The 127,879-nt window shown below is 49.7% G+C and overlaps 2 protein-coding genes across 4 annotated transcripts; both read left to right on the top strand.

Annotated features, from left to right (window-relative positions):
* The first annotated feature begins 15,472 nt into the window (after nucleotides 1-15,472).
* Nucleotides 15,473-87,489, top strand: TMEM62 (transmembrane protein 62). Of its 3 annotated transcripts, none has more exons than XM_061551219.1 (14): nucleotides 15,473-16,669; nucleotides 18,091-18,202; nucleotides 37,132-37,269; nucleotides 42,491-42,536; nucleotides 44,716-44,857; nucleotides 49,451-49,575; nucleotides 66,434-66,556; nucleotides 66,968-67,123; nucleotides 67,732-67,900; nucleotides 68,195-68,311; nucleotides 69,238-69,322; nucleotides 77,979-78,083; nucleotides 78,736-78,854; nucleotides 79,072-87,489. In XM_061551219.1, exons 1-14 carry the CDS (start codon nucleotides 16,520-16,522, stop codon nucleotides 79,384-79,386), a joined length of 1,902 nt encoding a protein of 633 aa, XP_061407203.1. In that variant the 5' UTR covers nucleotides 15,473-16,519; the 3' UTR covers nucleotides 79,387-87,489. The 3 variants fall into 3 exon arrangements, with proteins under 3 accessions (XP_061407203.1, XP_061407205.1, XP_061407204.1); XM_061551221.1 differs by having other exon boundaries at nucleotides 15,473-16,051; XM_061551220.1 differs by lacking the exon at nucleotides 77,979-78,083.
* Nucleotides 87,490-93,956: 6,467 nt separating this feature from the next.
* LOC133342219 (serine/threonine-protein phosphatase PP1-beta catalytic subunit-like) lies at nucleotides 93,957-121,543 on the top strand. Its single transcript, XM_061551223.1, has 8 exons — nucleotides 93,957-94,086; nucleotides 99,066-99,197; nucleotides 102,094-102,324; nucleotides 102,803-102,907; nucleotides 105,105-105,176; nucleotides 107,062-107,213; nucleotides 112,404-112,538; nucleotides 116,511-121,543. The coding sequence occupies exons 1-8, from the start codon at nucleotides 93,987-93,989 to the stop codon at nucleotides 116,616-116,618; spliced, it is 1,035 nt and encodes a 344-aa protein (XP_061407207.1). The 5' UTR covers nucleotides 93,957-93,986; the 3' UTR covers nucleotides 116,619-121,543.
* Nucleotides 121,544-127,879: the final 6,336 nt, after the last annotated feature.

A 127,879-nucleotide genomic window follows, 5' to 3' on the forward strand; every position in this document is an offset into this window, starting at 1 on the left:
CAGGCCAAGTGCACCTTGAGGCCACGTGAAGTGTCGAACGCCCGCCGGCAGGAGGTCACGGGGCAGACCCAGCAGGTGCCACGGGTCGACTGACCGAGATGACCGAGGTGACCGGCTGATGCACCACCTTTGCCCCCTACTGTGCCTACTTGCTGTGCTTTAGCTACACGGGCACTTCGCTCATTGTGAGCGTCGCACCTCCCCCCTCCGTTGTTTTTGGAGGGCGACTGCCTCCAAATGCCCAGTTGCGTCCTTCACGAACCTCCTCCACAGAGGCCGATCTTGACACCGCTGGTACCAGTCATCGGCAAGTCCACTCAGCTCCACATCCTCCTGTACCACATCACTCCATCTCTTCTCTCGCCCATGCCACACACGTTTAGCCCCCTCGATCCAGCCGAACAAAAGTTGTTTAGGCATGCGGTGGCTGGGCATGCGGGCTACATGACCCAGCCAACGCAGCCTTGCCTGCCGGAGAAGTTCACCTATGGGTATTTGTCCAGATCTTTCAAGGATATGTGAGCTCCTCACACAATCCAGCCTGGTTAAACCCAGGATGGATCGTAGGCAGGCCAGCCTAAATGTTTATAACCGGCGAAGGGGGGTCCACGTTTCGCAGAGAAGGGAGGGAATGACCGTGGCCAAGAAGATATGAAGCTTCGTGCGGAGCGACAGACCAGGTAGCTTCCACACAGCGTTATGCAACCGATGAAAAGATGCCACTCGACTGATTCGGAGTGAGACCTCTGCTGTCAAATCAGAGCTAGTCATGAGCACACTGCCCAGGTATGGGAAACTCTCCACTCTCTCCACAACTTCCCCACATGTACATATGTAGTGGGTTCTAACCAGGTGCACACCAAATCTTGGAGGCAACACGTTTATTTACTGACACAACTTGAACCACTAACACAACCAACAACTACTCAACGTTCCAAGGTTAACTATGTACATTCCGGGTAACTATGTTAATTTCGGGTTAACTACGTAAGGTGGTGGCCACCGTTCCTAACCACCAAACCACTTGAACGGAGTCACTAAATGGTTGAACCAGAACAGCCGACACGCCATCTGGTCGTCATGTTTGCGGAGACCGAAGAGCGAGGAGCGAGGATCGAAGAAGGCAGCTTCATTCCTGGGTTGAACAGCCCCGCTCCCTCTCAGGACTAGGCTTATATCTCCTGTGGCTTGACTGGGCTCCGCCATTGGTCACGCCCCCTTCTCGCTCATCCCCGTCTGGGGGTCCCCGTGCCCCCAGCCCCCTCGTCCGGTCACGTGCTCTCTCGAGATCACACAGGCTGTCATGTCCTGACCCGACCTCTGAGACATCCGGAACCTGCCCTTTTAGTGAGCCCCTAGGTGTACTACCCCCACTGGCGCCATAGAACAGCTCATCTATGTCGTTACACATACATACACAAATATAACGATCTCCCGTATAGCCTGGAATAGACTGTTGGGGCAAGTGCTGTTAGTGAGCACCTATGAAGGCCGGCTGAGTCGACTTAGGTGAGGCCCAGGACAGGTTCAGATATTCGTCATTGGTGTTGGCCGTGAGTGGGAATCTAACTCGGGTCGCCAGATTCAAAGCGCGGGGCACTAACCGCTACTCTACCGCTGCCCATCACATACACACACATTACGTTAGGAAGCAGTTGTTGAGGCTGCTGCCCTCCGATTCCTCTCTCCCCTTCCCTCCTCCTCTTCTCTCCCCACTGCTGCCGCGTCCTCTCTGTGAAACATCGCTCTTGGCTGGCTCTTGGCCACCTCGGGTCATTCACCCACACTCCTCGCGTGCATTCTCCCCCAAATGCTCGGATGAGACTCCTAGTTCACGCGGGCCCGTGCACGCCGCTGCCCACCCTCGGGTGCGTGCAGCCACCCGCGCCGATTGGTCCTCCACGTGCACGCGCTAAAAATAGCGGCGTTAGGGTGCGCGGCCGCGGCGCAGCACGAGCCCACTGGCCGTACAACCAATCACAATCACCACCCCCACCACCATAACTGCAACAATCGCGGTGTGAAGAGGCACGTAGGTGCCCGCGCACCTCGCGGCGCAGCTCTACACACGCGGCGATAACCGCCAGCAGCGCCACGTAATTGAATTTCGTAATATGGTTTTATTGGCCGTCGCAGCCGTTCGGGAGCGATTAATTCGCGCTTCTTGCTGGCAGGGCTTTAACACGTTGCATCAACACTGCGAGGCCACTGATTACCTCACCGCTCCGGCTCGGAACTCATTAATGAAGCTGCAGCCGCGGAATACACGCTCGTTGATGTGTCTCTGCGCGACACCCGCGCGGCGTGTGCTGTTAACGCTGCGCTGCCGCCCCCGCACATCCCCTGCAATAGCGACTCGGCGACCAGAGGGCCTGCTCGTTAATTCCCATGGCAACAGCACGCTACGGATGATAAGGCAATGCGTGTTAAGCCCCGAGTGACCACGCATGGGCGAGCGCAAACACGTGGTTAAAAACGCCCTCGCGCACAAACAACGGCCCCGACGCGTGGTTGTTTTATCACTGAATACGCACGCGCTCTTTACGTACGCCCGTACACACACCACGTTACCACTCTCTCCACCCTTCGCAGAAAACACACGAAACGGTTTATTGATTACTAATGGTTTTATTCCCCGTGTGACTGAGATTACCCTCTACGTGGCTCGGAGCTGAAATCGGCGAGGAAATCACTCTGTCTCTTGGCAATCTGAACCCAGTTTACCCAGTCTGTTTGGACTTACTCTCCCTCGACTGTTTGAACAAAATCCCAACTCCCTCTCTCTCACGTACTTACGGTTCCGGCTGCGTGGAGAGCCGGGGGGAAGGCAAGGATGCACGGGGCTCTCGCTGGGAGCGGGGCCTGGCTGCGATGATGATCGTCTCACGGACGGTCTAGTGGCCGGCAAGCTTCCTGTCCCGAGGCGGACTTGAGCGGAAAGAGACCTTCTTGCCTTTTCTACGGCCCTTTTATTGTTACCTACTTCAAAGATAACTCGGCGCTGACCTGCTGGCCAATCAGGTCGCTGGGATTCCCTGCCTCGGGCCGTTGCTTTGGCGCTATGCACGCGTCCTGGGTTGCTGCCGAGCGCCCGACCAATCAGAGGGACGTCCCCGCTTTCCCGCCGTTCGTGGCTCCGCCCCCTATCTGCCTGCCGACCCGTGTGTGTGGTGTGTGTCTTAACCGCGGTGGCTGGGCAGCCCCGCCGTGACCATGTAATTTCAACCCAAGTCACGGTGCCGCGTGTGCGAGTTAGCAAAGGAGGAGATCGCCCAATGCCCTGGCTGCAGGAAACCTTGAAGATTATCCCCATGAGAGGACTTCTGGGTGAAAACCTGTCGGCCAGGTGACCTCCCATCGGGGCTCTATGTGGGGGGGGGGGGGGGGGGGTGTATGAGTGTGTGTTTATGTGGGGGGTGGTGAGGGGGAAGCAGCGTCAGCCCCGTCGCTTGGTGGTGATGAGATTGTAGGTGGGGTGCCCACAGAGCAGCTTCACGGCTGCAGCATCACACAGTTCGTAATGAGCCGCCGAAACAGCTCCTGAGCCGCAAGGTTGCCGACACCCCTGTTCTAGGACAATGTTCCACGAGGTCGGGTCCTTGACTGAATCTCGTCAGCTCGTACCGCACCGCCGCACAGCATTCTCTCGATCCCGGAAGAGGGAGAACGACTTCTCGAGGAGCAACCTCGGACGAGTGTGTGGAGGACGGGTAAGGCAGCAGCCAGGCAGTGAGCCAGCTTTCAATCCCTCCCCAAGCTCTGTGGTCCTCTTGTAATGCGGGCGTAAACGACCTCCCGGAAGTGACGTCATGGGGGGAGGAGTTACGTCACGTGGGGGAGGGGGTTCAGGTCTATAGGGGGAGAAACCGGAAGAGGAGGGGGAGTGATCGGAGACTGGGAAAGAGTGAGGCCACGCAGGGCGGAGGGTGAGAGAGAGAGTGGCGAGATTGCCACATACACGGGCCCCGAGGTTCGGCTCCGTCGGCCAACGGTGACCGACCCCGGGGCAGCAGGAGCAGCGAGGAGGCTGCAGAGGGCAGCGGGTCTGCAATAGGGGAGTTGGGCAGCGGGGGTCTGCACGAGGAGTTCAGCAGCGGGGCTGCTAGGAGAAAAGGAGTTCAGCAGCGGGGCTGCTAGGAGAGAAAGTGGGCTACGTGAGCGACAGCAGCCTGGGGCTGCCGAACGAAGAGTATCTAAGGGAGTGCCGTGAGGGAAAAGCATAAGAACCCAAATAAAGGACACGGAGACAGAGAGAGCGTCCGAGTTCTTTATTACACTCTTATACAGCAAGTCCCCCGCTTCATGCGGAGGTTTGCGTTCCCCGAAAATTTCCGCGTTCAGCGGCTAAGTAATTTTCCTGTAAGGAATAAGCGGTAAAGGTGCGGGTGCCATTCCAACCCTTAATTTTAAGGTCGCTTTTTTTTTACGTCCACTGTTTTCCATGTTTCTTTTTAAATGTGTTGCGTTTTTTTGCATTTCTAGAAGTATGCTATGTTTTTTTAATATAAAGTATGTGTAAGAGAGAGATATGGCAAGTTAAACAAATAAGGGAGCGAGATGATGCTACGCACACAAAGATGCTGCCGGACCAAGGACAGAGGAAGAGATGCCGTATATCACAGTGCGCATCAGTGCCACAGTACTATGGTACTCAGCTCCCAGAAACCCCGAACATGTGGTAGACTCGCGTTATAGCGGGCATGGTGCGCATTAAGTGAAAAAGTTCCATAAAAAACCCGCATTGAACCGAAAATGCGTCGTGTGAGAGCGCGGTAAATGGGGATTTACTGAACTGGAATGATCATGCCCCTCCCACCTGGCCCTAATGGTACAATACACTCCTCGAACATGCGGGGACAGAAAAAGTATGCCACAAAGTGAAGAGACAGGAGAAGGAGTTTGCTACTAGGTGGTCCCCCTTCATTCAGTACCTGCAGTGAAATACCGTGGCGGGGGGTACCGAAAGGGGGGGAAGGAACCTCTCCAGGATGGATAGAGATGGAGCCCGGACGAGCGGAGGGAAGGGTATAAAATAAGCAAAAAGTAAAAACAAAGCCACATGTTTTTTATTTATTTTCAGGGTGGTTAGGCTACCCCCACCCACCCTCCACAGCCCCCCTTTCCCAGCCCCCCTCCCCATGTCAGAGGTACACCTCCTCCCCCCCTTATAACGCCCCATGGAAGACATCTGCAGATCTTGTTGGGGCCGCTGGCCCCCGCAGTCCCTCCTTGCTGCTCGCCGACGGCAGGGGTTCCGTCGTTTGCCGACCCCTCGCTGGTCTGCGACTAGCTGCTGCTGTCGCTGGGCTCATCGCCCGACGGCTCCCTTCCCTGGTCCGCCCCTCCGCGAGCTCGCGTGAGAGGCATAGCTCGTTGCCCGCTCCCGTTCACCTGTAAACGCTGCGTTGTCTCTCCGCCAAGCACATGCTCTGAACGGGGTCAGGGGTCGGAGGGCGAACGACGCTGTCCTCACACCGCGTGAGTCCCTGCGGCGATAGACGGAGCGGGAACCTGCGGACGCACCGACTCCCCCCCACGCTACGAGCGCACACACCTGCACACAGCACCACGCGCTTTCACTCACTCGTAAGACCACTCGAGGCTGCGCTGGGTTATTAATGGTTTATTCTCGGCGACTGCGCTTTACTGTTGGGTCAATATCGATCGGCGTGGCAGGCCTACGTTATCGTCCCTGGGTCTGTACCCGATCTATCGGATGGATATGTTCTAGGTGGCTCTGGACTCTCTAGTCTCTTTCCCAATACCCCCTTTCCACTTACTCACGATTAGGTGCCCACGGCGTTCCGCTGATCCCGTCCTCACTGCGTACCTCGATGCGTTTCATGGACGTCCGAGTCGCTGGGCTGGAGAGCGTCTCGTAGCCTGCCTCTGGAGCAAGAGAGCCTCCACCTCGCTACATCCGCTTTTTATCCTATCTCCCCGTCCCCAGGGCCTCGCCTCCCCAGCCCTCCTCACTCCCGCGGCCCTTACGCGCGGCGTGCATTCTAAATTAGTCCCATTCTCATGCTCCTCCATAACAATGCTTATGCGCGGCGCTTATTCTAATTATGCTCCTCCATAACAATGCTTATGCGCGGCGCATATTCAAATTAGTCCTATTCTTATGCCCCTCCATAATAATGGGTGGTCGGCCTGACCGTGCCGGTGCACGGCGCCTTTGTCAAGCCAATTAGCCGTCTCGCTCCTCCTCTGCCTGCCCCATCGATACGTGCGTGCATGGGGTGCGTTTCAACCGCGGTGGCCGAGTGGCCCCTCGCCGCGACCATGCAATCTTAATGCCGGTCACAGCGCCACGGTGCGAATCAGCATCGGGGGAGGTCGTCCAATTCCCTGGCCGCAGGAAACCGTGAAGATTATCCCGGTAAGGGCTTCTTGGGTGAAAACCCGTCAGCCAGGTGACCTCCCCTCGGAGCTCTATAGGGGGGGAAATGCGTGCGGGTGTGTTTATGTGAGGTGAGGTGAGGGGGAAGCGGGGTTGTCTCCGTCGCTTGGTGGTGGCGAGGTTGTAGATGGGGCGCCCGCTGAGCGGCTTCGTGGCGGCGGCATCACATAGCCCCCCGAGGTGCCGGTCCCCGTCTCGGGTTGACTGGAGCACCTTGCTTGGGCGGCGCCCACGAGGAAACACTGCGGGGTCCGGTGGATCCGTCCGGACCTCGTGGCTGGTCTCGGGGTGGGTGGCTCCGTCCTCTGTAGCTCTTGTGGCGGCCTCCTCCTCCACTCCAGCGGCTCTCCTCGTCCTTCGGCACCTGTGGGCTGGGGCACAAACTCAGCAGCAGAAGGGTTTAGGGGCCGTCGTCCGCGTCGTCTCCTGACTGGATTGGGGCGTCTCGGGGTCGGGGGCCCGGCGGGGCCCATGTAGTGTGCGAGGCCCCCAAACACGGGGGGTGCAGGTACCCCGGGATTTCGGGGCCTTCGGGGGACGGGGTTCTCTTTCGCCGGGGCCGCTTTCCATGGTTTTAAGCGGCGGACGTTGACCACCGTCTCTCGACCCCTCTCCCCGCCATAGATTAGTACCGTCCAGGGGTAGATCTGCCGCACCACGGTCCAGGGTCCTCGCCAGTAGGTCGTCAGTTTTCCCACCTGCCCGGCCCCGACGCGAGGAGTGTGTAGCCATACCTTAGCGCCGGTCAGGAATAAGGGGGGTTCCATGCGGGGTCGGGCGCCCTGTTCTTGCCGCCGATGCGCGGCTTCCCCTTGCGGGTATGCTCGGCCTCGGGCTTCTTGCAGGGTCTCTATCAGGTGTTCCACCGGGCGGCATCCCTCCTCCGGCTGAGGGGAAGGAACGCCGAACAGCAGGTCTGCGGGTAAACGAGACTCACGGCCGAACATCATTAAAAATGGGGTTTGTCCCGTCGACGTGTGTACGGTGGTGGCGTAGGCGAAAAGGGCGTAGGGGAGGTGTTCGTCCCAATCCCGATGATTTGTGGCCGCCATACGTTTGAGTTTCCCCGCTAAGGTCTGATTCATGCGCTCCACCATACCGTTCGCTTGGGGGTGGTACGCTGTGGTTCGGTCCTTCTGGATTCCGAACTCTCGGCACAGTGCCTTGAACAGCTCGGCCTCGAACTCGCTACCCTGGTCGGTGAGGACTCGTTCTGGGATCCCATGCTTAAGTACGTAATGCTCCACCAATGCTCGGGCCACCACCAGGGCCGTTTTATCAGGGATGGCCACTGCCACGGGGTAGCGGGTGAAATACTCTACTGCGACTAGGATATACCGGTTGCCTCGATGGGACAGCGGGAATGGCCCCTGTAGGTCGATCCCGACCAGCTGGTTCGTGCGGTTGACGCGGAACGGCCTTAGGGGTACCTGATAGCGGTTCGGTTTCGGCCCGCACTGTTGACAGGCGCGGCAACCCTGTACCCAGGCGGCTACGTCTTGCGTCAATTTGGGCCAGAGATACTGGCGACGTAGGGTCTCTCGTGTGCGCCGTTCCCCGTCATGGCCCCCGAGCGGGTGGTCATGCACCAGCCGTAGCAGCTGGGGTCGCACCTGGGCAGGAACACAGATGCACCCCGTCAGGCCGGCCTCGGTTAACTCCCGTACCACTCCGTTCTGCACACACAACCGGGCATACAAAACGCTCCAGAGTCCTAGTAGGGCGCTCTTTTATTCCCACAGTGCCGCCTCCACCGCCGCCAGATCCGGATCCCGCTGTTGTGTCTGTCTCAGCTGCTCGTCGTTCAGGCCCGGGAAGGCGCAGCCGATGTCCTCCTGGATCCGTCCGATCGGGGCGGGGTGGTCCGCCGGGCCCCGAGCCGTGGGTCCCGCGCTTGCCGGGCGGTCGACGGGATCCTCGGTGCCACCTGTGAGGGTCTCGGTGGCGCACACTGCACTCTCTCTCACTGTGGGGGGATCAGTGGCCGCGGCCTCTCGGGGGTCCGTTGCCTGCCGGCAGCGTCCCCCCGTGAAACACGGGCAGGCCTCCTCCGGACTTGTCTCGGCGTACACCGTGGGCCGCCTCAATAAGGCGTCCGCTTTAGCATGCGTCCGGCCAGCCCGATACTCGATTTGCAGGTTGTACTCCTGCAACTGCGCCAGCCACCGGGCCATCTGCCCCCGCGGCTCCTTGAATGTAAGAAGAAACTGCAGAGCATAATGGTCAGTGTGAACGCGACATCTCCTGCTGTATAAATACGGCCGGAACTGCTTACATGCGAAAATCACGGCGTACAACTCTTGGCGGGTCACGCAATAGTTCAGCTCGACCCCACTCAAGGTCCGGCTTGCGTACGCGATGACTCGTTCCGTCCCATCCTGCACCTGTGACAACACCGCGCCCAGCCCGCTGCTGCAGGCGTCGGTGTCCAAAATAAAATCGGTGGTAAAATCGGGGAAAGCGTGGGTGGGGGCGTGGGTGAGGTGGTTTTTGAGAGTGGTGAAGGCCGTCTGGCAGGCCCCCGTCCACTGATAGGGGTGCTTAGGGGAAGTGAGTTGGGTGAGGGGGCGTGCAACCTCGCTGAATCCCTTTACAAATCGACGATAATAGGTGGCGAGCCCCAAAAATTATCTGATCTCCGTCAGATTCCTTGGCCGTGGCCACTCCACTACGGCGCGTACCTTTTCCGGATCGGTGCGCACGCCTGCCTCGCTGACGCGATGTCCGAGGTACCCCACCTCGCGTTGTGCAATGTAACACTTACGTGGCTTGAGCTTGAGATGAGCCGCTCACAGTCGCTGGAACACCTCTCGTAACCTGGACAAATGCTCAGACAAAGATCTACTGAACACTATCACACCATCCAGGTAAATCAAGCACTGTTCCCATTGCAAGCCCCGCATCACCAACTCCATCAGCCGCTGGAACATCGCAGGTGCGTTGGTGAGTCCGATCGGGAGTACTCGAAACTCGAATAGTCCCATGGGGGTGGTGAAGGCGGTTTTCGGCCGATCCTCGGCCGCCATCTCCACCTGCCAGTACCCGGACACGAGATCGAGGGTGGAAAAATACCGCACTCCGGCGAAGCTGTCAAAGGTGTCGTCGATGCGGGGTATGGGGAAGGCGTCGCCGAGGGTGACCGTGTTCAGTTTGCGGTAATCGACGCAAAACCGGGTTGACCCATCCTTTTTCGTTACTAGTACCACCGGGGCTGACCAGTGGCTCGCCGAAGGCTGGATTATGTTATCACGGAGCATGTCCCTGACCGCCTTCTTGATCTGGGCCCGTTCGGGTGCGCCCACTCGGTACGCGGGGAGTTTGATGGGTCGGGCTGCGGCAGTGTCAATTTGGTGCTTAACAAGGTTTGTCCGACCCACGTCCGAGTCGTGCTCGCTGAACACGTCGGCATACTCCCGCAGTAACTCGCGCAGCTGATCGGCTTCCCCCTTAGGTAAATCTGCCCAAGGTACATGTAACGCGTCGGGCAGGGGAACGACCTCGGCTCGGGGAGTCGAGCCGACCCGCCAGGCCAGGTCCTGGTCGCCCTCGGAGCGATTGGGGTCGTCAGCCCAGAGTGCGAATACCGAGTCATCAGAATGGCGTGCGTGCAGGGGGTGTACGGTGGCTATCGGGGTGCGCCGTCGCAGCATCGCCGGGGTACTGTGAGGGTTAAACATCCGCATAAACAATCGACCCCCATCTGCGTTTACCAACGTGGCTGAACCCACCACCCCATACCGTTTCGCCAACTCCGAGTGGGGGGTTAGCATTACCTCACCCGATGGTCGGTGCGCGGGGTTGGTGGAGAGCGTTGTCACCGGTACCAGCATCTCGGCGAGCGGTCCGATGGTGACGGTCGTCACCAGGGTAGCGGCCACGGGTGCGAAGAGGGGTCGACTCAGCTCTCGTCCCAGGAAGGATATCCGCTCCCCGCTGCTCTCCATGGTGGTGCACCGCTGGCGGGGCTGCACGTTGAGCCCAAGCTTTTCTAGGAGGTCGGTATCTGCAATACACTCGTGGCACAGCACACTCGACACGTAGAACTCCTGGGTGCACACCTGGCTGCCTATGCGGACCTCTAGGGTGGCCCTCCCCAGTAGCCCCATCCCGGCTCCGCTCGCCGTGTACAGTGCGCGGTCCGGGGCCTGCAGTCGGCTCACATCGACCCCGATCATGCTGCAGTGCGCCGCACTCACGAGTGAGGCTACCGCCCCCGTGTCCAGTAGGATCTGGGTACGCCGTCCATTGACCTGCCCCTCCACCAGCGATGTAGCCCCCATAATTCCCGCCACCAGTTCCCGCAGCCAGTCGCCAGGAGTCGCAGCGCTCTTGGGTGTCGCCGCTGGAATCTGTGTGGAGATCACTCGCTCGCTATTATCATTACCACTTGTTTGGGTCGGGGCTACGTAGATTTCACTCCCCGGTGGTCCCCTCTCTAGGGAGGCCTTAGTGTTTGACCTTAGCTCTTGTCTAGCTCGGGCGATCTGAGGACAGTCCCTCATTCGGTGCCCTCGTTGGTCACATATATGGCATGCAGGGGGAAGGGTGGCGGCTCTGTAGTGGGCTCTCTCCCCACTCCCTCCTCCTCCAGTTCGCCGCTGCTCATACTCTGCTTCTAGCCGGGCTATCCTTCCAGTTAGCCCCCCCACCTCGGACTGGACGGTCTCAAAGGCGGACTGCAGCTTGGTCATACTTCGGCTCGTTTTGTCGTCTACTTGGGTTACCCTCTCACCTACTTGGGTTACCCTTTCACCTACTTGGGTTACCTTATTGTCCATTTGGTTTACCCGGCCGGCAATATCTCCCATGCCGGTCTGTAACCCGGCTACCCACCCTGGGGTTGTCTCGCGGGGTCTCTTGCCCGTCTCCTTATTGGGCTGGCGGGCTCCTCCTCGTCCTCCTCCTCCTCGTCTGGGATCAGGCTCGCCAAGGTGCACTCCTGTCCCGACCCCCGGAGCTGCGCGCCTTCGCTGGAGAGCTCCTCACACTCAAGTGCGCGCTCGACCAGGGTATCGAAGGGGAGGCCTGCACTACCCCTTTTGGGCTGCCACCACGCGGTGCGAGCTAGGTACCTGAGCAGCTTGTCTGCAGCTAGCGCGTCAATGACCTCCTTCGCGAACTCTGGACGGGCGATCCGGGTTAGTGATCGCACGTCCTCGGCGTAGTCTCGGAAGTCCTCGCCGGGTTGGCGTCGGCGCGCTTCTAAGGCCATCTTTGCCCGTATCGCGTTGCGCGTGCCGAAACGCAGGTCTAATCTACGCATTAATTCCTCTAGTTGGGTTTGCGCGCTTTCGGGTAGTGCCTCTACAAAGTCGGCTGCCCGCCCATCCAAGTTCAACGTAAGTTGTCGTAACGCCTGCGCGTCCGACCAGCCATTAAGCTCTTTAGCCCCAATGATATTGCGGGAAAACGCTTTCCATGTAGGGGTCCCTTGGCCGGTGAACACATGCCTTACCTTTGTGTGGAGTAGCGCGCCACCTTCCCGTGAAGATGTGAGGGTTCGTACGACTTCTGACACCATGTTGTTGGGGCAGCTGGCCCCCACGGTCCCTCCTTGCTGCTCGCCGACGGCAGGGGTTCCGTCGTTTGCCGACCCCTCGCTGGTCTGCGACCAGCTACTGCTGTCACTGGGCTCATCGCCCGACGGCTCCCTTCCCTGGTCCGCCCCTCCGCGAGCTCGCGTGAGAGGCATAGCTCGTCGCCCGCTCCCGTTCACCTGTAAACGCTGCATTGTCTCTCCGCCAAGCACATGCTCTGAACGGGGTCAGGGGTCGGAGGGCGAACGACGCTGTCCTCACACCGCGTGAGTCTCTGTGGCGATAGACGGAGTGGGTACCTGCGGACGCACCGACTCTCCCCCACGCTATGAGCGCACACACCTGCACACAGCACCACGCGCTTTCACTCACTCGTAAGACCACTCGAGGCTGCGCTGGGTTATTAATGGTTTATTCTCGGCGACTGCGCTTTACTGAGTCTGTACCCGATCTATCGGAGGGATATGTTCTAGGCGGCTCTGGACTCTCTAGTCTCTTTCCCAATACTCCCTTTCCACTTACTCATGATTAGGTGCCCACAGCGTTCCGCTGATCCCGTCCTCACTGCGTACCTCGATGCGTCTCACGGACATCCGAGTCGCTGGGCTGGAGAGCGTCTCGTGGCCTGCCTCTGGAGCAAGAGAGCCTCCACATCGCTACATCCGCTTTTTATCCTATCTCCCCGTCCCCAGGGCCCCGCCTCCCCAGCCCTCCTCGCTCCCGCGGCCCTTACGCGCGGCGCGCATTCTAAATTAGTCCCATTCTCATGCTCCTCCATACTAATGCTTATGCGCGGCGCGTATTCAAATTAGTCCTATTCTTATGCCCCTCCATAATAATGGGTGGTCTGCCTGACCGCGCCGGTGCACGGCGCCTTTGTCATGCCAATTAGCCGTCTCGCTCCTCCTTTGCCTGCCCCGTCGATACGTGCGTGCGTGGGGTGCGTTTCAACCGTGGTGGCCGAGTGGCCCCTTGCCGTGACCATGCAATCTTAATGCCGGTTACAGCGCCGCGGTGCGAATCAGCATCGGGGGAGGTCGTCCAATTCCCTGGCCGCAGGAAACCGTGAAGAATATCCCGGTAAGGGCTTCTCGGGTGAAAACCCGTTAGCCAGGTGACCTCCCCTCGGAGCTCTATAGGGGGGGGGAAATGCGTGCGGGTGTGTTTATGTGAGGTGAGGTGAGGGGGAAGCGGGGTTGGCTCCGTCACTTGGTGGTGGCGAGGTCGTAGATGGGGCGCCCGCCGAGCGGCTTCGTGGCGGCGGCATCACAATCTCGTAGAACTTACAGGCTAACCTGACCGCATGTGGGCGAAGATAGAAGCGTCGGTTGGACGCCGCACCAATGTGCGTGTTGAAAATATGAACCCCACAATGCATTGTAAGGGGCCTGCGAGTTGTTTGGTTGAAAAAACGGGGATTTTTTCTGTATATTCGTGTTTTCGGCTAACGAGTGAATGTTTGCACATGGGAGGAAATAGAGAAAACCCCTCTACTTGTGTGAGGGGATCCACACGTTACAATACAGAAGGAACCAATGATAGCATGAAAAAAATAAGAATAGGTATGTACCCTATCTGGCAATAAATCAAATAGAAACCTTTTGCAAGGAATCATGTCTGCATTAACCACACGTACTTGTGGTGACCATGCAAACATATTGTACATGCTGATAATGCATGCATTGACTTTGAAACTGATTGGTCTACACCAGAGACAGCCTTCTTTATAACCTCGTCTCACCAGTGTCACACCAGAGAACGCCAAAAGGCGAACAGTACAAAGACAATGCACTATGAGAGCATGTATAGCTTGGGGTGAGTAGATACAAAATGGGACCTTTATGCCAGGATCAGAGGATAGCACTTTGCTTATAGCGCTATCTCCTGGCTAGCCAGGGTATACACTCCTGCTGGACGCCCACGGGAAGGGAGTTTCACAACATATATAAGCCTCGTTACAAAGTGCTTGTCACAAATAAACCACAATACTGTATTCTTTGGGTCTTTCGGTCAAGCCACGTAGATAAAAAAAAATCAAAATAATAACAATATCACGACGTTTCGATCGCAACACAAGCAATCGTCTAGAACGATTGTGTTGCGAGAGATAACAGTAAGCACCTATAAAGGCCCTCCTGCGTGCCACGAGAAATCAGCGACATCGCCACTGCCAACCGGTATCTGAGGTTGATGAGCCTCTGGGCCCTCTGGTGTGTAGAATATTTATAACGAGTTCATAAAGGCTGTGTTCGCCTGGCAAAAGTTTTCAATAAATATAATGAACCTGATGACTTTTTTTGCAATTTGTATCTACGATCAAGATATTAACTAAAATGTGTATTTTCCCACAAAACAAAAATAGTTGACTTGATTCAACTTCTTATATTTAAAGACGTACCTATCGGAAAGAACAAAAATAATGAACTGAAGTCTCTGAGGGGAAGCTTTTGCTATCTTTGACCGCTTTCGAATTATTCTGATTTGATCATAAAAAAAAAATTCGTCCAAAACCCCTGGAGTCCCAAATATCTCAAAAACAATTAAAAGATAGAATGGTTTTCGCTTTCATTTTATTTGCCATCTAACACTATCAAACGGAAAAAAACCCGTAATCTTATATTTTTTACGGTTTCTAATGACACCATGCACATTACAGGGCACTTAAAATCGAGATTTGCGGACCTTAATAAAAAAAATCACCGATTCTCAGATGTATCCTGTTGTATGTGTCCTAAAAGCTGCCTGTGTACCAAATTACAGCTTTCTGCCTCGTTGGGAAGTACCCTAGAGGTTTTTTGAGACATACGGATTAAGGTATTTATTTATACAGAAGATAGCAAGCAGGTATTTAGTTTAACACGTAGGCTGTCGCGACCAACATCATCCATAATATAGGTTGGGGGGGGGGGTTAGATCGCGACACAGCCAACTAGTAAGGATTGTCACGTAAACAGAACGTGGCCAGAGAAGTACAGTAATTTACATCTCTATAGAGTTGCTGAGCACAGGCCCAAAACGCAAAAGCAAAGAGCGGGGCGCGGGGGACGGGGCGGGGCGCGGGGGACGGGGCGGGGCGCGGGGGACGGGGCGGGGCGCGGGGGACGGGGCGGGGCGCGGGGGACGGGGCGGGGCGCGGGGGACGGGGCGGGGCGCGGGGGACGGGGCGGGGCGCGGGGGACGGGGCGGGGCGCGGGGGACGGGGCGGGGCGCGGGGGACGGGGCGGGGCGCGGGGGACGGGGCGGGGCGCGGGGGACGGGGCGGGGCGCGGGGGACGGGGCGGGGCGCGGGGGACGGGGCGGGGCGCGGGGGACGGGGCGGGGCGCGGGGGACGGGGCGGGGCGCGGGGGACGGGGCGGGGCGCGGGGGACGGGGCGGGGCGCGGGGGACGGGGCGGGGCGGGCGGGGCGTGGGGGCGCGGGGGGTGCGGGGGGCGGGGGGCGGGGGGTGCGGGGGGCGGGGGCGGGGGGCGGGGGGTGCGGGGGGCGGGGGGCGGGGGGCACGCGCTGTCGCGTTGCTCGGCGTGCGATGACGGCAGCCAGAGTCGGGGCGGAAGTGAGCAGCCGACCACCACAATCACAACAACCACCACCACTAACTACTACTACAGCTAGAACAGCTACAGCCACAACAACCACCACTAACTACTTCTACAGCTAGACCAGCTACAGCAACCACCACTAACTAATACTACAGCTAGACCAGCTACAGCTACTACAACCACCACCACCACCACTCCAGCGAGACCGACGACAGCAGTCAACAGCAACGAGGAAGAGCCGGTGGCTGTGGCAAACGACGTCGTGGTGGTGGCAGAGATGGTGATGTGGTGAAGCCGGTGGTTGTAGAGGTGGTGGTTGTGGTGGTGGTGAGCGGTGGTGTCGTGGTTAGCGCTACGCTGCGCTACGAACCCTGCGATCCGAGTTCGATTCCCGCTCACGGCCAACACCGTTGACGATTGTCTGAACCGGTCCTGGGCCTCCTCCCCTGGGGTCGACTTGGCCTCAGATGAGTACCTGGTGCGGTGTGTAAACATCGCCGCTGGGGAGACAAAGGCAGCCGGGTGTGGTGCTGGCCACCCACCCCCATCGTGTGCCGTTCCGGCCTTCAGAGGTGCTCGCTCACAGCACTTGCCCCAACAGTCTGTTACAGGCTGTACGGGGGATCATTGGTGGTGGTGGTTGAGTTGGTGCTTGGTGGTTGTGGTTGAGGAGGTTGGTGGTGGTGGTGGTTGTGTTGGTGGTTGTGGTGGTTGTGTTGGTGGTTGTGGTGGTGGTTGAGGTTGGTGGTGGTGGTTGAGGAGGTTGGTGGTGGTTGAGGAGGTTGGTGGTGGTGGTTGAGGAGGTTGGTGGTGGTGGTTGAGGAGGTTGGTGGTGGTGGTTGAGGAGGTTGGTGGTGGTGGTTGAGGAGGTTGGTGGTGGTTGAGGAGGTTGGTGGTGGTGGTTGAGGAGGTTGGTGGTGGTGGTTGAGGAGGTTGGTGGTGGTGGTTGTGTTGGTGGTTGTGGTGGTGGTTGTGTTGGTGGTTGTGGTGGTGGTTGAGGAGGTTGGTGGTGGTGGTTGAGGAGGTTGGTGGTGGTGGTGATGTCCCGCGTGTGTCTCGCTGTGTGCGCCGCCGCCTTCTTGGCGCTCCTCGCGCTGATGGAGGCGCCGCGGGCCGCCGAGCCCGGGAGGCGCCGCGCGGAGCCTCCCTACCCCGGGGCACGAGCCCGCAACCTCGCGTGGGTCCTGCAGGTGCGGCCCGGCCTCGGCCCTCCTTGTCGGCCCCCCCTCGGCCCCACTCCCTCCCGGGCGCCCGCGGCAAGCGGTCGGCAGCGCGGCCCGGCTGGAGCGCATTCGTTGTTGAGATTCGCGGTTTTCAGATAAATACTGCGGTGTGTATTAATAATAAATTAATGCACACCGCAGTATTTATGATGATGATGATACGGAAACGTGCCACCTGCTTCGGAGTGGAGTTAAAGATCCCGTATAGGAATATGTCTGGTCCAACATTTCCCAAATTACAACAATTAAGAAGATTACGTGACGAAACCCATATAAATAAGAATATGCTTTACTCTTTCTGGCAGTAGAACAGGGGGTGTCAAGATGTTCAAACACAAAAATAGATACCTATTTAAAGGAATCAAGTCGGCAATAATCACACATGTGCTTGTGACAAAACATGCTCTGCTAACAATAATATACGGCCGTCTTTAAACAGATTGGCCTCCACCAGAGACGACAGTCTTCTTCATGGCCTCGTCTTCACCACCAGTGTCAGTAGACCAGAGAACAGCGCCAAAGGACGAACAGTCAACGACTCGATTGGGTTTATACAAAGTGTAACATCAACCCGCAGACTGACACCAATCGCGTGCCAGGTACTCTGCCACCTTGTGTTGGCACAGGGACAGCTGAGATGTGAATCCACACGGAGAGGCGCTGGATTGTTACCCGAGGTCGCTCTATCATCAACAACAACAACACACGCGCCCCATCACTCTCCCACTCTCCGTCGTGGTTGCCGCACGTTGTAGTGCAGTGTTCTTCACTCAGAGAGGCGGGGGTGCACTTTCGCCAATAAGACATCATCAGTGTGAGGCCCGGCCCACACCCACCGTCTTCAATGTGTGTGTTGAGCTTCTTTCGCACCATAGTAAGCCAACCGTGCTAATTGGAGATGCGGGGAAGAACAACAAACTAAACGCAAAAAGCAGTTGTAAAGAAATGTTTTTCAATCTGTTCTCAGGTTATGACTACAATTTTAAATCTTGAAGGATGAGTTTAAATGATCCAACAGCAAGAATTGATGGTTGTTATTATGTGAATATATCTGATGATGTGGATGCCTTCATCATTGCCATAATTTCCAGTCATCGACAATTCTACCGCAACCACAAAGTACATGTTAACTGGCCGTCACTGCACCGTACCTCTCATGCAGAGTTTACCACCGCATGCACCGTTATCCGTATTTATCTGCCCCTATAATGACTCGTGTCTTAGAGGTCAGGATCTGATGATTATCATCTGAATTGTATGGTCAGGGTGTTAGGGTCACAGGGTTTTATGATTAGTGTCGAGGCTACGGTCAGGGTTGTAGAGCTACGGTTAAGCCTCTAATAATGTGTGCCAATACATCTGCATCCTTTTCTCCCCTGGTTGCAAAGATCTCGGATATTCACATCAGCCGTTTCCAAGATCCCACACGTGCCTCTGATCTGGAGCGCTTTTGCACCGAAGACTTGGACATCCTGAAGCCAGCGCTGGTTATTGTTACCGGTGAGTGTGTATGGAGAGAGGTAGTGTAGTAGCGATTAGTCTGCTGCACTATGAACCCGTGACCCGAGTTCGATACCCGCTCAACATCAATGACGATTATCTACAGCGGTCCTGGGCCTCACCTAGGTCGACTCGCCAATGGGGAGACATGCGGCCCGGGCTTGGTGTTGACCACCCACCAACCTCGTGTGTTGTGCCGGCCTTCATAGGTGCTTTCTAACAGGACTTGCCCCAACAGTCTGTTCAGGCTATATGGGGGATCTTTGTCTTTATAGTGGAACTAGCTGTACTACCCGGCTTCGCCCGGGACTTGTATCTACCACGGCCGGCCGCCTTTGTCTCCCCAGTGGCGATGTTAATACGCTACAGCAGTTACTCGTTTGAGGCAGAGTCGACCTAGGGGAGGTTCAAATAATCGTCACCGGTGGTGGCCGTGAGCGGGAATCGAACTGGGTTCGCCGGGTTGGTAGCGCAGCGTAGCGTTAAGCACTACACCCACCGCTCCTCACACACCACACACGCACAGACACACACACAGACACACGCAGACACACACAGACAGAGACACACAGACACACAGACAGCACGCTAACCACTACACTACCGCTCCCCACACACCACACACGCACACACACAGACACACACACAGACACACACACAGACACACACACAGACACACACACACACACACAGACACACACACACAGACACAGGCAGCACGCTAAGCACTACACTACCGTTCCCCCTACACAACACACGCGCGCGCGTCCATAGGTACACATACACGCGCTTGCTGCAGACACACACGACTTTCAGGGTGCGTACGGCAGTAAACGACTGAAATAATAAAGCGGGAATGCTGTGTAAGGAACGCCTTAGACCCGCATTACACATTTGTGTAATGCGAGCGTAAACACACAAACACACACAAACACATACACAATACACACACACATACATGCAGACACACAGACAGACACATAATACACATACATACACACACATACAAACACAGAAACACATACACACACATACATAGACACACACATACATACACACAAACACATCCACAGACGTACATACACACATACATACAGGCACGCAGACATACACATAAACACATACAAAAAAACCCACATACATACACACACACATACATACACACAAACACATGCACACTGTTGTATATGTTGGGTTAAGAAAATTTGTTATGTTGTATGCGTGCGTGGGTGAAATTATTATGTTGTATATGTGGGTTATGAATATTCAGTGAAAATAATAATAATTAAATGAAATTTGGCCAAATGTGTAATTATCCGGAAATATGTTAATTTATGTAATTACGCACATTTTAATTATGCCAATTCGAGAGGTAATCGTATTAATTATGCGAGTGGGTGTAATTATGATAATGCAAGTCGTTATGATAACCAGACCCCGCCTCGGTGACGAGGGTGGGTTATCGATCGGAATAAGGCAATTAATCGTATGCAGTTATGCAGGTGTGGTGTAAGTATGCAAGATTAACTTAGATTAACTCGGCATCGTTGTCTAGGTTCGTCTCATTCTCGCTTTAACATTCCCAGAGTTTTTATTCGTGGTTATATTTTTAGGTCCCCGGTTCACCCCGTTATCGCTTTAACATTTACTGAGTATGTGTTAGTGTGTTTATTAAGGTCACCAAGTTCAAATCTCAACGCAGAAGCAGATCTTATGCATAGATTTCAGGAAAGAATCACACAACCACTTCTGTATTAATCAATTTATTACTAATTCAACCTTAACTATGATATAATATGCGAACTCTCAATCCCGGAACGTCAACACGGCATCAATACAGTATCATCAACGATTGTCTGATTTCACTTTGACAACTGCACATGGATCCCGCATAACGCGATGGTTGTTAGTGAGAGAGAGAGTCGTTAAAACACGCAAATACTATGCTAAGAAAACCTTAATGTTAATGAATGATTATACTCAATACTGTTCATAACGCGATGGTTGTTAGTGAGAGAGAGAGTCGTTGAAATATGCAAATACTATGCTAAGAAAACCTTAATGTTAATGAATGATTATACTCAATATTGTTCATAACGCGATGGTTGTTAGTGAGAGAGAGAGTCGTTGAAATATGCAAATACTATGCTAAGAAAACCTTAACGCTAATGAATGATTATACTCAATATTGTTCACGCAGTACCACACTCCTTATTGACCATACGCAACCCTTATCACGTTGTTAACACCTTGGGTCACGGGACAGTTGAATATTCTGTAGAGGATGCGAGTACGTGCGGCGATTATGACTGAAAGATACTTGAAAGATTATACGGCGATAAAAAAAACACAATCAAAAACAGTTATTATTCTTAAAGGCACCAATCTCAACAGATACATCGGCAGGTTATCTGACAACAGAACGGCTCGGAGTAAGGGCCTGCGACGGTGCTCCTTTTCCGAAGCTCGTTATCTTATACCAAGTTTACTAATTGGGGACCAGATCACCTGATAAGGATCCGGTGGGCCACCACTCCCCACGTGAGCGTGGCTCGGCGGAAGGAGGTGCCAAGAATCAGTTCGTATTGATGGATCTGTTGGGAATTTATGCGATTAAGAGTACAGCCCACTAAATATTAAAGATAAAAATTAAGAATACTCTTATAAACGACGGAGGGCCATCACTCGGTCTCGTTGCGATGCTTTCCAGCCACGGATGGCTTATGGGTTCGAGTGTTTTTGAGTGGTAAGAGTTGTCTTGAATAGTCAGTGTTCGGAGTCGATTCTTTAGGTCAAACAGACGCCTGGTGGTCGTGTGGTGAGGGGGCAGGTGCGCGTCATACGTATCAGTCGATCCCCTGTCACCGTGGCGAACTGGTTCGGAACCCGGTCGGTAGGTGGCGCCCACAACTCGCTCGTAGCGTGCAGCTCTGGGTTGTCGCCGAACCGCGATGCTCACCACTCCGGTGGCAGCAGAGACCCCCGATTCGGCAGAGGTTGACGAGCTGAAGATGAGTCGAGCCGACCCGCTGGTCGCAGCTCGCTCCTGAGTCGACCCTCCCGGTCGAGCTCGCTCCTGGGTCGACCCGCTGGTCGCCCTCGCTCCTGAGTCGACCCTCTGGTCGCACTCCTGAGTGGACCCGCTGGTCGCACTCCTGAGTGGACCCACTCTGGTCGCACTCGTTCCTGAGTCGACCCTCCCGTCGCACTGATTTCCAATGCTCAGGATCCTTTACTTTATGCCGAAAAATCCCCCTGGATCCCGCCCACAAGGCGGGACTTCTTTCGATTTTTGCTGTGTCAGGATCTGTCCGTAGGCAGGTGTGTCCATGTGTGTGTCCGTACGTCCGTATGTCCTTGTGTGCATCACTGACGGTATATTCCGTTGTCACACTCCCTCCATAAACCCACGAGCAAACAATCAGATGTTACAAATTGCCTCGAGGTCGTCTCTCTGTCTGGGCGCAACATTATCTCCTGTCTGGCCTTCCCCATGAACCCAAAACACAGACGTCACAAATGTCTCATAGGCGTCTTTGTTCGCACCACCTGGAGGGAGGGGCAACGCTCTCTCCGACCCGGCGCACAAAGAAATGGCCAAAAGTTTTAAGTTAACATTTGTCCCTTACTATTTCACAGCCATGATTCCGCATGTAACCCAAGGTCTGTCGTTTCCCATCGTGGTGCCCGACCCAAGTGGAGGCGTCTCCCCGAGCGTACACACACTCCCCTCCCGCGCTGCGGGGATACAAAGACGGCCGGGATCTCCCTTTCTCTCCGACCCTGGGTTTAACATCGTTTTTTTATTATGTATTTATATTCGACCTGGTGGTGATTCATCCCGTTATCCTGGCTTTTCCATAAGTTTTACTTTTGTCTTTTCATGCATATGCTTCGGGTCGAGTTGTATAGAAAGCATTAAAGTATGGAAATAACATTTCATATTGACTTAATGATGGTGATGGTTCAGTAGGCGTACTTGTGACCTGGTTTAATTGGAGTGGGTGTGAATATCAATAACTTTAGCCTACCCTGTTGTTAAATTCCGACTTTAACGTTACTTTAATAGCAATACAGAATAATTGAGCTTTTTGTCTTAACTAGGCGAACGCGAACTTCTGGTGACCCCCGCAGCCGTGTTATTTAGCTGGGTCTGCCCGCCTTGAGAGATATACAACACTTTTTTTAAATCAGCTCTCCCTGTCCCTCCAACCTTCTGCTCTGGGAATGTTATTCTTAATTTCAGGTCCAAGGCCTCTTTGGGTTTATCTTTGTTTCCTCAGCTGCAGGAGAACAAGGCGTGCTTCTACCTCCCTTTCTGTGTGCACGTGTTCTAATTAGCTCGGAATCCCTAACACACAATCAGTGATGATTCCTGGCTTCCTGTGGTTATGACTTAGACAAAGGCGCCTCTGCCTCCTTTCACTGCCTTTGCCTTGAAGCAAGGTTGCAATTCTGTCATCCTAGCCCTCCTCTCGTTCATTACTTAACAACACCTGGTGTTTTGCAGTTTGGTGCGCTTTGGTGTGTTTCACTCATTAAAAAAACAAGTAAAAAGATAATATATAAAAATCATCAAATATTATTAATCTCAATTATGGAAGAAGGGTTAGGATACAACATTCCGCCCTTTTAAAAATGACCAGTGGTCAAATGGCCACGGGTTATTTTTAAAAAAAATGTATACCCTTCTTCCATCATGAACCATCGATTGTCCTCAAGTTTTGCTGCTATTCCTTACAACGCGCGCGTACGTGTCACAACTTAACAGGTTATATGTGACAAGAGAGAGGAAAAAAGAAAAGAAAAAAATTCTAAAGGAAGGTAAAACGATAAGGGAGGGAAAATTATTCTATTGACTACATGTTATAGGAGATATCGTTAAAAAGATAGTTTATACGGTTACTCTTGGGTGGCATCATCAGGCCTTGGCTCTATCCCTGTTCCTGGGCTCGAATGGTAGGTGGCTTGTGCCTGCGATTAGTCTTTTAAGTTCGGCATTCATTTTGGCCACATGGTATGTTAAGGTTAGAATAGCCAGGACTAGTATGATCATCCCTGTTGCCCCTGTGATTCCCATCCCCATCTGTTGATTTCGCTGATATCCAGCCACTTCGGTCGCCCAAGTAAGATCTGTTATGTTAATCTCTGATTCGCTGAGGGATAATTTCACCATATGGAACTCTTTACTGTTCGACAAGTTGGACAGAGTGCTGCTTATCTCAAACTTGTGGCCTCGGAATGTGTCTACTATTTCTACCTCCGCTTGGTGTAGGCTTTTGTCTAGGTTATATAATACCTTGTCCCCTATGCGTATGAATGTTCCTCTTGGTATTGTGACCAGTGCGACGTGGCTTGGAATCGGAACTTCCATAGTTATGGAGTGTTGATCGGTGGAAACAATTGCCGTGTCTAGAGGGGTGCTAATCAACCACTGGGCATTAGCTATCATGGCCACTGTTCCGGTTCTTTCTTTGGGTTTACTTAGCTTAAACTTGCAAGTTTCCTTGGAGCTTAGGTTTGACGGACCACACATTATTTCTGCTGGATCTTGGATATGATCGGCGAGTGTCTTTAGTGTTTCGTCCTCTTGTTGCATTCTGATCAGGTCTTCGGATGGCTGGGCACTGTTCAATTGGGCTCTGGTTCCAGCTTCTGCCGGGTTCTTCCCACTTCTTGTGACCAGTCTTATCACGGCGATGTCTTGGTTCGTCGACTCTTGTTGTCCGTCTCTGTCGGTTTGGTCTTCTAGCTTCCACGGGGTGCCTTCCAGGCTTCCCACTTTTGCTATGGCATCTGCTTGGTCGTTCCCAGTTTTCTCTTGACCAGGTATCTTGGAGTGCCCTTTGACTTTCTTCCAAAATATCTTCATATCCTTGTTCTGAACCATCTTATCTATGGCCTCGAATAGTTCTCGATGGCGAATTGGTTTATTCCCATGGTTCTTCATCTCGTTTTTTTTCCATATGGGTAGGTGGTGCAGGAAGCTGTGCTGTACGTAGTTGGAATCAGTGCACACCACCATGGTCCGTATTTGGTTATCGGATGCCATCTGGACAGCGATGTGTACCCCGACCAACTCTGCATACTGGTTTGACTTTGGTCCCAGCTGAAATCCCTCTTGAATCCCTGTGAGTGGGCCAGTTTCCCAAATGACTCCTGACCCAGCGTGAAGCTTGTTCTCCTTCATCTTGGAGCATCCATCGATGTATACCACTGGTAGGTCGGCGCATGTCTCCTTCCTGAAGGGCAGGTACCTGTTGTCCTCCGGAGGTATCTTTTCGTCCTCTGCTTCTATGCTGTCAAAGGTACAATCATGTAAATCGGCAAGACCTTGGGCCATTGGACTTTTCTTGTTTTTTGCGTATTTCACTGTGATTGGTAGGCCTTGGAGTGTCAGTGCCCAGCTGGCTATTCGGCTGCTGGTTACGCGGCCCTCTCGAATCTTCTTACTGTTGAGGTATGCCAAGGATTCATGATTCGTTTCCAGGATGATCCTCTCTCCGTTCAACAAGTTCCGAAAATGTTGTATGGCCCAGATGTTTCCAAATATCGCCTTCTCACACTCGGAGAACTTCATCTCCACTCCCCGGAGGGCTTTGCTGGCATAGGCAATAACTCGTTTCTCTGCTTCCTGTCTCTGGTACAGTACCGAGCTGATACTATGATCTGAGTATGCGGTCTCCAGGTAGTATTCTTTCCCTTTCTCTGGGTATGCTAGGCAGGATGCCTCTGTGATCTGTCGTTTTAATTCTTTTTCTGCGGCTTCCTGTTCCTGTCCCCACTCCCATGGTTCGTCTTTTTGCAGTAGTTTATCTAAGGGTCGAACGATTCCTGCGTAGTCGTCCACGAACTGTCGAAGGTAGTTGCAAATCCCTAAGAAGCTCCGAAGGGTCGTGACTGTGGTGGGCGATTTGAGTGCGAGGAGGGCTTCAAGTCTTTTGGTCTGGGGTAACATTCCCTCAGTGCCGACCTGGAGCCCGAGGTAGTCCACCCTTTTGCGTGCCCACTGTCCCTTTTGTATTGAAATCTTTGCGCCTGCTTCCTTTAACTGCTCGAGGGTATGCTGGAGGCTCTCGAGGTGTTCTTCCCATGAGGAGTCCTTGACTAGTATGTCGTCGACGTAGACGATGGTGCCTCGCTCTTTTGCGTCGCCCATCGCCTTGTGGAGGAATATGTTGAAGTCTGCGGGTGAGTTCGAGTATCCGAACGGGCAGCGATTCCAAGTATACTGTATTCCGTCGAAGGTGAAGGCCAACTTGTATTGATCGGTTTCTTTTACTGGCATGGTCCAGAAGCCATTTGCTAGGTCCATTGTGGTGAGTACCTTTGCGCCTTTTATTTGGTTGAGACCGTGGTCGATTTCTGCCATTGGCCATCGAGATAGGGGAACTGTTTTATTGAGTTGTCGGTAGTCAATCGTGAGTCTCCATTTTCCCGTGGGTTTTAGTACTGGCCAAATGGGTGAGTTGTAGGTCGAGTTGCATTCCCGGATTATGTTCTTCTTGAGTAGGTTCTCTAGGGTTTCTTGGATCGATTCATAGGCGGCCAGTGGAATCTTGTATTGTTTCACGTATACCGCTGGTGCTCCCTCCAGTGTGGGAATAGATACCACATGTAGGTCGGTTTTGCCACAATCATAGGAGTCTTTGGAGAACAGGGAGTTGTATTTTTGGAGCAGTTGTCGTAGCTCGTCTCGTTGAGTGTCGCTCTCTAGGGCGTCTGCTGCTTCAATTTGTTGTTCTATTTGTTCTTCTATTGTAAGGACTCTTTTCTCTTGGTTTGGATCTAGGGCCTTCGTGGTTTCGGGCGGCTCAATTGAAAGTTCCTTTTGCGTTACTATCAGTTGAGTTGCCTTGGCTTCATCCGAGGGTAATACGCTCTTGCCCTTGTGTTCTCCTTCATCAGTTTGCAGTTCGTCGGTTTGGCCTCCAGGGGGCGGTATATACTCCATGAGGGGACGGTCATTTGGTGATACTGACTCTAAGTCGGCTTCCTTTCGGTCTTCTCTCAGTCTGTTAGTCATTAGCTGAGTGATTCGAATTCCTGCTGGGAGCTCGTCTTCGTTCCTGATTGTCGTTGATAGGTCGTCGAGCTCTTGTGTTATCACTTGGATTCCCGTGGAGTCTCTCATAACGTCTTCATCTTCTGAGTCCCTTTGTTGCTCCGGCATTGACTGTGCCCAAATTTGTCGGGATTCAAGGTTCATAATGGGTTTCAGGCGATTCAGTAGTTCGATCCCAATAATCAGTTCTTTTCCTGGGTATTGTACGACATATAGGGGATGGTTCATGTTGATTTTGTTGAACTGTCAACTTCGTCATAACTTTGCCCAATGGTCGCATGTGGGTCCCTTCACATCCTGAGTAGGTAAGTTTACTTGGCATCATTTGTAGTGTTTCATTCTTCCTCTGGAGGGCAGTCTGGAGTTCGTCAAATAATTCTCTGGATATCATGGATATTTCTGCTCCAGTATCACAAAGGCCCTGGCTGGTCAGGGTGTCTTGCAGTATTACTTCCACGTGGACTCGTCCGACTGGTCCTACGGGAATCAATTCCCCCAGATGGTACCCTTTTCCCTCTGGTACCACTTCGGTGATTGCTTCGAGGCTTCTTGTCTTCCCTACGTTCACTTGGGCTACCTTTGCGCTGGGTGTGTCCTCCTCCTGTGTGGGTATAGTTGGTATTCTTCCCTTCGCTACTTGCATGGGAGTCTTCATACTCCCTAGGAGCTCTTTTTCCATCCTAATGTGGTGAGCATATCGATTCCTGTTAGCTAACGGTGGTCTATGCTCTATTGTTAGTGGAGGCGGCAGTGGGGAACGATATGGTAACTGGTTTGGTGGGCGTCGGCCTCCGCGGGGTAGGTATGGCCCGTCACTCGCTCTTCCTCCTCCATAATTCCAGCCTCCGCCCTCTTCTGCATTCCATGGTGGTGGCGGTTGTGGGTGCCAGGTTCCTCTGGCCTCGTTCCTCCCCCCACGTGGAACGTTATTCAGCGTGTTGTGGACGGGTGTTGATTCTATTGGGTTAGGCGCCCTCTCCTGGGGGAATTCATGTCCACCCCGTGTGGCTCTAATATTATTCCTTGGAGATTCGCTTCTCTCCAGATCGAGGCATTCTTTATCTCTGGTGACGATGTGGGTTTTGGCTATGCCAGTGGTTTTCCGTCCGTTCACCCAGGCCGTGTGGGCCTTGCTTTCAATCTGGCGTAGGGAGGCAGTCTCGGGGTCCAACATCATTCCTACTATTCTCACTATTTCAGGTCTCAATGATTGGAAGAACATCACTTTTAAGACTGTCTTATCTCCCTGGGCATTGTCCACGTCCCCTGCGTAATATGCTTTCTTAAGGCGTAGGAGATAATCTCGTGGGTCTTCGTCTACACACTGGGTCATCAACTTTGCCGCGTTCAATCCTTCGGATAGTGTGGAGTATTCCCCAAATCTCTTAACTACTGCTCGGCTCAATTGTTTAAAATCATTTCTAACCTTGTGTGGTAGTGACTTTACCCATGGAATAGATTCTTTATGTAAGGTCCGTTTCAACAAACTCGCTTTTTCATCCCGTCTCCTCAGCCCTCTAATCATTGCCTCCTCTTCCACTGTCGCGATATGTGTGTGGATATCCATAGTCTTATTGTGGGGGTCAAAATCGGGAATTCTGACTAGAGCCTTGTCCATTAGTTTTAGTGTCTTACTGTTAAAAGTGTGTTGTTCGTCATCAGTGGTGTCGGTTCCTGAGGAGTGCTCCCTTGAGCTACCCCTGTATCCACTATCACTGTTGTCATGTGTCCCGTGTCCGTGTCGTGATCTCCCTCTGTCCGAGGATTCGTATCTGTCCCGTTGCTTGTGTCTCTTGTTTTCCTTATGTGGGTCTTGTGATTCGTGCTTGTGGGTTGGTGTGCGTGATCTCCTTGAGCGGTGTCTATGTGGTGAGTGTTTTTGTCCTCGACCTTCATGCTGCCTACTACGTGTGTGGTGCCTGCTAGGTGAGGTGTTGAATTTATGTTTGTCTCGTGCTTCATGGTTATCGGGATTCCTGTCTCTGTGATTTTTGGTGCGGGTGGTTTTGCGTGGGTGATTTTTACATGTCATGCGTCCCTCTGGTGAGCTCTCTCTGGTACCCATGTCGTGTTGGTCATTGTCAGAGGAGTCAGTGTCAGATGAGCCGTCACCATCACGGTGACTCTGCTTAACATAACTTTTGTAGTGCCTTTTGCACCTGTTACGTGGGTCAACTTGGCTCGGTGATTTCTGCTTATCCCATGGCTCATGCTTGTGTGATGTGCGTCTCTCTGGTGAGCTCCTGTTACCCGTGTCGTGTTGGTCATTGTCAGAGGAGTCAGTGTCAGATGAGCCGTCACCATCACGGTGGCTCTGCTTAACATAACTTTTGTAGTGCCTTTTGCACCTGTTACGTGGGTCAACTTGGCTCGGTGATTTCTGCTTATCCCATGGCTCATGCTTGTGTGATGTGCGTCTCTCTGGTGAGCTCCTGTTACGTGTGTCGTGTTGGTCGTGTTTGTGCGAGGTGCGTTTCTCTGGTGAGCTGTCTCTGTCATCTGCATCATGTCGGTCATACTTGCGTAGCGTGCGTCTGCCTGGTGTGCTGTTTATGTCATGTTTCCCGTCTTGCACCAGCTCCGCCCTTTCCCGCTCTATCATTACAGTGTATCCTGATGACTTAGGGTTAATTATTTGTCTCTCTCTAACGTTGGGGTGGTCGGCCTCATGTTTTCCCGTTTGTATTATTATTTCCTCTTCTCTCTCCTCGATTTGCGAGGGTGTTACTTTATCAAAATTGCTTTGCATAGTAGCCATACTCATTGTGGGATCTGGCCCTGGGCTACGTCCACGTGGCTCGGAGTGTGGTAAATTGTTACTCCCGTATGTGTTCTGTGTATCAACGTCTGGGTGTTTCACTGGTGCATTTAGTGCGGATTCTTTCTCTCTCACGAGGGCGTGCAGACGCTCTACCTGCACCATTAAGGACAGTTTCTCTTGTCTCTCCCTTTCAAATTTTTCCTCATTCCATAATCTTTCTCTGTCTGTCTGTGCGAGGAGATACGAGTCTACCCTCGCTATTTCTGCAATTTTTACGTCACGTTTGGCTTTGCCACATTTCATCACGTCCTTAAGTAGTTTCCTTCTATGGGCCTTAACATCTTCTGTATGGCTCCCCTCCCATATATCTCTCTGCTCCGTCTGCTGGCTAGCAGTCCGTCCAGTACGTTTTAACACAAATTCCCGATATTGTTTTTCCATAGATTCCATCTCCTCCTCAGAGGTCCACTCTGTATCAGTGTTATGCGTTGGTGTGTCAAACTCAGAATGTTGTGGATCCTGTGCCATCTCTATTATGTAGTGTGGTTAATAGACTAAAGAGTGTATCTTAATTCTAACATCTCATGTGCGTCGTGAGTTACTCTAGAATTCCCCTTCAGAGCACATATAAACAATTGTATCACAGGATGCGTCAGTTCAACTCGAGCAAATAATCTCAGCCCAGCTGTCTTTGTTATACTCTGCTACTCTGGTATTTCCCTTCAGAGCGCGTTTTGTTTGTATACCCCCGTTTACAATCACAAGGCAACGTTAGTTCACAACACTTTGATTAACACATCAGTGATTCGTTCCTGAATTCATGCATAAACTGTCTGCGAGAGATCCCGGAAGACGAGCCCCCATTATGTTGTATATGTTGGGTTAAGAAAATTTGTTATGTTGTATGCGTGCGTGGGTGAAATTATTATGTTGTATATGTGGGTTATGAATATTCAGTGAAAATAATAATAATTAAATGAAATTTGGCCAAATGTGTAATTATCCGGAAATATGTTAATTTATGTAATTACGCACATTTTAATTATGCCAATTCGAGAGGTAATCGTATTAATTATGCGAGTGGGTGTAATTATGATAATGCAAGTCGTTATGATAACCAGACCCCGCCTCGGTGACGAGGGTGGGTTATCGATCGGAATAAGGCAATTAATCGTATGCAGTTATGCAGGTGTGGTGTAAGTATGCAAGATTAACTTAGATTAACTCGGCATCGTTGTCTAGGTTCGTCTCATTCTCGCTTTAACATTCCCAGAGTTTTTATTCGTGGTTATATTTTTAGGTCCCCGGTTCACCCCGTTATCGCTTTAACATTTACTGAGTATGTGTTAGTGTGTTTATTAAGGTCACCAAGTTCAAATCTCAACGCAGAAGCAGATCTTATGCATAGATTTCAGGAAAGAATCACACAACCACTTCTGTATTAATCAATTTATTACTAATTCAACCTTAACTATGATATAATATGCGAACTCTCAATCCCGGAACGTCAACACGGCATCAATACAGTATCATCAACGATTGTCTGATTTCACTTTGACAACTGCACATGGATCCCGCATAACGCGATGGTTGTTAGTGAGAGAGAGTCGTTAAAACACGCAAATACTATGCTAAGAAAACCTTAATGTTAATGAATGATTATACTCAATACTGTTCATAACGCGATGGTTGTTAGTGAGAGAGAGAGTCGTTGAAATATGCAAATACTATGCTAAGAAAACCTTAATGTTAATGAATGATTATACTCAATATTGTTCATAAAGCGATGGTTGTTAGTGAGAGAGAGAGTCGTTGAAATATGCAAATACTATGCTAAGAAAACCTTAACGCTAATGAATGATTATACTCAATATTGTTCACGCAGTACCACACTCCTTATTGACCATACGCAACCCTTATCACGTTGTTAACACCTTGGGTCACGGGACAGTTGAATATTCTGTAGAGGATGCGAGTACGTGCGGCGATTATGACTGAAAGATACTTGAAAGATTATACGGCGATAAAAAAAACACAATAAAAAACAGTTATTATTCTTAAAGGCACCAATCTCAACAGATACATCGGCAGGTTATCTGACAACAGAACGGCTCGGAGTAAGGGCCTGCGACGGTGCTCCTTTTCCGAAGCTCGTTATCTTATACCAAGTTTACTAATTGGGGACCAGATCACCTGATAAGGATCCGGTGGGCCACCACTCCCCACGTGAGCGTGGCTCGGCGGAAGGAGGTGCCAAGAATCAGTTCGTATTGATGGATCTGTTGGGAATTTATGCGATTAAGAGTACAGCCCACTAAATATTAAAGATAAAAATTAAGAATACTCTTATAAACGACGGAGGGCCATCACTCGGTCTCGTTGCGATGCTTTCCAGCCACGGATGGCTTATGGGTTCGAGTGTTTTTGAGTGGTAAGAGTTGTCTTGAATAGTCAGTGTTCGGAGTCGATTCTTTAGGTCAAACAGACGCCTGGTGGTCGTGTGGTGAGGGGGCAGTGCGCGTCATACGTATCAGTCGATCCCCTGTCACCGTGGCGAACTGGTTCGGATGGCTGTTGATACGCTGTCGCAGTTCGGAACCCGGTCGGTAGGTGGCGCCCACAACTCGCTCGCAGCGTGCAGCTCTGGGTTGTCGTCGAACAGCGATGCTCACCACTCCGGTGGCAGCAGAGACCCCCGGTTCGGCAGAGGTTGACGAGCTGAAGATGAGTCGAGCCGACCCGCTGGTCGCAGCTCGCTCCTGAGTCGACCCTCCCGGTCGAGCTCGCTCCTGGGTCGACCCGCTGGTCGCCCTCGCTCCTGAGTCGACCCTCTGGTCGCACTCCTGAGTGGACCCGCTGGTCGCACTCCTGAGTGGACCCACTCTGGTCGCACTCGTTCCTGAGTCGACCCTCCCGTCGCACTGGTTTCCAATGCTCAGGATCCTTTACTTTATGCCGAAAAATCCCCCTGGATCCCGCCCACAAGGCGGGACTTCTTTCGAATTTTTTTTGTGTCAGGATCTGTCCGTAGGCAGGTGTGTCCATGTGTGTGTCCGTACGTCCGTGTGTCCTTGTGTGCATCACTGACGGTATATTCGTTGTCACACTCCCTCCATAAAACCCACGAGCAAACAATCAGATGTTACAAATTGCCTCGAGGTCGTCTCTCTGTCTGGGCGCAACATTATCTCCTGTCTGGCCTTCCCCACGAACCCAAAACACAGACGTCACAAATGTCTCATAGGCGTCTTTGTTCGCACCACCTGGAGGGAGGGGCAACGCTCTCTCCGACCCGGCGCACAAAGAAATGGCCAAAAGTTTTAAGTTAACATTTGTCCCTTACTATTTCACAGCCATGATTCCGCATGTAACCCAAGGTCTGTCGTTTCCCATCGTGGTGCCCGACCCAAGTGGAGGCGTCTCCCCGAGCGTACACACACTCCCCTCCCGCGCTGCGGGGATACAAAGACGGCCGGGATCTCCCTTTCTCTCCGACCCTGGGTTTAACATCGTTTTTTTATTATGTATTTATATTCGACCTGGTGGTGATTCATCCCGTTATCCTGGCTTTTCCATAAGTTTTACTTTTGTCTTTTCATGCATATGCTTCGGGTCGAGTTGTATAGAAAGCATTAAAGTATGGAAATAACATTTCATATTGACTTAATGATGGTGATGGTTCAGTAGGCGTACTTGTGACCTGGTTTAATTGGAGTGGGTGTGAATATCAATAACTTTAGCCTACCCTGTTGTTAAATTCCGACTTTAACGTTACTTTAATAGCAATACAGAATTATTGAGCTTTTTGTCTTAACTAGGCGAACGCGAACTTCTGGTGACCCCCGCAGCCGTGTTATTTAGCTGGGTCTGCCCGCCTTGAGAGATATACAACACTTTTTTTAAATCAGCTCTCCCCTGTCCCTCCAACCTTCTGCTCTGGGAATGTTATTCTTAATTTCAGGTCCAAGGCCTCTTTGGGTTTATCTTTGTTTCCTCAGCTGCAGGAGAACAAGGCGTGCTTCTACCTCCCTTTCTGTGTGCACGTGTTCTAATTAGCTCGGAATCCCTAACACACAATCAGTGATGATTCCTGGCTTCCTGTGGTTATGACTTAGACAAAGGCGCCTCTGCCTCCTTTCACTGCCTTTGCCTTGAAGCAAGGTTGCAATTCTGTCATCCTAGCCCTCCTCTCGTTCATTACTTAACAACACCTGGTGTTTTGCAGTTTGGTGCGCTTTGGTGTGTTTCACTCATTAAAAAAACAAGTAAAAAGATAATATATAAAAATCATCAAATATTATTAATCTCAATTATGGAAGAAGGGTTAGGATACAACAACACACATACATACACACATGCATACAGACACACAGACATACACATAAACACATACACACATACACATGACCCGGCTTCGCCCGGGACTTGGATCCACCACGCCCGGCCGCCTTTGTCTCCCCAGTGCCGATGTTAATACGCAACACCAGTTACTCGTTTGAGGCTGAGTGGACCTAGGGGAGGTTCAAATAATCGTCACCGGTGGTGGCCGTGAGCGGGAATCGAACTCGGTTCGCCGGGTTGGTAGCGCAGCGTAGCGTTAAGCACTACACCCACCGCTCCTCACACACCACACACGCACAGACACACACACAGACACACACACAGACACACGCAGACACACACAGACAGACACAGACAGACACACACACACACAGACACACAGACAGCACGCTAAGCACTACACTATCGCTCCCCACACACCACACACGCACACACACAGACACACACACAGACACACACACACAGACACAGACAGCACGCTAAGCACTACACTACCGTTCCCCCTACACAACACACGCGCGCGCGTCCATAGGAACACATACACGCACTTGCTACAGACACACACGACTTTCAGGGTGCGCACGGCAGTAAACGACTGCAATAATAAAGCGGCAATGCTGCGCGAGGAACGCCTTAGACCTGCAACACATTTGTGTAATGCGAGCGTAAACACACAAACACATACAAACACATACATACACACACACACATACACACAAACACATACACACACATACACACACATACACAGACATACACATACACACAAACACACACATACATGCACACAAACACATACACAATACACACACACATACATGCAGACACACAGACAGACACATAACACACATACATACACACACATACATACACAGAAACACATACACACACATACATACACACACACATACATACACACAAACACATGCACACACGTACATACACACATACATAGAGACACGCAGACATACACATAAAGACATACAAAAAAACCCACATACATACACACACACATACACACAAACACATACATACACATACATACACACATACATAGAGACACACAGACATACACATAAACACACATACACATGACCCGGCTTCGCCCGGGACTTGGATCCACGATGCCCGGCCGCCTTTGTCTCCCCAGTGACGATGTTCACACACGACAGCAGTTACGCGTTTGAGGCTGAGTGGACCTAGGGGAGGGCCAGGTCCGTTTCAAATAATCGTCAGCGGTGGTGGGCGTGAGTTGGAATCGAACTGGGGTCGCTCAAGCAGCTTAATGACTGTTTGTACAAAGAACATATAAAGAATCGATTATAATAACCAGGCAAGAGTCCACATTATAGACTGCCAGTACACGCACTCAGCTTCATAAGCAGGCTAGAGTGTACATGATAGAGTGGCAGTACGCTCACCGAGCTTAATAAGCAGGCTACAGTGTACATGATAGACTGGCAGTACGCTCACCCAGCTTAATGAGTATTTGTACAGTGTAACATTAAAGTAATCGATTGTTGGCGCGTTGGGTTTAAAAGTAATATTAATAGCACACATTGTGGTGGGGGTGTAGTGAAGAGTAGGAAAAACTTTGATGAATTTACCTCAGAGTGGCGTGGTGGGTGTCGAGGCCTAGTAGCGTGCAAAGCCTGCGGCCTCGCCTAAAATTGTCGGCTTGGAAGAGGCAGGGTACGGGTGGCGTGCCTTCCCCCCCCCCCCCCTCAGCGCTCCAACAATACTGTGTAATGGCTATTATTTAATTAAATACGGAGCTTATGAAAGTGGCGAAGGCGTGGCTAGCCGTTGGCAGGGGCAACCGCCGTCCAATGAAACTGCAGCCCTTGGCGAAGGCGTCGCTAGCCGTTGCCAGGTCCAATGAAAGCGGCGAAGGCGTGGCTAGCCGTTGCCAGGGGCAACCGTCGTCCAATGAAAGTGCGTATGGGCCGAAATCCACACACACACAGACAGACAGACATTCACGATTTTATATATATAGATGACCAAAACTTAAACCTCAACATTAATTTTCTTTGTGCTTCTTAGATCCCCTTCTTGACCCTGTATCAGCAAACAAAGAAATTTATCAATTTATAATCCCACTGGAGATATTTTACTCCTACTTATATTTTTATACCACCTCTTGTCATGTTTAAATCTATGCGAAGACGTGTAAAGTCTACAATGAACTTTTGAAGCCAAAGCATCCCAGCTGTCACCCTCCCACCTGCACCAAAGTCCGTGTCCACGTGCAGGTCTATTGTCCCTGGGGTGGCCCCAGACCACGTGGAGGACGGGGGGGGGGGGCTTGTGGGAACAGAAGAGCTGAGGGGTATCGAATTCGTGGTGACACCTTAGGCCAAGGAGTTTTGTTTATATTTACACTTTTCCCTCGTTAATCGCGAGGGATACGTTCCAGAGATGCTCGTGAATAGCACGTTTCGCAGATACAGTGGAACCTCGGTATACGTCGTTAATTCGTTCCAGAAGGTAGGACTTATACCGAAAATGACCTATACCAAACGGATTTTTCCCATAAGAAATAAAGGGAAAGGAAATAATCCGTTCCAGAGGAAAATAAATTATATTTAAAGTGGCATATTATACATTAATGGGGTTGTATAAAATAATTTAGACACTAATTACTAAAATGCCTACAGAAGCCACGTGACCACACTGCTGCCAGTTGCGCTGGTCACGTGGCGTGCCTCAACCCCGCACGTCGCGTGCGCCTCGACCCGGGGCTCCACCTTCCATGGGGGCAGACCCCACACCTCCTGCCCCTCTCCCCAATGCCCCCCGCCCCTCTCGCTTTGTTTCAGTCGTGAACGGGGCATACGCGGGTACTGTACGCGTTACTCATCCCGACCCATACAAGTTCTAGCAAACGCGTCGTATCCCAAGCAAGACGTCGTATCCAAAGACATTTTTTTCTCAAAAAAACACAACGTATACCAAATCGACCTATTCCAAAGCGGTTGTATACCGAGGTTCCACTGTAATAATTTTCATGAATTGTCTTAAATACATTCATATATAAGCTATTGAATACATACAAGTTGTCATAATAACGCGAAAAATTGTTAGAATTAACAAAGGAAATAAAAATAAATATGAAAGTGTTAAATAATCATTTATTAATTAACTTACCTTAAATTATGATGATGATGCTGCAGAGTGGAAGGACGCAGTAACGATGTTGCTTTTGACGATAATGATGATGATGGTGATGAGGATGATCACTATGATGTCATTACTGCTCCTACATAGATACATCTGGATAGACTTAAGAGTCATTCAGATCGTCATCACTTAATTTCATCAATTTATTTAATCACTTTCTTGCATCACATTCTCTTTCATGACTTTACCTCATCACATTCTTTCTCTCTCTGTCGATGCAGTCGTGTAGAGTTCCAGATGCGATTTACAGATAGCCAAAATCGTGAATATCAAGTGTGTGAATAACGATGGAATACTGTATAGGATTGTGGACTGATGGCCCATATGTGGGACTAGGCCCATGGATGATCCTACGGTCATCCATGCATTAACACAGTCACGGAAGTGTAGCTTTAGCAGTTGAATTGGTCATTGTAATCTGGGCTCTGTGACTGGCTTAGTCCCGACACAGTGGTCGCTTGGAACTTGCCATTATGATTTTATAATTGCACTTCCTGTTGTATTAGGCTACGGCACTGTGATTGTGTGAACCCTGGCGCTGGGGTTTGTTTAGGTCTTAACAAGTCCGGTTTTTGGCAGGTGACTTGACAGATGCAAAGACAGAGAATCGCGTGGGATCCATGCAGTACGAGGTGGAGTGGCTGGCCTACCAGACTGCACTCAAGCGCTCACGTGCTCTGGAGAAAACTGTCTGGATTGACATTCGCGGCAACCATGGTGAGGTTGCGTTATCACTGTCATCATCATCATCAATCACTTTTACTATACATATAAAAAATCTATCCGTTCTGAGAATATGAAAATTCCACTTTGGTGGAAATTAGTTCAGAATCAGAATATTTATTTATACTGGAAGAATCCGATGAGCTATGAAGCTCTTTTTCATAGATGTCCTTTTAGGTGTGGGTAAGAATGTTACAACAACAAACAATACCAAATCACAATAGTATTTCAAAGTACAAGAAAGGTAAACAATCACGCAAACACATACAAATACGACTAAACCTTCCCCATCCTACCAGGCAAAGCCCACTGAGGTATTAACTTATTTTAGAAGCAACCTGACCACAAGTGATAGCTCAACGAAGTCGACCATCATTTGGACATTTATAGCAACAAAATAATCTAATAATCTCAATGCATGTGTAAAGACTGTCAGCAAGTCTCGATGTGAAGACAGGGTGTCAGCGAGGCTGGATGCAAAGACAAGGCGCAAGCAAGTCTGGAGGATCTTGGTTGGGAAATTCCCCAGAGGTCCTTGGTTGGGGAATTCCCCAGAGTGTCCAAAATAGAGGGCTGGGGAAATTCCCCCAGAGAATCCACGAGGATAAAAGCAGAACAAGAAGGGAAGTTCGGGGCTGTCGAGAGGGACTAGAGCCTTCATCGCTGTCTTCACGTCGTCGCTGTCTTCACGTCGTCGCTGTCTTCACGTCGTCACTGTTTGCTCGGTCATACGATCTCCACATTGGCATTATCTCATGACGACGGGGCCCGAAGCTACATTACGTGCAATAAAATAAACCTCTACAGCTCGAGTCCAGAGTCATAACACATGTTTATAAATGAGAAGGGAAAAACCGGAGGACCCGGAGAAAAAAATCCACGTGACCACGTGGAGAACACAAAAACTCCAAATATGCAGGTGTTGTGACATAAAAAAATCGAAATCTGCTGTTCTATTTGAAATTACATTTTTGTAGGTCATTTCAAAGGTATGTGTTATAATATGTGAAGATGTTTAACTGCAAGTGTATGAATGAAAACGGTGTTATACTTTGAGGTCGATGGTCAACAAACCAAATTCATTCACCTATAATACCATTCATATTTTTCTAAAATCCAGTAGTTCCAGCCCACATTCCCCATGGCGGCGAGAGGTGGCACCCTCATGAGTAGGAGTCACATGAGAGTGGTGTCAAAGGAGTTGTGGTGACCTTAAAGCAGGCCTCCTAAAACTGTGCATATCTACAAACTATACAGACTAGCTTAGTTTGTAGACACCGCCAGGATTAGTTTGTAGAATAAATGTAGATCATCTATAGAGCCCCATTGTTTCATTGATTTACGCTCGCTAACGAAGCAACGACACCAGGAGGCGACGCTGCTTTGTCTGGAAGATGCCCTCAAGGGACAGATGCATCATAGAACTGCGGAACTCGTCGAGTTCCCACTTGAGTATCGAGAAGTCCGACTCGACCGCCGTCGTGTTGGCGAGCACCGATGCCAACCCGCCGCTGAAAGCGCGGAGGTTGTCAAAACCACTCGGCAGCACATCCCACGCGTCGTTGAATGTCGTCGTGTTGGTGTGCTTGTTGATGGCGTCGTGAATGATCGTGTCCTCCTTGTAGAGCTTGACCAGTTGGCGATGCTCCTCCTCGACCATGTCGACCTTCACAGCTGACCAGAATTTCGTAACATGCACGCGACGCACTGCCAGCACGTCCTTCACGAACACACCAGGACGCATCTTCACGAGCTGAGCGGGCATCACGGGCGCCGCATCCTGGTCGAGAACTCGATTGGTGTCGTTACGCTCTGCTTTGACGTCATTGAGACCCGCGATCAGCGTCATCGCATATATCGAGATCTCCTTGACGATCCTTGTCTTGTCGACCTCATTGAGACCCTCGTAGCTCTCCTGCGCAAACGATCCCTGGTCCTCAATGTGGGCAATGATCGCGGCAGACGCGATGCGCATCGACTGATCATGATACGACACGTACGCCTCATCATGATTGTTGACGCCATCAACAATCTCAACATTGAACAAAATGGTGAGTGACCCGATAAGCGACTGAATATGCTCCTCCTGCTGCGCGATGAGCAGCGACTGGCTCTGGAGCTGGACGATAGTGACGTTGATGGCGTCGATGGCGGGCGCGAGCGCGTAGGTAAGAACCCACCAATCGGCGGTGGGCAGCTTCGCGGGGTTGTTCTCAGTAGTGTACTCGATCAATGCTCGGCGGTACTGCTTGTAGAACTTGAGCACGTTCCCGAGATTGGCCCATCGGTTAGCCTTCCTGGGGCACTTGACCTTCATCTTGATGATCAGGTTGTTTTGGGCGCGGAGGTACACCGAAAAGTCGTACACGATCTTCACCCAGCTGCCATCGAAGACGCACTCGGCGGATTTCTTGACCACAATATCGATCTGATGAGGCGGACACCAGATTCGAATGACGTCGTTCTCGGCCTCCTTCACAATGAGCGTCACCAGCCCCCCATGACGCCCAGTCATCGTATTCTCGCCGTCCGATGAAAAGCCGATCAGCTTGGCGCGCCAGTTGGGGTACAGCGCGTCGAGGAACTTGACGAGCATGCGGAAGATGTTCTGAGCAGTGTGACGCTCGAATATAGGGATCGCGACCAGGTGCAGATTGACGAGGAAGCCGCGGTAACAAACGCGGGTGCGCAGGTCGAAGAACGACTGGCCGCGGTGAGTACTGCCGTCGCCAGCCAGAGAGAAGGCCCACACCGATGGATCGTCGATTATCCTGGCGATCATCTGCAACCTGACGGCCACCAGAACACGGACTGACTGTGCGACGATGAGGTCGTTCATGCCCTGCAGCTTCGGCGTGTTGGTGCGGATCCTGGCATGATCGATGGCAGCAGCCGTTTGACGGAACGACACCGACGTGGTACATGGCGAGCTCGAAGCGCATCTCGTTCTTGATTGTTGCCGTGTACGTATACGTCAGGCCTCCTAAAACTGTGCATATCTACAAACTATACAGACTAGCTTAGTTTGTAGACGCAGCCAGGCTTAGTTTGTAGATATGTGGCGCTATTTATAGTGAATCTACAGTTTTAGGAGGCCTGCCTTAAAGTGCACATAGCCTGGCACAAGCGCCTTAGTGACGTCACTGCCACTTAGTGGCGAATTGCTGTTGTTGTTTTAGTACAGATACCAAATGCAGGTGTGTCCAGAACCATCAAGGCAATTGCAACACAGCAATGGAACTATTCTTTGGTTCTTTCGGTAAAGTCACGTATAAAGAAAAAATAATTAATTAATTAATTGCATACGACGTTTCGATTGCAACACAAGCAATCATCATCAGGTATAATGAAATAGCGACATAAAATCTAACCAGAAAAAATTATAGACAGACATATAAGCAGACAGATATCACCAAGATACACAGAGCGGGCAACACAGGTACAGAGAGGGGTGATCGTCTCTGTGGGGTGGACTTAAATAGACAGAGGGGGCGGAGGCAGCGAGAGGGAGGGGTTAGAGACAAAATTTACATGTCAATGAGTACAAAAAGAAGTGAGCAGGCTTAGGGAGAGGAAAAGAAACACACTAAAATTAAATAACCTAGCAAAGTATCGAAATGTTATGTAAAACGACACAGAGAGTCGGTCAACACACAATTAACGCATAGCCTGGTCAATTACGTATTTCAAAGATTGCTAAGTTAGAATTTAAGTGTGAAAATTCCAAAGAAAGACAAAACATAAAAAACAAGAGGGACGGAGACAACCAGACAGAGCAGAACCTAAGAACGACAAAAAACGAGTGTAGACAGAAAAAAATTACACTAAATAAACAGGCAGAGAGAGAGAATAAAAAACCCAGAGAGAGAGAAAAAAGGTAAACTTGGAACTTCCCCGTAGAAGTGGTTCAATCTTAACTTTGGAGCTCATTGACATGTAAATTTTGTCTCTAACCCCTCCCTCTCGCTGCCTCCGCCCCCCTCTGTCTATTTAAGGCCACCCCACAGAGACGATCACCCCTCTCTGTACCTGTGTTGCCCGCTCTGTGTATCTTGGTGATATCTGTCTGCTTATATGTCTGTCTATAATTTTTTTCTGGTTAGATTTTATGTCGCTATTTCATTATACCTGATGATGATTGCTTGTGTTGCAATCGAAACGTCGTATGCTATTATTTAATTTATTATTTTTTCTTTATACGTGACTTTACCAAAAGAACCAAAGAATAATTCCTGCAGTCAAGAAAGCTCCAAAGTTAAGATACAGCAATGGAACCTTTAGTAATCATTGACAACAAAAGCAGATGAGCCTCCACTGGTCAATGGCTTTCCGGATGAGATAAGCAGCCTGCTTAATAACCTCTTTGCTGGGACAAATGCCAATGTACATAATTGTTTTGTAAGATCATCTGGTTTTATTTAGTTTATATTTTTATTATCTTATATCTTGTATATTAACCCTTGCTGCCAAGTCTGTCTGCTGGCCAAGTTACTCTTGAAAAAGAGCTGTGTAGCTCAAAGGGTAATTTACTCGGATAAGAAACTTCTGATTCTGCTTATGTGCTGACACAAGTAAAACAGCGAGAAGTGAATAGACTCCACACATGGATCATCAACCCACTTGCACAACTGGCTCATGCATTCACCACCTCTCGTTGCATGATATAGGGGTGTCGCACGCACATGACGTCTATACAGTCCACCATGCCCGTGCCTAACAGTACTGTAATTGGTTCTTTACCCTTCTATCTGGCAACAAAACTGACACCTTTTTACAAGGAGTCATGTTTGCATAGACCACAATACCTGCAGTCATAAATACAAACAAAAGACATAACTCTGATAATGTGCACTGTCCTTGAAGTTGATTGGTCCACACCCGGGTGTGGACCAATCAACTCTGATAATGTGCACTGTCCTTGAAGTTGATTGGTCCACACCCGGGTGTGGACCAATCAACTTCAAGGACAGTGCACATTATCAGAGTTATGTCTTTTGTTTGTATTATGACTGCATGTATTGTGGTCTATGCAAACATGACTCCTTGTAAAAAGGTGTCAGTTTTGTTGCCAGATAGAAGGGTAAAGAACCAATTATCATATTTTTACTGGCAAATGAGGTCCCCATAGTACTGTAATTAGTATGACTTATTTACTGTTGCAGGAGCTATAGAATGCCCACGGTGAGCTTACTTCCCTTCCTTCTTTGATTTGCAGATGCCTTTAACATACCTTCCCTGCACAGCATCCAGAATTACTACAGGTGGGTGTGGGTCGGTGTCCGTGGGTGTGCAAAATGGGGAGCCGTAGTATAGTGGTTAGTGTGCTGCGCTACGAACCCGGCAACCTGGGTTCCATTTTCGCTCACGGCCAACAGCAGTGACGATTATCTGAATCGGTCTCAAATGAGTACCTGGTGTAGCGTGTAAACATTTCCACTAGGGAGACAGCTGGCTGGACGAGGTGCTGGCCACTCACCCCCTCGTGTGCTGTTCCGGCCTTTAAAGGTGCTCGCTAACAGCATTTGCCCCAAGTCTGTTAAGGCTAAACGGGGGGATCTTTCTCTTGTTTATCTTTGTGGGTGTACAAAATCCCACCTCCATTCAGGGAGATTCTGGGTTTTGAGGACTTCAGTTGTGGTCTGTCCAGGTGGTGCCTATAGTGGTGTAGTCCAGGTGGTGCCTATAGGTACAGTGAATCATGGCGTCTTGTCCTTATAGTGGTCCAGGATTAAAGCCAATACTGATTTGGCAGACTATAACTATATCGAACTATCTATCACCGCATCAACATGACAAGACATTTCAGTAAAAGCGGTACCCTTTATGTTATTTACTTGAGGGGTAGAATGTGGAATGAGGTGTGGGCCCTACTCGGGTGCTTGGCCAGTTCCTCACACTGGATTTCTGCACGTGGGAGGGAGCTGTTGCGCTCAGAGAAACCCTCACCAATTACACTCGAGTCGATTTTCCGCGTGCGGTTTATTAACCACACCTGAGATTTTGAGATCAATTAGCAACTCATAGATTTTCCCTCAAGCTCAAATTAATCATATAAACACAGTTATTGTTATTCTTGGAAATATTTATTACAGGTCACGTGCTTAAACCGAACAAATATGTGCTCCAGTTAATCCAAAATCCTCGTGATTGCCGCTACAGTACAGTAGTTGCATATCTTTACAACAGTGGGCAGAGTTTGATTGATGTTGATTGTTGTGGCTCTGCTATCATCCACTTAGTGGTCATAATTATTTTTGCGCGGGAGCAGGAAAGTGTTATTATCACTGAGCACGCGCATCGAGCAGTCGATCGTTAGTATTCGTTCTAAATCTAAATTGTAACAATCGAAATTGTCAATTGTGCTTCATTTTGAGTTTGGGTGATTTTGCCCATAATTTTTTGTGAGTTTTAATTTACGAAACTTGTGTCATGGCAGAGAAACTTAAACATAATTTAAACCTATATTAGTGGGTTTTAGCTTAGAGATCCTTGGAAAATGATTTTTTTCGGATTACCCGCTGCCATCCTTCCCGTGATTAGTGCGGATAATCGAGAGTCCACTGGAGTTTAAAAAACTAAGACTAAGCAAAGCGGAGGATGGCTCTTGAGGTCCATTCGCTAGGCCAGTGGTGTCGTCGCGATGTTGCCGCTTAATCTTCTGGTGGAACACAAACTTCGTACAACAGTGAATGTGAGAGTGGAATTTAGGAGGACAAATAGCAGTCATCGAGTAAAACAACAACACAGTATAGCCATGGGTCTGACTACCTCAAGATAAACCCTCGCAAGCCACATGTTTTGCAGTTTAATTACCATTGAAGCATATTGTTATTATTTAACTTGGGTATTATTTTTCAGTTGTTGCTCCGTTTAATCTAATTCTACAACTCTTTTGAGAGGTCAAGAGTTATAATGCAGTCAAGTACAACTTTTTCCTGCCTGGCTAAGTACATTTTGTTTCTAGTGCCACTCTCTGCTATTCACTGCTCCCATTGCTCTGATGGGTTCAAGTATGTAAGTGTGTATGTTGAACATTTTACGCACCATACGTAGCCAACCGTGCTAATGGGAGGTGCGGGAATTGCCCATCATCATCCCTTCTGAGGGATGGGGCATTAAAGTACACTCTGCTATCTGTTCCCTGTCCTGTTCTGTGTTGCACATATATTGCAAATGCTTTGATTGGAAATAATGACGAGGATACTGTGCCATACTGCACACTTCATTTATTCAAAATTGGAGCAATTAATTCAAAGTGTAATTGATTAAAAAAAGTGTGTAACTGGTATGTGTAAAAGTGTAATAAAATTAAGTAAATTTTGGAGTGATTCGCACAATTTTCAAATACATTGCACGTTTGTGAATATAGGATTAACAGTTTCCAAGCATTGAATGTCGTCACGTTGTGCTTGTAACATATGCAACGTCGGGACGTTACAGGAAGTATTCAGCCCTGGGAAGGGAAGGCCCCTTCCGCCACGTCCTCACCACACCGTTCGGAAACTACTCCTTCATCTGTGCTGACGCTACGCTCACGCCAGGACCCAAGCGGCCAATCAATTTCTTTGGGATCCTTGACCAGGTGAGCAGACTGTGCCCCGGGTGCAGGAGGTGTGGGTCAGTGAAGCGTGAACCAGGCCAGGAAGTCCTGGACCAGGGGTGGACAACCTGTGCTTCCGGAGCCACGTGCGGCTCTTTATCCGGGTTTGCTTCATGACCGTTGTTTATTAAGGACCCCACCATCTTGTATGCGTCATCACGTTGCATTGCAGCTCTTGAAATATTGAGGTTTTTTTTATCGAATTTGAAAAAAAGGCTCTTGATATTTTGGTTGGCAACCCCTGTCCTAGACCAAATGAGGGAAGTGTGTATAAGGTGAGGAAAGGATGGATTGCATAAGCCAAGCATAGACCATGTGAGAGGCGTGGTCTAGCCAAGCAGACCATCATTATCTTTTATAATTTGTTTTTAATAGCGCCCTTCACGCTGGGACATCCCAGGGTGTCTCATACGATTCAAAGGCCCTGCTAGTGGCAGCTGTCTCTGCGCAGCACAAGATGACTTCTGAATTTACCCCACAAGTGGGCATGAGTGTGCCAGTAGGGGGGCGATAGTTACTGTCGTTCCAATCGTCATCCCCGGATAAGAAAGTCTCAGAACGGGTAAAGAACGCAAAGGCACGGTGAGGAACGTGAAACCAGACTGATGGAGGTGTAGATCAGGTAAGGGAGAGCATAAACTGTTGGAGAGGAGTTGTAACCAAGTGAATGAACTGCATACCATGTGAGGAAGCTTTCGACCAGTTTTGTGAACCGTGTAATTCGGTGAGTTTGCCTCAACCCCAGTAATCGGACCCTTGAGCCACATGTGATGCCTTAGAATGGGCAGAAAGAGTCCTATTCTACTTATGGACCCTGTAACATAAACCACTAAGTTAAGGAGCCTTGGGTTAGTTGAGACAGCTTTAGAGCAGGTGAGATAGAGATACTGTAATTTATTGTAATTATTTTGTATGGCCAATGAAGAGCAACTTTGAGAGATTCTTTTTCTAAGCGGTTAAGCCATTTCATTGCTTTGAGAATCCGTGAATTTCAGATACGCCTGCCCACCGCCTTCCAATTTATATTTTGGGCAGTGCGAAGTTACACGCACCGTGCTTCAGTGTCTGTAACCGCAGTTGCACACAGACGAGATTATTTTATTCTCCCCTTGTACATTGGGTATCCGCGTCTTCTGTGCTTTGTACCGATCCGGTTAACTGCCATCCATTGTTTTGTTGTTTTATGAAAAAAGCCGGGCAAGCCAGTGGGGGGGTCGCTGGCTGTTCAGGTGATTGTTGGGCGCGTTGCTTGAAGCCTACTGCTCGGTCCACGCCGTTTCGATGCTGACATTCGCATCATGGAGTTTGTGCAACGTGTTTCCACAATGGCCCAGTTCTGGAACTCAGCCATGGATGTGGAATAATAATAATAATAAACACAATTTTTAGTGCACATTTCACGAATCAGACGCAATTGCACGATCGAGAACTTGGAGGCACAAAACCAGAGCTCAGACCCCCCATATGCCACCTGGCAGGTGTGAGCCTTGTGCTGCTGCTTGAAGGTGGATGATTCTTGGATGCTGCTGCATATATGCAGTGGGGGAGAGAGAGAGAGGTACAGAGGATGAGTGCATCTACGTATGTATGTTGAACTTCTTTCACACCGTACGTAGCCAACCGTGCTAATCTGAGGTGTGGGGGAAGGACAACAAACTAAACACAAAAAGCAGTTTTTAAGAAATTAGTTTTCAATCTAGATTTAAAAGTGCACAGCTCCAGTGGCTTCCTAATATCAGATGGAAGAGCGTTCCAGATGGCCACAGAAGCGCATCCGAAAGTGCGCAATGCGGTGATCATCTTTGTTTAATTGCTACCCAAAAGCCACTGCGAGGATGACCGGAGTTTGCGTGGTGATGGTTTGTTCCTTGACGAGATCGGCAAGGTATTGTGGTTCATTTGTGGCAAGCACTTTGTTTGTAATGAGTGCGACCTTATAATGGCTTCGTTCAGCAACCGGAAATCAATGCAGCTCAGAGTGCACTGGACGGTCGGATCTTGCAGTGCCCATCATGACATGTGGTGAAGAATTTTGTACACGCCGCAGAGAAACGCCGCTCAGCCTGGTTCTGGATCCGATGAGCAGATTGTTCGACGTGCTTTGTAGGACTGCGGTGGTTGGCTGTGGTCAATGGAGTGAGCAGGGTGGATGCGTTATGGAGAGAGACCCTGAAAAAGCGTTCTGGCACTGCGTAGCAATTTTGTACCACATTCTATATTTGATGAAGGAGCCAGTAAAACATTTTTTTTCGCGAAGCCATGGAAGTTTGTGTGGTCACGCCTAATGCCCAGGACATCACGAGATCCATTGCTTTGGGAGGTCGCTGAAGTTTGTTGGGTTTTTATCTGATAATTTTTTATACGTAGGCTTTCGCGACCAATACCAATCATCATAAATGTTGCTTTTTGGGTTAGTGTGCGTAAATATAAATGTGCCGGTTTTTTCTGATGTCCGAGCAAGGATTGCATTTCTAGAATCGAGGAGAGTGCCGACAATGCTGCAAGCCAACAGTGTTTGCTTTGGCCACAGTCAACATTGGCGCGAACGTGCCATATGGCCTGGAGACGGTGACTTCCGCTCATTGGTTGTGCTGAGGATGTGGCCTGTCCAGTGAGATTGTAGAGTCCACGTTGATACTGAGCATCTTCAAATGATTCGAGAGGCTGATGGTGATGCCAGCGACGCGTAGATGTCGAGGGAGCAACGCCGATGTTGGCTTGGGCAGATCGCCGTTCATTTGCAGATTTTGTGTCAGCTTCCCTGTCGGCGCAGTTCATGGAGCCTTAGAGCAGCACTGCAGCAAATATCTGGCGGCGGTGCCACAATTGACGTTAGAGTAAGCCAAGCTAGTGACTTAGATGTTAAAGCTCCCGTGATAGATGGCATGGCGATGTTCGGTTGGGACATCAATGAGAGGCGACAGTGGGTGTCTTTTTTTGCTCAAATTAGAGCGCGCACTTCTCTGCGGTCATCTACACCAGGGCAGTGACCCCGACATTCGAAGCGCTGAGATGTCTGGCACCACCCCCCCGGTTCGTGCCGCGATAACTTTCGAACGAGGTTCATCCGCGCCTTGCTTTTGGCAGAGGCATTTGTTAGGTGTTGGTTGAAAATGAGCATGTAGTTAGGGGGTCACGACAAAGGAAGGTCGTCCTCAGGGTTACATTGCACCTTTTCTAAACTGAACTATGCATGTTTTTTATATTACCAGGTAAGGCCCCACTGAGCTATCTATGCAGATCTTTTTCAGAAACGACGTGGCTATCAAAAATGATAGCTCAATGAAGTCGCTTATCATCATGTGGAAATTTATAGCAGCCATATACTCTAAATACGTGACGTGGATTCTAAATGTAGAGGGGAAAATCAGGGGATCCGGAGAAAAATCCATTAGACCACGGGGAGAGAGAACACGCAAACTCAAAATATACAGCAGGTGTCAGTGGTGGGATCGGACTCACGACCTTCTGTATGCCAGGTGAGGTAGTTAACATCTCGCCCGGAATTACGTTCAAGTGTGGCTTCGGTCGCAGCCACCACTTTCGGAAACACCCCGCTATGACGTTGAGGCTGGATCAAAGAAAGCTGTCTCTGGTGTGGACCAATCAGTTTCAAGGAGAATGCATATATTATCAGAGTATGTTTTTTGTTTTCATTCTGACCACAATTATTGTGTTTAATGCAGACATGATTCCTTGTAAAAGGTTTCAGTTTGGTGTTTTATTAGTGTTTTTGTATTATTAGTGTTCTCTATTAGCTCTCTTCACATACTACAGTGACTTTGGCTGTAACGGTTCCCCCTGAAGACGGAAGCTTGTGTTGCCTCCGAAACGTCGTGATTTAATTTAGTTGTTTTAATTTATTTTATTTATTTTTTACCTACGTGACTTTACCGAAAAAACCAAAGCGTATGAATCATTGCAGTCACGAAAGCTTAAAATCTATCTTAACACCTGTTTTGTTGCCAGAAAAAAAGGGGAAACCCGATTCTCATGTTGAGGCTGGAGTTGAGAGAGTGGCTTCCACCACGCAGAGTCTGCGCGCACTAAACTTGCGGGACGACGTCTGTGGCGCATCGCTCGTGCCTACGTCGAATAGCATCCGGGAGCACAGACCCCAGGGGAAGCCCGCTCTTCAGGGTGCGAGGCACACTGCTGTGCTTGTCCAGGTCAGCCCCAGGTCAACTCGCATCCTGCGGTCGCCACAGCGTTGGACGCATGGCAGGGGGTTGCTTCAACATGAGGCTTTACTTCCAAGCCACGTCGTAAGCCATAGACAAATCGATGAACGTGGCACCGGTCTTGACTTTTCTTTCGAATCCGGCTTCAATGTTCGTCGTAAAGGCCAGAACTTGATCGCATTTCTTACAATATAGTTTTGTCACCCATGACCAAAGCTTTCTTTCACAAACTTGTGCAAATTACACGATATTTTTAACGTTGTTTTTAAAGGAGTCTCCTTGCTTCGTTGTGAAATGAATGGGTGGCTGCACCTCACGTATTCTCTGTGAATCAACTGAATTATTTTGTGTTTTTTCTCGTCTCTCCTGTAAATGCTTGCCTGAACATCTTCAGGCCAAAATGGAGGAGCTATCTCGACTGGAGGAGGAGAGCCAAAGCAGCAACCACACCTTTTGGTTTGGGCACTACACCACCTCCACCATCGTCTCCCCACACCCGGGCATCCGCCAGCTCATGAGGTGGCGTCTCCAACTGCACGCTCACATTTTCTCTATGTTTATTCAATCGTTTTTAAACCTTAATATTCTGAAACCTGACAGAGATAAAATATCTATGGGACCTTTTTGCCAGTTTCCAAAACTATGAAAAATAAGAATATAACTGCTCGACTCGAGCTATAAGTGTTCTGATACTTGCATTGTCTTTGTGAAGTATTCGGAATGACGGCAGGAAACCTCTTGACGGGTAGCACACTTTTTATTAAACTTTGACTTGTCTCGATACACCGTGTGGTCACTATTCTTCACACTACACACACTTCACTGACACGTGTTGTCACTACCTCTCCCACTACACACTCCACTGACACGTGTAGTGACTATGGCTCACGCTGCATGCTCACACTGCATGCTCACACTACACTCCAGCCCCGTAACGTCCGTGGAGCCTACAGACCCACCCCAGCTTGGGCATGGGTCACAACCTCTGGGTCCCGAGAGCCGGCCCTCACACGGACGTTCGGCCCCGAGGTCCCAGGGTCCCGCCTCTGGGTCACACAGAGCCCCGGTCCTTACAAGGACAGCGGGACTAGGTGCCGCAGGGCCCTATCTCTTCTTCCGCCGTCTTCAGTCTTCGCTGGTCACCAACTCCCCGAGCGCCCGCGCGCACCGCCTTATATAGCCCTCTTGCGGACCGCGATGTGAGCGCCCACTAGTCGACCAATCACGGCGCGCTGTTCCTACGATCCGTTTTCCCAGCAAATGTTACCACTACACAACCAATCGCCCCGCGCTGCCACACGATCACTCCCTGTCAGCGCGCGTCACCAACACACAGCCAATCACCACCACATAACCCATGACCCCGCGCTGCCCTGTGATCCCTCACCGTCAGCGCGCGTCACCGGCACACAGCCAATCACCACGCGCTGCCCCACGATCCCCACTGTCAGCGCGTATCACCACTACATCACCCCCTCCCACATAGCTCGCAGCCGGCCCGGCTGCTAAACAACACAACAACAACAATAGTAACACAACAAAAACCCAACCCCCCCCAGTGTGCCCCGTAACACAACAACAACACAACGACATAACACCAAACAACAACCTATGTACAAACCGACAAACAACACACAAAAAAAAACCAACAACAATACACAACACCTAGAAAACAAGTTATGTACAAACCGACGAACAACGCAATAAAAGCAAGTCCGAGAAAAAGAACGTGTCCAGTGTCTCTGAGACTATCGATCTCCCCCCCCTCCGCTCGCTCCCCCACCGGGGTGCTAGAGCGGCCGAGCGGACGGGGAACGCAGTGACGAGGTTCTCCGGCCGCATCGGCTCCTCAGCCGGTTGGTCACGAAAAGTTGCGCGACTGAGCGCGAGTCCGCCTGGCCGGTCCATCGTATGGGACGGGACGCTGACGACCGTCTGGTGGCTCCGGCAGCCCTGGAAGGCGCGGATCGGGCCTGGAAGGACCGGTCGCGCCGCGGGGATCCAGCCGCCGGTGGTCGGCAGCTGTCAGTTCCGGGACACCTGGGAGCGGATCAGGCGGAGACAATTCCCCCCTTAGGTCGTCGGTCACGTCACATGCTCGGCCCTCATGACACAAAGGGAGGCCATATGGAGGCGAGAACGGTTTCAGTCGGGAGGGTTGAACGTACCAACGGCGCTTTCCCCATTTTATCTGAACACACTGGGGGCGTGCAACCCGCACGACCTCCACGGGTCCCCGCCATGGCCTCAACAATTTAGGCGACGTAGCCAAAGGTGCCTGAGGGCAGTGCAGCCAAGCCCTGTCGCCTGGTTTCCAGTTGTGCACGGACACCTTCCGTGCACGCAAACGCTCGTTGGCAATTTGGCGAGCCCGCGAATTAAGCCGTGCGGCCTCCCGTGCCTCGGTCAGCTTATGAATGTTAAATTTAATATGTTCAGCCAATTTCGAATTCGTTCGTGGCGCGGACAGTCCCAGCTGCGTTTCCATGGGCGGGTCGGCTTCCCGACCATACATCAGATAGAATGGGGAAAATCCCGTTGCTGCATGGGGGGCCATTCTATACGCGGCGAGGACCCCAGGGACCTGCAGGTCCCAGTCAACATGTGCCTCACACACCTGCTGGCACAGCATAGAAGTCAAAGTCCTGTGGAGTCGCTCCACCATCCCGTCTGTCTGTGGGTGGTACGGGGAGGTACGCACCTTCTTAGTACCCAATAGGTCGCACACCTCTTGCAACAATTTACTTGAAAAATTTTTCCCTTGGTCGGTCAGCAAGCGTTCGGGAGCCCCTTTGTCCAGAACATAGCCCTGGACAAAGGCGTCCGTCACAGCTGCCGCCGACTGGTTGGCGAGTGGCCACGCCATAGGCCACCGGGTAAAGTATTCTACACCAACCAACAGGTACTTGTTACCCCTAGGCGTGACTGGAAAAGGCCCCAAAATATCGAGCGCCACGAGCTCGTTAGTGCGCGAGACCTGAATAGATTGCAGTGGTGGATTTGACGCCGCTGGCGGTGGTTTTCGTCTGGCGCACTCAACACACCCCTTTAGGATATTCACCACATCACTTCCCATCCCCGGCCAATAATAGTCACGCTGAAGCAGAGCAAGCGTTTTGTTTACCCCCAAATGCAAGAGGCGTTCATGCGCGGCCAGGACAACTTTCCCCCGCACAACGGAAGGCACCACGAGTGCGTGGCGCCGAGACAAATTGTCCTATCTCATTAACAGGCTCTGCCTGAGTACCCAGGAACCCGTTCGTTCCCGGCCCTCCTCGGGACCCCCCGCCCTGCGACGCAACGCTAGTGTAGTGACATAAGAAGGGAGGGGCTGCTGTAGGCTCTGGGTTCCCAGGTGGGTCCAGACGCGTAATCCCCTGGGCGCCAGGCGCTGGGTTCCCAGGAGGTCCAGACGCTTAAGCCTCTGGGCGCCGCCAACGGGGGGGGCTGTGTGTGCTCTGTGGGATGTCTGGTGGCGCACACGGCCCCACCCCTCGTTGAGGACTGGGCATATAAGCGGAGCTCCCTGGACGATCGGGGCCCAGTTGTAACTCAAGACCCAAGACCCACGACCAGCCATCTGAAGACCCTGGGATGCTGCGAGAGCCAGCGCTGGGACTCTGGAACTCCCGACGCTACGACCTTGTGAGGGCGAGTTCCGGAGCGTAGCCAGAGTAGAGTATCTAGGCTGTGTAGCTAGGCTGTGTACCTAAGCTGTAGCAGAGTATCAGGACTGTTGGAGCGTTGGACTGTTGAAGTGGTGTATTGTAATAAAGAAGTTACCTCTACAAGTGTCTCCGGAACCTGTTACACTAGCAGGGAGCTGTCAGCCATTTGGAGATGGCCCCACTCAATCAGCGACAGTGAGAGCAGCGAGTCCTCTCCCACAGGGGTAGCAGGAACTTTACCGATCGGTGCATCCGGGGTAGCGGCCAACACCCCCATACTTTCCGCAGCTGGCGGTTTACAGCGCGCCGATCCCAACAAGCACGCACATTTGTGACAAGGCGACAATCGCGACAGGGCATCGGCGTTAGTGTGGCGCAACCCCTTACGGTATGTGGTCGTGAACTGATAGTCCTGGAGGACTTCCAACCACCGTGACAATTGGCCCGAGGGCTGGGCGATCCTCAATGAATACTGAAGCGCCGCGTGGTCCGTCCGGACCGTAAAGTGACGGCCATAGAGATACGGTCTAAACTGCTGCACAAAAAAAACAATCGCCAGCAACTCGCGACGGGTGACGCAGTAGCGCTGCTCCGCCGGCGACAAAACCCTGCTACCATAGGCGACCACCCTTTCGACTCCCCCGACGACCTGTGAGAGCACCCCCCCAATGCCCGTGTTGCTAGCATCCGTGTCTAGCAAGAAGAGACTTGTAAAGTCAGGATAACGCAAGGGCGGGGCACCCACCAAGGCGTTCCGGAGGGAGCAGAACGCGGCCTCCTCCTCCGGTCCCCATCGGAACTTGACTCCTTTTGCCGTTAGAGCGTGCAAGGGTTTTGCAATGGTGGCGAAATGCTCAACGAATCGGCGGTAGTACGAAGCAAAACCGATGAAACTGCGCACGTCCGAAACCGACGTGGGCATTGGCCATGAACTGACACAGTTCGTCTTCGCGGGATCGGTAGAGATCCCCGAAGAATCGACAATGTGTCCCAAGTATCTCATGGACTTACGAAGAAGGTGGCATTTGGCCGGTTTAAACTTTAATTTAGCCGATCGCATCCGCAAAAATACTCCTCTCAGCCGCTGGAGGTGTTCCTCGAACGTTTTACTGAAAACAATGACATCGTCCAGGTAAATCAAGCAAGTTTCCCATTGCAAGCCCGACAAGACCAATTCCATAAGGCGCTGAAACGTCGCAGGAGCGGAGTGAAGTCCCATGGGTAACCGGTTAAACTGGAACAGGCCCCCTGGAGTCCGAAATGCTGTCTTAGGTCTAGACTCATCGTCGAGTGGCAGCTGCCAGAATCCCGACAGTAAATCAAGAGTTGAAAAATATCGCGCACCAGACAATGCATCGAGGGACTCGTCCATTCTGGGGAGCGGATACGCGTCAGCCACGGATATTTTATTCAGGCGACGGAAATCTACGCAGAATCGCAAGGAGCCGTCTTGCTTTTTAACCAGCACAATAGGTGCCCCCCAAGGACTGGAGGAAGGCGAAATAATGTCGGCCCTTAGCATATCGTTGACGGCTGACTGAACGTGTTCCTTCTCAACAGGACTCAGCCGGAAGGGATTTAGCCTAACCGGTGCCGCATCGCCTGTTTCAATATGGTGGCGCAACAGGTCCGTGCACCCAATGTCATATTTATGCTTACTGAACACATCAGAAAATTATATCAGCAACGCACGCAGCGCACCCAACTGTACTGTAGACAAATCGTTCGAGTCCGCGCACAGCGAATCGACCCATTCAAGGTCCTCCCTCGATGGATTGTTCCGCGTCGGGTTTGGATCAACATGCGCAACCAGGCGCTCTTCCCCAGGGACCCGTGCCGCGTGAGCTAGCACAGTGCCCTGCTGAATAACGAAAGGGTCCTTGTCACGAAAGGGTCCTTGTCAGCCCGAACCAAAGTGTGAGCCACCGACAAATCGAGACCCCTGACAGCCCTATTTGAAGGACCCAAAAGCATTCCCTGTTCCGAGGTCTCCCCAACCAATGGTTTCCTCAACCGGAGGGGAATTAACATCTGTGAACCCGGAGGCACGTGCACAGTGTGCGTCGCCAGCGCTTGTATCGTAGCGCACGCCGTTCGAATTTCGGTAGGACTCGACAAAAATGAAATACGGCGACCCGATGGTAGCTCAATGCAACGCTGATCGATGAGAATTTTAATGGGCATTTTAGCCAAAAAGTCTGTGCCCAACAGACAAGGAACTGCTAATGAGGAAGAAACGAAAACGGGTCCCGACAATTTAATATCTCCAATGCAAATGGATGCCCTAATCTGGCCGACAATACCCAACGAGCCCCCATTTGCCGTGTAAAATGGCACGTCCACTGGGAGTAGAGGTCGACATTGGACGGGGAGAATGTTGTAAATGAGGTCTGATATAATAGTCGCCGACGCCCCCGTGTCCACTAACACCCTGACCTCGACCCCGTCAATGAATCCCGGGACGACCGATGATCCCGCCGACGCAGCCACTATCCTGTGCCCCAACTCAGACCATTTTATGTCCCCTCGGTCCCGCACGAACCCCCCTCGCCGAACCGAATCCCCGATCCCTAACCGGCCTTCCCCCGCCGCAACGCGACGGCCCATGTGTGTCGCGCATGTAGGCCGAGCATGTGAGGTGCCGCGACTTGCCGGGGGTAGTAGGGATGACTTGGGGCCTTGGTCGTCGTCCAGCCGAGGTCCCGTGGCGCGCTGACGTGGAGCGCGGCAACCGGAAGCCACGTGGCCCCGGAGGCCGCAGTTGTAACACGTGATGAGGGACGTCGGAGGTCTCGGTTGCTCCAGCTTGCGGGCCGATCGCAGAGGCGAACGACCCCCCGACCTCCAGTCCGCCTGTCGTCCCGCGGTGAACGCCTCCTCTCGTGGGCTGACGACTTGGGGCTCGGTGACCCCCGGGCCCGGAGCTGAGGTCACGGCAGCAGTGCAGACGACCCCCTGTTTACGCTGGAGGACCTCGTACGCCTGTATACTTGTTGCGACCCGCAAAGAAGAAATATCGACCTCGTCAGCCGTGTTGATGGGGACCCCCAGGTTCTGCGCCAACTTGAGCAGTTGCTCCAAGACCATCGCGTCCTGGCCCTCCTCGTCCATACGAGGGAACGTTGCGTCAGCAAGAGCCAACAACGCTGTGCGGTAGGCGAGCACGGTCTCCGTGTCCGCCTTCCGTCGGGCGTAAAAGTGATGGCGACACGCCGAGGGAGGTCCGTAGACCCTGGCCATGAGACCCAGCGCAGCCTTCAGCGTGGAGCGGTCCGACCTCTGTGCGGACCTGAAGGCCGCGAGCGCGTCGTCGTCCAACATGGCAGGCAGTGCCCGCAGCGCCGTAGCGTCGGACCAGGCCGACATTTCCTGATGCGCCAGAAACCTGCGCTGGAATGCTCCCCAGTCTCCGCCTTCCGCCTTGAAGGCTGACAATGTGGGAAGGCGCTGCTGGAAGATGAAGTCGTCGTCCTCTGCCACGTGGTTCCTCTCCGCCCCACCGTCGCTCTGCAAGATGGCGGCCCCAATGGCGGGTGGTTGATGGCGGTCCGCAGCGCGCGCTGATGACGTAAGCGGGCGCGCTTGGAGAACCGCCGCCACGTGTTGCTCGCCGTTCCCGCCAAAAGATGTCCGCGCAGTTGAAATGGCGGGAATCGCCAAGTCATTTTGGCGGTAACCCGTGGGACGACCCTGTTGAATGTCCGCCGATGTCCCCGCTCCTCCCGACGTGTTGATCTCTGCCAGGATGGACGCGGCGGCGAGCAGCAGCTCTGCCAGACGGGAGTGCGCTTCGCGGAGCACAGCATCCGACCCCAATCGCTCGTCCGGCGCCCTTGGCGGGTCCTGCGGCGTCGGCATTTCCTCGTCCTCTCCCCCCGATGCCAGCTGGCCCGAGTCGTCAAGGTTATCCTCGCGGTCAATCCCGTGGGTCCGACGGGTCTTCCTTGTATCCATGCCTGGAAGACTGTTTCACTTCTGACGCCAGTTGAAGTATTCGGAATGACGGCAGGAAACCTCTTGACGGGTAGCATACTTTTTATTAAACTTTGACTTGTCTCGATACACCGTGTGGTCACTATTCTTCACACTACACACACTTCACTGACACGTGTGGTCACTACCTCTCCCACTACACACTCCACTGACACGTGTAGTGACTATGGCTCACGCTGCATGCTCACACTGCATGCTCACACTACACTCCAGCCCCGTAACGTCCGTGGAGCCTACAGACCCACCCCAGCTTGGGCGTGGGTCACAACCTCTGGGTCCCGAGAGCCGGCCCTCACACGGACGTTCGGCCCCGGGTCCCAGGGTCCCGCCTCTGGGTCACACAGAGCCCCGGTCCTTACAAGGACAGCGGGACTAGGTGCCGCAGGGCCCTATCTCTTCTTCCGCCGTCTTCAGTCTTCGCTGGTCACCAACTCCCCGAGCGCCCGCGCGCACCGCCTTATATAGCCCTCTTGCAGACCGCGATGTGAGCGCCCACTAGTCGACCAATCACGGCGCGCTGTTCCTACGATCCGTTTTCCCAGCGCGTGTTACCACTACACAACCAATCGCCCCGCGCTGCCACACGATCACTCCCTGTCAGCGCGCGTCACCAACACACAGCCAATCACCACCACATAACCCATGACCCCGCGCTGCCCTGTGATCCCTCACCGTCAGCGCGCGTCACTGGCACACAGCCAATCACCACGCGCTGCCCCACGATCCCCACTGTCAGCGCGTATCACCACTACATTTGTACTGTTCGCCTTCAGGCATTCTCTGGTCTAACACAGGTGAGAAAAGGCCATAAAGAAGGCTGTCGCTGGTGTAGGCCAATCAGTTTCAAAGACAATGCATATCTTATCAGAGTATGTTTGTTTGTATGTTTTGCCACAAGTATGTGTGGTGCTTGAACATCTTAACATCTGTTTTATTACTACTCTTTGGGTCTTTCTGTTAAGTCACGTAGATAGAAAAATAATAAAATAAATTAAAATCACGACGTTTCGATCGCAACACAAGCAATCGTCTTCAGGTGAAAAATACAGCAGGTGGACTGCTGAGGCAGGAAGAAATATAGTGAGAGAGCTACTGCAGCCAAAGGTTATATAGGTTTGAGATGGGTACAAACCAAGGGTAAATGGGCGGGGCTAGAGATGGAATTTGCAAGTAAATGTAAGATTGCAGAGCTAGGTATACCCCGGCTATTGTGTTGCTAGAGATTAGCATGTCAATCTGTTAATGTAACCCCACTACTACGGTGCTGAAGAAGTCATTGTATTGCTCGAGATTAGAGATTAGCGTGTCAATATGAGACGGTTCCCGCAGCAGCGGCTGTGTTAATGAGACATTCAGCCTATTAAACATCGAGCGCCACCACCGCGTCGAGGAAAAGGGAGCAGCAGCTATGTTAGTGAGACATTTAGCCTGTTAATGTAAAGACATTTAACAAGGTAATGTAACTCAGAGAGTCGGAAATTACTACTAACATAGACAGGTAGGATGGAAGCATCACAGCCAGTTATGACTTTACCTGGTTAATAACGTCCTTCCAATGATGCTCAGTTTGTACCCATCTCGGTTGAAATTGTGTCTGTGTTTTTAATCTGGATGGCTTCATGAAAAAATCTTTGTTGATAGCCAGTGGGTTTTTATAGTCCCTTCATCTTGGAGAAATCCATTTCATGCGTGCCCACAGCGTTAAAACAATGATCAGCCATGGCAGAGGTGTTGGTCCTACCGTGTTTCAGATCTGTCTTGTGTTCACAAACACGGTCTGAGACATGTCGCTTAGTTTCCCCAATGTAACTACTGCCGCAGGCACAGCTTAGTTCAGAGACACCGGGGTATTGCATGTCAGGGATCACATCCTTCACAGATGGGATCAGATCATGAATTGTATGTACTGTGTTGACTCGGACCTGGATCTTGTGTTTGCTCATGATTTTGGGAATTTTTTTTGGTGACCCCTGCTATGTATGGCAAGGTGATGGTTTTGATTGAGTCCTCAGGTGGTTCTCTCCCAACGGTTGGGGTGACAGCTTTACGGATTGTGCAATCCGAATATCCATTCATCTTGAAGGCTTGGTGTACGTGCTCCAGTTCACTGGCTAGGTGGTGATGGTCGGAAATGCAACGAGCCCTATGGTGTAGAGTTTTAATGAGGGAATTCTTCTGGGCTGGATGGTGGTGGGAGTCAGGTTTTAGATAGGCATCCGTGTGGGTGGCTTTCCTGTAGACAGTGTCCCAATGAGCCATCTGGTCTTTTTTCGATTAAAACATCCAAGAATGGTAACTTTCCATCCTTTTCCACCTCCATGGTGAATTTGATGGCTGGGTGTATGGAATAAATGTGGTTGGAGAATTGGTTCAGAGCTGGCAGGCCATGTGGCCAGATAACGAACGTGTCATCTACGTATCTCTTCCACAAGGAATGACGTAGGATGGATGTCTGGATGGCATCTGTCTCAAATTTTTCCATGAAAACATTGGCTACCACTGGAGATAAGGGAGAACCAATTGGGGTACCTTCAACTTGTTTGTAGAATGTACCATTCCAGGTGAAGTAAGTGTTGGTGAGGCAGTGTCTCACCAGGGCCGGTATATCAGCATTCAGTCCTTGTTGGACCAAATCTTCAATGATTGCAATGGTGTCAGGCACAGGGATTTTGGTAAACAAAGAAACTGAATCGAAGCTGACAAGCAAATCACCTGGTGATAGTGAGATGTCTTTAATTAGAGATACCAATTTTCGATTTAAAGCTTTCGTGACATCAGGGATTCATCTTCTTGGTTCTTTCGGTAAAGTCACATAGAAGGGAAGTAATAAAATAATAAAAATAAAACATAATAAAATAATTCTCATGACGTTTCGGCCACAACACAAGCAGCCATCCTCAGGTGAAGACCAGTTCTGTCGAGGCGACAGCGTCTAAAAAAAAAAAACTTTAGACGCTGTCGCCTCGACAGAACTGGTCTTCACCTGAGGACGGCTGCTTGTGTTGTGGCCGAAACGTCGTAAGAATTATTTTATTATGTTTTATTTTTATTATTTTATTACTTCCCTTCTACGTGACTTTACTGAAAGAACCAAGAAGATAGAGATACCAAGTGAGCTGCATTAAGTACAGCTGAGGTAGTCTTGCAAGTGAATGGCAGCAAGGTCTCAGACAGAAATCGGGCCAGTTTGTAGGTGGGTGAGTCAATGGTGGAGACTATAGGACAGAGTGGTGTACCTTCTTTATGGATTTTTGGTTTTTATCATAAAATCTGGGTGGTCTAGCAGCAGAGGGTTTTAAAGAGAGCCGCTTGGTTGGTTCGATTAAAGATGTCGAATCAGTGATGATATTGTTGGTTTTCGTAACCAGGCGGTTGGTAGGATCTCTCTTGATTTTGGTATAGTTACCACCATTAAGTAGGTCCTGAATGTTGTTACTGTATGTGGTTTTATCCATGATGACAGTGGCATTGCCCTTGTCAGCTGAGAGGATGACTATGTCATCTCTCTTTTTCAGTTGAGCAAGCTCAACGCGCTCATCCTTGCTGATGTTGCTAATGGGTTCTTAGCGTTCTTTAGGATTGCAGCGATTTCCGATCTCGCCACTTCTGCAGGAATGTGTCCCAAACCTTTAAGGGCTGCATTGACCTGGGCAATGATATCATCAACTGTTTTATTACTGTATATAAAATGTGTACACATTCCGAGAGGCGGGGAAGAAAAAGGAAAGGAGAATGCATGGAAAGAGGGGAATTAACAACAACACAACAACAAATGTACACGATACTGGCTAACCCGCTTACCCCATAGCACAGCCCACCCATTGAAGAATGTGATGCACGCACAGTACAATAAAAGGCCAGGTTCAGCCAATGACCTTGACATGTGAGTGTGACAGTTGAATGACGGTGGTGTGTGCGAGTCATGTAAAACGGCCAGTCTTCGAACGAGTTCGGACCCCCAGGCGAGGTGGGCCTGAGCTCCCTGGGAGGCTCGGGGAGGACTTGCACACGGGCCGACGCCTGCGGTCCTTCCATAGGAGACGACGGCGCCGGCAGAGAATGGCTGGTCAACGGTGGCTCCGCACCATGCAGAGCGGCCGGGGCAGGGCCATCCGGCGACGTCGAGGGCCTCACGCACTCCGGTCCTGTGGGCGGGACCGCAGAACCACCCTGAGGAACCGACCTCAGCGGGCGCACCCCAGCTCGCCCGGCACACCCAACACTCGGCCCTCGTGGTTAGGAGATGAGGGGATGTGACAGGGAGCAACAAAAGGCTTAAGGCGGGATGGATGCACGAACCAATTACGGCGACCGAAGCGGATTTTAACACATTGTGGCCGGTTGGCCTGAATCACCTCAACCGGCCCAAGTCAGGGTTTGTACAGCTTGGGGGATGTACCCACGGACACCTAAGGGCAGTGCAGCCATGCCCTGTCCCCCCGAGCCCACTGTTTACCCGATACCCGAAGCCCCCTTAGCCGCTCGTTGGCCGACTGCCGCAAGGCGGAATTTTCCTTGGAAGCCTCGCGTGCCTCCGCGACCCGTTGAAGGGTAAATCGCATGGGGCCCGAAATGGTGACTTTCGGCTTCCTTGGCGCCGTGGTCAGCTGGACGTCAATGGGGGGGTTATGTTCCCTACCATACATTAAAAAGAATGGTGAGTAACCGGTGGAAGCGTGAGGGGCCATGCGATAGGCCGCAAGCACCCCTGGAACGTGCAGGTCCCAGTCACCCTGGGACCTGCTGACTCAGCATGGAGGTCAGAGTCCTGTTGAGTCGCTCTACCATCCCTTCCATCTGGAGATGGTAGGGCGACGTGCGAACCTTCTTCATGCCCAAAAGGTCGCACACCTCTCGCAACAGTTTGGATGAGAAATTTTTCCCTTGGTCAGTAAGGAGGCGTTCTGGGGCCCCTTTTCCAGCACGTATCCATGGAGGAATGCGCTGGCGATGGCCGCAGCCGATTGGTTGGGGAGCGACCAAGCTACCGGCCAGCGGGAGAAATACTCCACGCCCGAGGACATCGAGCGCGACAAGCTCGTTAATGCGCGACACTCGAATAGATTGCAAGGGCGGACAGCACTTAGTAGCTGGCGGTTTTCGGCGAGCACATTGCACATAGCCTTTAAGTATATTCTTCATATCCGCAGCCATTTCGGGCCAAAAAGAATTGAGTTGAAGGGTAGCCAGGGTCTTCTGTACACCGAGATGCATAAGTCGCTCATGTACAGCCACAATAAATCTACCCCTGAGGGTCGTAGGCACCACAAGACTGTAGCGATGCAAGCCGCCGTCTCAAAACATTAAAAGGCCGTCCTTTAGAATGACAAGGGCCACCCTGCGCCGGCCCGACACGTTCCCCTCATCACCGACACGGTGCCGCAGCTTCAAGAGGCATCCTCCGCCTGGAGGCGCCCCCATTCATCGTAGCTCAAACTGAGGGTGGCATCGTGCACAACTAGAACCCCGGGGCCATCAGGGGTGGAAGCCCCCCGCGACGCTACAACCACAGGGGATACCGCTGCGGTGGCGAATTTGCAGCGGCCCAAACCAGAGAGGCACGCGCAGTCCCCAGGCGGAAGGAGCCGTGAAAGGGCATCTGCAATAGTGTGCCACACACCCTTACGGTAGGAAACCTGAAAGGAGTAATATTGCAGAATTTCCAGCCAGCGGGAGAGCTGGCCGAACGGTTGCTCGACGCGTAAAGCGCATTGGAGAGCAGCGTCGTCAGAACGCACCTCGAACCCAACTTCCGACACCAAATGTAATGGGTTCGATTGAGGTGCACACTCAACTTGGAGGCAACACTATTTATTAACGCATAACAACCAACTGGAATATTATACACAGAGTGGTGACCACCGTTCCTAATCTCACTAACACTCGGGGAATACTACACAGCGTGACCAGGGCAGGTGATGGGCTGCCTGGTCACGGACGAAGGTCGGAGACTCCCAAGACCATTGATGGTATCTTTATCCCGGGGTTAAACAGCCCCGCTCTTTTATAACCGCTGCGGCATGGCCGGCACCGCCCCAGGCCACGCCCCCCTTCTCGATCTTTCGAGAAGGTCCGGGCCCCTAACCACTTGACCCCAAAGCTCCCCCCTAGGGTCCCTAGCCCCCCTTTATCAGGTCACGAGTCCTGTTGAGTTCACGCAGAGTGTCACGGCCTGACACGACCCCCATGACACCCGCCTACAGCACCCATACTGAGCCAACACAGTAGTGACGTCATATGTCCCTACGCTCGTACAGTCCCGACACAGTAGTGACGTCGTATGTCACTACACTAGTAATCTATTCCTACAGAAAAATACTCCTGTATTTAAGCTGGAAGGTTGCACGTAGAAGAAGACTATGATGATGCAGGCAGTGGTGAGAAGGAAACTGGGCACATATGTAGGGTGGACAACAAGAGGACAATTAAAAGTGTGTTGTTCGGAAAAATGGAAGGAAACGGAAACAGAGGAAGACCTCACAGAGAATGGCTTAATGACGACAAGAGATTGGTGCCAGACCGATATGGCATGACTTGAGCATATTGGCATGAGACAGAGGAAAGTGGAAACAAATGACGACATGTGCAGTGGACACCTACGTGCTATCTGCCCATGGATCGTGATGATGATTTTGAATCTTTGGATGTAAGGGTTATTGCCATTCTTCTCACCAAATTATTTATCTAATCTAATCTGACCACTCTCTCAGTTCTCCCAGACCAGGGGTCGGCAACCAAAATAACAAGAAGGGCCATTTTTGTTCTAATTCGGAAAAAAAACTCAATATTTCAAGAGCCGCAATGCGTGTGATGAATACGAGGTGGTGATGGTCCTTCAGTAAATAACAGCACGAAGAAGTCCTTAAAGAGCCGCATGCGGCCTCGGAGCCACATGCTGCCGATCCCCTGTCCTAGACCTTTATGATGCTTTGGGATCCTGGGATGAAATGCGCCTTACAAATGTAAATTATTATTTTAAAACCACAGGCCGGTGGTTCCCGGCCTGTGGGGCTATGTTTCTCAATCCGCCTGTCATGGTGAGGGTCAAGGTGGCAGCATGTTGAGTCGGGTGGTCTCGACCTCCGTCTCCCTGGCAACGGACTCTTTCTGTCCCTGGGGAATTCCCAGGCGTTCCCAGACCAGCCGAGCGCCAGCGTGTCCTGGATTGGCCCCGGGGTCTTCACCCAGTGTGACATGCCCAGGAAAGTTCCAGAGAAAGTCTACCGGGGGGCATCCTTACCAGGTGCCCGAACCACCTCAACCGTGGGGGGGGGGGGGGGTGCGCGTGACAAACCCCGTCACGGCGGTGGTCACGTGGAATTATAAAGCAGCAGCGCTTGCTCTGTGTGTGCATGCACAAGCAATTCTACAGCCGTATACTTATCTTCTGGAGATCTGTGAAAAAGAGCTTTATATCTCATCGGATTCCTCCAGTATAAATAAATATTCTGATTCTGATCTGTTGCATGGAATTCAGTGAACCCGAGCACTAGTCCTCCTGGGTTATCCGCGTGCTCTTCTAGGGCATGTTTTTCTCTCTCATTTAAACAGATTCGTTTAACTTTTGTTACACGTTTTCTATTAACTCACTCTGTTGTTGTATCCTCAAGTCTTATAACTCAATTTTAACCCACTTCCCAATGTGGTATCGACTGCAAACTTGGTATACTTATGTCATACTGATGACAATACCATATTCTATCATTAAAAATGTATATATATTTAAACATTATTTTTAATATGTAATGTTTCGGCTTGGGTCTAATTGTCCACGCTCAACTGACGTTGGCTGTAAATCACCACGGTCCCTTACGTTATGGCAAGCTTCTGGGCCACTTCCTGGAGTCATGGAGCACTTCCATTACTAGAACGGTACATTTCTTTAAGCATGTTTTAAATTTTTTTTTACAAATATTACTGTGAATATGCAAAAATTATGATAAATGTATTCCTTCAAGCCCGGCAGAAAATCTCTTCAGTTTTTTTTCCCACGGTTTTACTTAACTTGATTCCTCTTTGTCGTGGTCAAATCTTGTAATCAAAATGTAGTCTACTTCCTGTTGTCCAATCAATTCCAAAATTTGCACACGTACACATATCCGGTGACAATGCGTGCCTGTATCAAAATCGGCATCAATGAATAAATTATTTGGCTCCTTTAAAGCAATTAACATTTTGTATGGGTGCCTTATTATGTATATATATTTGTGTAGGTCAAAAACGCCGCGGTCCCTAAACTCGAATCGCCTCGCCAAAGAAGCAGGCGCCACATGTCTCAGGCGCGCCTGCTCCGTGTGAACGAGTTACGGGCACCCTCACTCCACACAAAAGTTGTACATTGAAGATTCATTTATAAAATAACTAATTTATTAAAGTAAGCGTTGATGTGGGAGCAGGCGCTGCATCACTGACGACCTTCTCGACCGTGAGTTAAACGAAGTTGTGAATAAAACCGTTGTTAAAAAAAAAAACTTTTTTAAGGAGTTTATTAAGAGTTAGACTCAGCCTCTCCACTCCGCTTCGTGGCGATGGGAAGTGACCCGGCTTTATCTGCACAGTGGTGATTTCTTGAAGTGTTATTGAAGCGTACATATTAAATTGTCAATATTTAGCTAAGTGTTATTACATGGTAAATAAAATGTGTTCAGTATTAATTATACAGCAGTAATTAAAATACAGTGCATATTCTATTATGTAATTGAATAATAACTACTCATACCAAGGACAGCCACACCAAGTCCGAAGAATCTTGTGAATAGGGTCCTGCTACATCAGAACGTTTGACCAACACCAATGAGATTGTAACATTCTAGCAATGGGAGGAAACCAGAAGGAATCCCATGCTGAATAGAGGGAGAATATAAACTCCACCGAGGTGTCCGAATCAGGAGTTGAACCCAGGTGCCTCTTACTGTCAGGCACAAGTATGACCACTGTGCTACCCTGTTGCCACACGAATATAAAAATGTATGCTGGTAGGAGGTACACGGCAAGCAACATGTTGGGAACCAATGCCGTAGACCATTCCGTGCCCCTTTAGTGTCGCCATAATTACGCCACGGTGCCAAGATGTTAACTACCTCGCCTGGTATAAAGGATAAAACTAGATTCGAAGTTTTCGTGACTGCAGGAATTATTCTTTGGTTCTTTCGGTAGTCAAATCAAATCAAATAATAATAGAATACGACGTTTCGGTTGCAACACAAGCAACCATCATCAGGTAAGACTGAATGATAAAACACAGAACAGCATAGGCAGACACACATGCAGAGAGAGACACACACAAAGACACACTGAGCGAGACACACACCAAGACAAACAGAAGGACAATGAATCTGTGCTGAGGCCTGGTATAAAGGAAGTCGTGGGTTTGATCCCGACCCTGACACCTGTATATTTGGAGTTTGCGTCTCTCTCTCCCTTTGGTCGCGTAGATTTTTATCCGGGTCCTCCGGATTTTCACTCCACATTTAGAAACATGCATTAAGAGTAATTGGCTGGTATACATTTCCATATGATAAGCCACTTCAAATGTGGCCAGGTCGCTTCTGAAAAAGAGCTCAGTGGGCCTTGCCTGATAAAATTAAAAATTGTCTAGTTTATAGGTTATTCCGTAGGAGTCTCCGGCACACTTCTCTCAGGGATTTGCTCGTCACCTCTAGAATCGCTCCTTCGATTCTGTACGGGGCCCGTGTCTCCCTCTGTTGCGCATGCAGCCGAGCCTCTGCGTATCTGTGCGGGCACCTGCACACACTGGGAGGACTGGCACCCGTGATGCACACGCGGCACAGCACCGGCATGCTGGAGCTGGAGCTGGGAGACTGGATGCACAACCGCAGGTACCAGCACCGCTACCAAATTGCGGGTCACCCCACTTCCCTTTCTGGTTCTTCCACTTTGGAATTCCCTCCTCCCAGCATCTTACAAACACCTTGCTCAATTCAAGAAACGTGTCAGCTTATCTATTATAACTTTGATGTTTTGGGCCTTTGGACCTGTGCTCAGCAACTATGTTTCAAAATAAATTAATTCAGATCTATGCAGCCAGTTGTAGAAACGTAGATTCATGCTTGTAACTTCACTGCATTGAGGTCCCGAGCAGGACACCTCCAATTAGTGCCACGATTGGCTACGTATAGTGCAAGATAAGTTCAACATACGTACACACGTACGTTAATCACACTTGAACCCCCGGAGCAAAGATGCGACTGGCAGATTGTGGTGGAATCCCCCCCTCCCCCTACTCGCAGGTACCGCGTCATGGCCATTGATCACGACCTGCTGAGCTTTGGGGACTTTGAGTTGGACCGCTGGCCAGCGGTGCTCATCACCAACCCCAAGGCGGCGCTGTACAGCCGGGCCACGCGCGAGCCGCTCGGGCGCATGAAGAGATCCAGCCACGTCAGGTCGGCACCTGCCCTCCTCAATGGGGATCGGAATCGGCATGCTTATTTATCCTGGAGAAATCCAATGAGCCTGTAAATCTCCTGGAAGGGGGGGGCGGGTTAGAAAGTTACAACAAACAATACAACAGAACGATAGCAGTGGAAAGTATAGGAAAAACTAATCAAATCACTAAAAATGTATAAATGTAATAAAACTAAACTATTTTTATTTTATCAGAAGCGACCTGGCCACTTATCATGTGGAAATGTATTGCAGCCAAATGACTCCTGATATGGGACACCTACTCTTAATACGCTACGGTAGCGGGATGTCAATTACCTCGCCTGGCTTACAGAAGGTTGTGGGTTCTATCCTGACCCTGATGCCTGTATATTTAGAGTTTGCATGTTCTCCCTGTAGGGTGCTAGTGTTCTCTCCCATGCCCGTGTCCCTGACCCGTGTCTGTCACCCTGACCCTGTCCCTTTTCCTGACCTGTGTCCCCCTGACCCTGTCCCTGGTCCCTGTCCCTCACTCGTGTCTCTGACCTGTGTCCGTGACCCGTGTCCCTGACCCGTGTCTGTGACGCGTGTCCGTGACCTGTGTCCGTGATGCGTGTTCGCCCCGCAGGGTGCTGGTGTTCTCTCCTGTGCGTGTGCTGCGCGTGTCCGTGAGTGTGGATGGCACGCCGCTGGGAAACGCAAGCCGGGCTGCGGGGGACGCCCCGCTCTACGTCCTGCCCTGGGATCCACGTCTGTACGCAAATGAAGCGCTGCACCGCATCGCCGTCTCCGCCGTGGTGAGCGAGTGCACCGCATGTTCCTCCGCCTTCCTCGTGCGACCCGGGTGCTGGCGGCCGTGCCGCACGTGGCTACCTGCAATCCAGCACTGCGGAGGCGGCGAGGGTCGGTGGGTTTGCACGCAGGCTCGTTAAACTCCCTCTCGGCCCGTGAGCGTCGAGGTTGCCAACTCCTAGCTTGCCAGGGTATGATGGCAGTTCAGCAAATAGATTAATTTCCATCTCTATTCCATCTATAAGGACATTGCTATGCTGGCCGGCTGATCGCCTTTTGTGTTTGTGTGCGCCCCACAGGATGCGGCTGGCCGGGAGAGCCGTGCGGAGCATGACTTCTGGCTCTCGGAGGAAGACCCTGGGTTGAGCTTCTCCGTGTGGCCGTCTGCAATCCTCCTCATGGACCTGCACGCCCTGGTCCCCCTCTCCCTCTCTCTCAAACCTGCACACCCTGGTCCCTCTCTCTCCCTCTCTCAGACCTGCACACCCTGGTCTTTCTCCCTCTCTAGGTCTCTTCCACTGTTTTGATTTTCAGCTCTGGTTTCCTCCACTTTTCCTCTCCTGCCGTGTCTCTCATTTCCTTTACTTCGTCTCCATCTTATCACCTCTCTGTCCATCTCGTCTTCTTTCTGCCTCTATACTCTCAAAGTCACGAATGTGGCCAGGCCATATTTCGGGTGGCAGTGGCTAGTCTCGTGAGGTTGTATCCATGGATAGCGCAAGCAACTGGGCCTGCTGGTCATTTTAGAGACGTGAACTTATGGCAGCGTGAGGACGTCGATGGGACGCATCTTGAAAATGTTCACGAGCTACTTGCACGCTATCTGGCAAAGTCCCTCCATGTTTAGTCGGAGGATCCCTCGTTTCAGGACCGATCCGGCGTGTTTGTCCAGCGCTCGAAAAGCAGCGGGCCATTACGGTGGCTCGAGTTGTTGCTCTGGAGACCGGGAGATCGATGATCGATGTTCGGTTTGCCACGTCGGTGGCATTAGTCATGATTTCTCACTTAACAGAGCGGTCCGCGTGAAAGCTGCTGCCATCTTCCACTCCATAACGTCCTCTTAAGCTGTAAACCCCCTTAAACCTGCCTCCCTCCTCCCATGACTCACTGCTCTGTCGCAAACTAACTATAAACTCTAAACTAAACTATTTTATATTACCAGGTAAGGCACACTGAGCTATATAGCTCTTTTTCAGAAGCGACCTGGCTATCACAAATTATAGCTCAATTAATTGGCTTATGACGTGGAAATTTATAGCAGCCAAATACTCTAAACACATGTCCCACTCCTATCCCGCATGCAGGCGACCTCACCGTGCTGGTTTTCCGTGTGTGTCCGCAGGGCTGTGTAGTCTTCTTGCTGTGCTCCCTGCTGCACACACTGGTGATGGCGCTCGTGCGCTACCACGGCTTCCCTTCCCTGCTGGGTGAGTCAGTGTCAGGTTGACGTCGGCTCCATGGGACGGATACGTGACTCAAATGACATCTGTGGGCACAACTGGTACACCATGTACGTGGCATCTAAAACTACCAGCCACAGTTTTTGTTTTATCAGGCGGATAAACTAAAAACGAATTTTTATTTTACCAGGTAAGGCCCACTGAGCCATGTGGCACTTTTTCAGAAGAGATCTAGCCACAAATGATAGCTCAACGAAGTGGCTTATAACGGAGAAATGTATAGCAGCCAAATACTCTGAACGCATGTTGATTATAAATGTGGTGGGAAAAACCAGAGGAACCGGAGAATAATCCATGCAACCGCGGGGAGACAGACAATGCAAATTCCAAATATAGAAGCGTCAGGGTCGGGATCCAACCCACGAGCTCTTGTATACCAGGCGAGGTAGTTAACATCTCGCCACCGTGTCACCCTCGTCTCATCCAATACAAAACTCTCATCCATTACAGAACCTTTGTATTGTTCAATGCAGAAACTTCGATTCATCCAAAACAGAGCCTTCAAACGATGCAGAACCCCCTGTAAACTTCCGGTTCACTTTGCAGGCCAGTGTCAACCACTCATGTTAGCTGTGTAGCTCAGCACGCTAACCACTGCACCACCGCTCTTCCCAAAACCTTTTTCCACGTCTAAAAAAAACAAAAACACCATTGCCTAACTTATTCCTAAACCTTTGTCTCATCTGACAAACAATTATTCCATTTCCAATATCGAATACTTAGCCTCATCCAAGACAGAATGGTCGATCGATCCAACATTTAACCCTCTTCACATCTAATGCCATTGCAGTATTGCTACTGATCAAACCAAGGTTAAGAAGTGACCACGGCCAAAGCCATCGATGCCACCCCACGCCTTATTGCCAACGCATCCCCCCCCACCCCCCGCTAGATCCATCAGCTACAGAAAAGTCAACGTGCGACCTCCAAGCTCTGCTCTCAATCTTGTGTACCTCGCAGAAATCATCATGCATGACGTCGACTTGCAGAGCTGCGAGTTGACCAGAAATCTGATAGTACCGCTCAGTCAGTTAGTTACTCAAGAAGACCATTTCGTGAGCACATGACACCCTTGTCCTTGCATTGGCTACTAATCTAATATCGAATTCATTATAAAGTTCCTGCTATTGACCTACAAGGCTGTCAATGGATTAGCCCCACATTACTTACAGGAACTGATCAACTTCTATACACCACCAATGATGAGGTCCTTGAGATATTCTGATCGCCTTCTTCTTAGTTTACCGCGGTGAAGGCTCCGTTCCTGGGGTGATGGCGCTTTTGCCAGTGCAGCTCCAAGACTATGGAACGCGTTGCCTCTGACAATAAGACAATCAAAATTATTCAGAGCTATTTAAATCTCGCCCTGAAAACTCACCTCTTTAAAATATCCGTTTCCCCATAATTTTGGTCGTTTACCACTCGCTCTGTCTTATTTCCTGCTTTCCATAAGTCAGAGTACATTGTGATCCTTGTGTAATGCGGGCGTAAACGGCCCTCCGGAAGTGACGGCAGGAGGGGAGGAGTTAGGTCACGCGGGGGAGAGGGGTTAAGCTATAGAGGGAGGAGAACCGGAAGAGGAAAGGGAGTGACGGGGGACCAGGAACGGGAGAGGCCACGAAGGGCGAAGCGGAGGGTGGCGAGATCGCCACGAACACAGGGGAACGAGGATCGGCACCGTTGGCCAGCGGTGACCGACCCGAAGCAGCGAGGAGGCTGCAGTCAGCAGCGGGGCTGCATACAGAGTTGGCAGCGGGTCTGCATACAGAGTAGCAGCCAAGAGGGTCTGCATATAGGGTTAGCAGCGGGGGTCTGCATAGAGAGTTAGCAGCGAGTCTGCAGGGAGAGAACGGAGGTCACAGTAGACGAGGCAGAGAGTCTGCGGGGAGAGAGAGAGGAAGCTATAATAGCGATAACAACCGGGGGCTACAAATACAGTGTTATAACAGAGTGCCGTGTGGGAGAAGACAAGAACCCAATAAAGGACACGAAGTCAGAAAGAAGTGTCTGAGTCCTTTTATTACACTGGAGTCAGAAGTGAAACGGCATGGCGAAACAATTGAGGAAAAAGAATATTCCATCTCCGGCGTCGGCTTCATCTTCGGACGACGACGATCTTCCTCCTGAGGTCGGCTTGACTTCGGCGGAAGGAGAGATCCGTGAGGGCCCGGGTGTCGAGGAGGTTGCCGCTTCGTCGGACCCATCTGCGTTGAAGGACGACGATTTAAGATGGACCCGGATGGCGGAACAACTGGCAACTCTCAAAAACGTCATCACAGAGTTGTGTGACCTTGTCACACCAAGAACGGCGTTGGAAGGTGATGGTGGTGATCGGCAGGAGCCCGGGTCGTCTTCGATGGCGCCGCCATCGGCCACGCGGCGTGAAGACGCCATCTTGGGCGTGGCGCACCACGGAAAGCGGGAAGCCGCCATTTTGGGACCGCCGCGACGGTCGTCCGCCATCTTGTCGACACCGCGTTGCGACGCCTTGTTGAATTTACCACCGGAGGAGTCAGCGGCGGACGGAAGCAAGCCAAGGAGTCGCAGTCGTCACCTTACTACCGTCAAAGAATTCTCCATCGGGGGCGATTGGAGTGCGTTCGCCTGTAGATTTTTGGCGGCGGTACGTACAGCAAGGTGGACGGACGCGGAGGCACTGGAGGTGCTTCCGACTCTTCTTGATGATGAGTCCGTTCGTTTTTTCCGCTCTATAAAAGCTGCGAAGAAGAAGACTCTGCGAGGGGTGTTCGATGAAATGGCGGACGCGTACGAGCCACCGGATGACGCCCATCGCCGATTCGTGCAACGGCAACGCGCACCTGAGGAGTCACCTGTGGCGTATAGGGGCGCCGTGTTGGAACTCGCTATGGCCGCTTACCCGGAGACGGAGCCTGACCTGCTGGAACCTCTCATTTTGGGGAAGATGTTGGAGTTGTCCCGAGATCTGGACATTCCTATGCCGGCGTGCGGTCACGAAAAACTCACGTCCCGGACCGCGGCCAAGTGTCTGGACGCCCAGTTCAATCTCCGCCGCTGGAAACAGGTCACGGCGTGGACGGGGGGTCCTGTCGTCGATGGGGGGGCCGTAGGGTGGGACCCTACAAAGGCCGTGTACGTGCCGGATGTGACCGGCCAGAAGGAGTTGTCGGCTGCCTCTGCTCCGTGGCCGGCCCGGAGCGGGCCGGGGCCGCGGGCTCCGCAGCCGGTGCGGCCGCGTCGGGACGGGGTGCCCGCTGCGCGCCGCTCCGACGTCGAGTGCTTCCGCTGCGGCCGTCGGGGCCATTATGCCAGGGACTGCTGGGCCCGGGTTCCGGGTCCGCCCCAGCAGGAGGCCTCGACAGCGGACGCCCCAAAGAAAGATCCTCCAGCACAGGCAAGTCGGTGCGCACCAGACACCCGGCAAGGCCCGACACCTCACTCATCGCCGTTGTTGTGCGACGCGGATGTTATTAAATACGGGAGGCCAGTATCTGCGCCTTGTCGCTCGATATTGCAGTGGCGTAAGCTGGCTCGGCGGGTTGTCGCGGCCGCTACCGGTTCGTCCACTGTACCTGGGTCGATCCAAGGGGTGGACGTACGTATTTTGGTGGATTCCGGTGCGTCCGCGACCATTATTTCGGATGTAATATTCCATCTTTTGAACATCCCACCGGGGGCCGTGAGGCCGGCTTACGCTTCCTGCATCGCTGCGAACGGGGGTAGTATGGGCATCGTAGGACAGGTGGACGCTAACATTTCTATCGGGGGAGTCTCGGCCTCGGGCGTTGTGTTAATTTCGAGGTCCCTGGCGGTTCCTTGCCTGTTGGGTACTGATTTTCTGGCTAAGATGCCCATTCTGATTCGAATCAATGAAAATTGCATTGAACTACCGGGGGGCCGGAAGTTGGCATTTTTACAGTCCGCCTGGGGGCGACCGGCTCCTGTCGCCCAGGTGCAGGCGTTATCGGAAGTTTCGGTTGATATTCCACCTGGCTCGCAGATGCTCATTCCCTTACGATATCGGAAGCCGGTTCCGGGTCGGCAGGGTGCTTTTGGGATTTTGCTGTCACCGTCAGCCGCTGTTACGGGCGGATTGGCGCTGGTGGGGGCGCAAACTATTGTCCGTCCGGATCAGCGCCCGTTTTTGCAGGTGTTAAATGCAAGTACTAAAAGCGTGTGTGTGCCGGCTGGTACCGTTGTGGCACATGTCACTACGGCGTTTACGGCTCAGAGTGATCTGCCGGACGGAGGGCTGGTGGGTGGTGTTTCACACGATGGAGGGGTGGATGATCGTTGGATTGCTGAATTATGTGGGGAAAATTCGGCCCTTTCCGCCGAGCAGCGTTGTGCGATTCATAAATTATTATCGAGTTATTCGGATGTGTTTAGCTCGGACGATTTGGACTTGGGACGCACCTCGCTGCTTTATCATCATATCGACACAGGGGACGCTGCCCCTATCCGCTTGAACTCGCGTCGGATGAGTCCGGCTGAGCGTGAGCATGTTCGAGGGGCAGTGGATGACATGTTGAAAGCAGATATTATATCTCCGTCTAATAGCCCGTGGGGCGCGCCTGTTGTGTTGGTTAAAAAGAAGGACGGTAAATTGCGATTTTGTGTGGATTTTCGGAATTTGAATAAAGTGTCGGTGGCAGATGCGTATCCCCTGCCGCGTATGGACGATTCTCTCGACGCCTTGTCAGGGGCTAAGTTTTTTTCAACGCTAGATCTCTCTTCGGGCTTCTGGCAGCTCCCCCTTGACGAGCCCTCGCGAGAAAAGACAGCTTTCCGTACGCCGCAGGGGTTATTCCAATTTAACTGTCTTCCGATGGGGTTGAATGCGGCCCCTGCCACTTTTCAGAGGTTGATGGAGTTGGGTTTGACGGGGTTGCAGTGGGAGACATGTCTCATTTATTTAGATGATATTATTGTCTTCAGCCGCACATTTGATGAGCATTTACTGCGGTTGGAGGCTGTATTCACCAGAATGCGTTCTGCTAATTTGAAATTCAAGCCTAAGAAATGCCACCTACTGCAACGCTCCGTTCGATACTTGGGACATATTGTTAGTGCGGACGGGGTGGCCATGGATCCAGAGAAAACTGCGTGTGTCCGTGATTGGGCAACCCCGGCCACGGTGGGTGATGTGCGTCGGTTTTTGGGGTTCGCCTCATATTATCGGAGGTTTGTTCCGAATTTTGCTACTATCGCCAGGCCTTTGCATCTCCTTACTGGGAAGGGGCATAAATTTGTGTGGGGACCGCCGGAAGAGGCGGCGTTTCGGAGCCTGCGCGATTTACTGGCTACTGCACTGACGTTGGATTATCCGGATTTTGAACATCCCTTCATTCTGGATACTGATGCAAGTGACACTGGTATTGGGGCGGTGTTGTCCCAGTCGAAAGGTGGAGTTGAGCGTGTGGTGGCGTATGGGAGTCGAGTATTGTCTCCCGCGGAAACCCGTTACTGCGTCACTCGCAGGGAACTTTTGGCCATTGTTTTTTTTCTCCGCCAATTTCGACCGTATCTGTACGGTCGGTCGTTTATTGTCCGCACGGACCATGCGGCCTTGCAGTATGCTCTTAAGATGGACCAGCCATCCGGACAATTGGCGAGGTGGCTGGACACGCTGCAAGAATTTTCCTTCCAAATTCACCATCGGAAGGGTGTGCGTCACGCTAACGCGGACGCACTTTCCAGGTTGCCGCAACAATCCCCTTGTGCGTGTGCGTCGGGGACGCATAGGTGTGGACCGATTCAGCTCCCCCCTCAGCCTGTCGCGCTGGCGGTGGATGTTCTTGAAACTCCACTTACACCGGGACCGGTTGATGGGGGACCCGCTGATGGGATTTTGCGTCTTCCGAGGTCTGTGTGGATTCGGGAGCAAATGTTGGACGAATCTTTGGTGTCGTTACGAAAACGAACGGAGAAGGCGGGTAAGGAACTCGGTGCGGGTGGTATTTCGGAAACTGCTCTCCGAGATGGGTTGCTGATGTGGAGGGAAGGGATACAGGAACACTGGCGTCTCGTTGTACCTGCGTCATTGCGGTACGAATTGATTAGATCTTTGCACTGTGACACACTTTTACATCTGGGGGTGCAGAAAACCCTATTGACGCTGCAGCGAGACTATTATTGGCACGGCATGACGACGGATGTCGTCGGTCACGTTCGCGCGTGTCCCGATTGTGCCCGCCGTAAGCCGCCTAAACATCCATATGTTCCGCCGATACAATCGATTCAAGTATCTCGGGTTAACGAGCTGGTGGCGTTAGATATTTTGGGACCCTTTCCGCCGTCCGCTAAGGGAAATAAGTATTTACTGGTGGGGGTGGAGTACCTCTCCCGCTGGCCGATGGCCTGGCCTTTGCCTGACCAGTCAGCGGCGTCTATCACTGACGCCTTTTTATTTGGGTATGTAATGGATAAGGGGGCGCCGGAGAGGCTCCTTACAGATCAAGGGCGTAACTTTTCGTCCAAATTGTTGGGGGAGGTGTGTGCGGCTCTTGGAACTAAAAAGATACGGACGTCCCCCTACCACCCACAAACGGATGGTATGGTGGAGCGGTTGAATCGGACTCTGTCCGCCATGCTGTGCCATACAGTCGGGGAAAATCAATCTGATTGGGATCTGCATATCCCTGGGGTGCTTTCGGCGTATCGCATGACGCCGCACGCGGCTACTGGATACTCGCCGTTCTTTCTTATGTACGGCCGTGAAAATGTGCCGCCGATTAATGAGCAGTTGGGAACCGGTGCGAGGGGACCTGTTAAGCCTCTTCCTGAGTATATTCAGGACAACGTTCGCCGTGTCACTGAGGCGAGGGAAAGAGCCCGCATGGCTACGGCCAAAGCCCAGGCCAGGAATGAGCGGTGTGCCCGACGTTCGAAGGGGGAGTGCCCCTGGAAAACGGGGGACCTGGCCTGGCTTCATTGCCCACAGGTGCGACCAGGTACCTCTCCTAAATTACATAAACCATGGCAAGGTCCGGTCCGCCTCATTGAGGTTCCCAACCCACAGTCGGCGCGTGTTCGGGTTGGTTCGCGGCGCTGGTTCGTGCATACATCTCGGTTGAAGCCATACATTGCCCCGCGGCCGGATGCGTCATCTCCCGAAGTTGCCTTGCCGGGGTCTGTTGCTACCGACTCGCCCTTGCCTGTGCCTGCTGACCTTGCGAGAGCGCCTGTCGTACCCTTCACAGACAAGCCGGCCGTGACGCCGCAGGAAGGAGGATGTTCCGCTTGTGGGATGCCGACCGGAGCCGCAGGACCTACGGAACCTGCAGCTCTTCCTATCCCTCCGCGGACGCGATTACGGGATGTCTCTGGACGCGACCGGGACAGTGGCGGGCCTCCAATGGCGACGGATGAACTCGCTCCCGTCGCCCTTAAAACCCCGCCACGTTCCCGCTCAGCGGGTGGGCTGCCGACCGTCCAGGACGGCCCGGCTACCCGTACTCGCTCGAAATCCCTCACGTTTCGTTAAATTGTGTTGTGTTGTGTTCTTGTTATATTGTTGTTGCATGCTTCGTGTCTTTTTATGTGTCGGTGCTTTACACCCGCATTGCTTGTCAAGTTGCATTTCAGCCGAGGTCGGCTGGATTTTCTTTATGGGGGAGGGTGATGTAATGCGGGCGTAAACGGCCCTCCGGAAGTGACGGCAGGAGGGGAGGAGTTAGGTCACGCGGGGGAGAGGGGTTAAGCTATAGAGGGAGGAGAACCGGAAGAGGAAAGGGAGTGACGGGGGACCAGGAACGGGAGAGGCCACGAAGGGCGAAGCGGAGGGTGGCGAGATCGCCACGAACACAGGGGAACGAGGATCGGCACCGTTGGCCAGCGGTGACCGACCCGAAGCAGCGAGGAGGCTGCAGTCAGCAGCGGGGCTGCATACAGAGTTGGCAGCGGGTCTGCATACAGAGTAGCAGCCAAGAGGGTCTGCATATAGGGTTAGCAGCGGGGGTCTGCATAGAGAGTTAGCAGCGAGTCTGCAGGGAGAGAACGGAGGTCACAGTAGACGAGGCAGAGAGTCTGCGGGGAGAGAGAGAGGAAGCTATAATAGCGATAACAGCCGGGGGCTACAAATACAGTGTTATAACAGAGTGCCGTGTGGGAGAAGACAAGAACCCAATAAAGGACACGAAGTCAGAAAGAAGTGTCTGAGTCATTTTATTACACTTGGATGAAATGCGCCTTAGAAATTTTAAATTATTATTACTCACCCCCTTATCTCTCGTTTATTGATGAGGACCCGGCTTACGAGACTGACCGTTTCGTCTCGCTCACACCGTGTTCATCTGCCACACCAGAAGTGACGTTGCTCTCCCCGCTTCGGAGAAAAGGGCTGTCATTAAAGAGCTCGTGGGGGGGGGAAGGAAAAAAAAAGACGATGGGAAGGGAATTCCAAAGTAGCAGAGCACTCTCCGTAGAGAAGCGCTTTCTGCTTCGGAGAGCGCTCCTCTACTTTGAAATTCCCTCCCCATCCTTTTTTCTTCTCCCCCCCACCGAGCTCTTAAACGACAACCCCTTTTGTTCAATTCGTGAAACACGGCAACGTGTCGATTTACACGCGCCGAAAGTGCTTCCGTGGCTGCTGCCGGCTGCTTGATGTCTTTTTGTGCATCGTCGTGCTGTGCGCTTTGTGCAGCGTCGTCGGGGTGGCTGGCGCGGTGCTACCACTCCTTCTGGCTGCTCTGCCGCAGCGACGGACTCTTCTACCCCCTCTTTGTGCTCTCCGTCTACACAATGATTGGTGCGTGCAGAACACGTGATGCGTGCCGGTCTGTAGGGGTGCAGCTACCTACTTCAATGGGGGGGCTATGTAAGATCCCACTGTGGGCCCCCTACCTTTCTCCTGACTCACTATTACTGAAATAGCTACCGATCTTTTTCACCCCGTATACAATGTAGGCGAAACTATACATATTATTTTAGTTGCACCGTGTATTGGGTTTAGATGAAGAAGTCTCACCGCAATGACAGTATTAATAAAAATATTTAAAGGTAATTAAGTTATCGTGTCAGTTTGCAAAACAATCCTGGTGGTGTTCAGTAACAAACACCAGCGGTAGCGGCTACTAGATTTTACACTGTGCGTATCTTTTGGAAATATTGTTTAACTTGTAACCATGTTTTTTTTAGCATTTATGCTTAATTATTGAAATAATGTTTCTTAACATTGTATTTTTTTTGTATTTAGTGTCCCCCTTGTGGCCGACTGGGCCCCTATACGTCACATAGCGCTGCCACATACCCGTGCCTGTCTGCCCTCAGTCCTTGGAATGGAAGAGCATCCCCACGGGTCATCCCCTTGTGTGCATCCCACTCCACGGCTTGGAATACAATGGCCACTCTTCGCTACGGTCGAAAACATTCACAAACCCCCCCCCCCCCCCCCCCCCCAGGACCGTGGTTCGTCGGAGAAATAATCGATGGCAGCTACGGTGCTTGTTTCTCGTTCGGGATTGTCACCGGAGAGAAGTTTTTCCAGAGCGGCTTGACGTTCTACATGGGTATCTTTCAGGTGATGAGCGTCGCAGTACAGCACCGCTTGCGGTAGAAACAGGCATGCACGTTGATTGTTGGGCACTCTGCTCCGGGCCCTTGACCTCCTCAACCACGTGGCTCGCCGCGCGTGCCAACCCATGGGCGTTCGGCTTGCCGTCGTCGCCACCATCGTCGCCCATTTTGTCCATCTCGTCATTGTCCCTCTCACCCCCCCCCACCCCCACCCGGGCCAGGTGCTGTTCTTCAACGTGCCACTCACGCTCTACTCCTGCTGGGTGCTGCGCCTGCGCGTGTCCACGGGTCTCGCGTTCGGGTCGCACGCCCGCGGCGCCGCGGGACGCTGCCGCACGCTGCTGGTGCACGTGCCGGCCCTCGCTCTGCTGGCATGGCAGGCGCAGGGCGCCGCGGCGACTCTGCAGGCGTACGGCGCGCTGGCGTTCGTCCTGAGCCCCATGCGCACGTGGACGCTGGTGCTGGCCATGGTGCTGGCGCGGCGATCGTGGACTTGGGACTGCACGGTGCCGTGTGCCACCCGCAGGGACAGCTGAGGGCGCCGGAGCTGACCGCTTCCCCTTTAGTTACCCAAAACTTCGAATGAAAACAAATACACCAGGATGTTTAATAAATTACTTTATACGCAGGCAAACTGCGCCTAGCGCTCAAGGTGCGTTCCTGGAGAAATGAGCACTACTCGAATCAGTGCTAAAAAGGGGTCATATCATTGTATATATAGGGATGCGTTCCCAACATCGTTATTTCGTATGAGCAATGTATGAGGGCTTCATTGGATTATCAGTAATCTAGATTTGAAGTTTTCGTGACTGCAGGGATCCATACTCTATGGTTCTTTCGGTAAAGTCACGTAGGTATAAAATAAAATATTGAGCAATCATTGGAAGGATTTTATTATCCAGGTAAAACCATAACTGCTTTTGGCCTGCCTTCATATCCGCATCTCCAGTTTCCTAACCCTCCCACTCCCAGCCCCGCCGATTTCTCCTCCCCACCCCGGAATTTTTTGCCGTGCTTGCGTCTTACTTGTAGCCTCCACTCCCCCTACCCCACACCCCCACCCTCCCTGTCTCTCCTCCCTGGCTCCTCCCCCCCTTCTCTTGCCTATTTGGCCTCTTGTTGCAGCAGCCCCTTTTGCCCACTTCAGCAATTGTTTCTTGCTGTGGTTGTCCCACCTGATGACGAACGCTTGTGTTGCGCCCAAAACGTCGTGATTTATTTTATTTTATACCTACGTGACTTTACCGAAAGAACCAAAGAGTATGGAGTATCAGTAATCACGCTAAGAATAATACAGATGGTAAACATTTGATGAATGAAAATTATTTAATAAAATAACATCAGTAAGTATTATGTACTGTACTCGTGTGCAGTAGATTGTAGGAGCTGTTGCTGCTGCACTCCTGATCTGCGTCAATCTCAGAGAAGAGCTCCAGGACCTCCGTGGTGGTCTTAGTGATGCCCTCAGTCTATATTTCTGTGGCGAGGTTTCTCTTAGGTGGTGCTTGAGACTCTATCCTGGTGTCGTGAGTTATCACCTGGCTAAACACGCTGGCTGTCGCCTGATGAAGCTAGTTGTAATTACTGGCGAAACATCGTACGTGACTTTACCGAAAGAACCAAGAAGATGAATCCCTGCAGTCACGAAAGCTTTAAATCGAAATTTAAATCGTACTCAGATTTTAAATGTTGTGGCTTGGCTCTCCAACATATGGGTGTGTTGTACTAGTGACGAATTGGCATGTTCTGTTTACGTGACAACCCTTACTAAACTTGATTTGAAGCTTTCGTAACTGCAGGAATCCATACTCTTTAGTTCTTTCGGTAAAGTCACGTAGGTATAAAATAAAATAAATCACGACGTTTCAATCGCAACACATGCGCTTGTCCTCAGGCGGAAAAAATATAATCCAGCAGTGGAACTGCTGAACTAGCGAGAGAGCAGCTACAACAAGGTTATATATGTGGCGATGGGCAAGCAAGTGGGGTCTGAGCCAGATACTCGGACCGTACAATCTGCAAAGCTGCCTCCCGAGCCATGGAGAGACAACCTTCTGAGGATCCAACCAAAACCATCATTTTGCCATACATAGCAGGGTTTACCAAAAAGATTTACAAAATCTTAAACAAACACAGGAGCCAGGTTCGTTTTAACACAGTACACAATCCGTGATTTAATCCCATCTGTAAAGGATGTGATTCCTGAAATGTAATACCCTTGGTGTCTACAAACGGAGTTGTGGTTGTGGCAGCAGTTACATTGGGGAAACGAAACAACATGCTATCACTGAGACCTTCTTTACCAGTGGCAAAATATAGCAATAGGTTTTTACCCTTTCAACTGGTACAAAAACTGACACCTTTATACATGCTATCATCAGAGATTTGTTTATGAAGCCATCCAGATATATAAACACAGACAACTTCAACCGAGAAGATGGGTACAAATTGAGCAATCATTGGAAGGACTTGATTAACCAGGTAAAGTCTTAACTGACTGTGATGTTTCCATCCTACCTGCCTATGTCAGCTGTTATTTCCGACTCTGTGTCTCTCTCTCTTTATGCCTCTCTCTTAGATCTCTCACATGTCCTTTGGATTGCACTCTCATGCTCACATGTCTTTTGGATTGCACTCTCATGCTCACATGTCCTTTGGAGTGCACTCTCATGCCCACATGTCCTTTGGATTGCACTCTCATGCTCACATGCCCTTTGGATTGCTCTCTCATGGTGCTAATCTCTCATTAACACTGCTGTTGTGCGCATATGCGGGCATGCTACTCTTATGCGGGCATGATACTCTTATGCGGCGACGGAAGCTCATTCATGCTAATCTCCCTCCCTAATCTCTCCCTAATCTCCCCCATTAACACAACTGAGGTGCTCACGTCTGGGGGTGGAATTCCTTTCCAGCTCAGACCCCGCTTGCTTGCCCATCGCCACATATATAACCTTGTTGTAGTTGCTCTCTCGCTAGTTCAGCAGTTCCACTGCTGGATTCTATTTTTTCCACCTGAGGACGACCGCTTGTGTTGCGATCGAAACGTCGTGATTTATTTTATACCTACGTGACTTTACCGAAAGAACCAAAGAGTATACAACCCTTACTAGTTGGCTGTTGGGTGGTGGTGGTGGGTTTTAACAACGAATTTATATATCTATTATGGACGCTGTGATAACATTAAAATATATATGTATAGCATCGATATATTATTTTAATGTAATCGTTACCACGATGCGTGATAATAGAATCGCGGGGGGTGGAGGTCTGTGGTTGGCTCAGAGCCATGCGTCGCTCTCATTGGCTGAGCTAGTGGCAGGGGCGGTGTGACGCTCCCTGTGTCAACGCTGCTGCGTGCTCTCGCGCGTGTGGCCTTCAGGGGCCATCCATTTAGTACGGACGCATGGAGGGGGGGGGGGTTAACCCAAATGCGTACGCTTATGGGGGGTCTGCTGAAAATGCAATTTCATTTATTTGGTATAGCCCTGCGAGCCATTCGGCTCTTGAATTGGGTGCAACCGCAACAAACAAAAAACAAAAACATGAACAAGAAAACATCTTAAAGTGACTATGCACAAACAGAAAGATCCAGGAAAAAACTGCTAAGTTCCAGAAAAAAAGCACCGTACACCAACGCTGTGCAAAAATCCCAGTGGGATGCAAGTCAAACAACAACCACAAGACAACTTAGATTAAAGCCATCATTCTAACTCTGTACTCCAACAAACAAACATGGCCAAACCAAAAAACATTTCGAAATAACCAAAATAAAGCCATACGCAATGTAACGGTGATCATAGGAACTGTGACCGAAATTTCACAATAAACGACATAAACAACATGTACCACCAAACCCTGTAGCCATAGCTGACTGCATGAGTCACTCCACACCAGCAGGAGCATCAGTACGCATAGGAAACGGGGGGGGGGGGTGAAGTCTCGATAATAATTTGTCTACATTGGCCTTCAAATGAGCCACAGTTCAGTCTCTTCAGCTGTCAGACAACAAGTACTACCGGGAGAAGTGGGACTGTGGGAGAGGTGTCACTCGTATGCCACCATACCCCTGACTGCAGCTATCACGCAGCTCAGCAGTGAGTGACATCGTCTGGCGGCCTGTCCCATGGATGATTACACATCTTTCAATCTGGCCTCACTGCAGACTGCCGCTGGCTCAAGATTGTAGCTGCTGCGGTGCTCTGTTTGCGCTGCTGCTGCCTGGACTTCAGCACTAACACTGCTCTGTACGTCGGTTTACTGCTACAGCAGAAGTTCAGTCGACGCACTTTATATAGAGACTAGTTCACCGAGGTTTAATTGTGTTTTAAGATCATAATAGACGTGTTTTTTAATTACCAGTCAGGATGGATAACACGGTCAAGTATAACTGTACAAAGCTGTGTGTAAATGTTGCACACTCGAAATGAAGGACGTGGGCAGGTGCTCCAAATCGAGGGCAAGCACATTTATTTATTGTAGTTAATATTAATCTTGTGAAGAACCGCACCGTCACTCTGTAAAATGCAACAGCGCGAGTTACACGCAGCAATCCTTCCGAGACGCCATTAACCATGTGGCTGGTTTACACGTGCGGTTATTCATTTACCCTTTCTCTTAAACCCAATTCTACTACTTATAAACCATCCTTGTCTTTGACAATCACATTTGCACATCACTATTCGACTATTACTTTAATCCTAAGCTGTATGTCTATCTATACCATCCACATATCGGTATATTACACCCATTATATGTACTGTATGTGTACAGTATACGTACTGTATCTCACCATTGTACAGCTTACTACTTTACATATGTTCTATTCTCAATAGCAGTAGTCATACTATGGGTACATGGGCATGGTTATAGACTAAACAGTATTAGAGTTGGAGAATTACAATGACAGTAACTAATTACAGTGCGTCATCCCTTTACAATGCAGTGCTAAAATGCCTCTAATTGCATATATCACAAACGAACAATTCAAAGTCAAGCTTAAAGTCTAGAACAAGTCTAAAACATTTATATAACGATCAAAATCAACCTTTGGGTCCTTTACCTGTAAAATGCAACAGCGCGAGTTACACGCAGCAATCCTTCCGAGACGCCATTAACCATGTGGCTGGTTTACACGTGCGGTTATTCATTAACCCTGCCAGCCACCTACAGGCCCGACTCAGTCATCACATGCTGCTGTACACACGTGTTGTTGATGCACTGCACAGCACATCAGGACCTTCACAGAACCACACTTTACTCTTATTCTATTCTTAGGTGTTTTCGGTAAAGTCACGTAGGTAAAACATCAAAATTAATAAAATAATAAAATAAAAATAAAGATCACGACGTTTCGGAGGCAGCACAAGTCTCCGTCATCAGGTGGGACAGTCACAGCCAGATCAGCTGCATCAAGTGAGGCAATGATTCAAGATGTAATCCCTTAAAAGCGAGTTGAGGGGGGAGGAGAGGGGGGGGCTCATCAGAATGTGGTAGCCAATGAATGGAAAGTATCGGGAGAGAAGGGCCAAAAAAGGGGTGGGCGACGGCGTGGAAGCTATTGTGCGCAAGCGACACACTGCTGCCCACGCCAATGCATTGGACAGAGAGGGGGGAGGGGGGAGGTCTGATACACATGAGAAAAGAAAGAAAATGCGTATGTTTATACCAATGCTGGCTGAACAATGAAGAGATTACTGTTAAACACTGGGGATGTTAACACTCGGTCAAGTAAAGTAAACTAGTGCCTGTCAGATAAGATGGTCAAAAAAGTGTAATTAAGTCTTTTTTGCGTGGTTAATAACATCTTTCCAATGATTACTAAGTTTGTAACCATCATCACGGTTGAAATTATGTCTGTGTTTGTATATTTGTATGGCTTCGTGTACAAACCTTTGATGGTAGCCAGGAGGTTTGCTGCACAAGGACATACTTAAAAGAGTGATCCATTCCTAATGTGCCACATAAAGCTAGGCCGATATTTAATCTGCGTGGATTTGGATTAAATATTGGCCATTCTATAGGATTCGGGGGGGGGGGGGTGTAGAATGTACGCGTGTGTACAGGGAGGGGGGAAGGAGTTAAGTTTTGACAGATTTTTGCGTACGTACTAAATGGATGGCGCCTTAAGAATTTCTAGATTTTCTTATTTTTTATCGTAAACATTTTCTCCTCCGGGACAAAGAGCGCCATCACTTATCGGAATTCTAAGGGGCTGTGCTAAGCGAAGTCTGCCTGTACCCCCAATAAACGACTTTTAAATACTCTGTAAGGGGCCGTACCCCCCCCCCCCCCCCTTCGTCACACGACGTCACAAAAAGTCAGACCCCCTCCCTCAAATATGACGTCACAAACCTCTGCCCCCCCCCCCCAAAATATAAAACATGCTTCAAATCGCTTTAAACTATTGTCAGTGTAGTGCATATTTAATGTGGCGCTGCACTCTGATGTTGTAGCAGACAACATTTATTAAAACGTATATTTAATTAATTAGAACGTGTTGTGTATACTGTATTTATTTAAAATTGTGCATTTTGATGTGACGTCACATTTCTCAACCCCCCCCCCCCCCCCCGTCATACATCGTCACAAATGTCTGACCCCCCCCCCCCTAGGTGCGTGACATCATTTATGGACGGCCCCTAAGTCACCAAAAGGGATGTAAAGCATTCCAGAATCCATGCATGTGTCGTGTGCAATACAAAGGCACACACACTATACTGGAGGCAACACGTTTAATAAACAACCTACACTCTGGGTTCTAATAGCTCGGTGTGGCTATACTGTTCGCTATGTGCGTGGAAGTTAACTGTAACCAACGGGCCAGTCAGCACACACGCTGCCGGATCCACGATCCCCAGCTAAGACTTAACGAGGAGCGAAGATGATCCTCACAACGAACCCCGCTCCCTTTCGGGGCTCCCCTTTATTTCCCTGCTTGCGGCCTCGCCCCCTGCTGCTGTATCAAGTCAGGAGCTCCTCCCGGCCACGTGTCCCTCAAGCCTCCCAGAGAGGTTCCCGGCGCTCGGCGGCACTCCAGAAATAGTGGCTGGCGCTAACAGTGTCGTGACAGTATTTACGTCGCTATACATGTGTCTGCTCTTCCTTCTTGGCTTTTATGTATGGGTGGCTCTCTTGATACAGCATAACATTGAAGACGTTTATTGCATCAAAGGTGACATCTAGAGCTTTCTCTGATTCACCCATTACTGGGCCGTATAACTAAAATGTTTGCTTGAGATCAGCATTAAATTCCTCCACTGTTTTTTCCCCGCAAGAGCGACCATTTGTGAATTTCTAGTCATTTCAAACCCCTTTGTTTCTGCTCCAATGCTGCCACTGCTTGCTCCGATGTCTTCTTCAATCAAAACAAAACCTCGACACGTTCGTTCATTATTGTTGTGTCATGTTCTGTTTCTCATTATTTTCATATTTTTTTATATAGAGGTTCATTTTACCCAACTTCATTCCCGTATATTTGTCTACTCGGTATTGCGATGCTGCTAAAGGAGCCCCATTTCTAACGATGCTGCCTCTGCCAGTTCGCCAATTATTCAAGTGACGATCACCCCTCTCTGTACCTGTGTTGCTCTCTCTGTGTATCTTGGTGATATCTGTTTGCTTATATGTCTGTCTGTGGTTTTCTGGTTAGATTTTGTGTCGCTATTTCATTATACCTGATGATGATTGCTTGTGTTGCAATCGAAACGTCGTATGCTATTATTTAATTTATTATTTTATCTTTATATGTGACTTTACCGAAATAACCAAAGAATAATTCCTGCAGTCACGAAAGCTCCAAAATTAAGATTGGTGATATCCAATTAATACATTTACTCCAGGCACGTTACTCTTTGTTAAGATCTAAAAATAAATTCAGCTTTGATATCCCATGTGACGGTTGTTTTTTTATATGATTTTAATTCGGTTCATTGCTATACTTTATTAGTTTTGAGTTTGTTATTTTGGAGACCCAGGTAACGTTTGCAAATGAGACTGCCCTGGTCTGGTTGGGTTTACACCTGGTCAAACAAATGAGTTGTGCCATCTACTTGAATGTGTTAACGTGCAACTTGCATCGCACCAAACTGAGCACTTCCTGGAAATTGTCAAATATAAAGTGGAGAATATAATATAATACAATTTTACTTAGAATATCGAGGCCCAATGTTATGATTTTGTTTTGCTTGTTAGAGCAAGTGTGAACACATCCATTATTGTGTTGGTGATAGTGTTTATGAACAGAAAACAGGATTTTTAAAAAAGGAAGTAAGTGTCTGGCTTTCAAAGTTTTGGCACAAGTAGAGTGAACTGCAACTTAATGACGGTGAAATGAAATTTGTCACGGATCGTGGAAAGAAAGCGTTGTGACCTGATGATGATGATGTGATGGGACGGCCACGTGTGTGGTTTAAACAGTTGCTAAGCACACGCCTAAAACGTCAAGGGGCCAGCAACAGACAGCACCGTTAAAAGTCCCAATTACTACTATAATGAGCTAAGAATGTCTGCTTGTGTGTCCCGCGCGTGACGTCACTCCACATGCCCCCCCCCCCACCCTGTCATTAATATTCATGAGCGGGTGGATTTTTACACTCACGCAGAAGGTCGGGCGGAAATAAATATTTTTTCGCAATTTCGCTTTAAGTTTGACGTTTCTTTATTGAAAGTGAATCTAATAAATAAATAAATACGCAGCAAGAAAGTGGATTTGGTGTATTTATTTCTTCACAACTTGAGACAAAAGGCAAGTCTAATTTATGCTTCAACATTATGGTATAATAGACTTTTTTCGGTGATTTTCCAGATATTGTAGCGATTTCCTATTTATTTCAACCCCAGCGACCAAAAGCAGAAGAGCAGTGAATTTGAACAAATTGACGGTTAGTTATATACAGTGCTACCGTGACATGAAGTGAGGTGTTTTATGACTTAGTTTTGTGCAAGAATCACTGCCATTAATACAGTGCTACAGTGAAATGCAGTGAAGTGTTTGACGTACTGACCACCACTGTCCCATGCACCAGGAGACTGCTCAGAAAACTCGAGAACATCAGCTGGGCCCGTATGAAGATTAAACCATCCAAGTCACGCAGCATCTCGATTGTGAAGGGAGTACTCTGTGACCTGAAATTCTTCATCGGAGATGACCAAATCCCAACAGTGTCTGAGCAGCCGGTAAAAAGCCTTGGAAGGTGGTATGATGCAAGCCTGAAGGACAAAGACCAGGTGCAACAGCTGCGCAAAGACATCAGTAGTAGCCTACAGTCCATCGACAACACCCAGCTACCTGGAAAGTTAAAGGCCTGGTGTCTGCAGTTTGGTCTCCTACCCCGGGTGTTGTGGCCCCTAGCAGTGTATGAGGTTCCAATCTCAACAGTGGAGAAGATGGAAAGAGGAGCCACGAGCTACTTAAAGAAGTGGCTCGGAGTTCCACGATGCCTTACCACCATAGGCCTCTATGGAGATGGTGTCCTCAAGCTGCCCCTCACCAGTCTAACCGAGGAATTCAAGTGTGCAAAAACCAGGCTCCAGATGACACTGAATGAATCTCGAGACCCAGTGGTGAGCAACAACGCGCCGACCTTGGCAACTGGGCGCAAATGGAGGCCAGGAAAAGCAGTCCAGGAGGCAACAGCAGCCCTCAGACATGCTGACATTGTGGGTCATGTTCAGCAAGGGAGAGGAGGCCTTGGGCTAACTAGCCATGCTGCTTGGAGTAAGGCCACTGCACCAGAGCGGCGGAAGATGGTAGTGCAGGAAGTACGCCATCAGGAGGAGGCTGCAAGGTGGGCCAAGGCAGTCTCTCTTGCCAAACAAGGACAGTGGACTCAAAGGGACAGTGTGGAGAAGAGGAAGATCAGCTGGAAGGATCTGTGGGCCATGGAAGCGAGGCGGTTGAGCTTTTCCATCAGAGCAACATATGACATCCTTCCAACACCAGTTAATCTTCACCAATGGTATGGTGAAGATCCGGACTGTGCCCTCTGTTCCATGCCAGCCAACCTCAGGCACATTCTTACAGGGTGTAAAACAAGCCTCACCCAAGGACGCTACACTTGGCGTCACAACCAAGTCCTTAAAAACCTTGCGTCCGCCCTGGAGGACAAGCGAGCTGCCACCAACTCCCTACCACCCCCAGCAGCATCACACCCCTTACGGACGACCTTTGTCCGCGAAGGGGCTAAACCACCGAAGAGCGGCTCTACACCAATAGAGCGAGACCAGCTGCGCTTGGCCCGCGACTGGAAAATGCTAGCTGACATTGGCCGGCAACTTGTGTTTCCTCCGGAGATCGCAACCACCACCCTAAGACCTGACATGGTGCTCTGGTCCCGTTCGCTCAAGAAGGTCTTCATCATTGAGCTCACAGTACCCTGGGAGGACTCAGTAGATGAGGCTTATGAGCGAAAACATCTGCGCTATGCCGATCTAGCTGCCGAAGCACGGCATCATGGCTGGAACACAGAAGTCCGACCAGTGGAGGTGGGCTGCAGAGGTTTTGTGGCAACATCTACAACCAGACTGCTTAGAGACCTGGGAATTAAGGGCCAGAGCCAGCGTTCGGCAATCAAAGCTGTATCGGAGGCGGCAGAAGGCAGCAGTCAGTGGCTCTGGATGAAGAGGAAAGACCCCAGCTGGGCCCCAAAGTGAGAGGGCCAGGAGGTATGCAGTCAACAATGCTTGACTCAGGGAGGAGGACGCCCCTGCCATGCATAGTCCCATGGGATGTTGGCTACCAACAACAAGGCAACTCCTATGACTAATTGGGAATGGGACGCAAGCGTAGGATTGATCACCCTGTCGCTGGCCGCCTTTGGGGAGGGTGTATAGTATGAAAGGCCGAAACACCCTAGGACCCAAAGGTTCACTACTGACGATGCGCTCCCCAAATTTCACCAGGCTCACTGTTCATGAACTCTTGGAAGTGCTTGCACAAAGGATAATAACATCTCATCCTGTGTTCTTTGGAATCTTCACCACTTGAGACAAAAGGCAAGTCTAATTTATGCTTCAACATTATGGTATAATAGACTTTTTTCGGTGATTTTCCAGATATTGTAGCGATTTCCTATTTATTTCAACCCCAGCGACCAAAAGCAGAAGAGCAGTGAATTTGAACAAATTGACGGTTAGTTATATACAGTGCTACCGTGACATGAAGTGAGGTGTTTTATGACTTAGTTTTGTGCAAGAATCACTGCCATTAATACAGTGCTACAGTGAACTGCAGTGAAGTGTTTTTGACTTCGTTTTGTGCCAGATTCACTGCCATTAATACAGTGCTACAGTGAAATGCAGTGAAGTGTTTGACGTACTTTTGTGCAAGATTTACTGCCATTAAATTTACACAAGATACAATTATACTCTGCTCCATCTTTTTGTAAATATTACAGCTTCCGTCCTAGGACAGACAAACAAGCTAGTAGATAAAGAGTTCACGCGTAACCCTCAAAGGAACAAGTTGGCAGATTTGTTTTCTTTAAGCAAGTGAGAACTCAAGAGACCAGGAGAGTATAATTTGCAAGAGTGGCCATGGGCATTATTCTATTTAATATATATATATTTAACCAGGTTAGGCCCCACTAAACTAAATAGCTATTTTTCAGAAGCGACCTGGCCAATAATGATAGCTCAACGAAGTGGCTTATCATCATGTGGAAATTTATAGCAGCCAAATACTCTTAAACACATTTCTAAATGTGAACGGTATAACCAGATGACCCGGAATAAATGCCACGTGAACACGAGGAGAACATGCAAACTCCAAATATACAACAGGCGCCAGGGTCAGTGTCGAACCTACAGCCTCTTGCAAAGCAGGTGAGGAAGTTAACATCTCGCCACTGAGGCTAGTCGTCGGGGGGCAATGATTGCTCTATATAATTCCAATTGAGTAATTTGTGGGTATGGGACTGTAATTTTAGAATTTATTTAATTTGGACCCAGATACCGACACACAGTGGCACAGTGGCCCACTAGCAAATTACGTCAGGGGATATTTAGCGCCTACCGTTCGATCGCGTAAATATAAAATGTGTTGTTAAACCGGCCACCAACCGACACAGCCAATTAGGGTTGTCACGTAAGCAAAACATGCAATTAAAACATGTCAATCAGTTACTAGTTCAGCATACATCAGTGTATGCTGAACTAGTGACTAATTCTCATGTTTTGTTCACGTGCCAAACCTTACTAAGTTGCCTGTGTCAGGCGATGATGAGGCTGGTTGTAATTACCGGCGAAACTTCACAGTACTCGAATTGTAAATGTTTGTTGGTTTACTCTCCAACACACCGGTGTGCTGAACTAGTAACTAATTGGCATGTTTTGTTCACGTGGCAAACCGTACTAATTGGCTGTGTCGGGTGGTAGCGGGTTTCTCGACACATTTATACACCCGCAGTAATTATCAGGATGGCCTCTGGAGTTGAACTGTGAACCCCTACGACGGTCAGTGAGAAAGGGATGATGGGGAGGACATTCCAAAATGGAGCAGTGTGAGGAAAGAAGCAAGAACGTGTTGTAGCCTGCGGCGTAATGTGTGGTGGACAGCGTGGAATAGATTAACCGGGTTAGTCTTTGTAGAATCAGAATTTTGATTTATCCTGGAGAAATCCGATGAGTTATGAATCACAGATGTCCAGTAGGGGGCGGGTCAGAAAGTTACAACAACAAACAATACAAACAAAACCGATTGGAGTGCAAAGTATAGGAGAGGTAAGCAAATCGCTGAAAAAAAAATGTTAAATAAATTACATTGAGTACAAATTGGAAGAGTATATAATTTTAACAATGAATGCAAGCTAGGGAAAGGCAGCAAACCAACAACAGACCCAGAATACGGCAAGACAATAACAACACAGTAGTCCTTCAACAGAATTGCACATTAAAATGGAACTAGCGATGCCAAACGGGTAAGGATCAAAGTTACAAATCACATTTGCAAATGTGGTTGAATGCAGCACTCATGTTAGGCTTCAGGATATTTTTTTAAGGAAGATATACGATGCTAAGGGAGGACCCAAGGTTGTTCCAAAACTTCTGTGCTGTAACAGCGAAAGGTTTGTTACCCATTCCGATTCTCGTTCTTGGGATAGTTAATTGGGGTTGCGGGGCCAATGTAGATTTCATCTCGCATCAAGTGATTTGAGATTGGATTTGAAGTAGAAGTCACAATGGTGGGTCCTGTATGGTACATCCGTTGCAAATCAAAGAGCAGACCCATGAAGGAAGCGGGTTTAGTCTGTTTAGGGTTTCATTAGTAGCTGCTAGACCGAGTGCTCAGCATGGGTGGAGGGATCACTGAGTATGGGCTCAGGCAGGCCACTGAGATGATGAGCACTGGATACAGATTAAAATATTCCACACCCAGTCATCTCGATAATTGAAGTACTGTATGTAAATGACGAGAAAACCCATCGTACCACAAACGTTAGTGCACGAAGGAAAAACGAAAAATGTTCAACAACACGTAAAAGAGGGCACTGCATGTACAAAAGCTTTCCACAAATTCATTATGCAGAACCACCAGTTCCTCAAGAAGCGCATTGTTGAGCACCGTCAACAAATTGAGACAAATGTGACTTACTGACATGCGGTAGTGAGACAAACCGCGGACTGGTGTTGGCGCTGGGGACTCGTCAGCATGGTCACTGAATGCGGCGCAGTCAGCTGCTCAGCCGACAAGGCCGTGCGACCGCCGTTATCTTGATGTCCCCCATTATCTCGATGTCCCCCGCAATACGCGTGAATGCCAACGGGCTCTTCCCCCGGGTAAAGTTCAACACGGACCTACGAAGTGTACTGGGTCCGTGATTACACCTGGCCGTGACACGGGGAGTCAATGTCAAGAAACCCGAGGGTCACAGGGAGCCACAGGGAGCCGCAGGGTTCGGATCCCGACTTGGCGCCTCTCTGTGTGGATTCATGCGCCTCGTGGGGGTACAATTCTGGCTGTCGCCTGATGAAGCTGGTTGTAACCTACCGGCGAAACGTCGTACTCGAATTTTACTGGACAATGTTTTATTTTACCAGGTAAGGCCCACTGAACTGTGGTTCTTTTTTACAAGCGACCTGGTCACAACTGATACCTCAACGAAGTAGCTTATCGCGTGAACATTTATAGTAACCAGATACTCGAACCGCGTGTTGAGTCTAAATGTGGAGAACATACAAATTCCAAATATACAGCAGGAGTCAGTGTCGGGATCGAACCCACTAACTCCTGTATACCAGGCAAGGTCGTTAACATCTCGCCGCCGTTTACGAGTAACTAATTGGCACGTTTTGTTTACATGACAAACATTACTAATTGGCTGTGTCGGGTGGCTACGTACGGTGCAAAAGAAGTTCAACATACATACGTACAAGGCAACTGGCAGAGGCCAAACATCCCCAATGCTGAAGAATCACCTAAAAAACTACTCAACTAGGATCACACAGCAGCAACATCGCCCCCCTACTGCGCAAACTTGGCAGAACTCGCCTTTTGAAAGCACTGCGAAGACTCAGTGAGGTCACATGGGGTCAACAAACACCACGAGCACAGGGAGAGCGGGGGGGTGTCACGATCCCTCGCCCCTTACACCCCCCTGCTCCCAAACACCCCCCCTCTCCCCCACCCCCTCACCCCCTGCCCCCCACCCCCTCTCCCCCCCACCCCCTCTCCCTCACCCCCTGCCCCCCATCCCCTCTTCCCCCCACCCCCTCTGCCCCCCAACCCCTGCCCCCCACCCCCTCTCCCCCACCCCCTCTCCCTCACCCCTTGCCCCCCACCCCCTCTCCCCCCCACCCCCTCTCCCCCCCACCCCCTGCCCCCCACCCCCTCTCCTTCACCCCCTGCCCCCCACCCCCTCTCCCCTCCACCCCCTGCCCCCCACCCCCTGCCCCCCACCCCCTCTCCCCCCACCCCCTGCCCCCCACCCCCTCTCCCCCCCACCCCCCTGCCCTCCACCCCCTCTCCCTCACCCCTTGCCCCCCACCCCCTCTCCCCCCCACCCCCTCTCCCCCCCACCCCCTGCCCCCCACCCCCTCTCCTTCACCCCCTGCCCCCCACCCCCTCTCCCCCCCACCCCCTGCCCCCCACCCCCTCTCCCCTCCCGTCTCCCTTCACCCCTCCCATGCCGGGGCGCGGATGACGTCACTGCTGTTTACGTCACGAGGCGACGGCGGTGGCGGCGAAATGGCGGACGGGGATCTGAACGTGGAAAGCATCATAGCGCGCCTGCTGGAAGGTGAGCAGCGCTGGTGGCTCTCCCCTCGTCGTCGCCGTCGCTCCCTCGCTCTCCCTGCTGCTACTGCTCCCCGTGTCACTCCTCCGCGCGCTCACGGTAGCGAGGTCGCGGCGAGAGAGGACGCGGTGCTCGGCCTCGGCTGTCCGCGAAGCGACGGGACGCGTCACCCACCCCCCCGTCAACTCTCCCATAGTCCCGTCAACTCTCCCCGTCAACTCTGCCTGTGCTCCCTATAATAGTTGCCGTGTCAACTCGTCCCGTGAGGTCACCGCGTGAGCTCTCCCCACAAGCTCCTGGCCACACGAGAGCGCTGTAAACGGCACACAGACAGCTGCTGCTGCCAACCCACGGCGCTTCACTCTGTGCAGTGACATTCACTCCTCACGGCCATGCGGCGTACAGCCGTTTCAATGCGGGGAAAACAAAGTTACATTTGTTTGCGTTTCTCTCTTGTGATGTGACTTTGTAGGATGAACCTTTCAGTTTTTAAGCGCACGGGGTGACCAATGAGGTCTGAATTGGTCTGTAATAAGATAGGTACTGATAAGGGGTTGGACAGATTACAGATATGCATGTTATAAATCCCCCCTGGTGAGTGTGCTATCTTATAACCAGCCTCTACATCAACCTAGCCGCTATAAACTCACCCCTCATAGCCTGGCCATTAAGCCAGCCCGATAGAACCGTCGTCCCATGTAAAATACTCTTAGGTTTTTAATTGGTCGATAATTCCGTGTTTGCGATTCGTCTGTTATAGCAGGCAGCATGCACTGCTCTTGTGCAACTTGTTTGGTCACATGCTTACTAAGTTCAGCTTTTTCAAAGGCACATCATCAACCTGATTCGATTGCATCTGTGTTGATGCCTGTCCACATTCATTAACTGCCTGCATTATCCACACTGATGCGTTTTGTTTGCCAAACTTTTTGTGTAAGCATTTGATTTTGCCCAATTAAGGTCATAGTCCTACTTACGTATGGTTATAAAACTAAACTATTTTTTTATTTAGTCACGCAAGGCCCACTGAGCCACATAGCTATTTTTTCAGAAGAGACCTGGCCACAAATGATACCTCAACGAAGTGGCTTATCATCATGTGGACACTTATAACAGCCAAGTACTCTCAACGCGTGATGTTGTTTCTAAATGTGGAGGGAAAACCGGAGGTCCCAGAGGAAAATCCACGCGACCACAGAGAGAGAGACGCAAATTCTAAAGATACGACAGGCGTTAGGGTCGGGATAGAACCCACGGCCTCCTGCATACCAGGCGAGGGAGTTAACATCTCCTAGCCACTGTCAGCCAAATGCTGCCGATGAAACATTGACCGGGCACCGCAGCGTGATAAGGAACGTTGCTGACAGCTCGATAAGGCGGAAGCGTCTCGTGTGGTCGCTGGCTGAACGCAGTATACCTTGGGAGATCACACTGCGGGTCTCAGCAACGCTCTTGCCGTCTTTCGACGGAGTTATTCACAGATGTGATTCGACTCAAGAATTGGTTCTCACGTGTTTTTTTACCAGCTCGCACGTGGTACTTGTATAAAAAAAATATTTCTCGCTCACGCACAATTTTTGTTTGTCCAATTAGCCTAAGTGTAACTGCATATTTTCACAAATTAACATAATCATCTCATGTGATGCTTGTACTGTTGAAATTTCAGAATTGAGGTTGAATGATCAGGCTGCACAAACGTGCATCGTTACGCTTTTAATTTAAACTGAACGTTTATCTGCACAATGGTGTGTGCAAGCCATCGTTACAATGTATTGTGGCGAGTCCGGACAATTAATGACCTTCATTTATACATGGCCAGCGCACTGTGTGATAAACCCGTTTACCTGAGTTAAATGCCTGGTTATGACCAACACCTCTGGTGAAGTATGGCCAAACAAATTCCCTTGAATGAAATGGCCTTTTTCCTATGCTAGGGTGACATGTCTCCATTGTTACTGTTTTTTTTTTAAATAGGCTCGAGTCCATTAATACAAAAATCGTGGGAGGCCTTGATTTATGTAGGGCGCCACGGTCGCGTGATGTTAACTCCCTCGCCAGGTATACAGGAGGTCGTGGGTTCGATCTCGACCCTGACGCCTGTATATTCGGAGTTTCGCGTGTTCTCCCCGTGGTCGAGTGGCTTTTTATTCGGGTCCTCCGGTTTTCCCTCCGCATTTAGACTCAACGTCACGCGTTTAGAGTATTTGGCTGCTATACATTTCCACGTGATAAGCCACTCCGTTGCGCTATCCTTTGTGGCCAGGTCGCTTCTGAAAAAGAGCTGTATAGCTCAGTAGGCCTTAACCAGGTAAAATAAAAATAGTTTAATAGTTTATGTACAAGGAGGAAACTTGTGCCAATATTCCGTGAAAATGGTATCACGGGTGAATTTGGGCAATGCGTGCAATCTAATTAGAGCATTTAGTTGAAAGTGACATGGAGCAAAGGTAGTGTGCCATACACGATTAACCCATTGTTAAAACCTCGTTAATCAATCGCAACTAGGACAAAAAAACGCAACGCATTTGCTCCAGCTAGAACCGGCAGCCCAGTGAAAGTGGGGGATACCTCAGCTTTCGACTTGAAAACTAATACCACTCAGACACCAGCTTTAAAGTGTATATAGGTTATCTCTTTGGAAAATGAATAAGATATAATAACACTGTTTCAACATATGTACAATGTTGCACTGTATAATCTTAATTTACCATCATACACTGCATTCAGAACACAGGTAAAATGTGTTGCAATGAGCGCATTATGCATGTATCTAAAACGGATACTTTGCATTTTTGTGTACGATTTCAGGCAACATTTTTTTAAAAGTGTATAATCTATAATGTAATTAGTTAAATTATAAGAGCACATAAGGTTTCGTTAATTTCACTGAAAACCAGTGCATATCAGCTCTATAGTAACTTTAAGTTTTTGCTATTTTTATTTAAAAATGTGTTTTTTAAAGAACGTTTCGACCTCAAATAATTGCTTTGCAAAACCAAAAGTGCCCTGCGCACACCAAAGAGATTGTTAGCAAATACCAAAGAGGGCTTCAGTGGAGTGTCGGCTGAAACGCTCCTCCGTCGTCGTCTGGCTAAAAATGGAAATGCGCCTTGCCCTTAAACTAAAGGCCATAAATAGATAAAATATTTCCATGACCAAAGCTCAGGAGTAATAGGAAGGCTGGACACTTGGTGTAGCAAAATAGTGCTTCGTAACTCAAATGCGTCATGGGCTACAGGAGACGAACTGTTGTGGTGGCGTTTGTGATGCCGAAGTGAGAGCTTTACTTTGCGGTTTTATCTATTGAAATCGTCGATTAATGTGTTTACATAGGGACCGATTTAAATTTTAAAACATCCAATAGGCTCCTTGTTACTACAATCAGGAAATGTTATTTACCTCCATCGGCAGATACTTCACATGCTTTGATGGAAACTACAATACTCCCAAACCAATCTCTGCCACACTTACTACGCAACTTGTCAACACCCATTCCCAGATCCGAGTAATGTCTGGGTAAGATTCACAACAAAAAATGAAAAATATTTTTTATGTATAACTATAAGAGTAATGTTTTTCTTTGAATTCGGACCGTTCGCAGGCATGCTTAAAATGCATGTGCATGGGTGGGTGTAAGCTCATGTGGGGAGTGGTAGTATAGTGGTTAGCGCGCTGCGCTACGAATCCAACATCCCGAGTTAGATTCCCACTCGCGGCCCACACCCATGACGATTATCTGACACGGTCCTGGGCCTCTACTAGGTCGACTCGGCCTCAAATGAGTACCTGGTGCGGTGTGTAAACATAAGCATTGGGGAGACAAAGGCGGCCCGGTTTGGTGCTGGCCACACCACCCCTCGTGTGCCATGCCGACCTTCATAGGTGCTAACAGCACTTACCCCGGCAGTCTGGTAAAGGCTATATGGGGACCTTTGTCTTGTAAGCTTATGTGCCTGATGTGTGAACCAATTCCTGTGTTTCCAAGGAGGCATTTCTTTATACAGTGATCCCTCGTTTATCGCGGTTAATGGGGACCGGAACCCCTCGCGATAGGTGAAAATCCGCCAAGTAGGATTGGCCCCCTAGGAATTTCCGTATATGTGTGTGTGGGTACCAGAATGTTTAAAATATATATATTTATACTTTATATATATATTTTACTTAAATCTAATTATAAAACCTTAATATTATACATTCTCTCTCCCTCATACGATACGTATTATGGTGTTCTACACTCACCAATGACAGTAGTAACTTGAGACTTGACTCCAGTAATGACGACGGCGATAACAATGACGACGATGACAGACCTGTGCAGTTCGATGAATGTGATGATGAATGATGATGATGGTGTTACTGCACAGGTATAATGAGGCCTTTAAATCAGTTCGAAAAATCCGCGATGCACTGAGGCCGCGAAACTTGAACCGCGAAGTGGCGAGGGATTACTGTACAGTCAAATCCCCCCAACATAAGTGTGCCTCACTTAATGGAATAGCTTTCTAGTTTGCATTTTATTCCACAAAATCAGGTAAATGGAATTATGGGTTTGGAGCAGTTTGTAAACTTAACAAGGCAGGTGAGAAGCCTCCGCTCACCATTCTTCTGTTATAATGCCATCCTTGTGGTTTCGCGAGTTTGGCCTGTGACATCAATCCGTGTCATTACAGCTGCACACAGTCAATGCGGGTGAAGTCACTGTTGTGTGAAAAGGCCAGCCCAGTCCACCATCAATAACCCTGCCCATGGAATGATAAATGAATGCTGATGAACCAGTGTGAATTGATGAATCAGCGCCATGGTACATTCTTAAATCCTATCTTGTCGGTCCAATTCGTTACCGACATCTGCACAATCCCCCATTCATGTCGGTGCACATTCCTCAATCTCTAGTTACCATTGAAGAAGGCAATTAATGGTCCCTTATCTTTGGTTCGTTTGCTAAGGAACTGAGCGAGTGACTTGACGGCGTGTGCCCACAGTGCGGGGATGCCGGCCGGGGAAGACGGTGCACATGACAGAGGCGGAGGTGAGGGGCCTGTGCATCAAGTCTCGCGAGATCTTCCTCAGCCAGCCCATCCTGCTGGAGCTGGAGGCCCCGCTGAAGATATGCGGTGAGCGTCCTCACCGTCGTGCTGCATCTCGGCCGTGTACGCGTGCGTTGCATAATGTGTGGCAGTTGGCAATCCTGCTTTAGTGGGGAATAAATTATTGAAACTATAAACTTTTTTTTATTTTATCAGGTCAGGCCCACTGAGCTAGCTCTTCTTCAGAAGCGACCTGGCCACAAATGATAGCTCAACGAAGTGGCTTATCATGTGGAAACTTATAGCAGCCAAATACTCTTAAGCGCATTATTCTAAATATGGAGGGAAAGACCGGAGGACCCGGAGTAAAATCCACGTGACCACGGGGAGAGAGACACGCAAACTCCAAATGTACAGGCGTCATGATCGTGATCGAACCCACGACCTCCTGTGTACCAGACGAGGCAGATAACATCTCGCCAGTGGATCATCCCTGCTAGTCCACTGCTTATGGATCCCCTTTTTTCCTGGAGTCTTCCTGCTCACCCTTCTACCTGTGCAATCCCCCCTCATCTTCATTTCTTCCCCATCGTGTGAGACCACTTTTAGTTATTTATGTAGGCCTTTGAATATCCCAAATGAAGTGTAAATCCTCATTAAAGCCCCTACTGTTTAGTAGTGTTAATTATTGTGAAAAAAGTATTTAACACTGGTCGAAAAAGTAAAGTTGAATTATTGCTGCATCAGTAAATTTGTACGTAAATAACATATATACTTAGTAAGTGCCTTATCATGAAAATTTACATATCCATACCGTTAAAAAAAAGTTGTTTGACTTGCGCGAGCGTGGATGATAGCAGATGGACTAAACCAGTGAGGAATGGCAGCCAAGAGAGAGCTTGCCTGAGAGGACAACCAGAGCAGTAACGAGTGCGGGAGCGAGCTTGGATCACCACGGCATCGCTAAGACCACGGATGGCTAATGGAAAATTATTATGACGACGCTGACGTGGGGAGGGAATTCATCCAGCGGTGATCGCTCGTGGCTGTTGGCGAAGTTGCCCGTTGCAAGGAACATGAATGCGCAACTCTTGAGTGGCACATTTCTACACACTAATGTATTTTCTGTGCATTGCTCGTTCCCCCTAAAGTGTGTGGAGTAGGACACTCACAGGGGTGCTTTGACGTGGTGCAACTGGCCAACAGTGCAACCTTTCATGCGGCCGTGTAAAAAAGTCAGCTGAGTTTCCGGAAAAACATAGCAAAGTGGGGGTGGGCATCTGGATTCAATTTGCTGTCTCAATTAAAACACATTCTCCTTGTAACCGCAGGCCAAACTTGTTGGGATATAAGTTAAATAAAAATGGCTAAATTTAGCACCTAACGCGTTTACCCTCGATGGCCCTCGCTGGCTTGTGATGCGGTGACTCGTGGATTTCAATGGCCAGAGTTTTAAACATTTTCTTTGACATTCAAACAGACCAAAATAAAAAATATAACAACCAACATCAATGATTTATGTCCAGATTGCAATTATTATATTTTGCCAGACAGTTTTGCAATTGGGTGCACATTTACACAGAAAAATTAGCTGTCAGGTTTGTTGTTACATTGTGATAGAATTGCCACGAACGCAACCTTATGAAGTGACTTGGCAAGTCGATAGATACTTGTCCCACTTTGCAACTGGACACCATCCGCGCCATTTTTTACAGTGAGAGGGAGGGAAAAGTCTTGGCCGTCTCACTCTGTGCAGGAGAGTCGTGCGTGTGTATGTATCGAAGCACATGGCCTTCATTTGGGAGCGGTGGTGCAATGGTTAGCGCGCTCATGGCCAACACCAGTGACGATTATCTGAACCGGTCCTGGGTCTCCTCCCCTGGGATCGACTTGGCCTCAAATGAGTACCTGGTGCGGTGTGTAAACATCGCCGCAAGGGAGACAAAGGCGGTCGGGCATAGTGCTGGCCACCCACCCCCTCGTGTGCTGTGCCGGCCTCCATTGGTGCTCGCTAACAGCACTTGCCCCAACAGTCTGTTGAAGGCCATAATGGGGGGGGATCTATCTTTGATATAAATTCAGCAGCAGGGTATTGCCTAGGAATGGGTAGCCATTACGAGGTCATCAGCAGCAGCATAACTTGAGTAACCAGTTTTTAGCCATTCCTTGACTGCAAGTGGGCATTGATCAGTCTACCTGTGTAAGTTCAGATCTTTGGTAGAAGTTTTTCTCAGATATGAAAGTTGGAACATTTAACACACATCAAAAATACTTTTATGAAATGTAATGGTAACTAAACGTTGTTGTAACTTTAAAACGGTTAACGAACCAAAGGAAGATTCTGCAAGTGAAGTTTCCTTTCGCATCTCGCGGTAGAAATTTGCAACGTTTGTCAGCATCTCAAAGATGACAAAGCAAGATAAGCAGGAACACAAAACAGCATAGACAACATGCAAAATATATGGTTAAAAAGCACCCTCAACCACAGAAGCATCAATGAAACTGGTATAGAACAATGGTTACTTTTGGAAATGGGCCTGGGTGCCTTTGGAAGGAACCTTGTTGGCTCACATATCGGCTCTGTGGTCACTTAATGGGGGAGGTGGGGTCTGTCGAGTAAAGTTCAGCATGGCTTCGTGAGCACTGTACGCGTGTGTTTTTCTTTATCTCATTGCGTCCCTTCCACCTTTCTGATATCTTAAAAATGTGTGTCCGCATTCTTTGTTTGTTTTTATTTTCTCTCTGTTTCACTGAAGTTATGTTTGTAATGTATTGGCTTGTAACCACACTTCTTTTCTGTTGTATGTTACAGTTTTTTAAAGACTTAATTATGTGGTTCAGGCTTTGGCTGGCTACATAATTAAGTATTCTGTGGTCATCCTGAATAGGTACTCAATACACATTACTCCCCCTGAAAGTGTATCATTCTAAACTGGGATGGGATGAATGAGATTGTTCTTGTTTTGCGCGCATGGTTGCACAGGCGACATCCATGGGCAGTACACGGACCTGCTCCGTCTGTTCGAGTACGGTGGTTTTCCACCTGAAAGCAACTATCTCTTCCTGGGCGACTACGTGGACCGTGGCAAGCAGTCGCTTGAAACCATCTGCCTGCTGCTCGCCTACAAGATCAAGTACCCCGAGAACTTCTTCCTTCTGCGGGGCAACCACGAATGTGCCAGCATCAACCGCATCTATGGCTTCTACGACGAGTGTGAGCCATCGCCCAAGCAGCCACGCGTCCCCTGTTGTGTTTATTTTCTCCTTTGTAATTGCCCTCGTCACAAATATGTCCTCGTGACTGGATTAATTAATAATAATGACAGTGTTATTTGCATATATGTGGCACTTGAATGAGTCGTACTCGAATTGTAAATATTGTGTGTTTTACTCGCCAACACAATCGGTGTGCTGAACTAGTAACTAATTGGCACGTTTTTTATTTACTTTACAAACCTTACTTGTTTGCTGTGTCAGGTGGTGGTGGTTTTAACGACAAATTTATATTTACGCGATCTAACCGAAAAAAAAACCCTCTTATTATGCACTTAAATGCCTAGGCGAATCAAAGTGCCTTTTTATATATAACATCTCAGACATTTGAACGGCTGTCCCAGTGGCAGCTGTCGCAATCAAATGTGAACGTTAATTGTGCAAGCGACACGAAGGTTGACGAGCCCTTTTACTTGCAGGTAAGAGGCGCTTCAATATCAAGCTCTGGAAGACGTTCACAGATTGCTTCAACTGCCTGCCCATTGCTGCCATTGTGGACGAGAAGATTTTCTGCTGCCATGGGGGTGAGATGAGTTGGGGTTTTTGTTTCATAACGAGTAGTCTGAATCTTTTTAAACATGTGCTTTAAAAAAAATATACGGTAGATCATCGATAATTATCCAGCGGCTTCGGGGGGGGGGGGGGGGGGGGGGCGCTGGATTTTAAAAAATGCTGGATAGTCACTAATCATTTAAAATAGCTTATTTTTGCACATTCTTGCACGACATGTTTTTAGGTTATGTGTTTTTTTTAAAGTGTTTTAAATGTGTTTACCAAGTGAAATTGGCATAAATAATCATACAAATGGACAAAGATAAATATCCTACTTTAAAAGGTTACAGTATTTACTGTACCGTACTTACCACTCCAATCTCCAAGTTTCTGCATCATGGGGTGATTTATATACGTGCAGTGTTTTTATTCTTTGTTGTATCTAGTTTATAATGTACTGTATAAAATATTTAACACTGAATTCAAGCAATAGCTACTTCTTTGTCACACACACGGTGCCAATTGCCGGACTGGTTCCAACATTTGGAGGGGTTTTGCTTAATCGGCCCGGGTCTGCCGGATAATGTTGGAAGTCGGATAATTGTGCGCCGGATAATCGATGATCAACTGTACTTCACCTATTGTCAAATGCAGTTGCGACTAAATTTCGATTTAAAGCTTTCGTGACTGCAGGGATTCATCTTCTTGGTTCTTTCGGTAAAGTCACGTAGAAGGGAAGTATTTTGATTTAATTTTGTCACCATGAATGTAAGTAGCGATCCTAAACCTGTGTATTTTTCAGGTGGTTCATGTAGCTGCAGGTACTTTCATGTGTGCATCAGCCATAGATCATGTCCTGTTGAAGAAAGAGTAACAGACAGAGATTTTCAGGTTTGGTTACATTTGATTAAGTACAATGTGGCACTTTGGTTCTAGCCTACTTCTCAAGGCTCACCTTTATTGCCGCCACTTATATTTTTGTCAGCCAAGTAACACCCTTATATAGTGTGGGTGGAGTCTAGTGAGAGAGAAATGGATACCAAAACTGAGGCGATTTAAGAGGGTTGGTTTGTCTTTCATTTGTACCCCAGCTCCCCCTGCCTGCTTTCACACCATAGCATATATCTGGACAACACGGTGCGCTGACAGTATACCACAGGACAACCACTATGTCCCGACACTCACACTTGAGAATACGCGTTCCTGAACACACACACACCCTTAAGGCACGTTTAGCTTTAAATGGCGTTTATCACCCAATTTGGGCTACATTCATAAGAAACTTCGAAGTGATGCTCGACGTCACTTGCCGTGGGCCACCGTCGTCCCGCCACCGTCGTCCGAGGAGGAAGAGAGCCGGCGCCTGCTGGCTCCTCTCCACAAAAGGGGAGCATCAGAGTCTGCCTCCCTGCGTTCCTCTGCGCGTCCCTGCTCCCCACCGGGTGTCCAAGCTTGACGCTTGTATGTTTTCTGGGACTGCTCCTGTTCTCTACTGGCTGGAGCTCGAGAGCATAATTGGCTGGGGTCTTCCTCCATTCACCCTCCGCTATACCCTGGTGAGGGTGGGAGGTCCCTATGTATAGGAAGCTGGCCACACGAATTGTGATTGAAGCCTTGTTTGCTGCAGGTGTCTCTAATTTTCAATCACCCACTTTCCCTAATACAGGTGGACCCCACCCTCCATTGTATTTTGCCTTGCCACTTGGTGCCATGTGACACAATAGTCCCTCAGTTAAAGTTTCTAATCCATGACACGAAAACTACTGTTCACTGATTTAAATGTTAATATAATATAGGAATTGAATTTCTGCGAAAACAGAATGTAAACAAAGGCAGTCGAGGTCTCAACGTTAATAAACCGGCATCGCTGATTGGCTGAGGTCATGGCTCAGGCTCCCCTTATGAGCACTCGGATTGGCCAAAATTGGCGCCCAGCATGCATAAAATGAACGTACCATGAATCAACAATGTTAACGTTAGTCAAAACCATGGGGGGTCCTACGGGAGGCGAAATGTCAACCGAATAACCGTTAACGGATGTCACTGTTAACCGAGGGACTGCTATATCTTTACCACAATATTTGTAATCTGAAACTTCTCAGTGAGTTTGCTTCCTAAAGAAGATATAACCCAATATGTAAAACGCTTTTGGCATTGGAATCCAATTGTTTGTTGTATTTGAGTTACGTAAATGAATGGGTTTCAGTTCAAAGACATTTGTCTCTGCAGGTCTCTCACCCGACCTGCAGTCCATGGAGCAGATCCGGAGGATAATGAGACCCACGGACGTCCCCGACACAGGTAAGCTTCTCACCCGGGTCACCTAATACCCACCCACGTCTCAGTGCCGCGTTCGAGGCGAGCCAGTGTGGTGGCCCTCATGGTTCGGGTGGTTTTCCGACCAGACTACCGCGACGAGATCCAACCAAAATCCGTGAAATGCTGGCCTCGCAAAACAATCGCGCTCGGAGCCACCACGCAGGGCCAGGGGGAGAGGGTTACTTCGCGTGCAACGCTGAGGACACCGCATCACCGCGCCACCTAGACGTGACACGGACTTCCATCGTTGTTGTCCTTCCCCCCCGCACCTCCGATTAGCACGGTTGGCTCCGTAAGGTTGCGAAAGAAGTTCAATATGCATGCATTGTATGTGACATCACGTCACATTACAACAACGGTCTTCATATTACTGTTGATTTATTTTTGCTGGATTTGGTCCTAACCCTTTGATAAATTTGCCCATTTGTCAAGAAGCTAATAGTAGCACAGCATTACAATGAACCCTTATTTACATATTCGATCATCTTCTTGGTTCTTTCGGTAAAGTCACGTAGAAGGGAAGTAATAAAATAATAAAAATAAAACATAATAAAACAATTCTCACGACGTTTCGGCCACAACGCAAGCAGCCGTCCTCAGGTGAAAACCAGGTCCGTCGAGGCGACAGAGTCTGAATGAAACAGCACACGAGCTTGGAGCATATATATAAGCTGGGCGCATTGACAAAGGAATTTGCATATCAAAAGGAATTTAGCATATTTATGGGAAATGCAGGAATGTGATTAGTACTGCATATGCATGTGCATTATGCAGGATTAACAGCATCAAAGGGAGCTGCAGTTACTGCTGCTGCAGCAGTTGCTGCTGCTGCTGCAGTTTCTGCTGCTGCTGCAGTTGCTGCTGCTGCTGCAGTTGCTGCTGCTGCTGCACTTGCTGCTGCTGCTGCACTTGCTGCTGCTGCTGCAGTTGCTGCCTTATCCATTTTAATATAACACTATGTATTATTCTACCCACCCTAATGTGTATCATACTGCTATATGTTTACTGTACAATTACGACACCATACATTACTCTGTCGTAATTGTACAGTAAACATATAGCAGTATGATACACATTAGGGTGGGTAGAATAATACATAGTGTTATATTAAAATGGATAAGGCAGCAACTGCAGCAGCAGCAGCAAGTGCAGCAGCAGCAGCAACTGCAGCAGCAGCAGCAACTGCAGCAGCAGCAGAAACTGCAGCAGCAGCAGCAACTGCTGCAGCAGCAGTAACTGCAGCTCCCTTTGATGCTGTTAATCCTGCATAATGCACATGCATATGCAGTACTAATCACATTCCTGCATTTCCCATAAATATGCTAAATTCCTTTTGATATGCAAATTCCTTTGTCAATGCGCCCAGCTTATATATATGCTCCAAGCTCGTGTGCTGTTTCATTCAGACTCTGTCGCCTCGACGGACCTGGTTTTCACCTGAGGACGGCTGCTTGCGTTGTGGCCGAAACGTCGTGAGAATTGTTTTATTATGTTTTATTTTTATTATTTTATTACTTCCCTTCTACGTGACTTTACCGAAAGAACCAAGAAGATGAATCCCTGCAGTCACGAAAGCTTTAAATCGAAATATTCGATCATCTTAACAATAATTATTATAACCTCCCCCACCGCCCCCATCGCAGATGGGACAGAGCTATTGCATTAGCACTTTCAGTGTCAGTTTGGAAAGTGTTCAAAAACACAGTAGTAAGCAGGAATGATTTGGTTGAAAAACTAAAAAAATCAGAAGCATGCAGCAGGGAAATGTTCTTCTGACATCACACCTTGGTGGATATTTACTCCCGTCTTGATGCCTCCAGCTGTAAGAGAACGTGGTGTGCACGCCTGTGTGTGTGTACGTTGCAAGGGCTGCTATGCGACCTGCTGTGGTCGGACCCGGACAAGGACGTGCAGGGCTGGGGAGAGAACGACCGTGGAGTTTCCTTCACCTTCGGCGCCGACGTCGTCAGCAAGTTCCTCAACCGCCACGACCTGGACCTCATCTGCCGTGCGCACCAGGTGAAGGAGTCCCCACGGCCGGCTGCCTGTTTATCTGCCCGCCCGCCCGACCTCCACACCACACACTCACACCGGTCCACCCCCCTTCAATGCTCCTCCTCCTTTTCGCCCCCTTCACTGCTGTGCCACACGTGGCCTCTACGTATGTATGTTATAACTTCGAACCGTATGTAGCCAACCGTGCTAATCGGAGGTGCCAGGGAAGGACAACAAACTAAACACAAAAAACTAGTTAGATGATTTAAAAGTGCATATCTCCCAGTGGTTTCCCAATATTGGAAGGAAGTGTCCCAGATGGGCGCAGAAGCGCATCTGAAAGCGTTCGATGTCATGACCATCTTTGTTCGATGGCTAGCCTTCTAGATGGGGATGAGCCACCGAGCTGCCTTTCACAAAGTATAGCGTTGAAACCCACCATTGAGTCTCAAGGGTATTTCTTGGAAGACCATGATTTTTATTTGTTTAGCCCAGTTCGTTATTTCTGGCTAAAGTAAGGTTTCGTACGTAATTAACTTTAACAGGCATCTCTTAATCATAGGCCCTTTTTTTTATAAATATGTAATGCGAGCGTAAATGGGAAGGCCGGATGTGACGATCCGAGAGGGAGGAGTCAGGGTCACGTGGGAGAGAGGTTATAGGAGGGAGCCCGGAAGAGATCAGGGCCAGTCGATGGAGTGAAGAGGCGGGACCACGTTGGGTGGCCGCCGCGCAATCAACCACGTGGCTGATGGGGGCTTGGCACACCGTCGGCCAGGGTGTGAGGCGCGGGGTGGCTAGCGGAGCGTGCGGGGTGCACGGGCTAGCAGAGTGGCTAGCGGAGTGTGCGGGACACACGGGGCTAGCGGAGTGGCTAGCGGAGCGTGCGGAGTGCACGGGGCTAGCGGAGGGGCTAGCAGGGCGTGCGTGGCACGTGAGAGGAGACGCTGGTCCGAGGAGGAGGCCAGTGGTGTGCGGAGGAGAAGAATCTAAATAAAGGACCAACGGAGAGCGACATTGTGTGTGAAGAAGTCCTTTATTACAAATATAATCATGGTGCAATGTGTAACATGCACAGTATTTCACAGACATAATTGATCATAATGTAATAAAGGACTCTCTCTCAGATGTCGATCTCCGTTGTCCTTTATTGGGTTCGTAGAATCTCGTTACCACGGCATCCTCGCTCAGGCCCGCGTCCCTCCCGACAATCTCTCCACAGCCACTCGGCTGCTCCGATATGCAGTCTCCCTGCTGCTCCGATATGCAGTCTCCCTGCTTCTCCATTAGGCAGTCTCCCTGCTGCTCCACCTTGCAGCCATACCGCTGCTCCGCTCTCTAGCTTCACTGCTGCCCCGTACACAGTTAGCCTCCCACAGCCGCTAGCTCTCTGCGTCTGACACCGATGGCTGACGGTGTCTACGTCTTCCATCGCGTGGCGACTGCGCCACTCTCTCCGTCCTGCCCAGCGTGGCCTCCTCCTGTTTCACTCCGTCTCAACTCCCCTTTCCCCTTCCGGTTCTCCCCTTAAATCCTCTCTCCCACGTGACCCAGACTCCGCCCCCCCTCAATCCTTGCTCGCATTACAATAACTCTTGAGACACAGAGCCAAGCTCCGTGTCACTTGAATGCCAGGCAATAGAGGTGGAGATTTTAGTTTGTTGTCCTTCCCCCCACCTCCGATGAGCACGGTTGGCCATGTACGGTGTAAAAGAAGTTCAACATGCAGTTGATCATCCGGCGGTCCCTGCCGATCCGTCAACACCGGAAAAACCACTCCAAAGGCTGTAACCAGTTCAGCTATCGGCACTGTGTGCATGACAATAAAAGTAGCTACGCTTGATTTCAGTGTTAAATATTATATACAGTACATTATACACTACATACAACTTAAAACAATGAAAACTCTGCACGTGTACTCATCACCCCATGCAGAGTCTTTGAGATTGGAGTTCTAAGTATGGTACAGTAAATACAGTAACTTTTTAAAGTAGCATATTTATTTTTGCCTATGTGTATGTTTATTTACGGAAATTTCCTATAGTAAACAAATTAAAAACACAAAAAAAATGCAAGAACACCTGCAAACATAACGTCACCCAACAATATGCACAAATAAGCTATTTTAAATCGTGATGTAATGATAATTATCTGGCGTTTTTGACAATCCCCCCCCCCGAAGCCGGAACATAATCGATAATATAATCTACTGTACATACATACATTAAAAGTCTGTGTAGATTGTATGCTGCCAATGTGCAGCAGGATGGCATTCTGGATGGCAGGTGGGCCGCCACTGAATAACGACGCCTGGCAATGTGACGGTTCTCGTCCTCGGTGGAGAGAGGAGGTTGTGAGTTGCGCCGCTGCAGAGGGTCCTGCCGTGAGCTGTTGTGCAGGGTGGCCAGTTGCGAAGGGAGGTACGGTGGTGGATGATGACCAAAAGTAGAGGCCAGGTGGCACAGGCAGCAGGACATCTTATAGCTGACCCTGCTTCTGGTGATGGTGGGGAAGCCAGTGGGGCGGAGTGGAGGGAGGTGAAGGATGACAGGTGCAGAGGACAACGCGGGGGCGAGATTGTTTTACATCCATTGGAGTTGCTTGAGGTTGCTCGATGGAGATTGAATAAGGACGGAGTTGTAATGTATAGATTTGTGGATGTTGAACTTCTTTCGCACTGTACGTAGCCAAACGTGCTAAATCGGAGGGACGGGATAGTCGAGGTGAGACCCGACTATTCTGCAGGCGAGGGTATCGGCAATTTTAGAGGTGATGAGTGGACGTATACATGACAGAGGGCCCTGAAGTGGTAGATGGAAGATGTGATGATTCGGTTGGTTTAGTTGTCAAAAGGATGAGGTGGAGCCAAGAATGGCGCTAAGGAAGTTGATGTGGTGGGAGAAATGGATAGCGGGAGACCGTGATTAATGTGCCAGTAGGCGTCGACACAGTGAGGCGCTGTTTGGCACCGATCACGGTTTGGATTTGCAAGCATTCAAGGAGAGATTGTGTACCCAGAACCACTTCTGCTCTTGACTCCAGAAGCGTTGGTAGAATGGACATGTGAACGGAAGAGAGTGATCTGCGTAGGTATGGTATTTGATGCCAAGGTTCTTGATAAGGTGACCAACAAGAGATGTTTAGGCCGTCAACTGCAGGGGGCTGAGGATGTTTGGGTTATGTTGTTTTATTTGCGGTTATAATGTGGTTGTGGTTCTGGTTGTAATTGTTTTTGTGGTTATATTCTGGCTTTGGTTGTGGTTGTAAATTAGTTCTCCAGGCATTGCTAATATTCATACACATGGTGTTGATGATATTCAAATTAATATGGTTGATGTTAATATGAAAAACAATCTCATTGTTAATTGATGTTGATATTTGGCTATTGCTGTTGATGTGTCAAATTGTTGTTGGTGATGATATTTTGTATTATTGGTGTTAATAATGTTAACATTGTTACATCATATTGTTTTTGATGTTCAGGGAAAGTAAGCCAGCAAGTGTCCATTAGAAAGTAATAACACGAAATCCCTATAGCTTGCAATTCACTTACGTTATATCCTACGCAAATTCTTTGCCAGTGTTAGATGGTCATAATTGTTGGGAGTTCTGTGGCACACTTTTTGAACAGAGAACCGGGGCTGATGCCCGGAGGAGACAACTTCATGTGAAGTGCGTGGATTATGGTGGAGACATCCTTCAGTAGCACAGGCGAGGAGGACAGGAACGTAGTCTATGGAGTCGAGGGATGGGGGCTGTATGTATGTATGTACATATGTTGAACATCGTTTGCACCGTACATAACCAACCGTGTTAATCGGAGAGGGCCGGCTAGGAGAGGAGTATGGGCGAAGTTTGAGAGATGCAAATTTGGTGATGGTGGAAAGTTTTTTGATGAAAGTGCTTTTGCTGAAGGAGGTTGCGAGCTTCACTGACGTTTGTGGGTCATTTTGACTGGAGGGCCAGCCTGATGCTTGGGATGGAGGAGGTTTTTTTTATGGCTTTTCCAATGGTCACGAGGGCTTTCTTCCTGTGGAGGTGCGCGATGCAAATAATCGGCGCGTTTGCTCTCTTGCAGGATGCTCTGTATTGGGTCCAGTTGGTGGTGAGCCTACTGTGCGATTACAGTCAGTCCATTCCCCAATGCCTCCTGATTTGCTTGGCACGGATGGCATCAGTGGAGAGCCGGTTGGAATTGTGTGATGATGCGCGCGTGTGGCTCGAAGTTTGAGAGGTGCCAATTTTGTCCAATGCTATTCTGAGATCACCTTCGAGCTTATGGGCACAAACATCCAGGTTGGGAGAAGGGGGAAAACATGAAGAGGCAGTTGGTGAATAGATGCTGAAGAATTTGGGAAATTCGATGCCTCCTAAGGTTGTTGTGTGAGTTGTCAGTAGTTTTGATAATGGGAGGCCTGGCCAAGTGTAGAGAAGTGATTAGAATAGCCGACAAGGATATACTCGATCGGAGATTCGCACCGGCTGAAGTCCGGATCAATAAAGAAAGATACTCAGATTGGGCCAGCGGTTGGAAAATTTACAAGTTGTGGTAAGAGCCAAAGTTTCCTCATGACGACCGTCGATGGTGGTTGAAGCCGGGCTTGCACGGTTTAAATATCCTGCAAGCACCAAGCGGTAGGTCACATCAGGGGAGAAGAATAAAGTAAGTTTGGAAAGGAAGCTCATTGAAGAAGCTGATGATGCTGCCGTCAGGAGGGTGGTAGATGAGGATTGAGGGATAGTTGATAGTTTGCGTGATAATTCTGGTACTGGGAAACACTGACTGGACCTCGTGAGTGGAGGGCACATTGCAGTATGCATGTACGTACGTTTTTTTTCGATGCCTCGCCTTCTAGGTGGGAACGAACCATTGAGCTGCCTTTCACAAAGTATAGCGTTGGAACACACCATTGAGTCTCAAGGTTATTTCTTGGAAGGTCATGATTTTTATTTGTTTAGCCCAATTGGTTATTCGTGGCTCACGTAAGGATTCGTATGATTCACTTTAACATAATCGATGAAAGGCCTCTTTTATCAATATAACCAAAATGCTATTTGTAACATGCTCAGTATACAGAATTGTTTTGGTGAAGTCCCTATGGATGACAGCCGGTCTGCCGCCACGGTGGTCACTCGTGACTGGCGGTGTGCGTTACCCCCTCACCCTCTCACACTCTCCCTCACCAATCCCCTCGCCCCCCCAATGGCCTGCAGGTTGTCGAAGATGGCTACGAGTTCTTTGCCAAGCGCCAGCTGGTCACGCTCTTCTCCGCCCCCAACTACTGCGGAGAGTTTGACAACGCGGGGGCCATGATGAGCGTTGACGAGACGCTCATGTGCTCCTTCCAGGTGCGCCTCGCTGCGTTGCTGTGGCGTATTCCCGTTCGCATGAATGTTTAAGGATGCAGTTGGTGCACCAAGTCCTCATTTTAAATGCAGTTGATTGTTGATTATCTGGCTGCTTCCAACATTATCTGGTGGTCCCGGGGCCGATCAGGTGAAATTGGCAAAACCGCTCCAAAGGCTGCAACCCAATCCGGCGATCGGCATGGTGCACGTGACAAACAAAGTAGCTACGCTTGATTTTGGTGTAAAATATAAAGAGTACATTATACACTACATACAACTTAAACAAAAATACTGCACGGGTATACATCAACCCATGATGCAGAGTCTCCGAGATTGGAGTGGTAAGTACGGTACAGTAAATACAGTCTATAGTAAACATTTAAAAGACAAAAAAGTAACACCTACAAACATAATGTCACACAGCAATGTGCACAAATAATTTTAAATAATAATTATTATAATGAGTAATTATCTGGCATTTTTTAAAATCCGGCACCCTCTCCCACCCCGAAACCACCGGATAATCGATGATCTACTGTATGTACAAATATATTTGGCTTATTCCTGTAGTTGAGAGGAGTGCAAGTGACATTATAAACTTCCAGCCACGACAGCCCATGCTGCGGAACCCTTGCTGCATACTGCGTAAGAGCCCTTACGATCCTCCAATGTGAACAAAACTCTACTATAAAGTCGTGCCGCTGTTAGGGACTAACCCAGTTGACAATTGGGCAAAATATATCAAAGGGGTTGGCTAAAACTAGGTCAAAAAAAATTCTGCATTATTTAAATAGGCCTCATGACCCAGTACAATGACGGTGCATGGCATACACCCAAAGTGCGTCATGTAATTTCGCGATGCGAGGTCATGCATCAGCCTCCCGATGACATCGCAGTGTGGTGTTATTGGGAGGGAGACACCAGTCACATCGTATCCTATGGGACGTCAGCTCGTACCAATTGGAAACATTCTTCTTCATCATTATCATCATCGTCTGCCATCGGCAGCTTAGTAAAATGATGGGGACCGACCATTGCCTCAGATTGTTATTTTTGCTAGGAACCATGAAATGTCAGGTCTGTCTACAGTTCAATGAAACATTTGTTTTTCCCTAATGTAAGCAATCAAATGTCACAAATATTTAAAAACAGTAGTTTTTACAGGCACCGTCGATTATCTGCGGGTGGGTTATCGATTTGGATATTAACCACGCACCTGAGATTTTGACATGAATTAATAACTCATGGATTTTCCCTTAAGCCCAAATAAATAATCTAAAAACAGTTATACATTGTTACTCTTGGATATGTTTATTACAAGTCACGTGCTTAAACCGAACAAATATGTGCTCCGGTTAATCTGAAATCAACATGATCGCCGCTACAGCACAGTAGTTGCATATTTTTACAACAGTGGCAAGAGTTTGATTGATGCTGATTGGTGGGGCTCTGCTATCATCCACTTAGTGGACTGAGCCTTCTGCGCAGGAGCAGGAAAGTGTTATCATTGAGCAAGTGCATCGATCGGTCGAAAGTTATTTTTTGTCAGAGATCCGTGGCAAATGGATATTTTTCTATTATCCGTGGCCATCCTTCCCATCATTAGCGCGGATAATCGAGAGTGTCCTGTATTTAGGTAGTGGTTAAGAATTGTTTAGATTTGATTTGCAATACTCCTACGTTCTCGAGAGCAGTTCCACAAGTGTAGAGTCACATTTGTATGCTATTCTGTTGTGCGACACAATCTTCCGTACTATATTTAATGTGACTGTTTATATAGCTGGTACTATGTTAATTGTGTTGCATTATGCAAATCATCCAATCTTTGGCAAAAAATTAAGAACCACAAAAAATGCGATTCTTTAATCTGCTCACTTTCCATACTTCAAATATATGTTGCCAAGTTGCCTGATCACCATGATCAATCCATTGGTAGAGGGAAGCCACTGCCTATCCCCCATGGTCCGGTGATGTAACAATTCACCCATGTCCTCGCAGGCGCCTTCCCCTGCCTTGGCCGCCACTTCATTGTTGGGCCACCATTCCTAGGGGTTGTGCAGGCTGCACCCATGAAATACATCAAATATATATTGGCAGTTTTGCATGTGGCTAAGTTATCCAGACATCAAATTTTATGTATGACTTTAATATCGAATACCACGTAAAAAGGCAACGATTTATAATATCTTTGCATGGGTGGCCCGTCTGAAAATTAATTCTACATGCCTACAGCCTCGGCACTTTTGTGGTGGGTTCCACGGAGAGACACACTTTTATCTGGGAGGCAACACGTTTATTACACGGCCCCAACAGGGCTACTACTTAACGTAACAAACACGTAACTAGACCCCAACAGGGTAACTACTCAATTAGACCCCAACAGGGTAACTACATAACCGGGCCAGGCAGTAAGTACTGCCTGACCCACGATGCCGAACGTGACGACCGAAGACCGAAGATGGAAGAGACGTAGCCCGACGGGATGATTCCAAGAGACAGCCCCGCTCAGCTCTCGGGACCCCCTTTTTATCCCCTGAGCGTGGCCTCGCTCCGCCCTCGGCCACGTCCCCTTCGGGATCTGCCCTGAAGGTTCTGGGGCCTTCCACCACCTGTCCTTCTCGTCACCTGTCGGCCCCCCCTCGTTATCCTTTCCTCATCACGTGCCCTCTCGGGTTTCCATAGCCTGTCACATTCTCAGGTACCAGAGGGAGGCTGTGATACACACAGTTCCACTCAACTCTCAGTAGCTGGCGCTAACGGCGTAGTGACTCAATATACGTCACTACACTCTGATAAAAAAAAATATTTCTAGGTGCGAGCCACGCCATTTCTTTGAAGCATTTGTGAAAGTGTTAAGTTGTCTTGAACTATGGGAATTTTTTTTTGCCATTATCAAAAATTACGAAAAATAAGAATAGGTTAACCCTTTCTAGCAATAAAGCTGATGTTTACAATGTTCAAACGCAAATAGATACCTTTTTGCAAGGCATCAAGTCTGCATTAACCATAGATATAACTGCTCGACCCGAGCTATAATTGCTCTGATACTCAATGACGGAGCCAGGATATTCAGGTAGGGGGGGCAACCCCTCCAGCAATGAAAAATGATCGGAGTTGTTAGTAAGTAAGGACTTGTCCCTTGCTTTTTATTCGACGCGTGTGCGGCAATGGCGCAGCCATCGATCGAGGGTCGAATTTGAACCGCGTTGTGTGATCGGCATCGCGCTCGCTGAAGGTGTTTGCCTTCAGGGAAGTCGTGTACTGTAGACGCAACTGCGCACAATTATGTGAGTCACTTATAACTGCTTTGCCGTTACTTATTGCCAATTATGGACTCAGACTATTGTCCTTTCATCTCATAGAGTCTCTGGCACGTAATAATATGCTACACAGTGGTTACTAATAATCCGATGATGTGATCGAAATTAGAGATTTCAATCAGATCATTGGGGGGGCACATGCCACCCCCCCCCCCCCTTCCACTGGCTCCGCCAGTGCTGATACTTGCATTGTCTCTATTGTTCGCCTTTTGGGATTCTCTGGTTGAGCACTGGTGAGACTATGCCATAGAGATGGATGTCTCTGGTTGAGACAAGGCAATGCATATATTATAAGGAGATATTTGTTTGCATATTTTGCCACAAGTATGTGTGGTTAATGCATAATTGATCCATTGAATAACGTATCTATTTGGTGTTTGAATATCTTAATGCCAGAAAGGATAAAACCTATTCTTATTTTTAATCATTTTTGATACTGGTAAAAGGTCCCATATATATAACTGCTCTGATACTTGCCTTTTGGCGTTCTCTGGTCTCACACTAGTGGTGAGACAAGGCAATAAACAAGGCTGTCTCTGGCGTAGGCCAATCAGTTTCAAAGACAATGCGTGTATTATTATCATCGGAGCATGTTTGTTTGTCTTTAACTAAATGGCGTATTGTTCAACAACGTTTGCTTATTTTCGACCAGATCTTGAAGCCGGCTGAAAAGAAGCCAAAGTACCAGTACGGAGGACTAAACTCGGGCCGGCCCGTGACTCCGCCCCGCACTGCGCCCGCACCACCTAAGAAGAGATGAAGCCCATCCGTGTTGTATAACCACCCCCCCCCTGCTCCACACCGCACACCACACGGAGAGGGAGTCACGCAAATGCACTGATGCCATCGGAAGTCAATGGCAAATGCTGTAGCTAGAAGGTAGAAGCTACAGCAGTGCCTCTTGAGAATAATAATCGGGATACTGGAGGGGGTGTACATCTCGTTTTCGAGTCTTTCCACCAATCGGTCACATAGCTGTGACTGGTAAAGCTTACGTGAGTCCTATGTTAAAAAATTTGATACATTTTGGGGCAACAGGGTCAATGGCTTATTTTGATTAGGCATGTTCACCATTCAGTCTTTTGGTAAATAGCACTTTCCCGCCACAACTGCAAACACGTTGATATGTAACGGTGATATGTATAAAATATCCCCTTGCAATTACTTTTATTCTAGATTGGTTTCGAACATAAGATAATGCCACTGGCCTCTGAGCAGCAGTCAAACGGACATTTTTCACGCTCGACGTGCATCATTAACAGCTGGTGCGCCGTCGCGTTAGGAATTACCAACGGGGCTCTGCCGTGCAGATTTTCAAGAAGGCGTCTTGCTGACGGGGTGCGTTTGTCTGCCGCCCTTGGTGTTTGCGAGGGCTGTGGATCTGCCTTGAGTCCTTCGGTGTCTACTCAGTCCACTCAACGTCACTTCAGTACTAACCGGTGCCGTGACCTAGCTCTGTTGTCGATGCATCTAAATTTGCCCACACAATGTTGTTTTTCTTTGTCAATATGCAAATGTAAAAATGCTAAATTTCACTTGCCTCACTAAAGCTCTTGTGCCATTTTATGCATCACAGTAATATCTTAGGCCCCCACCATGCTGAGTTTTCCACAGGCAAAATGTAACGTCAAAATAAACATTTTAATCTGTCACTAAAAATAAGTTTTGTATCGTATGATTTGGTGTTTGTTTAATAACAGTGAATTCTTTAAAATGTTCACGGTAAATGGTAAGCATTTTCGCTCATAACTAAAGGTGTCATGCAATTATAGAGCTTAAACAAATCTAGTCATGTAACAGATAAAATAGACACAATTAAGTGATATTTGAAAGCAGTCCTTTGCTTATATACATTCACACGCTTCTGTAGGCTGTATAATTCGGTGCATCTTTTAGCACTCTTTTTGCAAATCAATATTTCCACATGCAGAGATGGGATGTTACAACGTTTCCTGTCATGTTTTTGCATGACCACGTAACCACGTGAAACAAATCACACAACACACTCTCACCCACAGCAAGGCGCTCCTCTACCCTGCACTGGGGTGGTGTGCGCTCACTCGCGTTACGCAGGGCTCCCTTCTTATGGGGTTGGTGGAAACACTGGCGTTCATTTGCATAAGGGCGCATACCCAGATGAACCAGAGCCCGATTGGTTGGCTCTGTTCGTGGGCAGGGCTTGCGTCATTACATCATGATGCCCAGGCCAGAATGCCGTTGTTACCATCCGCTAGCTGATGATTGGCTGGTGTGTTTAGTACAGAATGCAGCCACATCAGTACCTTAAAACAAATTGGTATATCTACAGAATAACGTTTTTCCCTAAATATACCAGAATTTCCACAAAAGTCATGAGCAAACTGTTCAGAAATTGGGCTCAGTATATAGATGTGATGCAAATAACATTGCACAAGACCATTCAGATATAAATGATAGCCAGTTGGCAGTTGGGCAGTTTTGTGAGTTGTCATCCCCTTGGGTGTGTGAGATGTCTCTAGCTACTCATGTTTCCTTCCACTCAAACATTTTCAATAAAAAATTGGCCAAATTTCTCCAGTCACCAGAACCTCTAATATCCTAAGGCTTGGTAAGGCAACTATGGGTACATGTTTGACAAATAATAATATGTATCATCGCTGTGGGAATGCTTGGCTCTTTTTTGGGACCATATTAAGCAAGGGCTATGGAACGTAAACACGAGCCCACGGTTTTTCACCTGATTCACTGTACTAAATATTGCAATCACGTGACTTCACATTGCAAAATAATCCCTTGGACTCCTCCACAATGAGTTTGTGATGACCACCACCAAGGCTGCATTTTAGGATTCACTCGGAGCTTCCTGCATTTTGTTAAAACCATGAAACATCAAATTGAATTTCTAACAAACATTTATATTTGATGATACAATTTCAATTCTGAAAGAATTTTGGACATGGCAAAGTGTAGGGTAAATCATATAATTAATAAATGTATTAATATAATGTATTAATATATTTAATGAAGTGTAGCATAATATATATAAATAGTTTCAAGTGAATGAAAAGTGCTCTACTAACAAAAAATCGGGACAATCGTAACCGCTTGTAAATTGTGCAGAATATGCCATGTAATTTGTGTGTGTGTGCAGTGGGGGAGCGATCGTGCAATGGTTAGCGCTACACATGCGCTGCAAACTCGGATACCTGAGTTCAATTCCCGCTCACGGCAAACACCAGTGATAGCGATTATCTGAACCGGTCCCGGGCCCTCCCCTCGGTCGACTCAGCCTCAAATGAGTACCTGGGTGCGGTGTGTAAACGTCGCCACTGGGGAGACAAAGGCAGCCGGGCATGGTGCTGGCCACCCACCCCCTCGTGTGCTGTCGGCCTTAATAGGTGCTTGCTAACAGCACATTCCCAAACAGTCTGTTAAGGCTACACGGTGGGAGTGGGGGATCTTTGTCTTTGTGTGTGCAGTGATCACTGTAATGTTTGCCTTAAAGAATAGTTTGTCTTGTTGGAACACTTTCTTGTGTTTAGATTGCTGTACTTGTTGAATCCCAATTTTCTGTTAAATATATTTTCTGAACTCTCAATGGGCTCTTAACTGGTTATACATAATTTTTCGATCAAAATAAATAGCGTAGTTGGACGTAAAATTGAAATTTGAAAGTAATATATTTCATTCGCCCAGATTTACTTTTGAGGTACCACATTACTTTGTTTATTGAAATTTGACGAGTGAAAAAAAATCGATGTTGCAAAAAGTGTTCCTCGTGAGAAGACGACTTGTCGTGAAAAATGTAAAGTTTAGGATTTTATTTCAAACGGTACTTTCGTGTGTCTGCAGTGTTGAATCGGCACAGAACGATTCACCACCCAGCTCCTCCGGTGTCAAATTGAAATGTGACTTTTGTCCAGCAATCCGACGAGTGACGTCTTCATTCCGTTATGTTCGTACGGTCCCATTCCCTCCATTGGCCAGCGGCGGCTTTGCTGTGTTGGACAACGTCGGTTCAGAGCCTTTAATATTAAAGTACCTTGTAATTGGCATATAATTAGATGATTTGTGTAAATTGTAAATATTCTGCTCTTACAACGGTGCGATTCGATGCATGTATCCTGAGCATAATGATCTTTTCAACTATAAATCAACATCGTTGCATGCCTGATGTATGTGCAGTATAAGCCCTGAATGTTAACTGGCCCACTTTCCTTACACACCTATACCGAATGTGGAGTTTTTTGTTGTAGAAATAGAATTTGCTTATGAATCGTTGTCTTGGTTTTTCTATTTAAAGTACATTACCACTAAGTAGAAACCCATTACACCATTAGTGTGTTTATATCAAGTCTGATGGTGAAATGCTTCTATTTGATTTCCTTCAATGTTTTTTTTTTACATCGAGCAAATCACTCGCAGTTCCATATGATCGATCCCCTGGAAGGCTCGCGAAAGCAAGATCTCGATGCAGGGATGCGAGTCTTTGATGATGCCAAAGAGCGACACTGGTTTGAAAAAGGAAACTGTTGTGGATATAAACACATTGCTTCTTTGGAACACTAATTCGGTACGGGAATCTTGACCAACTTAGAGAAGACTGGCGTGATCTGACAACCCTTCAGTTACTTGGTTTAAGGCCTTGGACGTACTACTCAATAATCTCGCATTAGGTGAGTTGCAATCTGCTCCCCATGCCTTGACGAATACACGCATTGTATATATTTTGGCATAATTTTTTGTTTATTTGGACTTGTATATTTGGCTATATAGGTGTGAAAAATATCCAGCAAAAGAACAGTAATTTGTATAGCAAACTATAAAATTCTGAGGTTTACTGGCGTGCTCGTATCCATTCTGACGCGTGCTTATGTGGGATGCATTAGTACAGTTGTCAACTATTTAACATACTGAAGATGAAATACTTTCATGCTTGGAAATGCAGTTCAAAGCTTGCAACAAATATAATGCGTATTCCTAAGGTATGCGATACTTTTTATTAATGAGGCGCTTGCTTCCTCGACTAGTTCCATAATGTTGAATATTACATCTTTTGACTTACGCACATTGTTAAAGTTAATGCCGATTTTTTTCTTCATCCCATGCAAACTTTGTCGCACTGAAACAAACGTCAGCATAACCATACAAGCATCTGTTGGCCGAGCATGCTCTGCTGTGTAATATAATGTAGTGCAGAGCCATGCGATTAAAAGGTGGCTTAGACGTGACCTGTCATACATGTGGAGCCTGTTAAATCTCGTTCTTTGATGATCATCGTTTCATTCTTTCCCATTTTGGATATTTCTAATTTTGTAACACCTCATCTCTCTCGTCTTCCATTTAACACAGATACGGTCACAACCACACTACGGTAATGTTATATCCATGTACTGTTTGTATAAAAGTATATATAGCTATGTACACAGCAATCTGTGTGCATCCTACCCCAGATACTTGTGTATGACATTAAACATTTTAATCTGCAAAAAAAAAGCTGTTTTTACAATTACCAAGTTACAGGTTGCACAATTCACAATACTTACACTTAGAGAACATGCTAAATAGCCTTGAGTTTATCTTGATTCTTTTGCATGTGTAGTATGGTTTGAATTCATATTTTGCGTTCCGACATATACATTGTTAAATATACTGTGTATACGTTGTGATTTGTTTTTTCCCAAATAAAAGGACGAGTGAATACAATTTTGGCGTGTCATTAACATTAATTAAATACAAACAATAAATACAAAACTCACTTCACCAATCCTAACTGACTTACATTTTTTTAAGAGGGCCTTACTTTGGTTATTAGAACAGTTTATACGTAAATATATACGTGAAATTATATTTGTTTTACATGTAGTGAGTTGCAGGGAGACGACGACGGAGTTGAGGCACACTCTTTTTATTAACTCGGGGACAGACACAATAGTTGAAGGGGTAACGGCCCCTTCACCCGTACTAGCTGGGAAACCACCCCTAGTACTAAGTCCCCTGTCCTGTTCCCAGTCCTCTAATAGGCTACGGGAGGCTGTCTGATCTGGCCCTGGTAAGCACAGATCCCGGTACCCAGCTAAGCCGGCCTTGCCCTTACAAGAGCAGAGGTCCGGAAGCTCTTGGGCCGCGCCGCTGGCTTACCCAGCTCGGCCCTGACAAGGGCAGCGAAACGGGAGTCCCAGGGCCTAGTCTGCCGGTCTTCAGACTTCACTGGTCAGCTTCTTGTTAAACTGGCCCCGAGCTCTCTGGCTCCCCGCCTTTTATAGGGATCCCCTCAGAGGGGCGGGGTTATGGGGGATCACAGAGCCCCCATGGCCCCCCAGTGGTTAACGGATGCGGACGTTGGTGTAGACACCCGTGTGTGTGGGTGCAGACACCCCTGTGTTTCCCGTCCGCATTTTCTCCCGTAATAACCCCTACATCACCCCTGCCCTGTACAACTCGCAGCCGTCCCGGCTGCAACAATCCCTCAAAACCCAAGAATAAAGACTTAACACAGTCAACACGCGTGTGCCTCGTAACAATAACAAGAACAAGTGTAACAACAACCGACGGTCCCCTATAAATACCCACCGCCCCCAAATGCAACATGTACAGAACGTGGTTCCCCATCCCCACCCACAAAAAAAAATTTAAAAAAGGTGAGCGAGCCCTCCAGCAGCGGAACACGCGCGGAAAGCAACTCACAACAACCGGCGCGTCTTGGCGCGTCCGTGCAGCGGGCCCTTCACAAAGGCCCGACCCGGTAGGGTCGGCGGTAGGTGTTGCATTTTTAGGTGCACGGCCCTCCGGCTTCTTGGACGAGCCAGCGTCGACCCCCTCGGGGGAGGCTGGCGGCCGAGAGGGCGTCAGTGCTTGGGCCCCTGAAGACGGAACAGTTAGCAGCGGATCAGAGGCAGGCGGCGACCCCGCCCTCCAGGAGTCAGTGGACCCCCCACATGTTCGGCCATAGTCATGAGAGGAAGCATGTGGAGCAAAGAACGGCTTCAACCGTGAAGGGTGCACGAACCACCGACGCTTCCCCCATTTAATGCAAACACATTGAGGCTGCATAACCTGCACAATTTCCACGGGGCCCCTCCATGGTCTCAACAACTTAGACGAGGTGGCCAATGGCACCTGGGGGCAGTGCAGCCACGCTCTGTCGCCCGGGTGCCATTCGTGCGTGTGTGACGGGCGTGATCGCAACCTTTCATTCTGCTTCTGGCGAGAGTCAGAGTTTTGCATGGCCGCCTCCCGTGTCTCAGCCAACCGGAGGATGTTAAACTTAACATGGTCCGCCAACTTGGATTTAGCGTGTGGTGCGGCAATTGTCAGCTGAGTCGCGACAGGCGGGTCAACTTCGCGGCCATACATTAAAAAAACGGCGAGAATCCGGTCGCCGCGTGAGGAGCCATCCTGTATGCTGCCAGGACTCCCAGGATCTGAAGGTCCCAATCGGTTTGGGACTCAGATACCTGGTGGGATAGCATGGACGTAAGAGTCCTATGCAGGTGTTCTACCATCCCATCCGTTTGTGGGTGGTAAGGTGAAGTACGAATTTTCTTCGTACCCAGAATCTCACACACCTCGTGTAAAAGGGCAGTAGTGAAATTCTTTCCCTGATCGGTCAACAACTGTTCCGGAGCACCCTTGTCGAGGACATAGCCCTGAACAAAAGCCTCCGCAACGGCTGCTGCTGACTGGTTGGCGAGGGGCCAAGCCATAGGCCATCGCGTGAAATATTCCACGCTAACCAGCAGGTACTTATTACCCCTCGGCGTGGAAGGAAACGGCCCCAAAATATCAAGGGCGACAAGCTCATTAACCCGGGTGACCGAAATAGACTGGAGCGGTGGGCTGGCTCCCCTCGCTGGCGGCTTCCGTTGAGCACACTGGGTACAAGACTGCAACAGATCGTCCACATCCCTTGCCATGCCCGGCCAAAAGAAATTAAGCTGGAGCATGGCAAGGGTTTTGAGGGTGCCCAGGTCCAGGAAGGAGCCGCTCATGAGCGGCCCATACAGCCCTACCCCTCAACGCGGAAGGCACCACCAGCCTGTGGCGGCGGATCGTTCCGTCCCAATGCATGAGGAGGCCCTGGCACAACCCCCATGAGTCAACGCCCGACTTCCCCTGACCGGATCCTTCCGCGCGACGCCGTAGCGCCAGGAGGGAAGTATCCTCCATTTGGAGGCGCCCCCACTCCGCACCTGACAAGCCCAGTAGGGAATACTTCCCTCCCACAGCAATAGGGTCAACGTCCGAAGGAGCCTCAACGGCGGCCGCAAGGACCCGATCCTGGCCGTCGCTCGCCGATTTGCAACGCCCCGAGCCCAAGAAACAAGTGCAATCAGAAGCGACCGGCAGACGTGACAGGACATCGGCATTGGTGTGGCGAATCCCCTTGCGATAAGTTGTTTCGAAATCGAAATCCTGAATGATCTCCAGCCATCGGGACAACTGCCCCGATGGCAGGTGAATACGCAGGGCATACTGCAATACCGCATGATCTGTACGGACGGTGAAATGCCGGCCGTACAGATATGGCCGGTACTGTTGAATAAAGAAAACAATAGCCAACAGTTCACGGCAGGTGACGCAGTATCACTGCTCGGCCGGAGACAATACTCTACTACCATAAGCCACAACGCGCTCCACGCCACCCACAACTTGGGAAAGCACACCCCCAATCCCGGTGTTGCTCGCGTCCGTGTCGAGCTCGAAAGGTAGAGAAAAATTGGGGTAACTCAATGGCGGGGCTCCCACCAGGGCGTCACGAAGAGAGTTAAAGGTGGCCTCCTCCTCCGGCCCCCAATGAAATCTCACCCCCTTGGCCGTTAAGGCATGTAACGGCTTAGCGATGGAAGCGAACTCCGCGACAAACCGGCGGTAATATGAAGCAAAACCGATTAAGCTTCTAACCTCCCCCACCGAGGTGGGAGTCGGCCAGGAGCTGACACAACGCGTTTTGGCGGGATCGGTTGAGATACCTGACCGGCCGACGATGTGACCGAAATATCTTACAGATTCGCGTAGCAAATGGCACTTTTGTGGTTTGAATTTCAAATTAGCTGCACGCATTTTGAGAAAGACGGCCCGAAGCCTATCAAGATGTTCCTCGAACGTCTTACTGAATACGATAACGTCGTCTAGGTAAATCAAACACACCTCCCATTGCAAGCCAGCGAGAACCAATTCCATCAGGCGCTGGAACGTTGCGGGAGCGGAGTGGAGCCCCATAGGTAACCGATTGAATTGGAAGAGGCCGTGCGGCGTTCGGAAAGCCGTTTTGGGCTTCGATTCGTTGTCCAAAGGAAGTTGCCAAAACCCTGAGAGCAAATCCAAGGTGGAGAAGAATCGTGATCCTGCAAGGGCATCCAGAGATTCGTCCATTCGAGGAAGCGGGTAAGCATCGGCCACCGAGATCTTATTTAACCGCCGGAAATCAACGCAGAACCTTAGGGACCCATCGTGCTTTTTAACCAATACTATGGGTGCACCCCAAGGGCTGGTCGAGGGAGAAATAATGTCAGAAGCCAACATGTCATCTACAGCCCATTTGACATGATCCTTTTCGGCGGGACTTAACCGAAAAGGATTTTGGCGGATAGGAGCATTGTCACCGGTGTCAATATGGTGGCGCAGCAAATTGGTACATCCGATATCATATTTGTGCTTACTAAAGACGTCGGAAAATTCTCGCAAAAGGGTGCGCAATTTAGCACGTTGTGAGTCGGACAGGTCAGGTGACTCAGCACACAGCGCCTCCAGCCAACCCTCATCAATGTCTGAGGGCAGTCGCGACTGAGAATCGGTGGCCACTTGGCCAATGACCGGCGTTTCCGCAGGTACCGGAATCGCATGTGCGAACACGGTTCCCTGTGAAACCACCGCCGTCCGTGTCCCGACATTGAGGACCGCGATAAACGGGTCCTCATCCCCTTTAACAATAGTCTGGGCCGTCACCAAATCTGGCCCATTCACCCCGGCCCTAGACGGCCCCAGTATAATGCCCCGGTCTGAGACCCCATTAGCGAACGGTCGACGCAACCGTAGGGGCACAAGCATCTGTGCCCCCGGGGGTACGCGCACCGTTCGAGCAACGAGCGCCTGTACCGTTGCACAGGCAGTACGCAAGGCAGGGGTGGAAGGCAGGAACGTTATATGTCGGTCCGATGGAAGCTCGATGCATCCCTGGTCAATCAAAATTTTGATAGGCAATTTGGCCAAAAAGTCTGTCCCCAACAGGCACGGAATTGCCAGCGAGGAGGAGACCAACACCGGGCCAGATAGTTTAATGTCCCCGATAGAAATTAGCACTCGAATTTGGCCGATGATACCTAACGAGTCCCCGTTTGCAGCGTAACACGGTATGTCGACAGGGGAGCAACGGGTGACTCTGAAGGGGCAGGATATTATAAATCAAATCGGAAATGATAGTCGCCGAAGCTCCCGTGTCGATGAGTACCCGTACCTCCACCCCGTCAATGTGCCCCGTGACAACGGACGACCCCGCCGACGCAGCCACAACGCGGTGAGCCAACTCGGACCATTGGCCCGGTTGGAGCGCCCTCCCCATCAAGCCGCGACCCGACGCACCAGCACCCGAACCCCGAGAATCGTGTGTCGGACCATGTGAGAGGGAAGTGGGTGTGCGTGCAGGCCGAACATGTGGGGTGCCACGAGGATGTTGTGGAGGCTTTTGAAGAGGGCCGTCCTCAGCCGCAGTTCTTGCTCCGCGCTGTCGAGGAGCCCGGCATCCCGACGCCACGTGGCCCCGGAGACCACAGTTGTAGTACACGACAAGTGCTCCAGAAGACTTGGGCTGCTCTCGGTGGCTCGTTACGTCCCGAGCCGGTCGCCCGCCAGACCGCCATCCCGCAGAACGGCCCGCAGTGAAGCCCCCCTCAGATTCGGAGGTGGTCGCCGCCACGGTGTGTCCCGCAGCTGCCTTGTTAGCCTTCCTCCGCTGGGAAATCAGATTGGCATGAATGTGCCTTGCAGCCCGTAATGACGACATGTCCGCATCATCCTGTGCCAGGATGACGAAGTTCAAGTCGTCGGCCAGCAGCAAAATTTTCTCGGCCAGCATCGCATCGATCCCCTCCTCGTCCATGCGCGGGAAGGCCGCCTTCGCCAACGACAGCAGGGCCGTGCGGTACGCAAGTGGTGACTCCTTGTCGCCCTTCTGCCGCTCGTAGAAAAGCTGGCGAAAATCGGAAGGCAGCGCCAACTGAAGCGTGGAGCCGGCAGCGGTTGTGCAGGTACGTCGGCGGCGATGTCTTGCACCGCCTCTCCCTCTTCGTCGTCCTCTCCGGGGTCTTGGGCACGAGTCGTTCGTCTCGTATCCATGCTTTGGACCACTCCTGACGCCAGATGTAGTGAGTTGCAGGGAGACGACGACGGAGTTGAGGCACACTCTTTTTATTAGCTCAGGGACAGACACAATAGTTGAAGGGGTAACGGCCCCTTCACCCGTACTAGCTGGGAAACCACCCCTAGAACTAAGTCCCCTGTCCTGTTCCCAGTCCTCCTCTAATAGGCTAGGAGAGGCTGTCTGATCTGGCCCTGGTAAGCACAGATCCCGGCACCCAGCTAAGCCGGCCTTGCCCTTACAAGAGCAGAGGTCCGGAAGCTCTTGGGCCGCGCTGCTGGCTTACCCAGCTCGGCCCTGACAAGGGCAGCGAAACAGGGGAGTCCCAGGGCCTAGTCTGCCGGTCTTCAGACTTCACTGGTCAGCTTCTTGTTAAACTGGCCCCGAGCTCTCTGGCTCCCCGCCTTTCATAGGGATCCTCTCGGAGGGGCGGGGTTATGGGGGATCACAGAGCCCCCATGGCCCCCCAGTGGTAAACGGATGCGGACGTTGGTGTAGACACCCGTGTGTGTGGGTGCAGTCACCCCTGTGTTCCCGTCCACCTTTTCTCCCGTAATAACCCCTACACATTGTTAAATGTACTGTGCCTACGTTGTGATTTGTTTTTTTCCCAAATAAAAGGACGAGTGAATACAATTTTGGCGTGTCATTAACATTAATTAAATACAAATGTAAAGGAGAGCCGA

The sequence above is a fragment of the Lethenteron reissneri genome, chromosome 14 (genome assembly GCF_015708825.2).
Source record: "Lethenteron reissneri isolate LAM-NWPU_2019-01 chromosome 14, ASM1570882v1, whole genome shotgun sequence".
Taxonomy (NCBI): domain Eukaryota; kingdom Metazoa; phylum Chordata; class Hyperoartia; order Petromyzontiformes; family Petromyzontidae; genus Lethenteron; species Lethenteron reissneri.

What these genes read in the sequence shown, in the direction of transcription:
- LOC133342219 (XM_061551223.1), top strand. Translation starts at nt 93,987, where the DNA reads ATGACGTCACTGCTGTTTACGTCACGAGGCGACGGCGGTGGCGGCGAA. An exon ending in CTATGGCTTCTACGACGAGT is followed by an intron (nt 102,325 to 102,802) that starts GTGAGCCATCGC and finishes TTTTACTTGCAG; the next exon opens with GTAAGAGGCGCTTCAATATC. An exon ending in GATTTTCTGCTGCCATGGGG is followed by an intron (nt 102,908 to 105,104) that starts GTGAGATGAGTT and finishes TTGTCTCTGCAG; the next exon opens with GTCTCTCACCCGACCTGCAG.
- TMEM62 (XM_061551219.1), top strand. Translation starts at nt 16,520, where the DNA reads ATGTCCCGCGTGTGTCTCGCTGTGTGCGCCGCCGCCTTCTTGGCGCTC. An exon ending in GGCATCCGCCAGCTCATGAG is followed by an intron (nt 49,576 to 66,433) that starts GTGGCGTCTCCA and finishes TTGCGCATGCAG; the next exon opens with CCGAGCCTCTGCGTATCTGT. An exon ending in CTCCGTCTACACAATGATTG is followed by an intron (nt 78,084 to 78,735) that starts GTGCGTGCAGAA and finishes CCCCCCCCCCAG; the next exon opens with GACCGTGGTTCGTCGGAGAA.